Source organism: Aphelocoma coerulescens, chromosome 5, assembly GCF_041296385.1.
Source record: "Aphelocoma coerulescens isolate FSJ_1873_10779 chromosome 5, UR_Acoe_1.0, whole genome shotgun sequence".
Classification (NCBI taxonomy): domain Eukaryota; kingdom Metazoa; phylum Chordata; class Aves; order Passeriformes; family Corvidae; genus Aphelocoma; species Aphelocoma coerulescens.
The window spans coordinates 59,149,594-59,265,778 of NC_091019.1; the positions used below are offsets into that span (position 1 = coordinate 59,149,594).

At 44.7% G+C, this 116,185-nt stretch overlaps 2 protein-coding genes and 1 long non-coding RNA gene across 12 annotated transcripts; 2 read left to right on the forward strand and 1 right to left on the reverse strand.

Annotated features, from left to right (window-relative positions):
- Positions 1-25,146: 25,146 nt before the first annotated feature.
- Positions 25,147-32,013, reverse strand: LOC138110880 (uncharacterized). 3 transcript variants are annotated; one of them, XR_011151137.1, is made up of 6 exons: positions 31,873-32,013; positions 30,998-31,310; positions 29,701-29,764; positions 26,541-26,599; positions 26,205-26,315; positions 25,147-25,933 (listed from the first exon to the last, which is right to left on the reverse strand). It is a non-coding gene; the product is annotated as an uncharacterized lncRNA (long non-coding RNA). The 3 variants fall into 3 exon arrangements; XR_011151136.1 differs by having other exon boundaries at positions 29,674-29,764; XR_011151138.1 differs by lacking the exon at positions 31,873-32,013 and adding an exon at positions 31,473-31,596 and having other exon boundaries at positions 29,674-29,764.
- Positions 32,014-48,332: 16,319 nt separating this feature from the next.
- INF2 (inverted formin 2) lies at positions 48,333-90,460 on the forward strand. 8 transcript variants are annotated; one of them, XM_069018417.1, is made up of 25 exons: positions 48,342-48,439; positions 49,450-49,566; positions 50,165-50,314; positions 66,685-67,093; positions 68,427-68,542; positions 69,087-69,246; positions 70,047-70,080; positions 71,107-71,248; positions 71,351-71,492; positions 71,996-72,826; positions 73,979-74,124; positions 74,211-74,272; positions 74,869-74,971; positions 75,055-75,140; positions 75,692-75,792; positions 77,125-77,195; positions 77,309-77,416; positions 78,313-78,383; positions 79,009-79,129; positions 79,675-79,839; positions 80,529-80,631; positions 81,454-81,612; positions 82,617-83,330; positions 84,783-84,842; positions 88,017-90,460. In XM_069018417.1, the coding sequence occupies exons 4-24, from the start codon at positions 66,700-66,702 to the stop codon at positions 84,839-84,841; spliced, it is 3,888 nt and encodes a 1,295-aa protein (XP_068874518.1). In that variant the 5' UTR covers positions 48,342-48,439; positions 49,450-49,566; positions 50,165-50,314; positions 66,685-66,699; the 3' UTR covers position 84,842; positions 88,017-90,460. The 8 variants fall into 8 exon arrangements, with proteins under 8 accessions (XP_068874517.1, XP_068874521.1, XP_068874518.1 ...); XM_069018418.1 differs by having other exon boundaries at positions 50,168-50,314; XM_069018413.1 differs by lacking the exon at positions 50,165-50,314.
- A 4,203-nt stretch (positions 90,461-94,663) lies between these two features.
- LOC138111902 (inverted formin-2-like) lies at positions 94,664-114,587 on the forward strand. The gene is made up of 14 exons (XM_069018421.1): positions 94,664-94,746; positions 96,288-96,349; positions 97,727-98,234; positions 99,605-99,750; positions 100,240-100,301; positions 101,752-101,854; positions 102,524-102,609; positions 103,657-103,757; positions 105,409-105,479; positions 105,582-105,689; positions 106,287-106,357; positions 108,094-108,223; positions 108,813-108,977; positions 113,501-114,587. The coding sequence occupies exons 3-14, from the start codon at positions 97,736-97,738 to the stop codon at positions 113,618-113,620; spliced, it is 1,662 nt and encodes a 553-aa protein (XP_068874522.1). The 5' UTR covers positions 94,664-94,746; positions 96,288-96,349; positions 97,727-97,735; the 3' UTR covers positions 113,621-114,587.
- The last annotated feature ends 1,598 nt before the right edge of the window (positions 114,588-116,185 follow it).

Consider the following 116,185-nt stretch of genomic DNA (forward strand, 5'->3'; position numbering starts at 1 on the left):
TAATTAATCCACGAGCTGTGAAAAAGCATGAGTTACAGTGCAGCACCTCACGCTTTTGTGTTCTTAACTGGGAGCCCAAAGGCCATGTGCCACCAAATGTGGGAAGTATGAATTTACTGGGCTGTAAATGATTCCCTCATGTGTCTTATTGAGAAGATAAACCAGCTCACAAAGCAGAACTCCTCAGGACTAAGGATAAAAACCTGCCCTGATCCCTGGGCTGAACTCTGGAGCACTGCACAAATAGGCAGAATATATTAAAAGGATACTACTGCTTCCCTGCTACCCCAGAAACATTACCACAAGCTCCTGTTTTACACCTTTTTCAGTAGTATACACAAAATACTCTGTGGATGTAAAGTAATGAAGTTTCAATATGATAGATTTTATTTATTGAGCTCTCTGTCTTTCCATCAGAAATCGAGAGTGGCCCTGGCCATCCACTTGGGAGGAATATGGTGAAAATCTTTCCAGCTGTGAAGTTAGACTGATTTTCTAATCATAATCTCACAGACTTGACAGAAGCCAAAGGAAATGTAATTCTAAGGCACATGGACAGTTGAATCCCATTTTAAGCATGATTAAGGTTTAAGTGTCTGAGCCCCCCTGGCCTCAGTGGCTTTTACAGGCAGTTGAGGTTCAGGATCCTGACAGAGTGACCATCACTTTATGAGTTCTCCTTTAACTTATGTAACTAGAGGTGTTTAGCCATATTAATAAAAAGTATACTTTATCCCACTGACTTAGGAGGATGGGTCTCAGTTTGCAAATCAAATCAGTGCTCTGTAATTCAGCTTGATGACTCTGCAAAGGTTAGAAGTAATGCAAATTGACTCTCTGTGTGCTTTCACCCATTTCTCACATGAGATACAATTAGACACTTTATACATCTTTCAGGGGGACCTGTGTTCATATATTTTATTTTAGATTTGTCCTGGTTAAGAGCACTGACATACTCAGGCAGACCCTGGATCCCCATGGTCCCAGCACCATCCTTTCCACCCACAGCCCCTGGGTGTCCAAACCACAGCTTGGAAATGAGGCTAAGCCTCCTGGCTGGGCTACGAAGGAAGTAATTACATAAAATGAAAAATAACTTTAAAAAGGGGATGGAGTGGGGGACCAACACCTCTTAAGTTTTGGCCACTTGTGTAAGTATGAAGCCAAATTTCAGTACTTTGTGATTAACTGCAAATTTTACTGCAAAAGTCAGCAGCAGCATCTGGGAGAAGCATCTCCAGAAGCCACACAGGCAGTGTAGGGATCACCAGGATCCCTCACAGGCAAACAGCCTTGCCCATGTGCAGAGCTGGAAGGATCTTCCTCCCCATCTCTAGGTCATTTCAGCCTTGCCTTGAAAAAAACCAAGAAGAAACCAAGACAAAACCTCCACATTAAACCCAGGTCTTGTCCCTTCCCTGTGTCTCAGCAAGTGGCTGTCAACACTCCTCACCACAGAGCTGTCTTTGTGGCTTTGGGAAACAAACACGTCATTTATGCTCTTATGAAGGATCCCTGTTTAATATATGATGCATTCAGACCAATCAATCTTCTATCTTGGTGGCCTGTTTAGAGACTTAGGGAGCTGGCATTGATTAAATGCCTATAATAGAGAGCATTCATTTACCCGTCAGTGGAAAAATCACCATTGTAAATTGTCCCAGTCGGTTTGTATATCACCAAACCATGTGCAGCATGTTCTGGGGGTGTGTGCTGAACTGCTCCTGCACATAAAGCACATTCAATTAGCAGCACCAGCACTGCTTCAGCAGCACCAGCACTGCTTCAGCCGGCCATAGGCAAAGGTCTGGGTTTGATTCTGCTGCCCTCTTTAGGATTTGTGCCTGGGACTCCACAGTCTAATAACAGATTAAATGCAAGTTCACTCAGTATCTGAAGACCCCTAGGGAGACTAGAGCATCCCATGGGAATGGGAAAAAATCAGTATATTCCCTCCTTTTGCTTAGCACGTTACACTATTTGTAGCAATAAAGGTGAGAAAAATATTCTGTTTGTGGAACTGCTGACGGCTCCTTCATCTGTTGAGTTCATAGTCCCACCTGAAATATCACATCTTATGTCCTTGAAGCACAAGGGAGTAGATCACAGTGCTGTAATAGGAGGCAAGTTTCTCTTGAGCAGTGAAGCAACATTAGATTTGCATTACCCTACTAAAAAAAATTTCAGACTCCAGGTGTAGGTAGCTATCTCAAGAGGAGATATCCAGGAGATCCTTATTGTGGCTGTAGAGGAGGGGATGAGGGTGAGAGAGGAATCAGCTGAGTGAGGAATAACTGGTTTTGGCAGAAGGAAAAGCAAGGAATTGCCCTCTATAGGTGACCCAGGTCACTGAGGATGCTCAGGAGCAGTGTTGGGGGAGAAGTGAGGAGAATGAGTGAACCATGGCAGCAAGGAAGAGTTGATGAGCAAAGGAAAAGCTCCAGTTGCTTAAAACTCTCACCCTGAGCCTCTGTCCAGGAATGTTCATCCCCTCTGTGGCACCCGTGACACTCTCCAGCTGCTGCAGTCTGACTCCCTCCTCACCAGCCACAGCACAGCCACAGCAGCCCCTGGATTGCAAACCTCCATCTCTCTAATCAGTACATATCAAACAAAACAGAGGTCAAATTCATCCTGCCTTTATTTTCCAAACCACCACGGAAGGAAGGGATACTCCTCCTGTAGGCAAAATGTATTGTTCCTGCCTCAGTGTTTCCTTCACAAAGGCAATGCCTTCAGACCCATCACTGCTTCTCTTCCCAGCCTGACAGCACAAATGCTGTTTCCCCAAGCCCACCAGCACTTCCCACCCTCAGGCATGCAGGAGCTGTGAGGGCTCGAGGTTTTGGGATTGCAGAAGTAAAGTTAGTTCATCCACACCTCCCAAGGGCTCCCTTACTAAAACCTCCTGGTGCAGGAGCCAAGATGAGATCTTTCTAACTGTCAGCCCCGCAAAATTAATCAAAGAGATGAAAATCCCCCCTGCCATTCATCACTGCTGATAAAGGTCCTGCCACCAGCACTGAGTTCCCAATCTTGCTGCTGATGCATGAGTGAGGAGGTGACCCAGTTCACTCTCACAGAGCCACGGGGACCCTGTCACACCGTGCCACACAAAGCTTGTGTGCACCAGAGGTTTGCACAGGAAGAGCTTGGAGCCCCATACACCTGGTAGGAATGCCTGGGTTATGCAGAAGGCAGCATCCTTCCATAGATTAAGGTCAAGGTTTTGAAAAACAGTTCATGATTTCAAGTGGGTCTCTTCCTGGGTGACCGGTTGAGCTATTTTTAAAGGCTTGTATTTTCACAAAGAACTGAAGAGGTTTTGGTAGCTTCTGGAAAGCAGATCTTTCCAAGGGCAGAGGAAATCTTTAGGTACAAAGACCATTAAGCTCCACCACTCTGAGCAGGTTGGTGTAAGCCCATCTTGAGGCTTGGAAGCTGCTGCACGTCACTGCTTGCTGGGAAGGAAAGTGGATGGTCCTGCATTTATATGCCTGTAACAGCTTCCAGGCTGGGGCTGCTCTCATCCCACCAGCTCTGATCTCTCAGCTGCCTGGGTCTGGCTGGGGACAAGATGAATATCTGAAGCTCAAGGTGTCCAGTATCCACTCTTGGACTTCCACAAACCCAGCCCAAAACTTGAGCAGCCTCACATAAGCGCCTAGCATCTGCTTCACTCTCCCCTCAGTTCTCATTTAAAGGGTTAATTTTACTTGCAGAGCTCCCTGCTATGCACAAGTAAATCCCAGTGCATTTTTACCAGCACAATTTATAAGCCAGGTTGAGAAAACTCTGGTCTCTGAAGTCTGTTATCAGAGTTAATGGAGCAAGAATATAAACTGCACCATCTTGGGGTTACAGTCACCTCTTAATAGTGACCTCCTGACAGATTCAGACCCAGATTTCTGCTGCTTTTGTCCAGGCTGCAGTCACATCCCCAGGTGTGGTGTGGATTTGCCCTTCCTTAGGGATTTCAGGGCCAAGGTGGGGCAGAGATTTCTTCCTGAACTTTCCATCAAAAGGTTGAATCACTTGCAGCAACCTGAGGTCTGTCTGACTTTCCCCCTTTTGTTTCATCCTGCAGAAATGAAGAAGAGATATTTAGTCTATGAACTGCACATTGCTATCCAAAATGAAGGAACAGAGGTGACTGGCATGGAAAGGGAGGAGGGTGGTGTTTTTCATGGCCATGCCTTGTTTGCACCCATGGAGAGCAGCATGGCTACTGCCAGGCCTCCCACAGCAAGAATCCCACCTAAAAAGACCAAATTCTCTCAGATGAAGGCACTCCTGTTATCTCTGTACTTGAAGGTGGCTTTAAAAACCTCCTAGAAACCCATCTAGACAAGATTGTTTCATCAGCTGAAAAATTTCCTGAGCTACTAAAGGATCTCTTGCCTGCTTGATAAGGGTTCTATAATAAGGAAAAAAGCAAAATGAAAGAAAAGCTCTCTATGTGAAAGAAAAGCAGGGATAAACTGAATATTTTGGATTATCCGCCAACTTTGCTCTCTAGCTCCAAGAAGCACAGACAAGATATAAACAGTAAGGCAAAATGAAACAAGTATCAAAAAGCCACCTGAGTGCCAAGAATGAAAAATATGTGAAAAGCAAAATTCTGGGCAATAATTAAGTAATTGATATGTCATTTTCTGAATTATCCAGAAGGAAAAAGGATGAGAAATGTGCCAATTTGCACATTGTGGTCCATGCTGGGGAGGAGGGGCAGGGTCTCCAGCATTACATGGTAGTGCTCCATGTCAAGATCAAGAAGCTGACCATGTCCCGGGCTTTAAAACCAATTCAGTCCCCAGCCAGCAGCAGTAATAAAATGAGTACATAATGCCACCTCCTGGCTAGAGTCGAGGACACTATAAAAGCACTGGCAGAAAGATAGTGTTGTGTCCCTCCCGCACTCGGGTGGATGATATATATCACTTGCTTGTGGAAGTCAAATTTCTTTTGCTGACTTAATCCCAGAGCCAAAATTAATCAGACATCCCAGCTAACAGGATCAGAGAACGCCATAAATTATGCTGCCTGCAACCTAACAACAGCATTAACAGCATGAAGAAGGTGGAGATTTTTTTTGATTAATCACTGTTTAAGTTGCCTAAAGGACCTATGAAACCTCCTGCTGGCTGACACAATGAGCAACATTTTATATTAACCCATATAAGGAAATGTCTTTAAAAGTGATGGATTATGCAGATGTGAGATGGGGCTGTGTGATGTGGTTACCCAAGAGCTGCAAGGAGCGTGACAGGCGCCTCTGCTGCTCCCAGCCCAGCACAGCCCACCCCACCATCTCCAGCCAGCCCCAGAGAGTCCACTTGTCACCCCAGTAACTGAGCACCCTCAGAAAAAGCCACACAACACAATGGATTGGATGAGTTGGCCCCAAGCATAGCTGGAAACTTTATGCAACCACTGGCAGATTTTGCTGCTTTTTCAATTTTTTTCTACACAAAGCAGCAAGCTCGGTAGCTTGGGGAGGGATAGGAAGTGGACATTTCATCTATGGTTCTTCTGGAACCCTGTTGTGAATGGAGATGTTGAGAAGTCACCACAGCTTCCATCAGCCCCAGTCAGGTGCTGCTGTGCTGGCACACACAGAGTGAACACGAATGGAGCATCACAACAATCCAGCCCCAAGAACACCACCATCCCCTCCTGCAGCCATAAATCCAGCATCCCTCAGCAAACCTGCCCTTTTCTCTATTCTGCAGGGGTGTCTCTACTGGAGAAACCCTGGTTCCTGCTGCTACAAGGGGCTATGTTGATATTTCCATCTTCTTTGGTCAGGATTTTTCAGAACACCAGACACCAACCTCGTCCCACTCCTGTTGAAGTGAGCTGCCTTCCATCCACCATTCCTACTGTTTGCTCTCCTGAGAGATCTCAGCACTTAGAAAATATGCTTTTATTTTCACTCTCTTACTTAAAGAGATCCACTCTTTGAGGTAATGGGTTTTCAGAGCATTCTTCACTGTGCTGATTTCATGTCATCATTTTAAATCTACCTGAAATGGGCAACTAGAGCTTCTCAGGTGGGAAAAGATGCATTTTACACTGGTTTTGCTCTGGGACTATCAAACATAATGTACACAAAATGAAGTCACAGAATCAAGACAAACTGTTATTGTTGCCAAAAGCTCACTGTGAGATGACATCATGGGTGGACAGATCCTTTAGGGATCTGCAAAATTTTAGGTGCACACTGATTGATACTGTCAATCGGTTTCTTCATTCCTCTTTACCAGTGATCATTTCTACACAGGCTGAAATTTCCCTCCAACATGATCTTTTAATGGTAATTTATCCAAAGTGACAGAGTGAGAGTTTCACAAAAGAGGTAGAAATCACCAGTGGACTTGAACTCTGAAAAATGTTTTAAAAGGTTTTCTAGTTAAACTTCATGATCCAGGGATGAAGAAATTATCTTGGTCTCCTTCCTAACCTCCCAGTCTCATCTTCCCTTCCCCACTGGACACAAGACAAGGCTAGCAACTCCTTGCTCTGATTTAATTCTGTTTCCATGTAGGCAGGGTTAATGAAAGACACATTCCCGTATTTGTCACTTTTCCTGTACGATGTCCTGACAATTATTTACACCTCTATGCCAGGCTTGCCACTTGACCCCACTGCTGTGTCTGGGCAGCTCTGTCTGATGGCCAGCCCCTCAAACAGCCCCTGCTTTCCTCCTGGCTCTTCCAGCCATCCTGACTCCTGCACCAAGCTCCCACCTGTCTTGCCATTGGGACCAGCTTCAAATGCCTCTGCTGGTTTCTAGCACACCCCAGGGAGGAGGATATAATTATACATCACTCCCAAGCTATCTGGGAGCTTGCTGAAGGTACAGGCTCAGACATGCCTAAAGCAACCAGACCTCCTTCTTGCCACTTAAGGCAATGGCTCTGGGGGCAGCCAGAAGAATCACAACAGATCCACAGCAAGAATTACTTTAATCCTGTGAAGAAAATGAAGTGGCAAGAAAATGTGTCACTTGGAGCCTGACTGAGAACATCTCCACAGGAACATAACTGGCCTGAAATGATGTGCACCTATTTCAGACCTGACTCATCTTCACTTTGCTGAGCACTGACAAACCCCAGGGGCTGCATCCTCCACAGAGAAGTATCTGCTTCCTTTTAGTTTTGGGTGGAATCATGCACTTTACTCTCAGGAGAGAAGCAAGAACATATTTTATTGATATAAAACAGTGAGTAAAGAAAGGTCAGTGGTAAATGCAACAGGGGTTTAACAAAATTTCATGGCAAGGTATAGGTGAGCATTTACTGCATAGAGAATAGGGTCAGACAAAACTCATCTACTCCCATCACATCATGAGGCTCAGGAAGGGCCCCCTTATGTTACAAACAGCTTCTCAAAGGAGAGTTTGATCCATACTCCATACAAAGGAGAGGCTGGATCCATACTTTGTCAACAGTTTATGTCTAAAGGATTACATGAGCACAATCTATCCTTTGTATCAGTTAAGATTTCAAAATTCCAGTGCACATATTCCCAATTCACTTACTGAGTATCTGATGTGATAAGGAATCCCTCAGCCTCAGGAAGGCACTTTGAAAGAAGTCTCTACTCAAGGGGAAATCCTGGAACACACTTTGCTCCCATGCAGAGGAGCTCAACAGGCCCTGGGCTGTCCACTATTTGTGGAGTAAGATAATGGATTCATAGTCATATTTCCATACATACTATAGATGTTAGTTTCTTCCAAGCTTGGGTTGAGTTGGACCTAGACCAGCACTGTTAGGTGGATGCATTGCTCAAAATAGTCCTTGGCTATTGTGTTCTTATCTGGCTCCCCCAAATCCACTTGGAGCCAGATGCAGCCATCATGACCAGACACACCCTTTAGGACCACAACTGGTGGTTAGCACTTGAACAGGCTGGGAAATAAAGGTCAGGTTGAGAGGTAGGGGGAAGTATATCATTATTGGAGGCTTGGAATACCCCAAGTCTGTCAAAAGGCAAAGAAAATAAATAAATCAGTGATACAACAACCTACACTTGAATTAACATTGCCAGGGAAAGGGAAATTCCTTTTGTTTAAAAGACTGACCCCTCCCTTCTGGAGCCCTGGTTTCTAAATCCCATATTTCACTCTGTGCATATTCACAGCTTCAGGTGAGCCTTTCCAGAGCTCAAGGCCAAGGCCTGCATGGACCTCACCTGCTCCCAGCACAGGATGCTGCTCAGTGCAGTAAGGCAGCAGTGGGAAGGCAGAGGCTGTGCTGCAGCTCCCCTCCTGGGACTTCAAGGTCATTTGGGTTTGCCCTGTCCCCAGAGAGGCTGAGGGTGCCCATGTCAGATGCCCTCCTCCCCGGCTCTGCCAATTAAACTAGACAGCCCAATGCCATTGTCTTTACTAATTGATGCAGCAAGCACATAATTAAAGGACTCCCCATCGCTCCACAATCTTTTCTGGCTATTTGTCCAGGTGGAGCCCGGCCACGTGCCTGCCTCTCACCAGCTACCTGCCTTTCCAGCTGCCATTCCTGAACGTCACCCCTCTGCCAGGCTGGGGAATGATGAACGCTCTCCCCACTGCTCTGCATATCAACACGCAGGAGGTCAGATCCCCTCCCCACCTCCCCACTCGCCTGATCCGGCAGATGGATCCCTCGGTGTCTTTGTCTGCCCTGACCTACTTCTCCCTTTCATGTCTGCCGGCTGAATCTCGGGGGTGTCTGACTCACCAGAGATGTGGGGATGCTGTGCCTGCCCGCACACATCTCCTCTCTCCTGGAGGTAAATTAACCCTTCATTTGAGGTATGGGGGTGGCCTGCAGCAATTTCCCCTGCCAAGCTGTGATCTCTCCCTCACTGAAGCCAACAAATACCTAAAACAACTGCCCTCAGACCACCTACAGCATGCTGGTAATGGCTCTCCCATGTGTCTCTACAGGATGATAGTCTCAGGACAAACAGGATCCATTGTCTGGGAAGACTGCTGGCTGAGGAATCCCAGTGTTCTGTCATGGATATCCATCCTTCCACTGTCTGATTTACAGGAGGGATGAATTTGGATGGAAGCATCTCTCACTCCCTGCAAGACAATTTGGTATCCGTGAGGGTGACAACGAGGTGCAGGGGACACTGAAGACAGCTGTGATATCAGATGCAGGCTGGTCCAAGAGACTCCAAGACTCCCAGGCAGTGCAGAGCAGAGACTCCCAGGGTAAGCCTGGGGCACTGCAGAGGGGCTAAAGCTGGGCTGGCACCACCACAAGGAGCCTGGGCCAAGCCACCAGCCCAGGCTATGGCTGTGGAAGACTGAGACACATGGCTGAGGGTTTTCTGAGGCTATCAGGAAGGTCACCCATTATCCATCCTGTTGTGGCACCTGCAGGAGCCCACTCATCCCCTACAGCCAGCAGACAGAGGAGCAGGAAGCAAACAGGAGCCATCAATCTCTTTACGCAGCTTGACTGGGAATCAAAAGTATGCACGGAACTCACCAACTGCATTTAAACTGCCCTTAGATGGCAGGGGGAAGTGCTGGAGGAAGGAAGTAATTCTTACTGCTTTACTGGCTGTCTTTGATTCATACCACACAGTGGTTTTGGGGAACTGTGGACCTGAGATGCTGTGCAGGCAGCTGCTGCTCTGTCTCCACTGTGGCAAATGCACACCCTGTGCCCCACACGACTGCACTTTGTCTAGACATGGCTTTAGAGGACTCTCTGCTGTGTGGCCTCTGTGCTGCGTGTGTTGCAGGAAGCAGAATCCATGGAAATCTTATTTTTCCTTGCAGACTCCACAGTACCAGGGGCTATTCCCAGAAGAAGATTTGGATTGTCTGCAAAGAGAGGTGGGAGGGCAGGGGGGAAGGGAGGCAAGGACGAGATCTCTCTTCAAGACATTCATATTAAACGGTGAGAGATGGCTTTGAAATGCTGGGTGGTGATATATCCTAATACAGAGAGAATCCATAAAGATGGTTTTACCAGGAGTCTCTGAGTGTTTGCACCAGTACCATTAAGGGCTGGACACTGACACATAAGCTGAGCTGCAGGCACTGAGCCAAGCCTCTGAAGGATTCATCCAAGTTGGGCTTAATTTCTTCTTGCTGAGAAGTGCTCGTGTTGAGCCTCAGCACAGACACATTTAACAGGAGAGCAACCAGGCACTCCAAGGCTTAATGCAAGAGCACATGCACAGGGAAAGCAAGCGAGAAGAATTTTGATTAATTGCTGCGTATTAATTTGCTTCTGCAGTGGATAGAATATTTGCTTCGAGCTTTTCCAAGAGAGACAACATGGAAATGTTTTACACAGCTCACTGGCCTCACAGTCAAGCCCATTTGCTGTTGGTTAACTTTCAGCCCCACATTACCGAATAAGCAGGACAAGTAAAAACGTCTTTTCACCTCCTAAGGCAGCAAAGCTCAATGGTCTGGCATAAAAAGAAGTGAACTGTAACATTAGCTAGTTTAGATAGACTCATAGAATGTACATTTACCCTTTAAAAGCTTGTCTATTGCACAAATTCTCCTTTTGTGCCTTTTTTTTTCCCCCAAGAACATTTTAGAATATATACCCAAACTACCTAATCAGAGATGGTGTCAGGTCTCAATAAGGAAATGCAGGAACCAGAACTGAGCACAGACAGGTATGTTGGAAGCAAACACTTTCATCTTGTCAGGAGTGGTTTGTTTGTGTCTCATACAGAACTGCGAGGAACCATAACCACAAATACTTCACATGGTACTTTGAATTTAATAGCTCACACAGGCTACTATCTGAATTACTGCCTTTTATTTTATGGCTAAATTAATATTATATACACAGGAGCACATTTAAAATACCCAACAGGGTGAAAGAAATGATTGCTGTGTTGAAAAATATAAATTTTTATGCACAGAAGTTATTAGTAAAGCCACATTCCCCAGTCCATTAATGTGCACACATTTAAATTTTCCTTTTTTTTTTTCCTTTTGACCTTTCTTTTCAGATACTACAGCATGTTATCTTAAAGCTTTAACAAAACAGTAATTCACTCATGCTTTTTATGGCCTACTAATTTGTCTGTTGTGCCATATATTTGGTTTCATAACTTTTATATGCAAATCAATAAAAACTCCTTTGATATTTCATTTAAATCATTGAATAATTAATACATCCCAGCCCCCAAGTTAGCTATACTGTGAAACAGAGAACTAGCACTCGCAAAACTTCAAGTAAAATGGAGCAAAACTGAAGACATGGATGAATCCATCTTGTTTTAAAAATCATTGGAGAAACTGTACTTATAAAAAGCAAAAAAAAGGAGAGAAAAATCTCATGCCTGGGAAAAAATAGTCCTGAATATGTATCATAATTGTAGATAGGAAGAAAAGGAAATGGAAGCAGACAAAAATATTGGTATGAACATCATTGAATATATTATCTGAGTTCTAAGAAATGGAAAATGGAGTACAGTGCTCATGGTTTGGGATTTTCCAGCCCCATCCCTCACACCAGAGCTGTGTCTGGGCTTTGCAAGGGGCTTTTCAGCGCAGCCCCAGCTTACGGCACGGCACACATATCCAGGCTCCAGGAATGTGGCTCTTTCCAGATTTTAACACTCTTCCACACATCAGAAAAACTGTGGGACTCTTCTTGACTCCTCTAGGCATCACTGTGCTCCTGACTTCCTTTTCAGCCTGGTTTCTCACAGAAACAGGGCATCTGCAATCCTACCACTGCATATAGGTCTTCTCATGGCAGCCTCTAAATGCAGGAGCCTGCGTAGAACTGTAGGATCTCAAAAAAAAAATGCAAATTCCTGAAACTGTAATGGAAAATACAAGGACAAGCAGAGGAAAGAGGGGTGATGTGTCCCAAATGCAAAGGCTGAGCCCATGGAGAAGCCACATAACCCATGTGAGAGAGGGACATTGGTTCAGGCATGACTGGATGCTGGGTTCATGTCAATCAACTTTCAGCCTTGTTCCACAGATCTATAATAAACCCCCCATCTCCTGGCTAGTGACATCCCACTCATTCTGAAGATAACTCTGGGAACGTGAAGCCTGTGTAAAAGAGTCCTTGAGGCATGCCAGAGTTTGCAGACAGCCTGAATCCCAGATGTCAGGAGCTGACTCTTGGGTATGGTCCGTGCTCAGATGTTGTGCTGCCTGCACCGCTACACAGCAAAACGCCAGCTCAGCAGCTGTGGGACAGGATCTAGGTGAATGTGGGTATTTTATTAAAGAGAGACAAGGTCTGATGGATGTAAAGCCTCAGCCGCTTGGGGATCTCCATCTGAGTGAGGGACAAAACCTCTTTTGCACTGATCAAAGCAGCTAAAAGTTCCCATCCTGTGCTCCCTGGACAGCCTGTGTCAGCCAGAGCCAACTGCTCCTCGTGCATGCAGGAAAGGAGAGAGCAGAAGCTGGCAGTGCTGTGGCCCAATGCTCTGAGCCTTGTTGGGAACCCCACAGTAAAGAGAGAACCTTAATCTCACTGCCTGAAGGATGGAGGGCTTGGTCTGTGAGCACCTGCTCCCAGCTGGACTGGCTGCACAAGCATCAGCTTGGCCGTAAGTGCCTCATTGCACCAGGGCACCTTCACTCATTGTCTGTTCAAAGGTCCTTGTTGGGCTGTGCCAGCCCAAAACTGCCTGGGGAGTCCCAAATCCAACACAAGATCACTGCATAGTCATTAAAATGCTAAAATATTTTTAATTTTTCACACCAGCATTAGTATTGTCTCCTGACTTTTATGTGCAGTAACTGTAGAAAGAGGAGTCAACTGAGAAGAAATTAAGGACATTTTGTCTTGCTTAAATAATGAATATTTGTTTAATGAACATCTGCAACATCCCATTAAAAGGGGAGCACCATACTGAAATAAACATTTGATCAATGAAGGATGCATGGCAACACCACAACATCTTGTATTTGTTGATGTCAACAACTGACAGAGAAATCCATTTTCCAAAGGAGCAATGGCTTACTCGGGGGATGTTATTTAATTCTCTGTCCATCAGGAATTTTACCCATGGTATCAGGAGGAGCAGAGATAGAGCAAGCCCCATGTTTGCCTGTCATTTCATCACCTAATAGTGAGGTCAAGGACAAGACAAAAAAAACATGATCTAAACAGGCTGGTCCATGCATTAGTGAATGCTTACATTGCCTGTAGAGAGCTGGGACACGAGGCTAAGCAGTTAAGCAGATGTATTCAAGGCTGAGGGTGCACTGTAAAAGCTGCCTGATTTTTACATGTGCATTAGAAGAGTGCTTGACTACTTTCCTTGCTATCTTGGAATAATTTTATGTTAATTCTTTAAATGTCAATTATTCAGATGTTTCTTTGCTGCACTTCTAGCTCCCACGTAATTTCTTTTAAATTGTTGCATACACCATTTAACAGCTTCTGTGATAAAGGTCCCGTTTTGTTTAATATTGATTTTCTTTTATATCTTTGTAGTACAGAATTAGCCAGGGCTTCAGCTCGGACTCCTATCACTGGTTTGTCTTTATTAATTCTGGTACATTTTCAGGGTTTTACATTTAAATTTGCACACTTTCTTTTATTGTGCTTGCAACCAGATTAATTTATTTCCTGCCTCTGTATCTTCCTTCTACTTAAATTGGACATGCTCAATGGCCATCCACTATTATTGAACCAAAGAGCACACAGGTTCCAGGAGAGTTCATTGGGGAGGTACTTGGGGCTATTGCATAGAACCTTGAGTCATGTACTTGTCTTTTCAGACCTTAGAGATTACTAATTTCAGAAAGTTGGGTGAAACCTGGCTGGGTTTATTCAACTCATGTCTTTGTATGCTCCATCAATCTCAAAGTGGGTAAGAAAATTGCTTAATAAATTCTTTAACCAGCAGTGTCCCTGTAATTAAATGAGGGCAAATTAAAAAGCACTGCAATAAATGTTTTATCTGCTCTTCATCCTTATTAAAGCCCTGAGCCTTCAAAAGCTTTCCCAGGTGTGTCCTAGGGAGCACTGGGTCTCACCTCTTTGACTTCTAAGACCTTACCTACAATAGACCATGGGCCTGGGGAATCACAGTGGGATAGGACTGGGAGGCAGACCCTGACTCCCCACCAGGATGAAATGGACTGATGTACTTTACTCAGGGTTTGTCTCACCAGCTTAAGTGCATAATAACTGACTTGAAAGAAGAAAGCTGCAAAGCACAAATCCACACCCAAATCCACAGGGCAACAGCACCTCCCTGACTCTCCCAGAGCAGGGATACACCACAGGTACTACCACCAGCTCTTTGCATGAGGTTACACAGAATTCCAGCATTCCCTTTATGGCTGGAATTTTTTTTTTCTCTTTAAAAATTCATAGATACCTATAAACCACATTTTACCCATAGGTGCGTTCAGTTCTCAGTGCATCTTAGGACGATTTACCCCTCAGATGTTTGCAGTGCCACGTGGCAATTTCATCTCATGCTGCACCACCCGAGCTCAAGTGCTGCTGAAGCCCCAGCTCAGCAAAGCCATCCCTTTCCCAGCTGTACCACCAGCCTGTGTTTAGTCACAGGTCTCTGGCAGTCAGAGCTGCTTCACCTGCTTCCCTCTCCTGAGCCCAAGGGAGTCACCACTCAGGGACCCCAAATCATGGCAAGGCACCAACAGGAGCCACTTGGGAACCAGGAAGGTCGCAGCCAGCCTGGATCATAGGGGACAGTGTCTGGTTTAACCAGGGCATTGAGAAACTCACAAGCTCCCCAGAGCAGCAGGACAACACAGAACCAGAACCAGAGCAACCAGTGAAGCAGTGTGAGACACCACAGGGAAGACTCAGATCTGAGCCACGGCATTGCCAGGACTCACCAGATTTCCAACCTCCCTGTTTTTTGCAGAAGAGGAAAGCTCATCCCTGAAAACCTCCTTCCCAGGTGGGTTTAGCAATGTGCATCAAAAAGTGATACACAGGGATGTTAATGCAAAATTACTCATGGTAACCTGCAAAACAAGCAACTGCAGGGGAGCCTTTGGGCTGCCAAGAGCCACATAAATGGAGAAGTGCCACCACAGGCCAGATCAGCTGCTCTAAATGGGGACAGCTACTGCAGGCTGATGGCTGAGAAGCCATCCTCCTCCTCCTCCTCCTCCTCCTCCTCTTTGTATTGGAAATCTGTCAAATATGTAGCAGGGATGCACAACTGGGAGTACAGCAATGCCCCTGTTTTGCTGAGGGCACTTTTTAAATTTGTTATAATCTCCTCATGGATTGGAAAAAAAATAATTAATTCATCCTCTCTTTGAGCAATTGCAATCAAAGCAAAAAGCATGATTAATCCAGGATGTCCCCGGCTCTAAAATTGTATTCTTGTCACTGCTTGACCAAAGTCCCAAACAAACCTAATTGTCCAAGCAAATAATGATGGCTTTAATACATACATTTAGCAAATACAGGGAGTTTGCTTTGCCATTAAATTTTAATTAGTAATTAATATTTATGCAGCCATTGGCTGGAATTCTGCAAGTTACATAAATAAATATTAACTTGTGGATGATTTAAAAAAAAATCCTTGCATCTGTAATTTATTTGTGTGACTCTCTATTACTTATTCATTAATTCATGCACAATTCCAACTCCTCTTCATTCCAGATGGAGTGGGAGGGACGAGGGAAACTCCCTCGGGACTGATGTGCATGGTTTTAATTCTCAATTTAGTCTCCATCACTACAAATTAAACGTTTAAAAATCCTAAACACAGTGTTTAGCAATGCTGGCATGTTCAAATCCATCGGTCTGCAAGAACTGGCATTTCTTTAGGTATGCAATTGTACAAGTTGAGAGCAGTATGAAGCACCTGAGCAGAAAGACCACCTTTTATATCCTTCTTTTGGCCTGTGAAGGAATCGCTGCATCCACACTCTCACCAAGGTCACTGGGTGCTTCACTTGCTCCAATGTAGGGGTTAGAGGAAAATTCAAAGACTGAGGCCACAGCAAGCTTCTGAATATCAAGCAATAAAAATATCAAAGGAGTACCTTCACAGGGGTTAATTTGCTATTAATTTCTGGCAGGCCATCAAAAATTCAAGGCCTTCTCATCCCAGAAATACCTGACTGGGAAATTCAGGCCGTTGAGAGCAGCCCCTCATCCCAGTGCCCCACATGTGCTTGCAGCCCAGCCTCAGCCACATTGCTGCTGGTTGTGGGGACCTGATTGTCACCTCTCTACCATCCTACTGTCTCTGGCTGGACATGTTTTGGCAAACAACTCTTGCTGTGCTTTGCCTGGCAGCCTGCAACTGTGACAGCTGAGGGGAGGTGCATGCACAGGTCCCAACATCACTGGAGAGAGGGAGAGGAGCACCAGATAAAAAGCACAATCCTAGACCAGCTCCAGTCTCTCTCTCTCAGTATTTAAAAGCAGGGGCTTGGGGCTGGTTTATTGCTCTGCTTGCCTGGGCCATTACCAAAGCCCACACGTGATTCCTCTCCCCAGGGTCCCCATAATACTCTGACGTGTGACAGCTCTCAGGAGCCCCTGACTCCTACAGGATAAATATCAACTGAAAGAGAACAACAAATGGTATATGGTTCATTACTGAAGGGACTAATTAAACAGTTAGAGAACAATCCTTGGGAACAAATAATGATGCAAAGGATGTACAAGTGCCCCAGTGACACTGTTGACCTCATCTCACAGCTCCAGGATCATGTGAGGCACAGAGGAGAGGAACAGCACTACAGCATGTACATCTGGACAGCAGGGATGTTTGCTTAACAGCAGTGCAGCACAAAAAGACTTGGACAAGAGGTTTGGAGACAATATCTGAGAGACCATTTTTGCACATGCGTGGACATTGCCTTGCTCCTTGCTGGATTAAGGATTGAAGGACTGCTGCAGCCTGGCTCTATGGGGCTGGGATACCAGGAAATCTTAGGGTCAAAGATGAACCAATGTCAGGCAAGAAGGAAAAACCCTTAGGTACTGAAAACCAGCAGATTTGGCTTCCCTTAGCATGGATATCTGGCCATGGGCATGACCATGTTTAGAGCCAGACCATGTTTAGAGCCAGACAAGTGGAGTGAACCCAACTCAGCCCTCAAAAGATCAGAGGAAGCAAAGAGGCTACATACATCTTAAGTTTTTCCAGCTGTCCTGCTTCAAGGATTGGCTCCTTTAAGTACCTCTCTGCTGTTCTTTCTGAGCTAAATTTCGGAGCTAAATGCAGTAAGTTCCAAGTATTCACCTCCTCCTCTCCAAAGAGCTACCTTATGCACACAGGCTTGCGTTACCTTAAGACCCCAATAATTGGGGGCTATAAATTGCTAAGAAACTGAGGTTTTTCCAGTTTAACCTACACTGTATAAGCTGCCTAATAATCACACAGCACCATGGGGTAGAACATTAGACAGGAGAGATGGGCACATTAAGAGATTATATTGGCGAGCCTTTAGGGTGGATTTCGCACATCCAGATCAAGATCCCAGCAGCTACAATGATGTATCTCTGCTCCTAGAGGGACTGAAATAAATTGAGGTGCTGGCTTATACCCACAGCAGTCCCCAAGGCACTGACAGCTCTCCCTTCATTCTTAACCTAGAAGGAGAGGAGTTCCTAAAAATATCAGCAAACTATGCACATTTCCTTGCAATCACTTGCCGTTTGTCTCGGCAGTTGAAGAGGATTTATGTCTCCTGGCTTGGGAGATTCACCGAGGTAGGGTTGGGGTTGCAGCATACGAGGAACACAGAACTGTTTATTTTAATCACAAGGCTGCTGCCAGGCACAGCCAGCTCCTTTCTCTGTGCTGCTGCATTCAGGAGCTGTGCGGATCCAGACACATTTCTATTTCCTGATTTTTCCATCCCACTTCATCATGGCACTGATGGCTGGAAACACTTGTTAGTGGCACAATTTCAGCCCCACACTACCTGAATTCTGCTGATAAGATTAAGCTATAGTCCAAAACCTTATTGGTTTATATTTCACAGCTACCAGGCATCTCCTAGAAAGCAGCATCAATGCTATATGGATTCCATCTATTGCAACTGGGTTGCCAATAAAAATGCAAAGGTACCTTAAAACAATGCAATTTGAGGAAATGTCAAAGAAATTCCATCTAGATCCATAAAAGAGTTTATATATTATGGTGTAGGAGATAGCAAAGCTGTAGTGTTATTGAGCCATTTAAAGTAATATCCCCATTACTGCAGAGAGTCCACATTCATCCGGGATTTGATGTGAGCCGGCAATGGTTCCAAATTCATCTCCCACCAGCAGCATGTTCCAAGGGCAAGGGGTACCCCAGCCTGCAGCAGCATGCACCTGCTGGCTGGAATTTTGGAGTGGCTGCAGAACTCTTCCAAGGGGACAGGGGAGTAGGCAGAAAGCACCAAGGCACGTCGTTCCTGCTTGAGTCCAAAGCCAGCCCTACAAGGCTGTGCTTTTTCAGTTGTGCTGTGGTCTGTAACCAGCAGCGACTGGCTTCTTCCTACTGTTTTTCTCTCTATATTTCTTTCCTTTTGGTTTTGTTTTTTTTTTTTTAATCTCTCTCTCTCAGGGGAATGCTGCCTCCTGGAAACAGCACGCTTGGAAATCTCCTCTACCTCAGAATTTGCCTCCCGCTGAGATGGGAATTTCAAAACTGTGCATAACATTGTTAACATTGTGTTTCCCTACCCGGTAAAAGTTCCACGTACATGATGCTTGGCACTAGAGACAAAGGCAGTTCATGCCTGAAAAATTAGGTACATCTTCATACTTCATGCTGCTGATGGTTTGCGGTTTAGGAGCGAGCGGAGGGGCGGGAGGAGCGCAGGGAGCGGAGCCCCCAGCCCGTGGCCAGGCTTCTGTCTCCCTCTGCTGCCAGGAGCCGGCTACTGCTGCCAGGAGCCGGGGACAGGGAGCGCCGGGGACAGGGAGCGCCGGGGACAGGGACCGCCGGGACACTCGTGACAGACGGGCCCGGGAGAGCCGCATTCCCGCCGGAAAGCGCCTTCCAAGGGCTGGAAACCGAGGGGAATAAAAATCTCCGTATCTCAACTCATTTCCCAGAAATTTCTCGGGAGGATGAGGAGAAGAAAAACAGGGTCATTGTCTGATCCAGCGCACGGAGCTGCGATGTCCCAGTGGGCGGCTGCAGGACCCACTCCACCTGCCCACAGTGTTGGGACAGCACGGTCTCAGCCTGGAGAAGCAGAGCTCATCCACAAGGGCATGTTCACAGCCCAGTCCCACCCCCACAGCCAGCTCTCCCCATCCCTGACTCCCACAAGGCTGGACTTCGCTGCCCTGACACAGAGGACGCTGGCTTGTAACATGTTTCCTTTCTGAGAAGCAGCAGCTCCCAGTTCCTGCAGAGGTGGGACAGCCCAGGCACTCCTCTGAGAGCATCTCTCCCCTCTCTTTGCTGCGGCATTGAAAGCAGACCCACTCACTCACCAATTAAAAAGCAAATACAGCTCCTTTCCATTTATTCTACAAACTGCAAACAAAAGTGGAATGGAAACTGATCAGCTTAATACCTTCACCTTAGAAAAGGACATCCTCACTGGAAAGAATAGTACAGACAAAAATCTGCTGCATACACTCAATTTGCAGGGACTTTACTTCAGAGCTGCAGCTCTGGGCAAGGTCATTTGGTGAAATGTGGATGAAACTTCTCATATCACTTAGAAAGCACAGGGATGTCTCTCAAGAACCACTTCACAAAGTGTTTCCCTGCAGGGTGTGCAGCTCCTCTGGAATGACGTAGGAGACACTTGTGGGGCAAAGCCTGCAGAGCTGTACAACTTATGGTAGTAATTACAGAGACTTTGGAAATGGGATCAAATCTAAAAAAAAAAAAAACCTACTTAAGATGTTTTTTGATCCATTGAGTCTGAGAGTGCCCTTCTACTTTCACTGTGTCTAGGCCCTCAGCATTCCTGGAGGCAAAGGAAGCACTGTTATCTCTTTGTGCACCACAGAGAACTGGGAGACAGAGGATGTAAGACCAGGCTTTTCAGAAGTGACTGGCAATTTAGAGTCCTGTACTTAGGATATACTATTTTAGAGACCTCTACTTGCAGAGTTGAGGTTAGCAGCTTTGGCTTGAATCCAGTTGAGTTGCCCAAAGCCAAACAATAAAACATGAAGGTGCTTTAAAAAATAATTTAAAAGTCACCAGACACTGTTTAAATGTTGACCCAAATTACTTGCCCCAGGTTATACAGGGGAGATTGGGATTGAGGCCAAGTAGGCTGAACTGCCTCCTGAATTGCTGAGTAGCATCCCAAAAGCCCAAGTTCCATGCTTTGAGACATGCCCCAGGATGTATGTCTGTGGCACCCAGAGGTCAGCTCTCGAGTCCTGCATGGCTTCCTCACAAAGCACATAATGTGAAGGGTACAGGGCTTCAGCACCAGGGTGGCAAGAGGCCAAATTCCATATTAAAAACAGGGCTCCTCTGAGAGCAGAGGGAGATATCATGAACTCCAAAGCTCCCATCTTCCTCCTTCTCTTCGTACTTCCTGAACAAAGGTTTGCACTCAGGCTCCAGCAACATGCTGCCCACCACTGACTGACACTTACCTGTTATTATGATGTCTTTGCCATGTCATCCAGAGCTGACCTTGGGAAAGAGATCTTATATATATTCATAACTCCATTTAATTTCATCATTAGTTCTTCTGTGTACCTAATTTATCGCCATAACTATGTCAGAGAGGGAGGCCTGCAATTTCCTTGCCAATATAATGTTGGTGTAGTAAGAAGACATCACCGGAGCAGTTACTAATCTGCTGTTCTGCCTTCCTGACTCCCCACCTGGGGACAGCTCCAGGGTTTTCTTTCTCAGCCATGCTGGTCTGTTAAACTGTTAAATTGAATGAAGTTGTTGCTTCACCAATTACTCTGTTTATATGTTAAATACATGAATAATGCTGGGCTTGAAGTGGAATACTTCAGTAAAGTATCTTTATTAAAAAATTAGAAAGGTGTTGAGAGAGCATTAGAATCATAAATCACAATTTGGATGTGACAGCATGTCAGCAAGGAACTGATGTATAAACTCACAGTCAATTCCAAGAGCATCTGGATCAGTGATTAGCTTAGGGTTAGCCCTGCTGAAGGAAATGTTGATGAAAGAATAACACTTTTGTACAGCTGCCAATCTGCCACTCTTAAAACATACCACAAAAAAGCCACAAAATCCCCATCTAATGGGCAGACACATTTCAGTCTGGGGAGCACAGTGACAAGACTAAGGGCACTCAGCAAGGTTGTGGGAGAGCTGAGCCCGAGCCCCATCACACTGTTCTGCACACTCCATAACACAGCCTCCCATCACCTGCAAGAGTGACCGGTGGCTTTCAGGTCCTGCTCACTTATAGCTCTGACTGTACATCTCAGGAGCTCTGCAACCACCATCGTGTTCACAGTCACTTTCCAGCACTGCAACCCTGCTCCCAACAGCATCCTGGTGCTCTGGAGAGCTCCGTGCCCCTCCCCAGCCATCCCTGCTCTCTCCTGGGGCCAGTGCCCAAAGCTGCTGCTTGGAGTCACGTCGAGGAGGAGGGGCAGCAGCTGCCAGCTGTGTGTGCCTACGTGCAGAGGGACACTCTGCAGCTCCTCTGCTGCACACACACAACCAGCACCCCCACGGGAGCACCATGAAAATGTGCTCCTGGGACCTCCTGGGTAAGGCACGGGCACAACCACAGCCAGGACAAATACAGTCACTGGCTTCAGAGAGTCCCTTGTTTAAGGATCTGTGGGCTCACAGCAGAGGGGAAGGAGCCTGTACTTAACAGGCAGCAGAGACAATACCAAGATGCCAGGGCAGTGTCCAGAAATGCTCAAAGGAGCTCCATTTTGCCACACAAGAGCTGGAAATGTGCACAGATATAATTAAGAAGACCCTCTTCAAAGTCAGCCTGCATGAAACAGACACAGAGCTGGCTGGCTAAAAAGGCCTGTCAAAGCCCAGAAACACATGGAAAAACAGCACCAGAAGTTATTTACAAGGAAATGCAGAGGAGGACAAAGCACAAAGCAGAGGAGGAAAATCTGGTACAAAAAAATGCATTGCAAATGCTTTATTTCTGAATGGTGAAGGGCAGGGTTTACCAGCAAATGGCACACAAATCAACAGTAAGTACTGCAAGAGAAATCATTATGTCAAAGCTTCAAGAAAGAGGGGGAAGAAGGTACTACTGATTTGAAGTGATATGAAGTCAGAAGAAAGCAGAAGGCAAACAGGCACAGGGACTTATGGTAAGCAGGGTGAGTTCCCAGGCATTTCACAGCATCACACAGAAAACAAACCAAACCTGCAGTTAAGCAAAGAAAAATTAAAGCTTGGCAGGATCCAAATACCCCTGAGGAGATTCTAAATTACACACAAGATGTTCAGGTCTTCTAAAAGTACCTTCCTTGGCAGCATGTGACACAACTGGTTATGTCCCCATGGGTGAGAGGGGCCTGGAGAGGTGTCACGACGCTGCAGAGCTGCCCGAGAGACAGCTGCCACAAGTGGACTCTGCACAGTTGAGTCCCAGATCTGGGACATGATAATCCTGAGACAGGAAGAAGAAGCAATAGGGCTGCCATCGGTATTGGATGCAGCAGCTTCAGTAAGATTGTGTAACTTTGCAATCCAAGTGAGACCAGACCTCGGATGAAATATTCATATGATGAAAATATGAGCAGAATAAAAGCATGCAGCCAAAGCAGACTACATCCCCAATCTCCTCACATCCAAGCTGGTAAAAGACTACAGTTTTCAAGCACGTGAGCAGTCAGCAGGCACCTCCTTGAGTGTGCAGCATGTTAGGAGAAAATATAATAAAAGCAGCACAACAAATGCCAAAGGCAGTTCAAGGCAGCCATTGCACAGTTATCAGGGCAGCAGACAAGCTGCACTTGAACAGATCCAAGCAAGCTAAATAGTGCACTGAACACACCTCCATCCAAGTGTCTACCACCAAAGAAACTTTACCTGACTTGGCAAAAGGGAAAAAAGGATATCCCCAGTGTTGGATGGCAACGCTGGAGATTGGCATAAGCTCCTAGGCAAGGAAAGTGGACTCCTTGCCTTGCTAGGAGTACCAGGATCCAAGTACAGATGGCTGAGACTGTCACTCGGGATCAAAAGTAGAGATGCTGCCAGCAAGACACACTAACAAGACTCTCAGGGATCCATGTCACTGCTGATGACATTTAGGGGTAGAGATGAACAGACAGCTTGCTGGAAGCTGTGACAGTGGCAGGCTACAACTGGCTTTGTCAGCCACAATAATAGGAAAGCAATTGGACCCATTTGACAATACCAAGATGAAACTGTGTGCTGCTGCACTGCTCACTTAGTGATCTTCCAAAGGCAGCCTGGGAGAAGTTCAAACCAGGGCAAAATCATTCAAGATGAAACCAGTTGCTAACCATTGCTGGATGTGCCAAAACACCCTCAGCACTTGCCACTCAAGGGGTCACATAGAGCAGCAACTTATTTGGATCAGTCTTGTGAGTTATCCCTGCCGAAGCCAAGCCTGACTGAACCCACAACAAGTGTGCCTTTGCCACACTTCCCAGGAACATTGCATCAGACACGACTTTTGGCAGTACTCAGCCCTCTCCCCAGCTGGCAGCCCTGGCCCAGGCAGTGTGGTTTCATCACCAGCGTTACCTGCTGCACCATGGACTGCCTGGCCACCAGCAGCTGGCCCCTGAGGAAAGGGTTTACCCCACACTCAGCTGATGCTCTGCCAGAGCCGTCAATGTTCAGGACCTTACCAGCACCCTAGTGAGTGTTAATCAGGGGAGAGACAGCCCTGGCAGCACAGTACTAGAGATTTCTGTGTGCCACATGAGCAGTGGGGCACCACCTCTTAAAGGATGGGCCAGCCACCTGGAAGAAGTATTTTTGGCAGCAGCGGCAAAGCAGCTGAACATTAACTCCTGCTCAGGGCTAGTCCCCTGGAAGCACAGGGAATTTTTCCACAGACATCCCCTGTGGGCAGAAACACACCTTTGAAAATAGAAAGCAAAGTCCTCCACGGGGCTTTGCTGGTCCTGTGTCCAATACCCTCCCAAAGTACCTGCTGTTGTTTTTCAAGCCTGTAAGTGGAAAAAAAAGTCAAGTGGCAGGAGTCACAGCACAGCTCAGGGGAGATTGCCAAAGCAGCCTGTGGAAGGGGGGAGCTCCAAGCCCCACACCACAAAAGGGACAAGGGGAGACCTGGGGGTAGGAGGAGTCGGCAAAGCTCCCTCAGCATCCCAGAAGAAGGCACTGAGTGCCAGTGAGTGGAGAAACCTGTCTGCTTCCCCTCCTTCCCCACAGCGTGGAGCTGCACTGCCTGTTTTTAGACAGCTTTGCAGCTCTGGATGTAGCTCCCCAGGGCAGTACCCCAGCTCTCAGCAGCGTGAATGGGATCTGCAGCACCCAGAGGCAACTGATTTCTCCACCTGCCCATAAAGCACAGGTCAGACTCCGGGCTGGTTGTTTTTCCAGCTCAGGGAAGGCAGGTGACAGCCAATGTGCCACTGCTACACGAGCAGTGCCTTCAGTGCACACTTGGACAAGCAGAGGGAGTTTATGCAGCAACATTAGCACTTTGGGCCATAGGATTTGGTACTTTTGTTCTGGGAACCCTAAAGCTGGATCTACTGTGTCATCAAATCACAGTACACAAGAGGTCTGAAGAACTGGGAAGTTCCCATGTCCCTGCTGGGAAGGCAGGTATGTTTTCAACCCAGTGAACAAATTACAGCCAAACCCCTGCTAAAGCAGAGATTCTCCTGAACTGTATTTGCATTTCAAAATTGCAGGAAATTGCACCTTGGCGATGCTTTCCCATTAAAACTCTTTATTTAAAGCACTGATTGCATCATCCTAAAATAAATCTCAGAGTTTGGGGCTGTTTAATGTCAGGGGTTGGATTCAGATCCAAGCCGTGCACGTGTAACTGCACCAGCCTCACCAGAGCTGCTTCTGCTCCTCACCCACGTAATGGAGACCGTGACTTGCATCCCCCACTGCAGCTGCCATGTGCACTCTGTGCTGGTGACTCTGACACCACTGGATACCCAGACAAGTCTGCTTTCTATGCTGCAGCTCAGCTGAAATCACAGTGGCCACAGCAATGCAACTTCTGAGATCACACTCTAATATTTTTAGCTGAGCTGGTACGGCAGAGCAAACACAGGGACACCTGGATCACCTCTGAACACTGTGAGGGGTGGTGGAGCTCAGTGACATGGGACCTCCCGGAATGGCATCACTGCCAGCCAGCTCCCACCAGGGTGGCTCTTCCTGGAAGGGGCTTTGAACAGGGACACTGATGTGACCACTGAAAATAGAGATACAGATTGTGACAGACAGGTGAAATGCAGCGATTGATCTGCCTGACTCAGTGCTCTAGTTGAATACAGATATAATTTCTTTTTATTCTGGAAAAATAAGCTTTTGTGGAGCTAAAAAAAAAAAAAAAGGAAAACTAAGGGCAGCACTTCAATGAAGCCCCACAGACACATTTCATCAACCAAAAAAACCAAAATGGAATCTTCTTTTCTGAAACCAGACATTCAAAAGACACCTATTTTGCAGAAAACACAATTCGTCTTCGCAAAATCAAAAATGCTTGCTGGAGCCCCAGCATGTTGTCCATGGAAGCAGCAAACACCAGACACGCAGGAAACTCTTGCTTTATTTAACTAATTGCATTTCTTTCCTTTTCCTTCTTTATTCTCCAAGGGAGAATGTGCATGTGACAGGCTGCAAAAGCCACAGGCATGCCCTATCTGTGAAACTGAAGTCTCCAGGCTTCCTGCTTGGCAGTGCTGTCTCTCTGCACTGTGGGGTCTTCTGTACAACTCAAGTCTCTTGATCTCATATGGAATGGGAACTGCTGCCTCTGCTCTTGCTAATGCAGCCCACCATGGTCTGGTAGCCTCCTCTCCATCCTTCTCCCCAGAGATATTCCTCTTGTGGGACGACAGGACTAGGAAAAAAATATTTCCTTTCAGTAAGTGCCCATATTCTTCTGAGGGCAGGCAGACCAAGACACAGACTGGCAAAGAAAATCTTTTCGATACCTTGGCATCTACTGGTGAGCACCAGCCCTTGCCTAGAACAGTGGAGAAGGAGTTTCTGCCTAATTTCTCTGCCTGCCCACAGGACATAGCATTAAAAACTTACCAACAGCAGGCCCTGGCCTGAAGCAGTTAGCCCATACACATCACTGACAGATGGATACTTGTTTGGGTACTCACTGAGAGTCAGAATGAGCCCACGTTGTCCTCTTTCAGCATCTTGCTTGCAATAGCCAGTCTGTTGAACTGGTGTTCTGGCAGCTCTGAGCATCAATAATTCAGATAGCTACCCTGGGAGTGTTGAAAAACATACCAGAAGTCAGTCCTGTATTTTTTGGTTTGCCTATCTGCATTTACATGCCATCAGCCAGGTCTGCTGCACCCTCCAAGATCCCATAGGTTTCAGGGGCTCCACCACCCAGCCACGCTCATTTGGCTATTTGATAATTTTCTTCAGCTGTAAAAATGTTCTTTCCTTGTCTCAGATACACACTGTACAGCATTTGGAATAAATACCTGCAGCTGCCTTTTTGATTTTTTCCCTCGTCTCCTTTTCTCGGTAACATTATGTTCTCCTAGGGAGGAAAAATATTAGCTTGGTGCTTGGGATGATTCAATTACTCAGCAGTAGGTCAGAGAAAAAACAAACATTGGATGCTGCTTCTTGCATCCTCTAAGCAAAAGCCTTGCTGGAGTACATGTGAACTGGAATTTCACACAGCATCTTAGGACCAGTAGTCCAAAACTACCAAAATAATTTGTAACCTTCTTTAAAATGCTTTTTCAAAAAAAAAACAACAACAACAACAAAAAAAATTTATCTACAACCAGTGGCTATACGTTTATCTTTTTTAAAATCATCTGGATTCATTATTTATTATCAGGCCTAAATATTTTTCCTCACTACTTCGAAAGAGTTGTGAAATTCAGATAACACATACAAATCCAGAGTTTTATTAATAATGATGTCTGCTTTTGGAGAGTCCCATTCTCCTAGCAGATGTTCAGATAAACTAGAGCTAGATATAGACATCTCCCACCATCTTCTTCATGATTTTGTTCAAATGAAGACTGTGTGGCAGCATTTGCTACCCCAGCTCTACACTTTCCGTGGATGTTGGCACACATGAAGTGTTGCAAAAGCTGGTGAGAATTTATATTCACAGAAATATTCACACTGAAAGAATTCATGCTGTCATCACACTAGAATAGGAGAGGACAAAGTGGGAGGTCCCAAACAAGGAGCAAAATAATGCCCAGGCAATCAGTCAGATAAATAATGAAGACAAAATGCACTTCTAAGTGTGAAAACACCAATGTGAAGCAAGGGCAGGGAGCTGCACTGTGACCAAGAATGAGGAATTGATGCAACAAAGAATTTAAGCCAACTCTTTGTGCAAAGGCAAGGACACAGCTCAAAAAAGCCTTCTTTTAGCTTTTACATGACCACAGAAACACCCAGACTTTCCTCTTTGCACTTCAAGGCACCAGCCTCAGTGCCTGGGACTGCCAGGATTGAACCCAGCACCTCCCTCAGCTCTGCCAGATCGGGCTCAGCTGCAGAGCCCTGGGCTTGTGTGCCCAGCCAGGCAGAGCACCTGCCTTCCTAAGCTGTGGGCACAGCTGCCTGAGCTGCCAAAGAGGAATTTGGGTATTTACAGCAGCCCAGCACTCACAGCGTGCAGCCAAGGGGAAAAGGGAACCCCTTCTCCTCACATCTCTGTGCCAGCACAACCCACTAATTGTGCTGGTCCACTCCAGCTCCCTGCCCTGAAGTATTTTTCTGCTGCAGAAGCCAGGAGGGTGTCCCACTCATCAGGGGACAGCTGGTGGAGACACAAAAGCAGGGCACTGCTCTGCTGCTTCTTGCAGGGCATCCCCCTGCCATGTTCCTCTGACAGTTTCTGTCACCCTTGGATGAGGGTGGGATGGGGGATCCTGAAGGCTGACACAGCCAGGCCAGGGTCTTGGCTGAGGCATGAGCAGGTCACAGGGCAGGATGTGGTCAGCAAAAAGCCCTTTTGCTCAGGTGTGCCTCCAAAATGCACTTTGGGAATAGTCTGAGCAAAATCACTCCTGCCTGAAGTTCCTCCAAGAAGATGACTTAGTTACTCTTATAAACTCCTGGGCAGTTACAGGAAACATAACCCTGAAATATCTGTCACTGCTGTTTGAGCTGTAGAAATGCTCTCTTCCTGGTTGTGTTTGTAAGGTGTACAGTCAACATGGCTGTGTTGGTTTAATTCCAGGGCAGGAGCAGTAAACTGGCTTGCATATGTACTTTTGTGATAAACCCAATCTGAGTTATCTGGGAGCTCCCAGATGGCACACACTTCCCAGTTTGCTATCAGAGCTGGATGTGGGCATGTGCCAGCCCTTCCCTCCCTCTGCCAACACACTCTGCTTCCACAAAAAAGTATGCCAACGTGTATGACAAAATCTGCAAGAGAGAACAAGTGTGGACAAGTGGCACAAGACCCTGGAGCAATGAAACAGAGTATGTGCACACTCAGACACCTCTCAGAGGGTGGGACACACAAAATACTGTGGGTATATACTGACTCTTGGACCATTTTTCTTGATTTTCTGTGTGGGGCCTGGATCAAATATCCCTCAAGAGGAACATAAATATTTTTGGAGATTTCAGTGTGAGGCTGAGTCAAATTCAAAAACCTTTGTCAACAATAGAAATATGGAGATTATCAGAGAGATGATGTATTTTATGGAGATCCTAATTTCTACTTCCTTAGTTTTTTGAGGAGGTGCTGTCTCAGGAACATGCACATCTTTTCATGTCTCCTCTACTCAGGAATCACAGCAGAGTAATAATACACTGAATTTCACAACTCTGGTGGCTTATTTTCCTGTTGTCATGTCTTAAATCAAAAGGGATAAGAACACAAAGAACAAGATTGCCTGAGAGCTGAGATAAACCTCCTCCTCTGGTTCACTGTGTGCTTAGCAGGATTTGCAGATATAGACTATCTAATCACATAAATGGAGCACTGGCTACCCACAGGAACACCAGAGAGAACAGCAGGCAACATTTTGCCAAGGCCTGGTCGGTTTGGTAGGACTGGTTTGAAAAAGGTTTGGTTTACCTTGGTTTTCTACCCTATGTCTTTTCAAATATCTTTTGTTTTGGCTGAAGTTTTATCCACTGTGTACACATTTTAGGCTGAATACCTGGGAAGTTGGTCTGGATTTCAGAAACCTGTCAGAAATTCATCTCTTTCCAACAACAGGGCTAAGGGGGAGGACACCTTGTTTTGCTCACACAAAACCCAAATTTTCCTTTCTTGTGTCATTGAGGGACAAGACATGGAACTAAGCAGTGAAGTAAATTCTGGGTCATGCATATGGGTTTTCCCAGGCCCATGAAAACCTGTCCAGAGCAGTCAGTTCACAAGTTACCTCCTGACTTTGCTGCTGCTTGAAGAGGGGCATAGAGACTGCAGGGGAAGAGGGAATTTCAGCCTAAATTAAGGTCTCAGATTCACAAGCTGACCATGGAGTGCCCTGGGTTATTAAGAGAAAATCAGCAAGAATAGGGTCCCTGGGCTGATGTTGTAGGGTGATGCCTGTGAGGTCTTATCCTGTCTCTCAGTGGGTTTCTCCCTTCCCTGGGGAAAACCTCAAGGTCACTGACCTTTTTCCAGCACTGCTTTTTTCTTACCCTTAGAGCTTCCTAAACCCTAATTGAAGCTGCAGACACTGCTGGGTGGATAAAATTGAAGTTCCTGGAAAGCAAAAAAAAAAGGAGATTAAAGACCTGAAACTTCTGTGATATCAATACAGTTAGGAGCTATTTCTGTTCAAAGGTGAGACATGGCAGAGAGATGGGGAAATGTTATTACTGTGAGCAGAGAGGAGAATCTGAATGAATTGCTCAGGCACTAATGGTGAGCTGCCACCCTCACCAAAAGCAGCTCTGGGAGGTTCAGGGTGCCCAAGAAGCAAAGAGACAGAGAAGTCCATGAAGTGGGGGTCATTATCCAGAACAGAATGACTAGCATTTTTCTTGTCTCCTTTCAGTAAAATGGAGTTTATTTGCCCAAATAACCCACATTTCTGAATAAAAAAGTAGCTCTCCAAGCAACCAAAAGCTTAGTTTTCTCAAGCTGGGCACCCATGCCAATGTTTCATTAGGAATCTAAACTAAAAGCTGAACACATGCCTTGCTGTCAAACAAGCCCTGGTAGAAAGGATAGAAATGTAAAGAGATCCACACATGTAAAATCCTGAAGTACAAATACTTGTTGCACTAAGGGTACAGGCACCTAAATGGGGGAGAGCACTGCATTTGTCTGCCTGACTCACCAGCACCAGTACCCAAGGCAAGCAGCATATGCCAAGGTGCCAGAGGTTTGGAGGATGTGTGTGGGTAACATTGGGAGGTCTGATCCATCTCTAATGGTTTTACTTCCTGAGTTTACAGCAGTGCAGAGTGATCTGATTCTATCCATTTTGAGTCGCTTATCCACTGCCCCCAGTGTTGCCTGCACAGGAACAGCAGGTATCACTTCTCTAAAGTCCTGTGTTTCATAAAAAACCACAGAACTAGATACACTATTCTCAGAAAAACCAAAGGAACAAAACAGAATCAAAACAAATATGAAAAGAATCCTTGAAAATCTCAACCCATGAAACCAGAACTATGCAATATGAAAGTGTCACGTTGTCACCAGGCTGACCAGCAGCAAAGGCTGGTCATTAGACTCACTCACAAAAGTCCCAGAGCAGAACCCAGCACATCTCCTTTTCCTTCACCCATGTCAAGGGCTGTCAATGCCTAATCATGATATAGTCTGAAGCTTGAGCCACAAGAAGGGAGGACTCTTTGGAAAAACCTGTCCGAATATACCCATTTTCATATTCTAGGAGGGAAACATTATTTTCCAAAGGACCATGTATTCAGTGTATATTCATTTAGCATTGCTGGATAAATGTAAAATTTCAAATGCTGTACTCACAGACCCCGCTCTGGTTGTCCACAAAAAAGCCATCCTTTGCATCTGATAAAACTTTCTCATATAGCCTCCCTTGAAAGCCTTGCATGAAGCATCCTCCCCTGAAAGCTTGGTCTTCTGCCAGTGCAAACATTCTTCAGCCTTTTTTGTGTCCCTTCAGGGAACTCGGTCTGGTGAAACCCAGCAACAGGATGAAGTGCAGAAAAGGTAGACACAGATAGCAGTGGCCAAAGTAGTGTGATGGAGCACTGCTCTGGTCATTAGGAGTTGAGAAGGTCTCTCATGGTTGTGGTGAATTCACTGGCAACCAAACTATCTGAGAAGAGACAGAATAAGAGTTTCAAACCTTCCTAAAAGCAATTTTCACTCTCAGTGGGGGATGCAGACCAAGTAAAGGAAAGCAATACAGGCAGGTAAAGCTTGTCCAACACTAATAAATGAGCCCTGCAAGCCAGGCTAGCAATGGTTAGAACCTCACAGCTGCATCTCCTTGAAATTGAAATGAAGCCACACAAAGGTGGCCAGAGCAGGATGATGCAGCTTCCCACAGGGTTGTTCCACAGACAGGGTGATCTGGGACAGAGCTGTGCCCACATAGCTCCACTGCCTCATTTCCCTGTAAAATGCAAGGAGCACATGGCAACTAGGAAATGCAAGCCAATTATAAAGCAGAAAATCAAATAGCAGTGCCATCTGGTGTGATCAGTGTCAATCACTCCCATTTGCAATCCCAGTGCAAAAGATAGCAATGGTAAAGAGCTGTTACAGATAATCCCATTTGGAAACAGTCATGCCCAGATTTTAAAAGGGAAAAAGTCATCCTCACATCGTCTCCAGTGCCCTGGAAAAGGGAAGGGGCTTGGAGATGGGGGACATACTTGGTTCAGCTTTTATCTGAAACAGTTTGAATGCTCAGCCCACTCAAGCTGGGAAACTTTGGGATACTAATACAGTCCCAAAACTAAGCAAGTGCTTGTGGTCTGAAACGACCACTATGCCCACAGTAAGAGCAGCCTGGATAATCATCCAAACCTCCACTCACATCTCTAACAGAACTGTTTTATACGGGGCTGTGCCAATCCTGAGGAACTCCACCCTTCCACCGAGTAAACATGTTACAAGCAGAACCTGAATGAGCCTCTGTCTGTTTGACAGATCAGGCACTTAGTGTTTAATTACACAGATGAGTAACACCAGCGAACGGCTGATTTTTCTTCGGAGTTTGTTACAGGGGAATGGATGCGAATTAGGCTGTAGAACAAAAACAACTGTGGTGTAAATAGTGTAATTGCTGTCTTCTCATCTGTGGCAATCAATGAGGTGTTAAAGACATTTTACATGGCTGCCACGAGCCACTTCACCATCTTGCAGTCTCTGGCAATAAACAACTCCTTTGCAGATGAGAGAGGGAGATGTGTGATCCCCACAGCTGCACTACACCAACAGGGACAAAGGCAGCGAGGAAAATGATGCAGACACCCACTTGTTGACTCCAAGAAGGGATGGGCAAGTTGAGGCACACTTCATTTGGGCATATCCTCATTTGACAGCTTTACCAAGGGAAGTCCCTGGAAGGGACATTTATTGGAGGTCACATAGCAAGTCTGTGTGCTCACATAGCAAGTGGGGGGGATTTAGACAGTGATTTTATGACCTCTCTACTCCAGTGTTCATCCTGAGCACTACTGCAAGGGCCATCCTCCTTTTCTTTGGTGCAGGTAGCTCAGTGGTGAGTGGGGTTGGAGCTCTCTCATCCCTCTGGGTTTTCCCTCATGACTGTGCAGCCACAACATTGCAGGTATTAGGTAAGAAAGTCAAACCAGAGCCCAGCCTGCCCTGCAGAGAGCTTTCCCAGCAGGCCAGAGGCAGAGAAAAAAAAGGGCTTTTTCGGTTGTTGCATCAGGGTCAAGGACCTCACTTGGTCTGTTCTCAGAAAATTGAGAAATTAAATAGGGCTGTGACTGGTTTGTCACGTTTTGCCCCAGGGTGACAGTGATGACTCAGAGCTCAAAACAAGAATGAGGACCCCAAAGGCCCAGGTTTTCTTCTTACCCAGATGAATGTCTGAGCCTCTCCCTCTCCATGAAGATTGAAATTTGAAACTCAAAAATTTGACAATTCTTTTCCTGCTGCTAAGAACAATTTCATAGAATCACAGGTTGGGTTGGAAGGGGCCTTAAAGATGATCTCGTTCCAATGCCCCACCATGGACAGGGACACCTTCCACTAGACCAGGTTGCTCAAAGTCCCATCCTGCCTGGCCTTGAACACTTCCAGGCATGGGGCATTTACAAGTCCTCTGGGAAACTGCTTCACCACTCTCAGAGTCAATAATTTCTTCTTAATATCTAATTTAAATATCTCTTCTTTCAATTTAATGCTATTAAGCCTTGTTCCATCACTATATGCTCTCATAAAAAATCCCTTTAGATAATAGAATCTGCTGTAAGTTCTCCCCAGAACCTTCTCCTCTCCAGGCTGAACACCCCCAACTCTCTCAGCCTGTCTTCTTAGGAGAGGTGCTCCAGCCCTCTGATCATTGTCGTGGATCTCCTCTGTGCTTATGCTACCCCATGCAACATAATTTTGATGAGAAAGCCAGCGCACATTTCTACCCAGGCCACAGTATCACAGGCAGGTGTTCAGCTATTCCCATTCAGGCCCAAGATACCCTGTCCTTTATCCCCATCCTCCAGGAGGAAGAGCTTTCACCCAAAAATGGGAGCCAGGGCTCAAACTCCTTCTCACCAACTGCACAAGCACAGCCTCCTTCTGCAGCTCTGGCTCCAGGTGCCCTTCCTAAACAGCAGCTGGAGCTTGTTAGAGCAGCCATAGCCCCCAGCAAGGTCAGCCTAGCTGAGAAATCAAACCAGAGCTGCAAAAATGGGAAGTAGAAAGAAAGCGCTCAGTCTGTGGTCACTGCAGAGCAGATGGGGATGAGAGTGGGGAATGAGCACCTGCACGTCTCTGCCTGGAGGTTTCTGAACCTGGAACCGGGTACTTTGCATCCCTTGGCAAAGTTACTGTGCTCAACAAGAGCCCTGAGTGTGCCATGCCAGCCTACACAAACAAATGAGGGACCTTCCCTCCAGCTCAGCCCCATTTGGATCCAGCCCCAAAAATGACATATGAATGTACCATGAAAGAACTAAATCAGGGTTTTTATTGTGTTCATTGAGGACAGCTAGAAAGTGGGCTTTTTACCTCTAAAGCAGCATGAATTCAAAAAGGGAGTTCACATCCAGTTACAGGCACAATAACCACACGTGCTTGAGTCTTGGCTAGAGACAATTTCCCACATCTTTCCAACCTCACTTTTCCATTTCTGGCAAGAAATTCCCACCTGGCCTGTGGCAGCATGGCTGGATTTACTGCCACTTTTAGGTTGATCCTCAGAGAGGAATTTAGTGGAATCTCTGCTGATTCCACCAACTCCATATCTGACCTCCACAGAGCAGAGGCTGAAGGCGTTGCTTAAGCTCTCCCTAGCCAGTATTTACTAAATGTGGGCAAACCCAAAAAAAAAATAAATAACTTGTGCAGGCATCCTCTCAGGCCTCCTGATACCACAACTCACAGCTGTTTATTTTGTAACTACCAGCAGCCCTTTTATATCTTCCTTCAAACAACAGTCAGTCATTTTTCCAACCAAAGTTCATCACCCTCTCTGATCTTTACATCAGGGCCTGGTTTGACAGGTATGGATGCCCAGATCCTGCCAGGGCCAGTGCTGGCTGGAGCAGAGTGACCACACAGGCGTGAACAGGCCCCTTGCACATCCCACAGACACACTGGCAAGGATCACAACCCTAAGCTTATCCGCTCAGCTGATCTCAAAGCACTTACCACAGGCATATCGGATGTACCTGTTCAATGGAAGGACATAGGGACAAAGATAAACATTGCCAAAGGCCTTTGCACACTTAATGGGTTCTGAAACCAAAGTCACACCACTGTTCAGAAGTATGGCCAGATGTTGGCCCTCCTGGTTGCCCCCATCATTTCCCCAGTGGCTGCACCACACCAATACCTACTAGAGGAAGGGAGTGTGACAGTGCTTCCTTCATGCAAGGTGAAAACCTTGAAAACCTTCTTAGACTTCTCTGGTTTTGAACCTTCCTTTGCATGAGTCCTTGCTCACAGAGACCCTGTGATTCTCTGTTTTTAATCAGATCCCAAATTTCCTCTGTATATATACTGGTTTGTGATTCTAAAAGTAGCCAAGATTCACAGCTTCCTTTTTGACTTCTCAAGGGTGTAATCTCATCCACAGCAGAGAAATCTGATAACCTTCATTCACCTCAGTGCAATGACACTGCCTTCAGCCAGCTGCAACTCCAAACCACACTGGCCACTCATTTTACACCACATTTCAGACACTTCAGCACTCATCTTTGCTTCTGCTTCCTTTTCTCATTTGACACAAATTACTTCTCCTTTCTACGCCCTGTTCACATAAAACCTGCATTTCAACAAAAAAAAAATTAAAAGGAACTTTTTTTTTGGCCTGAAGAAGGCAAGAAGGATTGAGGTTCTCAATCCCACCTCCAAGCTGAAAATTGGAACACTCTACAGTTCCCTTGTCCCTGACATGGCAGTGAAGCCTCCTACACTCCCTCATGCCCCTCCCAGGCAGTCCCGCAGGATTTATCTGCCCCCTCCCATTCCAAGTGCCTGACTCCTCTGGCATTTCTGCTCACCTCCCACATTACAGGCGACCCAGACCTTTCCATGCTGTCCTCATTTGCTCCCTTCAATCCCGAGGAACTGCAAAAGCCCAACCTGTGGAGCTCCAGGGCACACGTAACACTGCCTGGTTGAAAGTGATGAAGCTGGTGCTGGGCACTCAGAGCACCCAGAGCTCACAGCCCTGCTGAGCATCTCTAATTGAAGAGCATTTGCCTTATCTCCCTTCTCCCTCCTCTGACTATCAGAAGATGAAAAACAAAACCCTCCAAGACCAATCAAGGGTACCTAACTGGAGTTCATCCTTGTAAAACAAGGTGGAAAAACAAGAGGTGGCACACCAATCCAGAGACCTGTGACAGCATCTTCACAACCCTTCAGCGCAGAAGCCAGTGCTGCACTAATGAGCTCTGCATGGGTATGTCCAGCAGAGTCTATCTGGAAAATATCAGCCATTCTCAACCAGAGGGCTGGAAGCAGCTATCACTGTCTTGCTTGTTATCAAGCTCCTTCAGTGCAAAGAGATTGGAGTAGTTGCATGTCACTGAGCACAGTGCAGCAGCAGATTCTACATCTTATGAGTAATGCAAGTTTGAACCTAGTTCTCAAAATACATGTCTCACCAGCTAGGAACTGCTAGACTCTAGTTATTCTTAGCCCCCAAGTCACTGTGGTAAGAAACTAAAGGGAAATGATTCCCAACAAAAAACATACTGAAATGAAAATATTTATCATGCTGCTTCTGGAAATGAGAAAAGGCTCTTGGTTTTCAGGGCAAACAACATGTTGTTTTTGTAAGAAACCACTTCATGGCTGATGTTAACTCATCTGGAGTTTCTGGAGGGAAAATGAGGCCAAGGTGCTTGTAGGGACCCTGCCTCCATCCTCCCATCTGGGATCGCCTCTGCGTGCTTGATGAGGAATTCACAGACCAAGCAAAGCAGCTGCACCAGACACATGGGATCCCAATGCAGAGAAGCTTCCACACTACAACAGTGCCCATGAACACACTGCCTCAACAGGGAGGGAGTGAAAAGGAGAAGTCAAATGAGTAAATCCCATGCCCAGCATGTGAGATGGAACAAATCTGCTGTTCTGACTTGGCATTGTCCTGCACCAACTTAATTACCTCCAGTAAGGTGAGCTCAGTGGAGAAACAGGCCCTTTCCTGGCAGGTATGAGGCGTGAGCTATCCACTCCCCATTCTTTTACAACTTCATTCATGGAGTCAGAAAACAGAGCTCAGCACCCACATGCCTCCCCAGCTTTTATTTTACAAGTTCATCAGATAATGGTAAGCTGAAGCTTTTGTGTTTGTCTTTTAAAAGCTGATGACAGCTTTAAAGACCAGTTTTCCTAAGCCCTGCACAGATTTCTTAATAAATGAAAGGAAACTGAAGTCAGTATAACAAAAGATCTCTCTCCCTGCATGTCTCATATGGATTACATCCTCAGAGCATCACAGCAACAGGCAGTTCTTGGCTACATGAATATTCAAGTATTCTCAACAACTTTCAGCAGCACCTACAGGATCTGGTCTGACTTCCTACAGGATGGCCTTTGGAATTCAGGTCTTTCTCTGCTCTGGAAAAAAGTTACAGGTCTGCAGCCAAGTACAGCCAGCAGTGCTATGCTTTACAGGATATGTGCTGTGCAGCTGGGAGACACGGCATGGACTACTCTTCCTTCAGATGTGGCAGCCTGAAATGAGCCATCTTTACTTGCTTGCTCCAGCCACAAGAAGCCCTGTTAGGGAAAGCAGGCTCCAGTGCTGTGAAGCCACCTGCAATCCCTCAGTGATTCCTCTGAAACCTGTGTGAGACACAAGTGTAGAGAAACCACACTGGAAATGCCCTTGCAGCTTTCGTTCTCAGGCCGGCTCCTGCTGCCCTGCGAGGCAAGGGCCAACCTCTGCAGCCATGCTTCTGCCTCCTGTGTTTGCCAGCTTCAGCTCCCCTCTGGTCTCTCTCTGCCAGACATGCAGGGGACAGGGAGCAATTAAAATTTTTCAAAGAAGAGGTAGAGCGGACCAGACACAGACGAATTTCTCAGGGCACACAAGCACCCATGCTGTTCTGGCTTTGCAGCTGCTGACAAAAGCCCCCTGCAATGACCCATCCTTCACTCTGAGCCTGGCCTTGGGGGAGAGAACAGATTTGTCCAGCCTGAAGCAATTCACTGCACAACAGCAAGGGCAGGAACATGATTTTGACTCTTTATCAAAACAGTCAAGCCAAGGGCAAGGCAATACAGTGCAAATGAAACAAGCGCAAGGCAGCGCAGGCTGGTAATACCAAGGAAACAAGAATTAGACAGTGATTTGAAGGTCTCCATCAAGTAAGGGGTATATCCTGCCCTACCCTAATGTAACCCTCTCAAGTCTTATGACTCAGAGGTTCACTGAGAATCACCACTCCCTTTCTGGTTTCCTCCTGCAACTGAAAGGAGCATTTTCTGCTGGCCCATGGCAATGTTAAATAACAGCCTTTCTCATGCTGGCTCGGCTGCCTTGCCCCAGAGGCACGAGGTGGAGATGTGTCATATTCCCCATGCAGCTCACCTGCTGCAGGAGGGGTCACGTCAGCCCAGGCACATCCAAGAACACAAGCAGGCAGGTCCCTTGAGCAGGCTACAGGACTAAACACACTGCTTCCTGGGGTTAACCTCAACCCCTGGGGCTCAGTGCAGCTCTTGTGTGGCTGGAAGGAGGAAGGGTTTATTATGAAAGCAGAAGCTTCCACCAGTGAAGTGTGGAAAGGTGTCAGTCCTCCTTACCCCATCCTATTGCTAACCCCAGCTCTAAGTCTCTGCCCCAGCTCTACTTCTCAGATATTAATCAAATTCAGCTCAAAATTAGTCTTTTCTTCAAGCAGTTTTCTGATGAGTAACCAAGTTATATCAGTGGCTGAGTCATAGGAAGCAAACTTTTGTGCAGCAAGAGCAAGCTATGCAAACTCTCTGTCACATCAGCTTTGTGACTGCCTTCAGATGTTTCCAAAAAAGCAGCTTCTCTGTACCACAGTTAGCTCAAAACCTGTCAGTGGCAGGGGATAAATGTTTTGAAAATGTTAGCAAATGATTAAATGGTGCCTTAATTGCAAAGAATGGAAGCAGAACTGCACATGGAGAGGCAGGTTGCCTTGTCCCGTGGTACATGATCCCAGGGGAACACAGGAGATTTGAGTGCTCTTGCAGACTCTGTTGCCATCTTCCTCTGTAACCTTGGAAAAGTCAGAGTTTCCAAGTCTAGCACCAATCTGAAGGTCAGTTTTTACAAGAAGTTTGGCACTAAATTTGCTGAGCTCTTTACAGCTCTGGGGGAGAAGGCAAGAACACTTACTGTGGGACCATACATGCCCCATGTCCCAGGTATGGGACCACAGCCTGTCTTTGACAGCAGTGAATACTTGGGCAATTAGGACATGGCATTCAATCCCAAAACTTTTCTAATCCATGTGCATCTTTTGGACTTGCTGATCCACACAAGACTTTTGTGATTAATAGCCTCAATGGACTTTTCTCCCTTGAATTTCTCTAACCACTTTTTGAAGACCTTTCGTCTTGAGCGTCTACAGTGAACTCTGAAGCCTGACTGTGTAAAGAACTGGGGTTTTGTTTAAAAAGTTACTGAAGAAAAAGGAGTTAATTTTAGGACCCCAAGCTCTCATTTGACAAGGGAAAAGGTGGATAATTTTGTTCACTATTGCACCTTCTCTATTGCACTTACGACATTGCATCTTCAACCACAGACCCTTTCAATCACCCCTCTTCCTACTCAGTAAAAAGTCTTCTCATGGGAAGAGGTCCTCTTCCTGTTACCATTCCTGTTGCTTTCTCCACATTTTTTCTACTTTATCTGGGGTATTTTTTCAGCAAGGGAGTTAAGAACCGCTCTGGTTGTGCAGCCTCCTAGCTGGGAGTGCAAAACGTTTTTAGAGTAGCTTGTTATGTCTCTCTTTTTTTGTGCACTTCTCCTGTTTGAACAATACCTAACATCTGGTTTGTCATTCTCTAATTGCTGAGCATCTAACTGACATTTTCATGGGGTTATACATGATGAGTTGAAGTTCTTCTTCCTGAGTGGCAACAGCTAATTTTAGACCTTACCGCTGTGCATGGTTAGGATTGTTTTGTTTTCCTTAAGTACATGAATTGCATCTGCTATTCTCCCATTCATCCAATAACTTTTGTGAGAGCCTTCTGTTAATCTTTACTGTCAGTTTTAATTTTTATTATTCTCAGTCAACTCTGTATCATCCGGAATTGCTGTCACTTCTTTATTCACTCCTCTTGCAGATCACTTATGAATATGCAAGAAAAGCAAGATAAATCACTATAGCAGTCTGCTAAAAACACAGAATATCCTGAGCTGGAAGGGACCCATAAAGATCATCGAGGCCAAGTCCTGACCCCACACAGGACACCCCAAGAATCACACCATAAGCCTGAGAGCATTATCCAAATTCTTCTTGACATCTCCCCTCAGTCTCCTCTTCTCCAGGCTGAACAGCTGTAAGTCCACTCCTCCTCAAATGTGAATTTTTTTTTACTACTTATGCTTTAACCAGTCATCAATCCATGGAAGTGGCTTCATATTTACCCCTTTGACCACTACTTTAATCCTCTGTTTTTCTTTCCTACCAATTTTCCAAGGACAATCTGAAGTTTCCTCATATAGCTTTCCTCCACTTTTCTGATGTTAAAATGTGCAGAAAATCTGCTTTTTCATCACTACATGTCCTACAATATTTGAGGAATGCAAATGATAAATGCTAAAAAAAGAGGTCAATTTATAGGAATGTCACAAATTCTCAGGGTAATTGCTGATGTTAATCAAGTGCTTATGTATTTAGAGGAAATTCCATGTACTGAGTCATACATTTCATCAGCTCTTCTGCTGAAACAAATCTCTGTGTTCTTGGCCTAAATATTAAAACATACGCAAAGACTTTGACGTTATCAGAAAATGTTTGTGTGTTGTTATGCCATGTGATGTTATGCCATAGGAGACCATTCATGACAGCCTCTGACAACTGCTGCTGCAAAAACTTTTGCCTAAGGCTAATGAATGAACTGAATGGGATAAAAATGTCCAGGTAAACATTGTTTCATCCAGTAAAACAACTGACGATTAGGTAAGACTCTCACTCTGGTTGCTTTGTTCTCCAGTTACAGACAATTATATAGACAAGGGCCCAAATGTTTACATTGCAAACACACTGTGTCTCAGGCCAGTTGTTTGCTATGTTTCCAGAGCAACAACCCAAATTTTCCTTGCATTTATAACCACAAAATGTGCTGACCAAATATGTTTCATTCCCACAAAACTTTGTGGATGATTTATAAAAACTATAACTAATCTGCATACTACCACTGCTTTATGTGCTTGAGTAGGAGACATTCTTCTATTGTAGGAGTACCTCAGGCATCCAAGGATAGGCTTTGGAAGTTGTGTCTTCCTCCTTTTTACATACAAGGAACAGAAGCAGAGAGTTAGTCTTTTATTTACCAGAGCATGGGCCTAAAGTTACCTGTAAGACCCAAGTTCTTCTTGGCCTACATGTTTGTTGGCCATTAATTCAGCCAAGAAAAGGTCCTTAAAAAAACCAGAAGCTACAGGGATTAGAGAAAGAAGTGAGTAACCAGTTTGGCACCAATAAAATGGTGGCAAAACCTTTCACGTCTTTGTTACTGGGCTTTAAACTGGGACCCTTTGGCCTTGGTGGCAAGATGGACATCGCTCAGCCAAGAGAAGGCAGAGACACAAAATAAGCATTTCCTAGAAACCAGAATGTAAGAGGAACAGGCTGACTTTATCCTCACAGTGGATCAAACCATGGCCCTATTTATTTACGGCCAGGCATGATGTATGCATGTACAATCAAAGAAAATATCCAAAGCTATTGTTGAGTAGAGATTATGGGGTCAGCCTTTGTTCTGCTGCATGCACCAGCCTTAAAAGAGAGCCTTTGTGAAGGAAAATGGCCTGCTGTTCATATCAGTTTCCCTCCCCAAAACGAATTCTGCATTTCTCCCAAAGACATACACTAGGCCTAAGTCTTGCTCTCACAAAGGAGCTTTGTCTGGGTGCCTTTGCTTAGAACACAGATTTTATTTATCAAAACTGTGCATGAAATTTGGTGCCATGTTGATACTTAACATGCAGAACATGCTGCTTCTCTGCAAGCAAGGGCAGTGAAAATAGTGATCTTAGAGGAGAAGGAACCATGCCTTGTCCTTCCATGGTAATTCCATCCTTCCACCATCTCAGGCTGAGTCACTGCTCGCTTAGCACCAAGCTACCTCTGGAAACAAAACCCCATGCCTCGCTGAAAACCAGAACAAAGACCTTCTGGGGAAGATATGACAGCTTTTTGCAGCTATCATATCTTTTCAATCAGTCTATTTCTAAGTCGCTTAGCTTAGCTAAAACTTTTGCAGGCAATGTTTCAAAGAGTGGGCAGTGAACTGGGCTCTGCGGGTGGTGGAGGGCTACCTCCATCTACGAGGAGCAGGCTGAAAGAAAGCCCAAAATATAAAACAAGCTGTACTAGGCCATGCCAAAGTCTCCATCCAACTGGACCCACATTTATTCTCTGTAAGTGGCCAAACCAGATGCCTTATAGTTGCTAGTCTTGTCTAACTATTAATAATACCAAGAGAATAATAAATAATTATGCTATCATTAATTATAACATATATCCACCCATAACACCTCCTCAGTCTCCAACATTTTGCACCTCAGGAACCTCCAGAGACAGAAGTATTATCTCCATGGCCCTCAGTCTATTTTTCTTACATGAACTGGTCTCCACTGATTTTTACTGTCCATAACATCCTGCAGCAGGGAGTTTCACAACTTATGTCACCTAGTGTGAGGAATCATCTATTGCTATTTGCCTTGAACTTGTCTTCTGCTAGTTGGTTGGGGTTTTGTTCTGAGGTTCTCAGTCTTTACTGGAGAAGACATTAAAGAGCTGGATTCTGTTTTGCTGGATCAAATCACAGGGCCTGAGTGTTTGTAAAAATCCTTTCCCAGAAATGTAACATTATTTTTGCCATATCTGCACATCCAATATTCTGAGAAGGGCAATGAGGTAGGAGTTGTGCCATTAATGAAGTAGTTTTGCTGTAACCTGTAACACGCATCTTAACCTGGTTGGTCCTTCTTTCTGTGGCTGTGGATTGGTCATCCAAAAGCTGATGGAGGGAGTTTCCATTACAAGAGACAGGCAACCCTGCAGGTAAACTCCTGCCTCAAAGTGTATAAAACACTCCAGGCATTCAGGATGCAAAAGGAGAAAGGAAGACAGCAGTGAACCACAACCAAGACAGGAGATGTAGGCTGTGCCTGATGTATTTGAGGAACAAGGAGGGAGCCAAAGGAGGGGGTACCTATCCAAAAGCACCCCCATGTTGTGAGAGCAGCTGTGCGTGATAACTACCCAAAATGGGAGGGCAAACTGTGTGTCACAGCCTTTCTTCATTCCTTCAAGCTATACACAGATGTTTAAGTATAAGGAAACAAGAATTTAGGATCAAACAGGGTTTTGTGGTCACTGCAATTGGCATCTGCTAGTGCAGACAAACCCCTCTTCAATCACTTTTCATAAAGCAATGAAGCTCCCTTTTAACTCAGCCTAGAATTTTGGCCTTTCATCTCCTGACAGAGATAACACCTTTCTGACCATTAAAACCCTTTTTCTCTTCCCCAGTGTAAATGGGTTTATTTCTCATTAATACCCATTTGTTCTTGTGCCAGTACAGTTCACATACTTGAATAGCCAGGGGGTGTTTTGCTCCTGCGTGGCACTGAAACCTTTCCTAATATATTCAAAGATGATCACATCCCCTCTCAACCCTCCTTTTGTTATGCTTTATCAGACAAAACTCTTTTAATCTCATGCTGTAAAACGCCATTAGCATCCCTCTTCTCAGCATCTGTCCCACTTTAGATTCACCATTCTGGGAATTATCAAGAATTACACACAGGATTTCAAAGGATGCTCGTAGGTGAGTTATTAACAATGGGAACCTGAACTCCAGCAACTTAGGCATAAAAGCAGAAGGCTTTCCTGACAGAATTGGAAACATTTCCAAGCTCTGGAAGACTTAGAAATCTTTACATCACCTGGATAAGAGATAGGAGCAGGGAACCACACATCTCCTCTCTGCCCAGTCTGGCTGATAGATGTGTATTCCACCAGTGAATGGGATACCTGGATAAACATTGTCTCCTGAGTTTGTAACCAATTCCCTTATCCACAGCAAGTGACAGCAAGTGTGGCTTTGCTGCATATCTGGAAGAAAACCAGCAAGACCAAGGAGTAAGAGATTAATAAGAAAACCAGAGCACTGAATCAGTACAAAATTACGTCCCATTAGTCTGTGCTTTGAGTGTGCCTGATAATCAGTGCCAGAACCGCAGTGCTTTAAAAATCCATTACACGGGAAACACAGCCATTAATCCTAAATTGCAATGAAGGGAAGAAGACTTCAGTCTGCTGTGGACACTCGTTCTGAAAGCCCTTGATCTCTATGAAGTCATGTTTGAGATGCAGTCGCTGTTGCTGGGGAAATAAACATAATGGCACACGAAGGAAAAAGCACTGTCAAGTGGGGAGGAGGCAAGAGAAGCAGATGAGCCCTGATGAAACAAAGGACTCTTGCTCTCCAAGTGTAGCCTCCAACAAAACAAAACATGAGGCAGAGTGACTGAAAACATCTCAGAAAAACTGACTCTGCTTAGCTGTGTTATATAGTAGAACATCAGTGGGTCTTTATCTAAATTACACAATCTGAGGCATTTCACCCATTCAGTGTCTCTAGGCTTCTTAAATGGGAGGGGGTGGGGTTTATCTTCCTCCCATTACAACTGCAAATGTGTGTCTAAACCCTCGTGTATGTATGCACCATTATTGCCTTACAAACACCACATTGCTTCCCAGTGTTCTTACTCAATCTCCTGCGGTTCAGGGAACGCTAAAACACGAAAATTATTTTGCGCTTGGTATTATAGATAATATCTTTTTCTTTAAGGTTCTCAACTCTCTTGGGGCCTTTCCCTCAGGAAAATTCAACTCTTTGACAACTGCTTTGCGACTCAAAACCAAAAAGCACTTTTCTTCTGTGCTCTGACCTTTGCTGTAAGCATTGCAAAGGGCTTAAGTGAAGAAACAAAAGATCAGGAATCCTTCTGTGCAGTACATGCTCTTAACCTTCACCACTGCTGGAAATGAGTCCTGCTTTAATCTGAACAGGGACAAACACAAAACCAACTCTCGTCATCAGACCTTGGGACAACAATTCCTGCAGCTGTGCAGTAATGACATTCTCAGCATGGCAGATCTCTGTCTAAAACTCTGCTGCTTAGTAGGAAAAGGAATGTCTGCACAAACACTCACGTCTCTGCATTCCTGAGCTCTACTGCAGCCCTTCTTTCATGTCAAAAGCTCCAAATAAGTGTTTCAGCCCTCCTGAAGGGCAGGGCACAACTGCAGGTAAAATATCAGGAACCTGACATAGGTCTGTGGACAGGAAGAAAAAAAAAGAGTAGAAAAAAAACTTTGATTCATATTTTTGGCATTTAAGACTAGATGGTCACTGTAGGTCCCTTCCAACTGAAATTATTCTATTCTATTCTATTCTATTCTATTCTATTCTATTCTATTCTAATGTATATTAGTGTAGGTATAAAAAACAAAGAGCAATACAAAATAAGAATAATTTGGAAGAAGCTTGCTCCACTGAAAAAGTTGCTTTTTAGGACCTCAACCCAGCCAGGGCAGCAATTCCCCTGAGCTTCAAAGCCCCATCTTCCAGCTGCTGTGGTGTTTCTTTACAGCCCTTTCACTGTAGGACAGAGCAGCCAAGCACAGGGATGCTGTTGAACAAAAATGAATTTGCTGTCAACTCTTTTGCCTAAAGCAAAGAAAAAAAATTGGCCACCTGACCAAAGAAGAATTTGGTCCATGTGGTGGAGTTCTATTTACACATTTCTGACATAATTGGCAGTGATAGCACCAAACAGAAATGGCAATTCAGACACCCAACAGCAACTTCAGTGATCACACCCCCTCCTGGCAGGCAGATGGAGAGCCCGGGGAGAGTTCAGCCTGATTTTTGTGGGTGCAAGGTTTCAAAGTGCAAACCACACTGCAGATACAAGTCTGGGGGAAGGAAACCAGCTACTGCACCCCCTCAGCCACACCATGTGTGCATCCAGCTCTGGACATGCATGCACAGCATGGCTTTATCCCAACAAAGGAGCACTTGTGTGTTCACTGTTCACCCCCGCAGTCATATCTGCTTCGGTCAAAAGGGATTTTGGTGAAAATGGGGCATTTACACAGCGTTTCATTTTTTCTCCTTGCCTTGTCCTTTCTGAGCTTTGCCCCTCACTCCTACATGATGGTGAGAGCCCTTATGGCCCAGCAGTTATAATTTGTCTTCCATAAGCAATTTTTAGAGCCATGTGTACTGTCCTTCTATGTCCAGGTCAATAAGCAGGATTGACAAGTATTGAGCATTAGTGTAAGAATGAATAAAGCAGGGAAACACAGAGGAAGAGCAGCTCCCTTGTTGTCTCTCATCTGCCCTGAGTCCAAGGTCACTGTGAGCTGCAGGTCTGCTGTGTGTAACCCAGCTCCCACATGGTCACACTCCCTGCAACCCCATGCTCCTATGGACATAGCTGATAAGTGGATTAGGGATCTACTGCCCACCTGCCCCAGCTCACACAGGCACCATGTGGGACAGAAGCCACAAATCTGATGCTGAAAATGCCTGAAATGAGCGTATGAATGAGGCAGCATGAGGGGAAGCCCCATGGGCCACATCAAGGTGCCCTACCTGTCTGACTTCCATATGGCCAACCCTTGGCAGGGCTGCTCCAGAATGCACAGGCAGCAGACAAAGGCAAAGAAGAAGAAAAATGCTCTCAAACAGGAAAGATTTAGGTTGCCTGTTCTTCATACACCAAAGCAGCAAAAACTTGCAGAGAATAGAAAAAAAGACTAAAGCAAGAACAGCAGCAGCAGCCAAAGACAATTAGTATTTCCTAAACAACAAATAGCTCTTTCAAAAACAGGTTTATACCCTTCAGAGAAAGACTGCAGAGGACACATCCATTTTTCCCACTGTGTAGATTTGTAAAGCTAAGTATGTGCCACCTGAGTATTGCATAAGATACCAATTAGAAACATTTATTTTGGGCAAAAGAAACAATGAGCCACTCTGGTTAACTGCCATCTCCGAGAGAGGCAGTCTTTTTCCATTTGTCTTCTCTTCCACTAAAAACAGAGGAGTGTTTTACGAGCAAACAGTGAAAGCTCAGGTCTCATTTTCCAATTGGAAGTCTCAGAAGCACTCAGCCCTGTGTTCTTACCCTGTAACTATCCTCCAGTTGCCTGTAATCACACTCAGTAGTCTCAGCTCGGCTCTCACTGGCTTGCAGCAGCCCTTTGCAAAACACATTACCAGTTATCTCCCCCCTCCATGATTTTCCCTGCCAGGTTTTCTCTGGATGGCAAAGCTGAGTGGCTCTGCCTGAAATCAGAACCGACTCATGCTCCTAATGCCTATAGGAGACAGCACTTCTGACCCACGAAGGGAAACAAACTTTTCCACCAAATTCTCTCCACGTGGCTGTTAATATTTAGCTTAACTCCACTGTTTCGTTGCTCATCTCTAGAGCTGACATGTTTTACCAACAGAAAATGCATCCTTCCTCTCTGCTGGGTTGGGTGGCCCTCTGTGCCCACTGACTTGAAGTACCATGAGATATTACACTTGTACTGACTTCAGTTTTAGGCTGTATCTGACTAGATGTTTACATGGTGATATACTCAAAATCGGTGAAAAATACTCAAATATTAGCTTTACTAACCCGGTGCAAAGTACAAGATTGAAGCATTGGAACGGCTACCCTGGGAAGCGATTGAGTCACCATCCCTGGAGGTATTTAAAAGACATGTCGATGTGGCACCCGGGGATGTGGTTTAGCGGTGCTCTTGGCAATGATGGGTTAACGCTCGGACGCGATGATCTTAAAGGTATTTTCCAACCTAATCGATGCCATGATCCTATGTTGAAAGAGAAGTGCTTAAATTGCAGAGACCAGGGTGCCGGGTCCCTAGAGGAGGGCGCACGATCCCTTGGGTCTCTGACCGCCTCGGCAGCCTGTCCCCAGCTTCCGTGATTCCCCCCTCAACTCCCAGCCCCGGGCCGCGGATCCAAACCCCAGGGCTGGACTGAGAGGGTCCCCGAGCCGGGCACGGGCTGCACCCGCTCATACCGGGGCAGCTCGGGCTGTCAGACGGCTCCGGCCGGGGCGGGGGCAGCGCTCGCCGCCGGGATGCCCGCGGGACACAGGAGGAAGGGGCACATTGGGAACCCCTCCGTGCTGGGCAGGACCCCTCTGCGGCGAGGGGGACGCAGCACTGGCTCCGCGGAGAGCTCTTCCCCGGGGATCATCTGCCAGGGCGAGACCGGGACACGGGAGCGGGGCTGCCACGGGCAGACGCCCGGCAGGACACGGCACTGGGGCGGCGCGGCAGAACCCCGGTTCGGGCGGGGACAAACTTCCCCAGCGGGGCCGGTCCGGACCCCCCGCTCCGCCTGCGCCCCGCCCCGGAACCGGGCGCGGCTCCCGCGGGCGGGCAGAGCCCGGCGGCTGCGGGCGCTGGCGGAGGGTCGCTGGCGGGGAGGGGTGCTGGCAGTGAGGGTCGCTGCCGTCCCCGCCGCAGGAAAGCCGCCGCGGTAAGGCCGAACTCCGCCGGGGGCGATCGCGGGAACGGGGTCCTCTCGGTCGGGAGAAGTTGGGCTAAACCCCCCCCCCGGGTCTGCAGCCCGGCTGGGCATCCCCGCGCCCGGCTGTGCCCCGGTCCGGTGAGACGGGGCGGGTGAACGCGGAGGAAGGAGCTCTCCGGGCCGTAGCTCGGCGGCGGGCGGCTCGAAGCTGCAGGGAGGGATGGCTGAGCGCAGGGGGGATGGAGGCGCGACAGCAGCAGGGAGGTGTAGGTGGGACCCGGTTTGGGCTGCAGGTGTGGAGGGAGCATCGCTGGGACGGCGCTCCTGCTGCCGCTCTGATGGTTCACAGGGGAGGTGGGAGCCGGTCCGGGTTGCAGATGCAACAGCGCGGTGTATAGGTGGGATGAAGTCTGGATTGCAGGTGCGACGGTGGAGCACACAGGTGGGAGCTGGTCCGGACTGCAGCCGCAAACGCACCGTGTAAGGGCTGCGTGTGGTTCGGGTGGCGGGTGCTGGATGTAGTTTGGATCGCAGGTGCAGGCACAGCGTGTGTAAGTGTGACGTGGTCCAGATTGCACGTGTGGGTGCAACGTGGTGCAGGCTGCAGGTGTGATGTGCAGGCGGGATGTGGTCCTGCTGTGCCTGGGGCTGGCAGAGCATCTCCCAGCATGGAGTAGTGGATGGCCGGTGTGCCTGCGTCTGGGCTGGGCCACTTTGAAGCTTTTATTTTGAAATACTCTGTTATCCAGTGGTTTTCAGACACGGTCTCCCAAGTCCTGCCCGGTTTTCCCACATAGTTCTCTCCAGCCTCATCCTCCCTTTTGCTCAATAACTCGGCAGTGATTAAATGGCTTCTTGCAACATCAGCATACAGAGCTGAATTCCAGAGCTCGTGGGCGGGGAAGGAGTGCTCAGACACACTGATCTTAGGAGAAATACCCCGAAACAGTGTTCGTGGTCATCCCTCTTGTACCTGATCAACGCTGTGAACTTTCTGTTCTTTTTCATGGATTCTTAAGACTGAAGAATTTCTCTGGATAAACACAGTTTAAAACACTTCGGGCTCCATGGTAGACTGCAAGGAAACTTCTGGCTTAAGTTAGTTGAAGAGAAAAGTTCGAGTCAGCAGAGTTATGGTAAGGTTGCCATCGTCCTATTGAACTTGCTCAGAATTTGGGCTGTCTGGCCTCTAATCTCATTTCTCTTCCATCCACTTAAGCTTATTTTTCCACTAAACAGAGGCTGCCAAAACTAGAGGGCCCGGGGGAGGGGATCGCAGGAATCTGTGAGAATATGAGATTTTTTTTTTCTCCTGTTACTTATAACAGGGTAAGTTAATAACCCCATTCTAGGCTGTCATCCAAAAATACTGCTCAAAAAATGCAAGCAGTGTACAAGACCCATTGTATAAAAGATAATCTAAATGTAGGACAGGAAGAGACCTGGCAGGTCAGCAAATCTAAACACAGAATGATATTATGCCTTATTGCACACGACTGTAATTCATTTGTTGCCAGTCTTCTGGGAATGGGAAATTTCAGACATTTACTGAACTGGTACTACAGTTTTTTCTCCAATATATGGCTTTCTCTTACTTTGTATTTGCACTATGACTTCTTAGTTCTCCCAGTCTGATGCTTTTCTCTCTTATCAGTGTAGAAATAGGAATTGCATGCTTTTCTCTTTACTGTGCAATGCCAAACAAGCTAGAACTTGCTGTCTGCTTTCATGAAGCAGGCTCCAGCTTCTGCTGATCCCTGGCAGTTGTGAGCTGGGCTTCTTAATCTCCGACTTCCCTGTGGATGAGCAGAGCTGCAAGGCTCAGAGGTCTGTCCTGTGCCTCTCATGCTTTGACACCTCACCTAGAAATAAATCCCTCACCAGGTAGGTGCTGCAATTATCATCTTCTTCAGGTTCCTCTTGTCCTGTGATGGGGGTGGGAAGCTGGGATTTTCATCTCCAGGTGTCCATCTGACTTTTGTTTTCTGCTGTCAGCTCTCATCATATTCCAGCCATTTTATTAATCCCATTCCTATTGCACATCCTCGTGTTTTCTGTATGCCCCCAGCTTTCTCCCACTTGCTCTGTCATGAAGGGAGAAGTTAAGTAGAATGGAGTGTGTCTCACTTTCAGTAGTGACCCCTGCCAAACTCAGACTGACCCCTTCCATTTCACTGTCTGTCTCATCCTTCTAGGTCTGTGCCCTCTTTATTTTTACAAATTTTTGTCTTTTGTTTGTAAACTTCACTGAGCTGCACAGCAAGTGGCTTCAGATGTGTTGTAAGCTGAACTTTATCCCTGTCTTGTGTGCCAGGTATGCTGGATAATTTTCCTAGAGCAGCTGAGCAGAAGATTTTTCTTACCAAAACCAACTAAGTTGCGTTTTGTCCTTCTTTCCACCTGATTTACTTCCATGGCATCAATTATTAGATGTGGGGTTTTTCTGCAATGATTATTCTGTTGATGAGGGATGTTTAATCCCACCACTGTACTGTAACCAGCTGTGAGTAGAAGATGGGTGTATTCAGCAGTGGGTGCAACACAATGCTGCAGACTGGGCAGTGAACATCATTCATTGAGCTGAAACAGCTGAAGGAACTTCAGGCAAACTCAGTGCTCATACCTGAGCTCAGGTTAAGCTCGCAGTTGAATATCCTCCTTCTTAATATTTGCAGTAAGGTCTATCAATAATGATTCAGAGAAAATACCACCAAATCAACAAAGCCAGGTCATGGGGTCATACAGTAGCACTGAACAAATCCAGCTCTGCTCAGTCCAAAATACTGCAGTGGGTGCAGATAAACAGGAGTTATCCCTGCTCCATTCATTAACATTGTATGTTGCTTTTTATATAACTAGGTGAAAAATTGCTAAATATTTTGCAGAAACTAGATACAACTCTGCAGTGTGATACCCCTTGTGTTCAGTGCATGACTACCTGCTTCTGACTTAATATATTATAATCCCTTTGGCATTATCCACCAAGCTCAAGTTTATTCCAGTGTTTCTCAGCATTGCTTGTGCAGCAGTTTATCATACCATGCTCGTGAGCTTGATCTTGCAGAAGCTGCCTTCATCTCCCAATGGCCAGAAAAATTACTGAGAGCACCAAATGCTGCAACAGAGCGGGAAAATGATCTGTATTTTAATTTTACACTGATTTTTCCAGTCCTGTGCTGTCGACTGAAATGCTAAGAACGAATTGGGGGATGGAAAAAAGTCACATCAAATTTTGAGCCTTGACTTTCTCCTTCTAACGAAGGGCAGTGTCATGCTCACAGGTCGGGTGTGGGGTTGTCACACCATTCCAGTGGTTCCAGTTCTGCAGGCATGCTTTAGGAACTGGAGTGAAGCACAGATTGAGAATGTTTAAAAAAAAGGCTTCTCTACGTTTGGGCAACTTCTCAGTGCCTCTCAGGTTCCTTGTCAAGGGTGAATATTCTCTGGCTCCTTTTTCCTAGGAAAAGAATAACTAATGAGCAACAGCCAAGCTTTATGATTGCTACCAGATAATGTCAATGGCAGATGAGCTGATTTTATGAAACTGAACATGGAAGAAAATAGAGGTGTGGGGTTCAAGCATGAACCCCTGAGTCATAGCCTGGCATCTACAGGAGTGCCCGAAATTAAAAGTGGTTGTGTGATGTGGCAGATGAACATTTGTTGCTGCTTTGTCAGCCAGCCTTTCACATCTGCAGAAAGCATCAGGAGAGCTTCTAACAGCATGGTGGGGTTTGTGTTTGATGTAATGAACACGTACTGTTCACGGATTCAGCTGTTTCTACTATTTTGATACCTGAGCTGACATTTCAAAGTGCTGCAAATGCTGAAGCCACAGATCAGTGAGAATCTTAAGCAAGCAATAGTGTTTGCAAAAAGCTCTGTAGCATTTGATGGTGTATTTCAAGGTCTCTGAAAAACCAGCTGAGCTGATAAAGGACACCAGACAAAGCCAGAAAAGGAGGACTGAGAGACAGTGAATGAAATTCTCATTCCAGCATTGGAGTCACCCAGCTGATTCCCAAATGGTTAATGACCCTAAAAGAGAGAGCTCACTTCAGAAGGGACATTGCTCCAGCACTATGTCCAGTAACACAAGTACAGGCAAAGGAGGAGCTGCCAAATGCTGTAGTTGGTAAGGCCCGATGTCCAGCTTGGCACAGGTATAGTAATTATCACCAGGTGGTGCTACTTGGCATTGACTTCCCGCTTGTTATTCTTGCCACGACCATTATTCAGCTGAGGTGTGAACAGTATTCATTTTGTGGAATGTTTGAGGGCAGATGAGGGATTTGGTCTTTGCATTGCTGCTCCATTAGGGTCTGTGAGCAGGTGTCCCCAGTCACTCCTTGGTGCTGAGAGGACTTCCCCACAAGGGACACCAGGGAAATTTCAGCTGATGGTTTGCATTGCTGCTCACAGAGTGCACACAGGCTCTGTAACACTGATTTCGCCCCAAATCCAACTTGCAAAGCCTTCTGTTGCTTCTGCTGCTCCCAAGCTGATGGCTAATGCTACCATAGGACATCACTAGTGGCAGCTGGCCACCTTGGAACTGTGTGGGTCTCCACTTTTCCAGATGGGAGAGCTGAGTCACATTTTAACAAGCAAGGACATCAGAGGAATTTGGAGATCACTCCAGGAAACTGTGGGAAAGGAGGCATCCTGCAACCATAAAACCTCTATATTTAGTTGTACTTTAAAGTGGAAAATGTTGGTGATTTTGCCATTTCAGAGGTCAAATGAGCTCCTCTCCTGTCTGCTCTGCACAGAGCCTCGGCACAGGGAGGCATGGCCACCTGTCCCACCCCTTCCTTGTGTTCCCCAGAGGGAGGGAGGGATATGCCAGCCCCACTCATGTCCCAGGGACTGCAAGGCGAGCCCTTTCCTTGCTGGAGGCACAGCCTCTTCCCAGCATTCCCTGACCGGCAGAGGGGATGAAGGGAGGGAAGCAGCAGTAGCTCCCAGGGCAGCAGCAGAGCCCCTTTCCTCTCTCCAGATCAATAAATAAAGTTGGCATCATCCTTATGTATTTATTTATTTATTTATTTAAATTTTATTTATAACTTTGGTGAGCAGCTCTGCTTTTGTCAGTGCAGCTAGGGCATAACTGTGTTATCCTCTGCTCCGTGGGTTAAATTGTATTATTTTTAATGAGGCAGCTATCTCCACACTGCTTCTGTCCTGCTGGTTTCCCCTTTCTGGGAACTGTCTGCTCCTTGCCCGTCCTGCTTTTCTGTTAAGTCATTGCTGAGCATTGGCTGGAAGCAGTGAGCTAAGCATTAGCTTTATTTTCTGACAGAGGCCCCAGTTGGAAACAGAAGTTCCCATAGTACAAGGCAGCAGCTTTTTGTGAGCAATGCTGTTCTTCCCACAGCCTGCCGAGAAGTCAAACTGTGGCAAATCAACTCATTCCGCCGCCTGGCCCAGATCAAGGTTCTTCACCTAAATAAAAGGATGGCCCCTGCTGCCAAAGGATTTACTCCCAGGAGTGGGTGCAGCCCAGGGGGCTGCAGGAGGAGAGGCAAAGCCACACAGCCCTCCCTGGACCCTTCCTTATGCACTGGCTCATCTCTTCCATCTGCACTGCAGTGCTGAGCCCATTCCCTCTGTCCCAGCGGGTCCCTTGGGGGCACAGGATGGCACTGGGGGTTCTGGGGTGTGGCTCTGGGGTTTTGCCCCCCTTGCAGCCCACAGTTGTGCACCCTGGGCGGCTGCCTCCGCTGCATCAGCTGTGTGAGTAAGCCTCCCTCCTGCCCCAGAAACAGCCACAATCTCCTCTGTGTGTTTCTAGCTCAGAAAAGGCTGATTCATTCTCTGAAGCAGATTAATTACTTCTGCTATTTAGAAAAGAAAAAAAAAAAAAAGAAAAATCCTTTAGGATTGGTCGGCTTAACTTTCAACTGTGTGCACAATGCAGTAAAGCAAATCTGCTCTGAGCCAGAGCAAAAAAGTTCACAGAATAAGAAACTGGGGGTTACAGTATTTACCTGGCATGTCAGCAGTGGGCTCTGCAACTTAGGAAGTATTTGTGTCTTCTTCTTGACTTATATGACAAATGGTGCAAATTTGAGCCTGCCATGAAGGCGAACTGGGGAACAAATGTTTTTATTCCCTGATACATTTTATAACTTGTTCCCTTTCTGGTTTGTGTCATGCTGATGTGGCAGCCGGTTCCCTGAGTAGCTCTCATCTGAAACCTGGCTGAGCTGCTCCATTTCTCCTGTGGAAGGCTGCTTTCCAGCCTGCCTGCCTGTGCTCACTTGTTTATGCACTGATGGGCTGTAGTTCCCCATTTCAGAACAAGCAGTCCAATATTCATGAGTTATTTTATATTTACCCAGTCCTGAGGCTTCTTTCATAAGCCTGGGGATAAATCCTGGGTTTTGTTGTTTCCATTACTGGAAATGGACTGAACCTCCACAAACATTACCAAGCCTTAAATAAGGCCTCTATTTATCTAGAAAGGAAGGGAAAGGACTTAACACAAAGCAAATTGATTTACAAGCCTATAACTCCCAAACCCCTGTTCTAATAACACTTGTAAGCAAGTGTTGAAGCAAGCCATATGTGTAGAGATGAATCACGTATAAAATTATGTCCTAATATTCGTTGTGTATTAACTTATCAGACAAATATAGTGATTTTCCTCTTGAAGATTAATGACAGCCACATGTTCAGCTGGCATAAAGAACTGCAACTCTTTGGACTATGCAAACCTGAGGATATGATTGAACAACTGATTTCTTTGCAAAGAACAAAACAGTATCACTTGTTTCTAAAGTGATAAGAAAAAACCGAAAAAACTGCAGGTATAGTAAGGTCATTTTATCCCAGCATGAGACTTTCCCATGATTCCCAGTTGGTTGGGGCCATACTAAAATCTCTTCACATTAATACCAAGACTAAGTTAGAACTGGAAAGATAATATCTAGGAAGACAATTTTAGGTCCTCTCAAAACAGCTGGAACGAGTACTGTAGCAAAATGAAAGGTTAAGCCCGTTAATATTTTAGGATTACTGCGTTATAAAATAGGCTCTTCAGACTTTTCTTACCCAGCAATAGAGAAAACAGTCTGAAGGCATCTTTGGAGTGGACTAATGTTGAAATCATGCTAATCCAGCCTTCTTCAAGCATTTATTTTAAACGGCTCAAATGCTTAACTTCTTGAATTAGCAGCTGAGCAGGTTCTCTGGTTACTCTTAGTAACGTTCATATTCACACAAGTGCCCTGGAAAGTACCTGGCAGTATCTGGGGCTGTTCTCCTTAATGTGTGCAGTACGTGCTTCGCCCATGCCATTAGGAATCCTGGCTATGGTCAGCTTATCTGAACAAAAACACTCAGGATGTTTGTGTTTGGGCTGTTCACCAGATGAGATACCAGCTGCTGTGATTCATCAGCAGCTGAATGGAAAAGCTGATCTCGATAGAAGGGAATCGCATTTGCAATTTGTTTGGAGAACAGCTGGAAAAACGCCTCCCCCTTCTGTACTATTCTGGTGTCTTGGTAGCTTTGTTCAGAGGGGGTGTCTGTAAATACAGATCTGGGTAGCTCTTTGGCTTAGTGGTGCCTTTGGCCCTTTCCCTGTGGACCTCCAGCACCAAACTGGTTTCTAGGGACGAACTGAAGATCTTCATCCTTGTGCAGGTGAGGAGGGTTTGTGCTTGTGCTGGAAGGATACAGCCAAACCCTGGACAGGACCTGCCTGCCTCTCTCTCTCCAGGGCAGGGCTCAGAAGGTCTTCTTTCTGTAATTACATCTTCTTGCTGCTGCAGCACCAGCGTGTGTACCAGGGAGCAGAGTTCAGCCACCATGGCACCCTTAATCCTGGCAGTGCCTAAGCAGTTTCCCTGCAGCCTTAGCACAGGTGCAATGTATGTATGCTGGATAAATAAACAAATATCAGGCTTCTTACCCAGCCTATGCTTAGGAGCACATACAGCCTTTAGAAACCTGTACCTGGGTCTATGCTCTGGGCAGAACCACTGTTTGGGGTTTTGGCAGAGATTTTTGTCAACACCTTTCCAAATTAAGCTCCAAGTTCCTCACAGTTAATGGTTTAATCTCCTCAAATGGAAGCACCCTCCCCTAAACCGGATGTTTCTTTCTTGTAGAAGCTTCCTACCAAGACAACTGCAGAGCAAATGTTACGGATGTTTTAAGCAGATCAACTCCATTAGGTACAAAGTTCCCGGAAACATGCCACCGGCAGTAGCAGAGTCCTTTATTTTTTTATCTGAAGTATTCATCAGATAAAGACTACTTCAGAAGGGGTTTTTTTCTCCTTTTAGCATCCCCTAAAGTGAATGCATTCAGCTGAAAAGCAATCGGAGAGCTGGTCTGTGACAAGAGAGCTGGAGGGATGTCAGTCTTCAAGGAGAGTAGAGAAATTCAGTAAGAGCCAGCAGCAGTCAGATTTGCAGTTCCTGTCTTGCTCCTGTGATTTCCTGAGGATGCTCAGATGTCTCTGCTCCCCAAGGAGGGAGCAGACTGGCTGCTGTCACTGTGCTCTCCCAATACCTGGGAAGGTCATCGTTAGTTCACTCCATTTGCATTCCAGTAGCTCTTCTGGCATCTCCTGCTGTCCGCATGGCACAAGGTTGTGTTGCAAAAGCCAGAAGCCTTGTGGGCAGTTGGAGGATTTGGCTCTCCCCCTAAATGTTATTTTGCTGTCCCCCTAAATTGGTATGTCTTCACCTGGCTTCAGTGCCCTTTCAGAACTTTGTTTGACACTGGTCCTTCTGGTTGCTTAACTCAGAGTTCAGTTCTCAGATGAACAGAGAAATTGCATTATCCAAATTTATTTCCCTAATTTTTCCATTGTAAACAGGTGGTTGTTTTCACTGGCCCCATAGGTGCCAGAGTACCCAACAAAACCCATCATGGGGATGCAGAGGTGAATATTGCCCCTCTGATTCTTGAATACTGTCTGTGCTGCTGGTCAGTGATTTAGAATGGAGTGATATGAGGCATTTTAGGCAGGATCACCTAAAAAGAGCCATTGCAGCAGACCTCTGGCTGGCACAGTCTCCCTGCCAGCCCGAAATGAGCTGGGTGTCCCCTTTCCAAAACCCTTGACATGACTTCCTTGAAAAGCCACTGGCATGGGAATAAATTTGTCACAGAAACGTAGGGCAGCGAGAAGACACTGATTGCTGTAATTAGGAATAATCTAATTCCTAAAGGCTGTGGGCTGTATTTATGTCTGTTTAATTGGATTCCTGAATTTTGTGGACTGGCCATGTGGGCAGTGAAGCCATTGTGGTGTGATCCAGAGGCAGCAGAGTGATACACAGAAAGTAGAGGGTCTCAGCTCTACTTTACCTTATATGGAACTAAACTCTTAGTTCTTGATGTAATCTGTTTAATTTTGGTGTAGTTACAACTCGGAGGACCACCAAATCAACTGCTAGAAAATTGGGGTAAAATTGGGTTGATTTGCTGGGGGAAAACCATTTACCCTCTCTCTGAGCAACTTGAAAGTTCATGTCCGTGCAGCCTGCAGAGGAACAGAGCACCCTGAGAGCTAGTTTTCCTGCTTTTCAGCCAGATTTCTCTGCTTCTGCTTTTTTGCTTTTGGTTTTTTGGGGGTTTTTTGAGGGGGGTTTTTTTCATGTCAGAAATGATGGAACCTTTCTAGGAGGAAAAACATTTCTGGAATTTCTCAGATCCAGGCTTCAGATGAAACCTGATGGGATCTGACTGATAACCTTTTAGATTGCTTCCATGGTTTTCAAGGACAGGAGTTTGCACCATCACAATCCTTTCTTTGCAGGATTTTTTTTTTCCCTTGAATTTTATTTTCTTTCCCTAAAACCTGCTGTGAGCCTGGTCCTGTTCCCAAGAACCAGATTATCGACTAATCTTTTGAGGACTTGGGGATTACACTTCAGGAGTGCATGCAATGTAAAGAGACATTCATTTACTGTTGTAAAACCTATCCTGAATTAACATTAGTCTTGGATTGCATGGACACACCCCCAGAGTGTTTCCTATGGCAGGATGGGGAATTATGCAGAGTCATTTCCCTGGACATTACATTGTTATGGTGTTTTAATTAGAAAGCACGTGAGCAAGTTGATCTCTTAAAGGCCAGCTGAATTTGGGCCAAAGGGCAGACAGATCAGTGTATTTCTAATACTGGTGGGGCTGTGCTTGTGTACACAAGGGTTGAGTTTCCCACCTAAGGCAGGAAGACTCTTGATGTGGGTTCCAACATTTGATCTGGGAGGTTCAGTTGAAGGTAGAACCTCACAGAGTAAGAAAGAACATTTGAAGCCTGGCTTCTACCCTGGGACAGGCAGGAGGCCTATGCTGAAATGGGCCATGTTGAAATATTCACAATTTAATAATGACTGTGTTTCAGTTAACACCTCCTGAGAGGCTGAGTGGATGCGTTTTGCAGCTGTGGCTCACAAACTAGTTTTCACATGAAATGTCAACCAGAAAGGCACAGAGATGTTTTCTGTTAAAAAGAGCTTTTAATGTCTTCAGAGCCTGCTCAGCCCATAAAAGCTGAAGCTCAGCAGGACCTTAGTGGTGCCCAGTGAGAGCAGAATTCTTGTCATCAAGCCCCTGCCCAGAGGACACTGCCTGAGCTCCCAGCCTTTGCTATGTGGCTCCTCTCGCAGGGTGGGCAGCCTTGGGTTAGACATCCTCAGTATTTTAAGCTGTCCTGGTTCTTTCAGCATTGCAAAGACCCCTGAGATCTTGCACTGTTTAAAGTTCTGGTGCCACAAAGCTGGAAAACCCAGCGCAGCTTATGCAAGATGCAAGGGGCTGTCCCCACCCACACCCATGCTCTCCATCCCACCACCCTGGCCACCCTGCATCCTCTTTTATCCTTCTGATTGTTTTTCCTTTCCTTTGCCCGATCATTACCCTGCTTTGGTCATTTCCCTGCTTTGAGTCACCCCGTGCCAGGAGTGCTTTTTCATACTGGCAGACAGACATGAAGTGGGGGCAAGGCTCCCACCTTCCCAGCCCAGGGGGAAGCGACACCCTCCCAGTGACTAGCACAGGGTGAATGAGAAGTATGACAAATGACATGCAAATGCCTTCCCTGGAGGCTGTAGAAAAGTCAGTTCCTTGCACCTCTCTAAAGAGTGGTATTTGCATACTATACACTGACATCCGGTTGAACTTCCTCAGAGCATGCGATTTGTAGAGACACTTTTTTGGGGATTTACACTGTGTTGACTGAAGGTTGTTTGGCAGAGAAGGAGAAAAGGAGCTGGCTGGGGAAGGGGGGGCTCACACAACTGGTCGAGAAGTATCCTTCCATGTAGGAGAGACAAGGGAATAATTTGGCTTCAGCTCTGCGGTGGGAGTTTTTCCCTCTGACAGTTTTCTATGTTCTCTTGGCATCCTGTGGAGGTTTTTAAAAACATCAACAAAAAGAAAAAAAAAGGCAATAAAAGGGTTTCGATTCTCATATCAGCTTTTGTGACAGCTTCCCACAGAGCAGAAGCCAGGAGTCTTAGAAAGTTATCACTGCACTGTCCATGTTGCTGGGTAACAGTTTCTGCTCCTCACATGACCCCAAATGATAATTATAAATTGCATCTCAAAATGCTGAATGGTGCTGGAATTGCTGGCAGATGGAGGTGCTGCCTCTCTGCCTGAGCGTGTGGGCACTGGAGCAGACCAGTCTTACTCCCAATCAGAGTTTTCATGGGATCTGGACCTGAGTCCCATTCCTTTCTGGCTGGAGGCAGGATGCCCCTCTGGCCCCTGTGGGTCTGCTTACAACAGCACTAGGGAAGGACCAGGGTGAAGCATTGGTGGCCCCTTTGGTGCAGCACAGCTGGGGGCTGGCACCCTCTGCATGGGGCCAGTGCTGCCCACCACCTCACATCCCTCCAGCGTGAAATCCTCTGTGCCTGCCAAGGCCTGTGGTAGCGTGTGAGGGTGCCCAGGGCTCATACCCACCGTGGAAAGCTCCTGATACTGGTTTGTCTGACTTAGCACTCACACAGATAGGCCTGTTGCCCTCCCAGTGGCACTGGCCATTGCAGAAACAAAATCTGACAGCTGCACCAGTCTGGTTTAAACCTAGCTCACCACGTTAAGGGGAGTGGTTATTGGGTGTCTTCACAGTTATAGTAACAAAGAGTGGTTTCAAGGCCATTTGAAGCTAAGCTCGTGCAACCTCTCGTATAAGTAAGGGTTTAGAGGCCACTGAAGGTCCTGACATAAACATCCTTGAGCATCTCACTTGAGCTTGATTTGTTTGTTGTCCTGTAGCAGGCCAATGAAATATTTATTTATTTATTTACTGTGAGGAAGAAGGCACCAGCAATTATTTTTTTTTTTAGTGGTGGGGTTAAACCTGGTGTAACCCCACTGCTACCATATGGGACACATTTACCAATTTTGTGAGACATCACACAATACTGCAGCTTGTATTTGCCCAGGAGAGAAAAGCTGTGTTGGCACACAGAATCCTGATAGTGGTGGATGGGACTGTATCAGGACAACATTTTTTTCCTTTATTTGTGAAAGAATAAGCTATACTGGAAAAACAGATACAAATTTATGCCAATATGGCCACTCTTTGTCTATGCACTGAAGCCCTTCTCTGGAAATTTGCTGCCAGCAGAAGCCATTGCCAGCCCAGTGCCAGGCCCTGTCAGAGTGTGGATGGCACAGCTCCTGCCCACCAGCTGTAGCAGGGTGTGTGTCCGTGCTCCCTTATTTCCTAAAGACAAAATATTCCCCATAATGGTGCAGCGCTGCTGAGGTCACAGCCGACCTGGGCTGTGTTGTGAGAGCTCCTGTAAGCTGTGCCAAAGCAAAGCACAGTGTGCCAGAAACCTCATGAACTTCTTCAGTATTGAAGAGCAAGAGTGGGCACTCATTCCAAAACCTTTTCATTTTTTTAAGCATAAATCACACATTCTGGCCTCTGATACAGGGGAAGATCAAAAATATGTAGATTCAAAGGCTGCTGAGTCTACTGGCCATGGCAGCAGAAAGATGGAGCAGCACTTGGTTTGCATGCTGAGGCAAGGTCTGTTGTGCAAACCATGCCTTTGGTTTGCTCACCTGAATTTCCCACTGTGCCTTTACCCTCAGCTGCCCTGGGAGACTGAGAATGCTGCTGGTTCCTAGAGACACTAAGGGGCCCACACCAAGGGGTCAGGATGGTGTCTAAAATAGAGATTTGTGGTTCCCCTGCACTCATCTTGGTGCGTGGGAGGGTGGTTTGTTAGCCTGGATGTAGGTGAGCTCTCCGACACTACATGGGAAAACAGCAGTACAAATGAAAGCAAAAGGAGAGGTGAAGGAAACACATCACGCTTCCAGAAGTGATTTTGGAAAGCACAAAGCCAGGATGTTGTTTCATTTTTAGGGACTGAGTAGTCTGACACATTGCAAAATACAAAGGCTTGGCGTATTCCCAGCAGCAGAGTGAAAACTGGAACTACCCAGAAGCAGAACCTGTCATTAGCAGTCAGCCAGGCAGAACGGGCTCCTGAGTGCCAGGAACAGGCATGGAAGAGAGGGGGACTGAGCAGCATAAAGGAGCTTTTCTCACCCCAGCAGCATTGTGGAGGGAAACAGAGGGCTGTGAGGCAGCATGTGGGATTGGGATGCTCCCAGAATTCTTCAAAGGGCAGCTGCTGTTCCCCCTCACACGCCAGCCCCCATGCCCTGTTCTTCTGCATAGGCAGTGGGTCTGCTCCCCAAAAAATCAGAATACTTTTGACCTGCAGTTTTTCTCCCTTTTGTTTTCACTCAATTATACTTAGCTGGCCTGAGAAATCTCTTTTTACATGTCCTCCCCAGTCCTTGCTGTGATCCATGTCGTCCTGGAGGCATGTAATAATTTAGACTGAAAGCTGGGCTGTGCAGCTCTGTTCTCCACAGTTTCACGGGATGGAAGAAGTATTGATGTGCCCTGATTTATCTCCCACAGATGTCATCTCCGTAGGAGTGGACTTGAAGGACAGAGAGGCACAGAAAACTGAATCTGGGAAGCACCTGATTCAGAAAGAAATGAGGAGGAAATTTTATGGACCAGGTTGGATGGATGCAGGGAACATTCATTACAGCTTTGCAAACCCAGTGGTCCAAGGAGTTCACACCATGAATCGTGGTGTTGCTGTTGCCAGGTGCAAGAGCACAAGCCCTCAGGATGGCTTTATGTTTCCCAAAGGAATCTCCTAAAATTAAGAGGAGCATTGATGCTGCTTTAGACCTTATAGCAACCTTCCAGTATCTGAAGGGGGCCCACAGGGAAGCCAGAGGTAGACTCTCCATCAGGAACTGTAGTGATAGGACAAGGAGTAATGGGTACAGATTAAAAAAGGGGAACATTTTTTACTGTGGGGTGGTTAGACACTGTAACAGGTTGCCCAGGGAGGTTGTGGATGCCCCAACCCTGGCATCCAGGCCAGGCTGGATGGGGCTTTGAGCAACCTGGTCTGGTGGGAGATGTCTCTGCCCATGGTGGGGGGGATGGGACTAGATGATCTTTAGGGTCCATTCTAACCCCTTAACATTCTGTGATTCCCCATCAGGGCTACCCAGCCTGTGAGGGTGAGAAGATGAAGAGAGGATTGCGTTTAAGACACTTAGATGTGGCACTTGGCAACATGGTTTAGTGGTGGGCTTGGCAGTGCTGGGTTAATGGTTGGACTCAATGAACTTAAGGGTCTTTAGTCTAACCTAAACGATTCTATTATTCTTTGTGGTGGCTGTGGATGTCCCTGACACACTGTCAGGATGTGCCCAAGGGAGCAGCACCCAGCCCCAGTGCTGAGCAGGCAGCTGGGGAGGCAGAGCATGGGTGCTGCAGGCATGGTCAGACACAGGGTCTGGGGACATTGCTTCCACCATCACAGCCCCCCCTGTGGCCTGGGAAACAAAAAGCAAAGCACCCCATGCCCTTCTGCTGGCAAGAGGTGAGATGTATTCAGCTGTCCTGTCTGGTTTTGTCAGGGCACTTTCCTTCCCTCAGCCAATGTAGTTTAAATAGCCTCTGTGAGCCAGCCAGATAGATGTGTTCCATTTCAGTCCTTATCTGTCTCACTCTGCTGAGATCATTTACCTGCTAACAAGCTCCTGTGGTCAGAGATAAAAGGCAAAACCAGCAGCCCTTTAAGGATGTAGCTGAACATCTTTGCAACACTTCGCTGCATGGAAAATATGGAAAGATGTTGTATTCACAATATGTCACTCATATCTGTGTTTGTAAACAGATTTATGACACCATCTGCAGTCATACTGCCATCTCCTCCATATTCATTTCCTTTCCATTTATATAGCACAGCTCCTATTTGTTTTATTCCCTTTTTACAAGTATACATTAGCTACCTTTTTCCTTTCCTACAAAAAGAGTGCACTCTCTGTGGGGAAGAATATTTAATCAATCCAATTTGTTCAGTTTAGTGCATAAAAACACAGGCCAGAACTGTTTTGAGAGGTACCTGCCTGGTTCTGTTTCTCATCTCCTCACATCTGTGTGGAGCAGGTGGGAGGGAAGGATAATTCAGAACAAATCTGCTGGTAAACAGGATGCTCTCTCGGTATTTCCTGTCTCCTGTTGCACTGGTGGAGCTTAATTTTCAGGAATCAGCTAAGCCTGAGGTCAATATTGTTATTGTAATTTCTCTGACTTGCTGTAGCTGATACAATATAATACAAATACAATATAATGAGGCATTTATACATCTGGGAGCAAAAATCCAGCCTGCTTTGTTATCTGTCTGGATAAGCAGTGTTTAGTCATGTTCAAATTAAAAAAGTGATTTGCTGTGTATAAAAAGAAGTCCCACAAGAGAAAGAGAGCTTGCAGTTGGCAGCCACTTCTGCAGCCCCTCAGGGTGACCAACACACAGGTCAGATGGTCCTCAGCACTGCCCCACACTGAAAGTCCAGCTTGACCCCAGCACTGGAAAGGGATGGCTGGGTTCCATGCACAGCATGGAGGAGAATTTGACTGCAGGTGCACCTCTCCAGCCCCAGGACTGTAGATTTGCAGTCACCATGACTGGTGAGACGTGTCGGTCGCTGCCCCATCCCCAGGGCTGTGAACCTGGGGCAGGACACTTTTGCTTCTCTCCTTCCAGTGAGGGAGGATTTCTGTTCTCCTTTGCATCAAGCCTAACCCAAATTCCTGGGCTTGAATACAGGGGAGGGACTGGGGTTGACTAATCCCAACAAGAATTTTACCAAGAGTGAGTAAGGGCTCTGGGCTGCAGGGAGTGATGACAAATCTTGGAAACTCAAGCCTGTGCTTTGGCAGGGAGGTTTGTTTGGGGATTGGTTGCGTTGGTTTTTTTATGGTCCTTTTTATCACTTTTCAGCTGTACAGTGTGTTCTCAGATGGTATATTCACCACTTCGTGGTTTTGGATTGTGACCATCATTTTTTCAGCTAACAGAACAGGGAGCAACTGGGTGCTTGGCCAGCTTCTTTCCCAGTGAAGCAAAAGAAAAGTCTGCAGAGCTCTCTAAATGGATTTTCTGTCACCATATCCTGCTAATTCCTTCACCCCTGTGACCTCTCAATGCAGACTTTGGTGCTGTGAGCTGCCAGAGTCCTGCCATCACATTTTCTCAGGGAAATTGTTCGAGTTTCCAATCCCATCACACTTTGCATCTTTCCAAGAGGCATATTTAGGCCTATAATATCATGCCTATCATTAATCAGTGAGCAAAGCTTTTGGCCGTTTATTTGCCAAGGGGAGATTGCCAAAATGAGTCGCTGGGTAAAACAGAAGCTGTGTGGCTCTGCTGCAGGGAAGGAGCCAGGACCTTTCTCAACAACGCAGTCCCCAGGAAAAATCACAAAGCAGGCTTTAAAATGAGATTTTTTGCAACCAGTGTAAATGGTCCATCCTTTATCTTGGCTTTCTGGAAAAAAAAAACCTTCAAGAGATTACTTAGTTTAGATTTTTCAAGCCTTTTCTCTAGTTGCTGCTGGGCTAGAAAGCCTTCTGTGGAGCTGGGAAGGGAAAATGAGACTCTCCCATAATCCCTTCCATCCCTGAAGTGCTGAGTTTTGGGGCCAACTGTCCCCAGGTTATTTTGAGTCCTGTGCAGGCTCAGCAGCCCAGGGGAACAGAAGTCCTGGTGGTGTGGCAGGAAGAGGAGGTGGTATCAATGGCTGGATCTGGGTCCAGCAGGTTTATCCTCTTTTTGTAGGGCAAACTGTCATCTCTGGGAGAAATTCAGCTTTAAAACAGAATCACAGATTCATAGAATATACTGAGTTGGAAGGGACCCACAAGGATCATCAAGTCCAGCTCTTAAGTGAATGGCCCATATGGGGATCAGATCCACAGCCTTGGCATTATTAACACCATGCTCTGACCAACTGAGCTAATCTCGGTGGCCAAAACGATTGCATGCAGCTTTGAAAAGGACCTGCATCATATAACTTGATCCCTGTGAGTCTGAAAAATAATAATCCTGCCTAAAACCATAAAATCTGGCCCCAAGAGTTACACTTGGCTTTGCAGTTTCTCTGTTCTAAGTCAGTTCCTGGCCTTCCTTGCTGCTGATGGCCTGGCTGGACACGCCATGTACTCCAGGGAGATGGGCCATTGCTCCCCATCTCCAAAAAGGTGCTCTGCTGTTGTCATAGCCAGCCTCCTGCTGCTGTCCCTGCACTCACAGCCTGTCAGGCTCTCACGTTATCAGGCATAAAAACCATGTGTACAAACATATTTGCTATTACAGCAGACAAGAAGGGATTAAGTGAGTGCTATAAAATTAACCTCAACATCAGTCAAAAGAAACAAAAGCGAAAAAGGAACAGGGCAATCAGATGCTCTTATGAGCAGGATATGCTCAAAATTATTCCTCCATCTCATTACAAATGCTTAGAAACTGCACAGCCTCTCCAGCACAGTGAGATTTTGAAGTGGTTTAATGGGCATTAGGTGTTCAGAGCTAATAATGCCACTTCCAACCTTATCCTTTCACTGCATGAAAATAGGTAGTGACAATTGACTAGTGTAAATTGGCTACTTCTAAAGCTGTATTTGCTGGCCTGGATGTGCTAAAAGTCTCTCCACAGAGTCTTCAGAGCCTGAATGTAATGTGTGTGGTTAAGGTGGGGATATATTGAGTTTCTTCAACAGAGGACTGGTTCCACTGTGTGCCCTGCATGCTGGAGATCTGGGACCTGCTGTAGTTGGGCTTTACATCCTGATTACTGGAGAAAAAACAGGGCTACTCCAGGAATAGCTTTTGGTCAGTCCAGACAAACTTCTCACTTTGTCTTTTCTTTTTCTGCAGAACAAACCATTCACAATGTCAGTCAAAAAGGAAGCTGCCCACAAGAAGTGGGCTGCCCTAAAGGAGAAACTCGGACCCCAGGAAACTGACCAGTCAGAGGCCAACCTGGAAAATGCAGAGCCAGAGCTGTGCATCCGTCTCCTGCAAATGCCCTCAGTGGTGAACTACTCCGGGCTGAAGAAGAGGCTGGAGAACAGCGATGATGCCTGGATGGTCCAGTTCCTGGAGCTGTCTGGGCTGGACCTCCTCCTGGAGGCCCTGGACAGGCTGTCTGGGCGAGGAGTGGCCAGGATTTCTGATGCCTTGCTTCAGCTCACCTGCATTAGCTGTGTGCGAGCGGTCATGAACTCCCACAAAGGCATAGAGTACATTGTGAGCAACGAGGGCTACGTCAGAAAACTCTTCCAAGGTGAGAAGACATCTTCCTGCTTCATCCATCACATGCAGCATTGGGGGGCACTTTCTTGTTCTTTATCCTCCTGCCCTGCACCAGGCCTGTTGGAAATGGTTGGTCGCAACTGATTAATGAGATTGTTTGCTTCTTTAAAATAATACGGCTGTGAAATCACATTGCCTTTGCTGCCCCATGCTATTTCCACACAAATGTTGTCATAGTTTACTGAGGAGCTGGGGATAAACCCAGCCTTATCTGTATACTGGCATTGGAAATCTTTGACCCTTCGGTTGTCAGCAGACATTTGCTGTTCAATCATTGAGAGCCCCAAGGGCAGAGGGAGAGGAACTGAAAGGGCTTGGAGTCTTGTAGCCTGTAAAGAGGAGGGAAAGTGGCATGTTTGGACTCCAGAGAGCCTGCTCTCTGTGCTGCTCACTCTGCTCCTTCTGGAAGGTGGTAGGTAACACCACTTACATTCTCCTGTTAGTCACTTGGCTCGTTGTTAGCTTCACAATTCATCAGGGCATCTCCTAGAACTTATTGTACAGCACTTCATGATGCTGGTGCTGGAAGGATAACTTCTGTGCTGCTCCAGAGATCGCAGCTGTGCCCAGAAACCCTTATTAAGAGCTTTTTAAAATGCATTTAGTCTGAAAGCTGGCTTACTTCCCTCTTCAGTTTTGAAGTCCCCTTCCTTCCTCTTCACCCTGCATTTTCTTAGCCTGTGTGAAATATGGAGCTGGCATTTTTGTACTGTGAAAACGGGGGTATCCTGGACTTTTTAGTGTTGGAGCTTCTTTGTGCTCTAATACAGGAAAAAAATAAGAGAGTCTAATGCACTCCCTCCCAGCTCCCAGGGCTCACAGAGTAGTGCCAAAAGGGAATTCATGGGGACCCGTTGGAACAGTTGGTCTAACTCATATGCATATTGAGCTTTTCTGCACTAAAAGTAAGAATCATTAATCAAAGAAAATGGTTCATCTGCTGTTCTAGAAAATACCCATATGTGAAAATGTGAAATAAATTTTGTGAGTGCTGAAAAAATCTTGGCTGCTGTTGCAGCATGTCACTGGGACATGGAAAAGATTAATAACTACAAGCTGCACCAAAATGCCAGTGGGATACCTGTAGCATTTACTGTTCCCACTAGAAGTTACCATCACATGATGCTATTGGGATGGGATATCTGTACATTAAGATATTTCTCTTCCCATCTTCCATTGTAATGGGTCCCCTCCTTCAGTCTCTTTTCTATCACTGCTCATAATCCATGTAGCAGAAGACACTGAGATTCAGAACATTAATGTCATTATAAATTCTGCTTTGTTTTGTTCTGTTTTTCCTACAGCACTTGACACAACTAATGTCATGGTCAAAAAGCAAATATTTGAGCTCCTGGCTGCACTGTGCATTTACTCATCAGATGGCCACGCTTTGGCTCTGGATGCCTTGGACCATTACAAGGCAAGTGTTGGGCTAGAGCAGGAGGAATGGCTCAGCTTTGATCCATGCAGGCAGATCCATGTACCAGAGAAAAGGGTGGGAATGAAGTTTATTTTGCATCATTTTGTAAGAGAAGCAGGGGTTTATAAGGTGAAAGCTGTAGGAAATTTTTCGTGGTCAGCAGAAGTCTATGGTGCTGTTCTGTGACTTGTGTGGACAGATGACTGCCAACCACAAGGTGCTTTCTGGCAGCAAAACACCACCAGATCAGCAGAATAAACGGTGCCACATCCACAGGTTTCACTGCCCATGAGAGCAGGTACATGCATCAGTTATCAGAAAGCATGAAGGGATCCAAGAGGTGTTTTCAGTGACTTTCTCTGCCAACCAGACCCTGCTCCATAATGGAAAAGTACTGCTTTTACCTGTCTGTTCCTGTCCTGTGCACAGTGGGATAAACTGAGTGCTTCAGATGATAACTCCATCTAAGAGCCTGCACCATGGCCATGAGCATTTATGTCTGTATAGACTATTCTTGCTATAATATCACTTGTGTTACCAACAGAGTGTGAAGAACCAGCAGTATCGATTCAGCATCATAATGAACGAGCTCTCCAACACAGACAACGTGCCATACATGGTGACACTGCTGAGTGCTATCAATGCCATCATCCTGGGGAAAGAAGAGCTAAGAACAAGGACACAAATCAGAAACGAGTTCATAGGTAAGGATGTTCGTTGCACCTTTCCCTGGAGAAAGTCAGTTACCAAACTGGTTATTTTCAGATGTATCCATAGGGTGCCTGAAGAGGCTGGGGAGCAAAACTGCAAATATTAATTCTCATCTTTCTTTTGACCTTTATTCTCAACAGCCTTTCTGTCAACAGATTTTTTTTAACTTTGCTGCTTTCCCATAGTTTTGATCTCTTCTGGAATCCCAGCAGCACCTTATCATTTGAGCTTCTACAGAACATTTCTGTAACCAACCATCTTATGTGGCCACATTTCCATATATTGCTACTACTTGTAAGAATTGATGAAGTTTCTTCACTCTGTGTCTACTCAGTTGAGCCACAGAGGCTGTCCCATGATTCAGAAGTTCTTTCCAATTGCTTAAATCCCAGGGTCTTAGGCACCATTGTTTGGATTCACCTCACATACCGGGTGCATCTGAGTTGGTGAGCCTGGGCTCCATTTCTCTCCATGGAGATCAAGGAACATTTGACTGTATCAGACTGATTTTAGATGTCTAATTTGGACTGAGGTCACTCATGCCCTAAAAGTGCCTGTGTCCCTCAGTAACTCTAGGGGGATTGTGCAGTGGTTCACACAGGTGCTGCAGCTGTGTACTGTGGTGTCTCATCATTACCCACTGACTCTACCTACTTTGATAGATCCATCTGAAGATATTTTCACTTTTTCTCTCTGCAGAAAGTGTTTATAAGCATAACATTATATAAAGATCATAACAAATCAGTACCAAGTGGGTCATAATGTAACTATATCTATTTTTTTTACCTGCCAGGGCTTCAGCTGTTGGATGTTTTAGACAAGCTAAGGTAAGGATCTCTACTTACATTTTTTTTAAAATGTGATTCACAGTGAAGTAGCTGTGGAAACTCAATACTTATCCAGCCCCTGTTGTGTGAAGTGCAGTGTGCCTGGGTGGAGTGGACCACGCTTGTGTGCACCCATTCCATGGGAACTGGAGGCATTTGGCCAGTGTTAAGATGCTCTTGCCAACCACAGTGTCACAGGGACAGCTGTTGGCACAGATGGCATGCACAGAGGCTCTGGGCACAGATGGAGTAGCAGTGTCCTCATTGAGGCTGTTTCAGACTGAATTCTGAAGCAATGCTGTGGGCTCACTGAGCAGCTCACTGTGTTCAAAACCATTGCTGCTGTTGGTCCCAGAAGCATCCAGCTAAAACAATTTACTAATGCATATCTGAATGTAATTTTAAAATTGTGTTCTATCAGAAACATCTGTGATAAGTTCTAGAATGCAGTTTATGTGAGTTGCAGTTACCCATGTAACTGGAATTGCTCCATCCAACACCATAAAAATTAGGGAAGAGAAGATCTTTCAATAGAGCACCAAGGGTAAAATTCTAACTGAGTGCTCTTGAGAGTGCTGAAAAAGTCACCTTTAGAGTGTCAGTGGTTTTTTTAATCCAGTTTTGAGTAACAGAGAAGGAAGCTTTTCAGACAGAAACATCACCGAAATATTTTCAGTTAGTCTTGACTTTAAAAAAATAAAGGTGGTGGCCTGATTTCAAAAAGGTCAGAATGCCACTTTGTTGTTACAGCTCCAAGGAGAATTCCATAGCAAGCCTATACTGGGCCAGGTTATGCCATGAGAAGTCCCATTCATTTGTATGTGGTGACTGTAGGAAGAGGTATGTTCAGTTCAAGAAAGGATGCACTGATGGCATCTCATCCTTTATAAATAAGGCAGAGTTGGGTGCTTTCAACACCAACTGGCTGAGTCTGAGAGGCAAAGAGATAAATGCCATTTAACAAAAACAATCATCTGAAAATTAGTGAAGGGCTCTCCAATGAAAATGAATGCTGTAATATTGCAGAGACATCGAGGAGGAGGATCTGCTTATCCAGTGTGACACATTTGAGGAGTTCAAAATAGAGGATGATGAGGAATTATTAAGGATATGTGATGGGATAAACATGAATGATCATCATGAGGTCTTTTCATCTCTCTTCAATAAAGTAAGTAGCCCCTCACATGGGGTGCAAGATCACACAATGGCAAAGTTAACCCACTTTGCTTGGAACCAGCCTTCCCGTGACAGAAGCTGCTCTGTCTTCCAGGTGAGCCGCTCTCCAGTCTCTGTCCAGCTGCTGTCCATCCTTCAGAGCCTGCTGCACTTGGAGCCATCTCATCACTCCAGCCTCCTGCTGTGGGAGTCTTTGGATGCTGTAGTGAACAGAGCCCTTTTGCTCGCCAATGACAGTAAGAATGACATATCCAGCCTTGCACACTCCTCTTGTTTCCCCTTGTCCCATAAAAGTCTTTCCCCAATGTGCAGGAAATAGTCTGTGGGACTTGGTAAGAGCTGAACAGAAGCTGGGACAAAGCTACACCTGCATAAGGTCAAGTCTTGATGTGAAGCTTCATCCATGTGGGTGGCCACGTTTAGCAGTGGGTTTGGGATTCAGAGTCTTGTTTGAATGGTTAATCCCTGAGCTTTGGGTCATGGGAGTCAGAGGGAATCTGTCCTTGCTGGCATCCTGCTGCTGGTGCTGGCCTGTCTTGCTGGCAGGCGTGCTCAAAACAGTGTTTGTAGGCTGGGCACATGGGAAGGAAATTGCCTGGAAGCCAAAAGTGTAGCTGTGTAAAGTGACACCAGGAAATGGGCTCTCCATGGCTCCAGATCTGCTGCTTGGTAAGGGTTGAATAGAATGAACCATGCTGTGGGCCCCATTCCCTTCCCTGACCCTGACTTGTTTCTCTAGTCCAAGGGAACACAGTTGAAGAAGTCATCGAGAGGCTGCTGTCTATCAAAAAACATCCAAACAAGCAGAAGCGAGCTGAAAGCCGCCTGTCCGGAGGCGTCCAGGGTGAACGAGAGCCATGTGCACATGCAGCTCGGTGTCCAGTGGGGTCATCAAACCCCACCAAGGCACCAGCAACACCCTCAGGACCACTGGCCAGTGAAAAGATCTCATCCTGCCAGTTCACAGCCTGCTGTGCTCTGCCAGAGAAATCTAACCCTCCATCCAACACTGCTCCCAACCCGGCACCTCCAGCCCCACCACCTCTGCCCTCTGGCACAGCAGCCTTGAACCCCACATCCCCCATGACAAATACACCTCCAGCCCCTCCACTCCCTGGCATCCCTCCACCCCCACCCCCATTGCCTGGCATGGGGGGTGTTCCCCCTCCTCCTCCACCATTGCCTGGCATGGGGGGCATCCCTCCCCCTCCACCCCCCCTGCCTGGCATGGTGAGTGTTCCTCCCCCTCCACCTCCATTGCCTGGCATGGGTGGTATCCCTCCTCCTCCGCCCCCACTGCCTGGCATGGTTGGTATCCCACCCCCTCCACCTCCGTTGCCTGGCATGGGTGGCATTCCTCCCCCTCCACCCCCATTGCCTGGCATGGGTGGCATCCCTCCCCCTCCACCCTTCCTTCCTGGCATGACAGGAGATCATATAGAAGCCGTGGTGGCCTCCCAGTACAGCTGCCCCCTTGGCTTGGGCAGGCCTCCCCCCAAGACAGTGAAGACACCAACGCTGAGAATGAAGAAGCTGAACTGGCAGAAGCTGCCCTCCAATGTGGTGAGAGGTGGGTGCTTCTGGCATAAAGTCACTGCTGCTTTAGGGGTGACCCAGGGAAAGAAATACTACCTTAAAATTTGTCAGATGTGGTTGACTCTGTTTAGATACAGAACTTCCTTGATTTCCTTTACTTTTGACCTACAGACCTGAAATAAATAAAAGTAACATGAAACTACTAATGGAATAGTAACTATTCCAACTGAATTAGTACTTTGGAATAGCTTTTTTATAAATAAAATACTTGGAAATTAAAAGAAGAGAAAGGGACGGGAATATTTTCCCAATTCACTATGACATGCCTTAGATCAGACTCTGATCTGGGTTCCCCAAACTTTTATTACCCAGCTCATCTATGCTTGTATCTGGGTATATTAAGGTCATGAGTAAGAGTGCATGTGAGGATCACATCACATGTCTCTTGATTTTTGGGTTACATTTCCTTCTACTAGTGGATTCAAAGTGGAGCATGAAATGTGAGAAGAGGCCAGGACAAGCAGTGTCAGCTTTGTCCTAGACAAGCAAGGCATCCACTGCATGGAAGTAGGCAAAGGTAAAATCTAAATAAGGCATGTCTTCAATCACAAGAGCAGTAAAATGTTGGGATTATTTCAGTAGAGACTTCTACAGGCATCTTAGGGTAATTATTTTTTAAAAAAATACATTTTTAAGAAATGGAGTAGAAATTAATTCAAGCAGTCCTCTAGCCAGCATTATACAAGGAGGCTTGAGTATAAAATGAAAAATGGAGAAGGACACAGTCAGAAAATGTGCCCAGTCCAAGTTGTGCCCAGTCCCTCTGTTAGGATGCAAGGAAGCAAAAATAATATCAACCAAGGGACTAGAAATGAAATGTCTGAGGTCGTTGTCATGCTGAGCCAGTTTGCCCACGATGGAAGAAAATGCAGTTTTACAGGGAGGGATGGGGCTGTGTGCCCACTGGTGCCTCCCCTTACTGAGTTTAATTGCCCTTCAGGCCCTTTGGATCCCACCTGTGGGACTTGCCCCTCCTCAGTAATGCCCATTTATCTAGGACTAGTATGTCTCTCCTCATTTCATTCATCTTCTGAAGAGTGTCCCTGCTAGCAGCTCACCTTGCCCCAGGAGCCAGGAGCTTTCAGCTCTCCCTGCAGCCAGTCTGAACACTTTGTCTTTCTTTCAGAGAGCCACTCCATGTGGGCTTCTGTGAGCAGCAGCAGCGAGGAAACGATCGAGCCCAACTACAGCAGCATCGAGCAGCTGTTCTGCTTCCCACAGCCAACCCCCAAGGAGAAGACAGCAGCACCAGTGAAGGCAGAGCCGAAGGAGGTGAGGAGGCCCCCCTCGTTCTTTCGAGTAAAGATCCCTGCAGACAGCTCATCTAATATGAGATATCTTTTTTTTCTTTAATGAAGATCACATTTTTGGACTCCAAGAAAAGTCTCAATTTGAACATATTTTTGAAGCAATTTAAATGGTAAGATATGGCCAGTTTTTGTGACAAAACTTTGAGCAGGTTTTGCAGTATCTGGAAGGTCCTCACGAAATCTGTTCTAGCCAATGTGCTTTGGTGGTCCATGCTACTAAGTCATTTGAACATTCCTTATTTTGTCCTACACTGTCTTTAAAATATTCAGTTTAGAGATTTAATTATGTTTTTACATACAGCTTCCCCATATATTGTCAAAGGTCTTACATCTCCATGTTATGGATAAAGTTGTGGCATAGACTCTTAGGGTGACTTAGGCAGTGAGACACTCCTGGAGGTCAAATCCCTCCTCAAAACAGGGCCAATGAACAAATAAAGAGTTCAGGTTTCTTTTAAGATAAAAAAATGCTCAGAGACAGGATCTCAGTTGCAGGATTCATCTCTGTCCTTGAGATGACCAGGTCATAGCAGGGGTCCAGGTCCTGAGTCTAAGTTAATTGTGGGGAGATATCTTTCATTCTGGATTGTTGTGACTCTTTACTAGAGAAAGCACAAAGTGCTTGCACAGATAAATGTCTTGGTAGTGTGTGATAGTTGAAAAGTGGTCTTTGGTTGATGGCTGGCTCTGCTCCTCCTCCCTACAGCTCCAATGAAGAGGTGACTGCCATGATCCAGAATGGGGACCGGACCAAGTTTGATGTTGAGGTTCTGAAGCAGTTGCTGAAGCTGCTGCCTGAAAAGCATGAGGTCAGGAGGAAAACAGTACCCTTGGTTCACAGAGCTGAACACATAGAGCAGTCCTGCAGTCTTGATTCTTTATTTCTCATTAGATAGAAAACCTGAAGACCTTCAAAGAAGAAAAATCAAAGCTGGCAAATGCAGATCAGTTTTATCTTCTCCTCCTTCAGATTCCCAGGTAAGGTTGTTGGTCATGAACTTCAGCCCAATCTGTTCCTTGATTTACCTCTGGGAAGTTTTAAGTTTCTGTATAGGAGCCTCACAGACCAACACTGATGGATATAACTGGTGGATTCCCCTTCCACCTTGGAGCTATCCCTTTCCCTGTTATCCTTAGATGGAGAGCTCTTCTTGATCCAGCACCTTCTCTCCCTCTGAACCAGCAGAAGCTGACCCAGACACAGGGTCAGATCCTGACACAGACACAGATCCACCCAAGGAGGCTCCATAACTTAGTGAAATGCAGTGCCAGATGTGGTGCCAGGAAGGGGAAACTCTTCTCTTTGCTGATCACAGTGCATCAGCAGAATCAGCAGAATCTACATCCCTGCTGGTCCTCAGGGCAAGCAGCAAGCACCTCCCTCCACAAGCCACAGCAGTGGTTTGGTGTGGATGTGTTTGACAGCAGTGTTGTGGGGTGGCATGTACTTGCTGGTGGTGTGGGAAGAAGAATGCTGTGCTGGCCAAAATCCCAGTGCCTTTATGCTGTGAATCCATCTCCACCCTTAGCTACCAGCTGCGCATTGAGTGTATGCTCATCTGTGAGGAGACCACCGTCGTGCTGGACATGATTCAGCCCAAAGCTGAAGCCATCCAGAGAGCCTGCGAAGGTATAGATGACCTGAGCTTATTTCTGGATCTGATTTAAGACAGGAAGCTTTTAACCCCACAAAACTCCCCTGGAGGTCTGCAGTGTTACATCCAAAACTCCCTTGGAGCTCTGCAGTATTACTACCCAACCCCCAGAGAACTCCCCTGTGCTTCATTCATTGGTTTGCTGCAGCTTTAGGTATCTCCACTGATCGTCAAAGCCCTTAACAGGACCAAAGATCATTTTTTGTCACCTTCATCCCTCTTTTTCTGTAGCAGATGTATTCCTCTGAAACACTTTGAATGGTGAAGTGCTGGAAGCTCATCAGTCCTTTCAAAGGAGCTGAATTTAGACAGCAGAGCTGGCCCCGCTGCAGCTTTCATCCATCCAGCATTATTTGCCACATTAAGAACTTTATACAGCAATTATCTCTGCTGCCAGAAAAGCCTATCCCAAACTTTCCCCGAAAGTAGCAGTGCTTTAATATTTCCCTGCCTAGAAATGGAACCAGAAGAAAAAGGTTGTTATTTTGGGTTATAAATTGCTGATGCTCCATTTTGGTGAGTACACAGAAAGTTTATGCAATAGATTTTGGCTTCCTGTGGCAGAAACCTCTGGTCCCACTCCTCTGAGAGCAGTATGCTCTTCTTGGCACTGTCAGGTGTCACCTGTCCTACAGAGCCAGTTCCCCCAACTCCTGCTGGGGGTTTCACCAGCTGGCATTACAGCTGTCTGCTGGGATAAATTGAAGCTTCCCCCAAAGTGACTTCCCAGCAGCCCAGTTGTTCTTTTGGAGCTGTTCCTGCCTCAAGGCTGAGTGCTTCAGGAAGCACAGCACTGCAGCACCCTGTCATAAGAGCAAGGACAGGGACTGTACTCTTCATGCTGGGTCAATAATCACCTCTGCCATGCGAGACCAGGAATAGGGTGTGCGTGTCTGGTTTTAGCAGCTGGCAGGTGATCATAGGGCAGTCAGAACTGGCTTCACTGCATAGCTAAATGGAGTTGGCAAGATGAAATTTGCAGCCCAGTTACCCTTGCCCACACCAGGGCACTTCCAAGGAAGGCAGCGCCTTGATTGCTGTTAGTGAGGAGGGTCTAACTACAGGTTATTTGCCATTAGGAAATGAGAGACCAGATGTAAAGAAAGAAACATAAGTCAACAAAAACTTTTACAACCTGTGGAACTGAATCTATATGGAATCAGTTTCTCTGCAGGTTGGGCATTGGGCTGCAAAGCCAAAATACCAAAATGTGATTTAGTGGAATTCAGAATCCCAATTGCAATGCAGTTTAGGAAATGTTCGGATGTAACAGAGGCTTTTGCATAAAAGTCCCTTATGTTTTTCAGACCTTCTGACCAGTCATCGCCTGCCAGTCTTTTGTCAACTGATTCTCAAAGTTGGAAACTTCCTGAACTACGTAAGGACTTTTTTTGTCTTCTCCTCCCCCCATTACAGTCTGTGAATGATCTCCTTTTGGGTTGTAATTTGGATGGACACAGGAGTTATATCTGCTTTCTTTCTCTCTTGTAGGGAAGTCACACAGGCGATGCCGATGGGTTTAAAATCAGCACTCTACTTAAACTAACAGAAACCAAAGCAAACCAAACCCGCATTACACTGCTCCACCATATTCTAGAGGTACCACTGCCAAGTCCTACAGTAGGGAAGAGGGAGGGTTTTATCACAGATGAAACATTTCTCCTGCTCCACTGCTGGTTAATGCCACATGCCCATACTCATATCCTCCCTGGCAAGCCCCAGAGTGTCACAAGTCAGGAGCATTTGAATCACTTTGGTGACTGGTGGAGGCTGCTTGTGGGCACTACTCCTTATTTTAAAACTTGCTCTGCTTCCCTCCAGCATCTTTTCCCACAATGTCTCCAACTTCCTTTCATATTTGTGCAATCTGCACATCAGCAGCTGCAAACCACAGAGCACAAAGCTGTCCTGGCTCATCTGTACCCATTCAGGCTTTCTGCTTTTCCATGGACTCTCCCTTTTCCTCCAGACTATGCTCAGGCTTTTCATGCTTCTCTCCAAGCCCCTATGGCTTTCCTATTCCCTGCAATGCTGTTTTTATCTTTTTTCTCCATACTCAGCTCTGCCACCTTCATTTATCAATGTCCCTCAGTTTCAGTTATGCATGTTCAAGCCCCGCTTTAGCTGACAGTACCTTCAGCAAGTACAGCTGTGAAAGTAAAGAATGCAAATAAGATTCAAGGCTTTTTTACCCTTCTGGGACTGTAGGAAGTGTCAGATTGCATCAAACCACAGTCCTGCCTCCCTGCATGCTCAAGAAGAGCTCAGCTTCGCTTTGAACTATGATTGTTTCTCAGAGTTCAGCACTCTTCTGTGTTTTTATAGCCAGGGGAAACGCCTTTCCTCTCTGAATGTGCAAACTACAGACAGGGGGGCAGTAGCGGAACACAGCACAGTCATCCTTCCTGGATGCTTCTGTCCATATGTCTTTCCCCCAACTTCCCCTTAGCTCCTGCCACACACCAAATAATACTTCTTTCTCTCTTCCTCTTCAGGAAGTAGAAAACAGCCACAAGGACCTACTGGAACTGCCAAAGGATCTTGAATACGTTTCAAAAGCAGCAGGGTAAAATCATGTGTCACCTCCTTTAAATTAAAAACAAAAATAAATGCCATGCACATCAACAATGTACCAGAAATTAGGACACACACAGCTGGGATAGCAGATTAAGAAGATGGCATCTTACATAGTTTTAACGGAAAGATTTGGTTGATGAATGTTGAAAGTGCTTTAATATATAATAATTCTACTACAGCTGGCAACACTTAGGGCTGAAATTTGCAGAGCAGTCAGTTAAAATTGCCTCCCAGACCCTTCTGAAATCTTCACTGCCTTTGTGGTGGCAGGAGCTGGTGAAGGCCAGCTACCCAGAAGCATTTCTGAAGTACCTCCATGCAGGGAAAGTGAGCTAATGCTGAGCACAGTGGGTGGAGAACAGCCTTTTGTTTTGGCATTCATTTACCCAATACACAAAGCTGTAAGTAGGCCTGGCAGCCTTTCCATAAGTACTGTGGAGGGAAGCTGTTTTCCATGAGCTTGGACTGTGTAGAGAGTTCAGAGCACAGGGTTCAGTTCAGTGAAGTGGTGGGAAGCAGAGGGATGACCGAACCACCAGCTCAGACTTGTCCACTCCTTGGTCAGTTCAAGATGCTGGAGTGTCAGCTAATGTCAGGGTTCTGTGTGATTTCAGAATTAATCTTGATATTATACGCACGGAGTCTGGTACCAATTTAAAGAAGTTGCTGGAGCTTCAGCGGAAAGTCTTATCATCAAATGAGGATGTGAAGCAACAGTATGAGAAACCCATCCAGGTCAGTAATGAAGGTGCCTTATATGTCCCCCATTACACACAGAGAGGTGGTGCATGGTACATCTGCAGCTGAGGAGCCTCATTAGAGGGGAGAAAATATTGCCACAAGACATGCTCTCAGATTTGGAAATAGGCTGCAATGCCACACAACCTAAATGTGCATTTGCCAGCTGCACCCCAAACCTAGATACCTTTGGTGAGGCCATTTCTTAGGTTTTGTGCCCCAACTTCTCTGTCCATGCTTTTGTGTGACTCCTCACTTTAAGTGAAGATGTTCACCTTCTGTGTGGATCACCAGAGGAAGCCCTTTGCTTGGGATTAAGCTTTGCATGGAGCTTTCCATGTGTTGCTCAAGCCACCCCTGTGCCAAGAGTAAAGATCATCTGCAAATCTTCATTTCTTCCCACCTGCTTCCCAAAAGCTCTGTTGCAGTTAAAAGCCGGGAGCCAGTGTCCTGCGCCCAGCTCTTACATCCTTTCTCTGTGAGCACACTTCACTCGTTGTCCTCTGGATGGTGTTTTACTGTGTGCATTTAATGCGTTTCAGGACAGCATCGATGCCTCCAGAAAGCTGGAAGAAGAATTTGACACCATTGAAAAGAAGAGAGAAGAACTTGCCAATTACCTCTGTGAAGACCCAAGCAAGTTGTCCTTAGAGGACATATTTAGCATCATGAAGACCTTCAGAGATCTCTTCATCCGAGCCCTGAAGGTTGGCATCTGCGCACAGGATGCTGAGCATCCCTAGTGCTGGTACCTGCCTTCACTCCGATGGACGGGGTGGGATGGGCACCCTGATCCAGGGGGGGAACCTGGTTACAGCCTCCTCCTTTTGGCACTTGGCGTGAGGTCGCCAGTGAAGCGTTGTCTGATCCCTCCTCCACTGCATCCTCATGCAGTTCTGGTGCTGCTGGGCCTGGCCCAGTCACTGGTGATTTGTGATTTTGGTGCAACTTTAGCTGCAGAGTTACAAAGGCGCTTTTGAGCCAAGTGTGCAAGTTTTAGCAGAAGGGGCTTACAAAACGCTTTGCTCCAACCTGAGCAAACAGACTCAGAAAGGGGATATGTAGTAAAAAAGCCACCTGTTTGGAGAAAACTGTGGCTTCAGTATCTCCCACTTTCACCTCAGCTAGAGGTCAGGCTGGTGAGCACACTGCAGGTAGCTGTATGAGGCATATCACCACTGCCACCTCCAAATGGAATGTGGCAAAGCCCTGGCCAAGTCAGTGGTCCCCTCTCACCATCTTGGTAAGACAGCTCTTCTTCCCAAAGCCCATTTTATTTATTGCACAGGATGAGGCCAGAATTTCTCCTCCTTCCTCTATAGATCTCCTTTCTCTTCATCAGCTTGTGTAGCAGACATTTACTCAACCTTCTCATGCCCCTGTTACCTCACTGCAGGAAAACAAGGACAGAAAGGAACAAGCAGCCAAAGCAGAGAAGAGGAAAAAACAGCTAGAAGAGGAAGAGGGGAAGAGACAGAAGGGAGAAAATGGAAAAGTCAGTGAGTATCTGAAATGGCTTCAAAAAATAGAGATGGAGCCATAGGAGCTCTTTGCTGGTCCTACTTTAATGGACCAGTAATGGTAATTTATTTTGTAGGTTTCCGAGTGCTGGCTGACTAAAGGCTTTTAGGTGTCTTACAGCCATAGCTAAGAATTGACTTTCCACAGTTGCAGCTGGGCAGAGAAGTTAATTTTAGGTTTGCTGACTGAACAGCAAAGAAGAAAAAAAAACCCACCACAAATTAAATATTTCTGTTAACTTTTTCAGTTTCTAAACATAACTTTTGAATCCCAAATCTAAAAACAAAAATTTGACTTATCCCACATCCAAGGTCCCTATATACATGTGAATAGTTTCTCTTTACCAGAGTTGTCCCAAAAATTTTGCATATTACTTAAATGTGCCTTTTTCTGGATGAAAATGAAACACTGACAAATATAATTGGAAGAAGCTGAGAGGAAACAAAAATCAAAATTGTTTTCCCTCAAAAAAAGAAAAGGTTCCCACCAACATTGATAGCAAAGAGGGAGTGTTCCAAGGTCATGGTACAACCAGGGACATGTCCAGGCAGAGCTGGTGCCACTGGTGCCAGGCTGTAGCACCAAGACTTGGGAGCAGATCCCTTGTCTTCAGCCAGGATACACTGCTGTGGGATGATGGAGTACGGGCTGCTCCCAGGCCTGGTGTAGGTGCCTTACTCTTGCCCAGTGGTTGCTTGTACTGGGACAGCAGTAGCCACCTGCAGCAGTGGTGTCACTGCAGTCTCCTCCTGCCCCATCTCATGGGCAGATTTAACACCCATCTCTCTCTCCCCCTCCAGTCAAGAAGGGGTTGATGAAGCAGGAGGAGGTGTGTGTCATCGATGCCCTGCTCGCCGACATAAGGAAAGGGTTCACGCTGAGAAAGACAAAGAACAGACACGAATCAGATGCAGGTGCTAAAACCTTGTCTGCAGAGAGCCCGGAGGAGAGCCAGTGTGGTAAGGACACAGACCTGACTGTACCTGCAGCTATTCATTCCCATCTGCCTCTGAGCCTGAGCCAAGCACGCACCAGCAAGAAGCCTTCATGTTTGCATTTGGGGCATTTCATTTTAGAAGGCTTTGCAGCCAGTGCCAAGAAGAGGAGCAGAGAGCCTTGAGCTGTTGCTAGCCAAGTCTGTCACAAAATTAGCAGAAATCTGGAGCAGCATGGCCTTGCATCTGTGCTCATAAACCCTCTGAGGTGCTTAATCCACATGTCAGCCATGGCACCATGCTGATAGGGCACTGCTGTCATCCCCACACAAGTCCCCTCCATGCTCCCAAGTCTCAGTAGCACAGCATGTTTCTGCCTTGGAGACTGCTGCATCCCATCTTAGTCTGTACTTGGGAGTCTGAAGAAACCCTTTAAAAAATACAAGAAACCCCGTGTGCAGAAGTACCCAAGTTCTTTAAGTGCTTGTGAGGAGAGAGCCCATGGGTTTAGCTCTTCTTTGGTCTCTTGACCTCAGCGTCAGTGAATGTTAGGTAAGTCCAAGGACACTGGTCTATCCATGGCTCTCCTGTACCTGCCCTGCAAGGGCGGGTTAAGGCTGGCTAATGGGCATCCTTGAAATCCTCACACAGCCAAGCCAGCAGTCCAGCCTGGTCCAGGACCTCGCAGGCAGGTTCTCTCTTCCTGACATAGACTTTCAGGCTTCCTTGGAAGTCCAGGAGCTTCCATGGAAATCAGCCAGTTTGCAGGAAAGACACATTAACACCTGCTGAAAACAAAGCAGGGGCTTTGCTGAGCTGGAGCCCAGGAGTCTGGCTGGGGTGACTACATGGGTATAAGGAGGGGAGGTACAGGGAGGATAAACTGGTGCTGCCTCTGTATAGCTGTTTTAGGGTCAGTGCTCCCTCCACACGCAGCTGCTAATCTATAACCTTTGCAGGGCAGGTGCATCTTGGTTGATCCCTGGTGAAACTGCAGCCGTGACTGATGGTGTGTTTTCTGTTTAAAGGAAAGAGCGTTAAGGATCCACAAGCAGCAGGGAAGCAGATCGATGACAAGACCAAGCAAAACAAGGATATTCATCCCTCAGAAAGCACTCCTCCCTCAACCACTGCCCCGATGGAGACAGGTGGAGGTGTTACAAATGCTCCAGCTTCAGGCCAGGTGTTACCCAAAAACAATGCTGGAGGAAGTTTGCCACTGGAGTCCCAGACCAAAAGCCCCTCAGTGAGCCTGGTGGAAGCTGATGGAGCTAGTCAGAGCATGCTGGGCCCCGGGATGGAACAGGCAAACAACATGGAAAGCCTCCAGCCCAGCACAAAGAGTGGCTCCATTGCCTTCTCTGTGGCTGACATAGGCACAAGGATAAGCTTTGTGAGCAGCAGTTCACCCTCTGCTCTGAGAGACCAACTCAGCTGGACTAATGGGTCCATGTCAGGAGGCCAGGACAAGGAATGCCCAACTGATGGCTCAGAGAATGCTCAGTCTGCTCCCTGCAATGAGGCTCAGCAGGCAGAGTCAAAAGAGGTGACAAAGGAAAATGAAGACCCTGGTACAGACTCGCTGCTGGACACCTCTCAAGACAAGTCCTTCTCAGAGGAGCCAGCCACTGACTCCTCTTGTTCAGCAACACTTCCTCCAGATCAAACTCACACCGACAGGGAAAAGCAGAGGCTGTCAGGGAAACGGAAGAAGAAGAAGAGGCACAGCAAAAGCTACTCAGGTAGCCTATGTTATAAACAGCCCTTGGGGACTGACTTAAATGTGGGAGGTTCCTGATATATTTGTATACACCTGTTCCTTTCCACTTCAAGGCCCAATGCCTCCTGCCCCTAGAGTCACTCTGTTTCATGGAGCTATTATATTTTTTAAACCTGAAAGAGCTTTAAAAAGAAAAACACAAGCATAGCTCGTTCTGGTGACATGTATAAGTAGTTTATAGAAGAGTAATGATGAATCAATAATTAAAAAGCCCATTACACATATGCAGTAAAGATGGCAGTAAGCACATCTGTCAAGTATGCTAAAGACAGCTACAAGGCACGGTTATGTGCAAACAAGAGCTCCATTAGGCTCCAGAGCAGTGATTAAGAGCAGTTAATACTGGGTACTTAATCAGCGATCACCCCCTCTGAACTACTTATAAACACATAAAAGCAGCAACATCAATGCTGCCTTGGGATTGTATGGTTTTTCCCCTCATTGCAACAGCACTTTGCCTGACAACCTGCCCCAAGGGTACCTTAGGTGGCTTTTAAACATCTGAATCTCCAACCATCGCTGCAGAGGGAGGGGGGAAAGGTCAGTCATTAAAAAACAACATCTTGCTAGCTCTCCTGGGGATGGGAGGGAGCTCAGCTGCTGGAGCCACCCAGGCCCCTCTTCCACAGCCCCCTCAGCCAGTCCCAAACCTGGGAAAAGTGTCCAAGTCCTTTAGATCCTACCACCCTTGGGTGGGTACCTTAATCCCAAGCTGGAGATGCCTTGTAGGGAAGACAGATTGTTCTGTCAACCTTTAGAACAATACAATATACTTTGCAAAGCCTGTTTCCTGCAAGATCCTGGGGTTAAACAAATGGGCAGGAAAAAGGAAAAGTCTCTTTTTATCAATAGTTAATGTTTTTTCCTTTCAAGGAAGGTGGAGGAGAAAGGAAAGGAGGGTTTGAATACCCATTGCTGAGAAAGACAGCATAGGTTGAGCAGATGCCACAGAGGGACTTATCCTTTTAATGCAGCATGCCCCAGGGTTGTAGTTATTTAAATTTCTAAACATGCCACTTTCCCCTAGTTAAAAACAAGCCACAAACCAGAAGTGATTTCCTAGAACAGTGGTTCCCAAACTTGCTTCTCAGGAGGAACAGAAGCTGGAGCCATGGGAGCATCCAATTCTCTCAGCCCTGGAAATGCTTTCCTGAGACCTGAAATTAGTACTTCTGGCTTAAGAACTGACCCCACCATGCAAAACCCACAAGGTTCCCTGGGAATCCAGGGATGGCATCGAGGGCGTTGAAAGTGGATGATCTTTAAGGTCCCTTCCAACCCAAACCATTCAATGATTTTATGTTCTTAGGAACCTCTCTGCTGCTAGACAGTATTTTCATCATAAAAAGTTCCCTCTTGTTACCTTTGCCTTGCCATGATCAGATATATTTAGTGTCTCTCTTTTGTTCAAAAGCAGAGGTTGAGACTGATACTGGAGATAATAAAACAAAAAAAGATTGTGTGGCACAATGAGGTATGTAAACTCACAAAGGTATTATTTTGTGAACTAACCTCAGCATTGGGACTTCACAGACCTAATCAGTATTCACCATATCACCTAAGCTTTTTGTCTTTGTGTCTAATCACAAACACATGTGAAATAAATTTATTACTCTGATTTTTACTCTCCAGGGTGTTGATCTTGCGTTGAGTGGAGTCAGTGCTGATCTCCATTCAACTCAGGGTCACAACCCACATGTTTGTCCTCTCTGTCAGCAGCAGTCAAACTGCTTTTCCCTGCAGATAATTAAAAGTCATTATTCTAACCAAACAATCAAACTTCATGTGATGAACAAAGCCCTTACTTTGATCACATTATTTTCTCAAAAACTGTAAAAATGCAATTTCAGTACCTACCTCCAGCAAAGAACATTTGGTTTGCTTGTGGGTAACCCTTTCTATAGCACCATTTAGATATGGATATCTGGAAAAGGGAATAAAACACTGGACCCAGGGACAAGTATTAGTTGGGGCAAGATGCCAGCTCCCACTCAAAGCTAAATTCAACTCTAGAATTGCACACAAGTTCCCTGCATCCTTCATTGATGCTGGCAGCATACAGTTGTCCCTCAAAAGGAGTCCCAGGATGAGACTTTCATTTGCAAAATTTAGCCTGTTTTTACAGCAAGTGGAAAGAAAAGCCAGAAAAATAAACAACTGAAACACCCACTGTACTGAAATTGCATAGTTACACATTGTCCTTTCCATGCTGATGAGCATTTCTTATGAACTAAATCAATATTATCAAATCGCTCTTTGTCTCGTTTCTTGAAAGGAATGTATTTATCCTCCAGCATCCCCAGTTCCCTGGGGCTGGGAGCCCAGCTGGGAGCCCTGCTCCTGCACAGAGACAGGAGGAATCTGTGCAGGATTTCCCCACAGGACTGCTTTTGTTCCTGCACCTGGAGCATCATTGCTAGCAAGAGAAAATGGGATATACATTGGGTAGTTACTCCTGCCCTCCTCTTGGCCCTTTCCTTGCAGTACCACAGGATTACATCAAGTGGAAGTAGCTCTGTTGGTTTAAAAATCCTAAGGAAGATTTCCTGCAGGAACAGAAAACAGTAGCAATGAAGCATAGGTGAGAAGTGTGCCAGGACCAGTGGACGTGCTGCAGTGAGAGGGCAGCTGGAACCATGACTTAAGCTTAACTCAATTTTTTTTTTTTTTAAGCATACAGGCTTAAGTAAAGTCATATTTGAAAAAAAAAAATGAAACACAGACAGTTTTGCTTTATCCTAGGAAGACATAGGGATGCAACACACAGGAATGCATGGGCATACAGTACCTTTATGAAGTGACCAAGTCAGGCAGGAGTTTCAGTGCATCCTTGGAATGCAGTGCCTGGCATTGCACCAGCAGAACCTACCTGGGCTTTGATGCCAGGAGGGCAGAGATGAGCTGCACCTTGAAACCTGCACTTCTCTTTTTCCTCTTCTTTTGTCTTTATGTCACACGGCAAGGGCAGCAGAAACAAAAACCCATTTGCTTGTCTTAATCTCCTGCCTCAGAGCTTTCTCTCCCAAATGCAGCTCCTGTCTGTCCCTCTTGATATGACAGACTCAGCAAGCCTAGAGTGCTCCCAATCAATATTTTTTCCTAGGATGTTCCACCTGATTATTTTATTTTATTTTATTTTATTTTATTTTATTTTATTTTATTTTATTTTATTTTATTTTATTTTATTTTATTTTATTTTATTTTATTGTTTTGCCCCAAGCACACATGGTCTGTTCAGGTGCCCTGTATCTTTTTTTGATACAGGACATTTCTCTCTCTGGTGGGTTTGCTGGATGTGGAAGTCAATGGGTCTCAGTGAAGCCACAGGAATATTCTTCCTTCTTGTGCAGATCCAGGTGCAGGAATCGACTCAAACCCCTTACGAGTTTTTAGAGCTTCCCTAACAGCAGCAGAGGGCAGGAACAGCCCAGCTTGTGACTCTGGGATAGTATTTCAGAGCAGTAAAAGCCTATAATCAGCTACTGAGTTCTTGCCTCATCTTGACCATATCTTGTTATGCAGCAATTTCTGTGATAATGCTAATGTCTTTAAATGTCAGCTTTTACACCTAAAGAGTGGTTATCTTCATGTTCTTAAATGGTTTAGCTGTTTTTCCTCTGGATTCAAGGCACTGGTGGTCATACTGTCTGTGTGCACCCTGGTAACATCTCAACTCATTTCCATCCAAGTCCAGAAAAAGCTTGAAGAACCATTTGATAAAGGTGACATTAAAACAGAGGAGAGAGTGTACAAACACCTAAACTCAGAAGAGCTGCTGTTTGAGTTTGCCTGGCTTAGGCCCTAGAGAATTCCTACAGACAAATGTTCATGTCTGCTTGTGCAGCACCCTTTTTCCTCTCCTCGCATCTGCATGTCACTTGGAATGGTTAGGGGAAAGAAAAGCCTTGAAAGCACAAGTCCATAAGCAACTGGGCTTTAGCAATTTCCCTTCTCACAAATCTACTTGATTTATTCCCTAGAAAATAAAAGAAAAACCAAACCAGGATCACAGACCAGGTCAGAGACCACAGCCTGGTGAGGAGGCAGAGAAGGGGCAGAAGGGCAGGTATGACATGCACATGGCACAGTGGCACATCAACCTTCCCCTGCAAAGACACAGAAGGGTTTGAGAGTCCAGGTTTTCCATTAATTCTTGTGGGACAGATGCTTCACCTCCCCTTCTGCAGACCCAGTATTGTCAGGGTTTTTAAATGGACTATGAGAATGTCGTCAATTTAATGCTCATCTTCCTGCTAGGCCTTTGCCTTCATGTCTGCCTTTAGAAACGGTATTTGATTCAGTTATGGAGTGAGACAGGCTCTTAAAAGTGACAGTGTGCTGCCCCATCCTTCTGACAGTCCTTTTAAATGCTCTAGATTTAGTAAGTTGGGCAATTTAATGTGTAGAAGGATATATGTTACTGGACTAAACTTAAAAGTGAAGTTGCCCAAACTCTTGAACATCAGGATTGGTTCTGGAAACATGAGGTTTTTATTAAGTACATCAGACTACCTGTTTTTAGGTTATCTGAGAAACAAATTAAACTGATTTCCTAGTAGCACCTCAACCATTAGATACACATGCATGCAAAAACACACCACTTTTGTTCATAGTTGCCAATAATTTGCATTTCCCCCTCTTCCTGCAGGTGTCACAGCAAGGCAGAAGGTATGAGAGAACCTCTCGTGTTGCTGGAGTGCTGCCAGCTTCTGAGACTCCAGGTTCTGCATCAATGAAATGCCATCATGGACAACTTCTGCCCCACCAAGACCTACTTCTTCTCCTGATGCAAGCCATTCATCCCCCTCCCCAGGACCTAAAGAGCCTCCCCAGAGACTTTGGACCCCTCAGCCTGTGCCTTGCACTGGGCACCAGTGGGGACAGGGGATGGTTCTGTGTACAGTGACAGTGAAACGGTCAGACCTGTCGTCCTCTGTCCTGGAAGCCAAGTCTTTCAGCCTGCTCTTAGGCCAAACTCCTCTTGAAATGACAGCTGAGTGTGGCCCAAGAACAGACTGCAATGTTTAGCCCTCGGAGAAGTGTTAAAAACAGCAGTGCCTCAACTAAATCAAGGGTATAAATTAAGCAGTGGTTGTACCATCACGGGTGGAGGTGTGTTAACTCCCTCTTCTCATCGCCCACTGATGATTTATATTGGACCAGGTCCAAGACCCAGATTAGACAAATGTATTTTTACTCTCAATCACTTAAAGCAAGGGAAATCGATTACAGGGAAAAGAAGTAAAAGAAAAAGGATGTATTTTAGTAGCATATGGCCATATTAACAGTGTCTGGTTCCTACACGATGCTTATGTGCAAGTAAGTTGAAGTGCATCAGTAGTCTTGTCACACACACTGATGCATCCATCAACTTTTGGAGAACCAGGGCCCTGGTTTCTCTTACTAAGCAAAAGGAAGAGGTTTTCCAGAGTGCTCTATTGGACACATTCTCAGCTTATCCTTTATTAAATCTCAGAGTTTGACTTCCATTGTGAGCTGCTTGTATTCGAAAGTGTATGTCCAAGCTGCAGAATGTGTTGAATCATGTTACTTTGGCTTTAAAACTGGGACTGTGCAGTATTGTGTTTTCAAAATTCAGAGCTTTATTTCTCAAGTTTTGTAATAACACTGTATAATAATTTTGTACATAGCTGTCCATTTAAAATGATCTATGTTTGTTGAATCTACGGTGTGATAGGTGCTGAAACATAAATCCAGTGGAAGAGCTGGGTACATTTTAGCGCTCTTCTCTTATATGGTAACTCACTGTGGCTAAACTAATGTGCAGGCTAAAGCTTATTTTGCTTTGCTTAGTAGGACTTGTAATGTCCTTGTAATACTGAAAACTTAGAAGTGAAACCAAGAATTAAATCACTGGTTTGCTTTAACCAAGGCATTACTATGAGCATACTGAGAATTGGTCAACAGAAGCAGAGATGAGTTGAGAACAGACACATGGGCAGGTTCAGTGTAGGAGACCCTGCAGAGTAGCACATCCCCATTGCAGCAGAAAACCCATTCCTGCTGGCAGAAGCAGGCAGACCCCCAGCATTCCCTGTAGAACCATGTCACCAACCCAGGTTTGATTTGCAGGACTGTCTCTATCACATCTACAGGCTTCCCCTTTTTTCCCCTCTTTTCCAGTCTCGAGCACATCACCCAAGCCCCATCCTTTTGCTATTTGATCTAGCTCTGCTGCTCTCAGATTAGACTCCAAGCTGCAAAAACCTGAGCATGAAACACTTTCTCCCAGCAGTTTTGCAACTTCCGTGTTTCCAGCAAGAGCCTGCAGTCCAGGCTAGCAGTGCACATCCAGCCTCCTCCTCACCACCTCACTATTTTATCAACAGGAACAACATCATTTGGAGATGCAGGACTGGGGAACAAACCAGGTTTTCTGTGTGTTACCTAGGGAACCTTGCCTGCTGATGTGCCACAGGCTGCTCACTTGAGATGCTACAGCATGTGTCCATTTCTCCATCTGGGTATTTCAGCTTCCCTCATTTGCACCCAGAGAGAGCAGCTCATTTCCACAGCCAGAACTTTTATTACTCTGTGTGCTTACCTTGGCCTTGAAAGAGAGGGTGTTTGACATTATCTTTCCACTGCTTTCAAGAGTTTATAAAGAAGTGGGTTATTTTGAGCTACTGGAGGCTCTTTGTTCAATAGTCATCTGTAAATTATCTATTCAATCACATCCCAATCAGCAGACTCAAGCACAACATTTATAATTTATTGCTCCAGAGTAGCTCCGCTTCCATTACAGTGATTATTTAAGAACAGAAGAAAAGAATCAGAGCAGGTCAAAGACTGATATTTAACTGGGATGTCCAGTTTTGCTCCATTTATGAGCTTGAAATAAAGCTCATGATCCTAAGGATTTTTCAGTGGTTGCAAGACCAAATTAATTGTTGGTAAAAAGAATATCATGGCAAATTCAACAGCGCTGTGGTCATTTAAGCCAACGAGTTTAGACCTCAAAATAGAATTCTTGTGGTGTATTACAGCAATGGCACGTGGAGTCTGGTATGTAAACCAGGCTGTGACCACCACAAGCTTCTTGCTGCCAAATAAATGCATATTCTGTAACAGGGCATTGGCTGTATGATAAAATGAAAGTATGGGAGAAATCAGCAGAATTCTTTTCCAAATATTTCATAGCAAAAATCAGTTATGTTTAATGAGATGGATTTTCAGGGTTAGTTTTTGGGGAGTTTTGGTTGGGGTTTTTTTTTTATTTCAATACTGAAAATATTTCAAAGTTTAGAATAAAATAAGTATTTGGTGAGTTTCCTTTCTCTGGTGGGGATGGGGAAGACCCATGATTCATGAGAATTCATCCAGAAAAGTCTTATAGTTTCCACACAGGATATAAAGCACCTAAGCATGTAATTGTCATATATGCTTAGTAATAATTACCAATAGTTTGGTCTTCTGCCAGCTCCCTCAGTACCCTTGGGTGGACCCCATCCAACCCCATGGATTTGTGAGTGTTTAAGTGGCACAGCAGGTCATTGACCATTTGCTACTGGATTTTGGGGGGCCTATTCTTCTTTCTTTCCCTGTCTGCCAGCTCAGGGGGTTGGTTGCCCTGAGGATAACCAGTCTTAATGTTAAAGACTGAGGCAAAAAAGGCAGTCTTTTCCTCATCTGTGATGACAGTGTTCCCCTCCACATCCCATAAACGATGGAGATCTTCCCTGTCCCGCTTTTGTTGATGGTATATTTATAAAAACACTTTTTATCATCTTTCAGAGCAGTGGCCAGATTGAGTTCTAGCTGAACTTTTGCCTTCCTAACTTTCTCTCTACATGACATCTCACCATCCATATAAGTGTTCAAGAAATGACTTGATGTGACACTTAGTGCTGTGGTTTAGTTGGCACAGCAGTGTTTGGTCAAAGGTTGGACCTGATGATCTTGGAGTTCCTTCTCCAACATTAATGATTCTATGATAAAACCAGAGATATATAAATGGAGCTACATCTAGTTAAGAGCACCACCACAGCATTGCACTGTACTTGGAATATGGCTGAAATCTCAAAGCTTTGCCAGTATCTTTTGGGCTGAGTGTGCCATTTGGTCTTCTCCTACATTCCATACAGCCAAGGGGGCTGAGAAATACGTTCTGTTCCACTTAGAAAGAGGCAGGATAAATTGAAATAAAAATGCATAAGCCTGTTTCAGCAAAGTTAATCGGTTTCTATTCTAATGTAAATGTCTAAATGTAAAGCCTGGATCTATGGCTTCTTATTTCTGATACACAGTGATCAACCAAGTACAACATACAAGCTTGCCAATGCTAGACATCAGCACTGTAGGAGCCCAGGCTCGTTCTGTCTGTGTGGTAATAGTCATGGCCATGAAATATAGGTGAACATGTTAGTCGTGGTTATGTCCACGTAATGTGTCTGAAAGCAAATACAGTCATGAACTAATTCCATCAGGAACCATGGTTTGTTTGGTCACCTCACAATCAAAACTGTGGGCCGGATATGATAAACAGCTTTCCCATGTCTAGAAGTGTGACTACAGAGGGTTAAAAATGGGGCAGTGATAGTGACAGGACCTCTCTAGGTGTTTGGAATTACTGCATGGTGTCAGTCTTGAAAAATAACCACATGATTTGCAGGATTTGCAATGGAAATTAGGTCCACAGTAAAGAAAAATGTTTCCAATTTCTTCGTTCAGAGCAGGTACCAGACCTTAAATACCAGGGGAGAATTTGATCACTGCAAGTTAATCAACATATTCAGTCAGCTCTGTAAGTAACTCACCCCTTCATCCGTGCTGTGCTAGCACTTAATTCACATTAGGAACTCTCTAATGTTCTCTTTGCTGCAGCATAAACAACTCCTGCAAGAGCTGTGTGTGACAATTCACGCAGAGCCAGGTGTCAGTAGGAATTAGCAGGAGCCCTGTGCTTCCCTAATGGAGACTTTAAGCAAGCTCAGTTTGCATTACTCAAAGTCAGAAGACAAGAATCACTCTGTGGCAGTCAGCTCCTATCAAGTCAGTTTAGATACACTCCCAGCCTGTCAAAATAGGTTTTTTCTAAGATCAGCAGTCTTTGCTGATGACACCTACATTATTACAGTTATGGTTGGTTTGCCCTGCTCAGGGCATGCAGAACCTGATGTGTTTGTCTGGTACTTATGTGGCTTCATACAGCATAATCTGCTATAAGTTTAGTCATGAGTTTGTGAAAATTAATGACCAAATCCATCAGTCAGAATATGTGAAGAAAGTCAAAGGAGAAGCAGAGACAGCACATGCAAAAAGGGTAACAGGTCTAAGGAATCTGGTCCTTGTGATCCTTTGAAACCCACAACTTGATTTTGTAATCTAAATGAAACCCTCAGTAGCACACAATTTCCAGGACTCATCCTTTGAGACCAACAGGCTTTTCTATACACTTTGCCATGTTTGGTACCTCCATTTGTTCAGGTTTTCACAGCTCAGTTAGGCAAAACCAGAGCAGTGATGATGGTCCTCTGAAAAGGAGCTTGGACAAAACCATTTCCAGGGTCCCTTCCAACCAATGTTTTCATGATTCTCTATTCAGCAAGAGGCAGATACAAGTAGAGAAGACAGGAGTAATAAGAGTCCAGAAAGCTTTTCAGGTCTGTATGTTAATCCTCTTTGGTGAACCAGTGTCATACACAGAAGAATATGCCCCAGGAGTAGTGACTGCATCCACCATACCAGCAGTCTACAAACCCATCCTGAATCACAGACAAATGGTTTGTTTTTCTAAAATACCTCCTTATCTGGACAGACCCCAGGGAGAACAGCACAAGAAGGGGGTTTTCTCCCTCCAAGTATTTTCAACTGCTCTACCTGGATTTTAGGGGTCTAGAGGACAGAGAAAGGACCCTGAAGTACACAAGGCATGTTCTGGGATGCACACAGCTGTCTGCAGAGGTTTGGGTGCAAACCACAGCACAACTGCACGTAGATCAAATGAGAGCCAACGCAGCAATCTCTTCAAACCATGACCTATCTCAAGCCTAGCAAACATCCAAAGATTAAAGCTATTATGTCCTGTCTTTAATCCCTTCAGCTATACAAGGCCCAGTTGAAGTAACTGTTGAAATTTCTTTCAATTTTTAAAGAGTTCATCCCTATTCTCTACAAATTCCTCTGTTGCTCCTACAACACACCTTCTCCCAGCCTCCTACTTTTAACAGTCCATCCCCAAACTCTACATACACCTTCTCATTCTTGAACTGCCTCATCACTCTGCTGCAGGGCCCAGAGACCAGCAGAGGGGTGTTACCTGCAGTGCCTCCCAACATCTGGCACCCACAGCTGCTGCTGCTGGCCCAGGCTCCTTCTGCAGCAGATCCCAAGGTTCTTGCCTTACCACCAGCTGCCAAAAAGTGGAGCCAGTTCCCTTAGAGGACTTTTTCATAAACTCCATCCCTAGGACAGAGTCCACAGGCATTAAGCACACACACTTCACAGCCACATTCCTGCCAGCAGCAGGGGCAGTTACAGATTGAAAAGTGAGTGCTTTCACTTTGTTTCCAAATTTTTCCAACTGCTTCCGGTTTCCAACAGCTTCCAGCTTTTTGATACGAGGAAATCTTGGAGGCACAGCAGTAGTTGGATCTTAATGAGAGGTGGACTGCAAAGACTAAAGAGGGTTTTGACAGCCAGAGCACTGAAATGAAATGCCAGCAACTTGGGCTACTGGGATTACTCATTTTCAGCCACTGGCTTCCTCAGAGGCTGTGGGCAAGCACAGAACCTGTGCCTCAGTTTCCACAGCTCTAAAATGGGGGTGATGGCTTCCTCTGAAACACTTTGACATTGCTTAAAAATACCACAACAGAAATATTGTTAGCAATAAGAAAAAAAATTCTCTTTTTCTCTTTACTGTTTGCAGTCATACTAGAGTCAAAACAAAAGGAAGAGGGGAACTTGCAAGGAATTACTGTTCCCCTAAGGCCCCTTTGAACCCAAGTTGCAGAAAAATCTTGAAAACCTCTAGGAATATATGTGAAAGGAAAAGAGCAAACCTTATAGTGAGAAGATTGCTTGGGCAAGAAAGGATTAAGGTCCCTATTTTCTCCTACTCCTTATTTTTATCCTTGTAAGAATCATAATCATCAACAATAAATTACACCCGTTGCAAAGCCAGCAGTGAGGAATATTATACCGGGAGCATCTTAATGCAAGTCACTCCCTGAATCCAAAGCAAAGCAAGTGGAGCCCATTGGGAGCTGATGAACAACAGGTTTGCTCTCGTTAGGGAGCAGCTGTCTGCATAAACAAGTGACTAACCCTCTCCCCAGTTGTCCATCCTGCTGCTCAGCTCCAGCCATTTGGTAAGAAGTACATCTTCATATCTTCAACACTATCTTACACTGCAGGTATTGACTCTGTGCTTACACTTCTGGTGGTTACCTTGCATGTGTGTGGGGCACAGTTTTTGAGTAACTTCCCCCTCAAAGAGAAGCCTCTTAAGTATTTATAGCACACAAGGGGAAATATCAGGTCTTCTGAAACATTCATTGAAATCCTTGTTTCCAGTATAATAACGACCAATAAATGAAATTCCTATTTTACAAAACAACATATCCCCATATTAGTCCATTAGCAACACAATCAATGAAAAACTGGGAGTATTTACATGATCCAAATCACAGAGGTAAGGCATTTTTTTTAATCTGACTTAAAATTCTAAACCCTATCCCATCAAAATACAGCTTCTCTTTCAAGGCTAAGGAGAAGTGTGCCTATTTTTAGCATGTCAGTAATCAGATGGAAACGTGGAAAGCCTGTATTGTGGTCCTCAAGCATCGTTAGCTTTCCCAATAAAACAAAAGGTGGAGTAGTAGAGCACTGGAAACAGCTTCACAGTTAATTGCAAGTTAACGGATTCAACTGGCTCATCAGAATTGGGCTGATGTATTGAGTCAATCTCTGTTCCCTGCCCTGCCTAAGTGGTGCCAGTGCTTGTCTGGCTGCACTGAGATGTGTGTATGTTTATGTATGTATTCACCGGGGAGGGGAGGCTGCACGTTATAAGGAGAAATTTCACACAGAGATTTCTTTTTAAAATATACCCACGAGCTCATTTGAACATTATCAGCAATGTAAGTTGCAGCTGCCTTGAAGTTATACCAAAGCTTTAATCTTTTTAAGAGCATGGATTTCTCCACACAGTCTCTAAAGTATGATCTTTGGAGATACATTATTATAAGCCTATTTATCATTCAAAGCACATTAGCTGTTTCTTGCATAGTAGTACTTCTTAGTGGGATTTTTAAAAATAAGACTTTCCTTTACACAAACCCTGTAGCAATTTAGATGAGCACTCCGATTTAAAAAAAAAAAAAAGAGCTTCCTAATTAATAGTCTTACTGATTCTCCCTATAGCTTAATTAAAATAAACAAGCAGCAGAATTTTAACATGAGCATTTCTAATAAGATTTTTTTTCATCAGCTCATTTTACTCCTAATATTTCTAGCAGAAAGTGGCTTATTTCTCATTAGGCTTTCTCATTTCTCATTAGGCTTTTCCATAGGGCTGAATCCCTCACTTGTCCTGTTAGGGTAATTACAGACATATGTACAAGTTTACCACAAAGATTGTGAAGTCCTAAAGGGGATACATTAAGTTTTTTCCATAAATTAAATGTGAGCCTGCTTTACCTTTGGGGAAGCTGCTTATTTGTGGGGGAAAAAAAAAAAGGAAACCAACAAAAAATTAATTTAAGTAAACTGCAAATGTGGTTAATATTAATTTTTTATTATAGGCCTTTGGCTTATTTAACTGGCACCATTTAGTATGTAAATCAAATGTTATTTACTGGTTGATTTAACATTTAATGTTTTTAATATAAACCATTCTTACTAAATTTAAATTGAAAACAAAAATCAAATTTTTGTTACTTTTTTTTCCCCTTAGATGCATTGGTTCACAAATTTAGTGGGGCTGTAAGAGCTGGAGACGATCATCACTATGAACTGGTAGGTTTCAAAGACAAACTGCTCCAAATTATAGGAGATGCTTTACAGGTATGCTATGGACTAGATGCATCAATTGCAGGTTTTAATGCAGCTCCCTTAATGAGATTTTTCTGTGTTAGTGACTGCCCAAAATTGCTGTGTCAGGAGGAAAATGTTCATTCATAAGTATTAATCTAGCCCTTTGAGAACATAAACATGGTGTATGTACCAAAAAACTCTCATCCTGCACTGCAAACACAAGTCCCCAAATAGTTAACTGTATTCAAACTGCTGATGCTATTATTGTGTGTTTTATTAAAGGCTGGAAGGGCAGGGGGCTTTGTTTCTGCCTACATATAGTGCCTAAAAATGCTGCACCTACTATGTCATTTCTGGAGCATTGATAGTTTGCTCACTGCTCCCCTTTTAGCACATGCTGTTCCTGCCATTTTTGATGGCCATTGCTGGAGAGATTGTAAAGAGAGAAATCACACAACAGCTCCAGCTACTGAGATGAGCAGTGTCCCACGACACTGCTCATCCACAAGAAATGCAACTGTTTGCAAAAGAAAGGTCTCCTCAGTCAAGAAAACAAAGCCAAGCCCTGAGCCAGCAAATGGTCTACTAACTTTGGCAGGACTGTCTCCATGTTTAAAACTGGGCATAAATGGAAGAAGGGACTTGTGCACAGCCTTTTGCAAGAGGATCTGGGAGAAACTGTATAGTCTCAAGACAAAATAAAGATTTTCCCTAGATTAAAATTTGTTTTAAGGGCAAAATAAGAAAGACCGTCTTACTCATTTAAATGCTTACTAGTCATTTCCATGTGTAGTTACAAATACCTAAGCAGCTCACCCTGAATCCTCCTCCTCAGCTGGAGCTTGTTTACTTTATTAGGTTATTTTGAGAGTTTCTCTTTAAATCCCCCACACCCTTCTGCACTCAAGGTAAGTTGGTGCAACATGGTCTTCCAGGATTAAGTGACTGTGTCCCTGCTGTTTGAGATGCCCCATCTATAGAGCAACTGCAGCAACTTCTGTAGGAGGCATCCCTTTACCCCTTCATTCCCAGCACAAAATGGCTGATCAACAAGGGGGGAAAAACAACCAGGTAGGGATTTACTATGCTGATAGCATTTGCTTTCTTTTTTCGTATATTGCAACAAGAATGTAGAAGGATCAAGAGAAGTCAAAAAGGAGCCTTATGGCCAGCAGGACTTCCTTCTCCTGACTTTCACAGCTGAAACCACCACAAACTGTCGCTTGTAAAGCAGTTAGAAATATTTCTGTTGCTTACCTTAAGAGGAAGGTCACTGTTATTTCTGTCTCTGTAGAGTTACCAGTAGAGAGCAGTTGTGAGGAGCTTTGCTAATCCATGTACCTCCTTGTTGTCTTGTAGAGCAGGAAAATGGGACTGGGGCAAGCCATGGAGAGTCTGCTATCAAGCATGCACTGCTCAAATCATCACAAAGCAGTGTCTAGAAGATTTGTTCCAAAGGTGAACAAATGCATCCAAGTTAACATGGACTGGGAAGAGGAGAACCCCAGTGCAGACCTGAGCCTTTCTCCAACAACTGGCCTTTCTGGGAAGTCAGAGCCATGTCCAGGGAACACATCACCTTCCCAGAAAGATGTTTTCTCTTCCTCCCAAGGACAGTCTGTCATGCCAGCTCTGCTGCCACAGCTGCCAGCCCCTCCACCCCTACCTCCTGGGTGTAAGGTGCCTCTTCCCCCTGTTTCTGTGCCTGGCATAAATGCCCCATCGCTCCCATCTCCCCAGCCATGCAGCCATCCTAGGTGCAGTCATCTTACCTGTGGATGTGGGGAGCAGCCCCGCGCTAAGAAGACACCAACTCTGAGGATGAAGCTGTTTCACTGGCAGAAGCTCCCCTCTGACGTGGTGAGACGTACGTGCTTGTTTGTAACGCTGGGCAGATGGGTTCATGCACTTTGCAGCCAGAGGAAAGCACTGATGTTGGGGGACTAAGCCTTCACTCCTAAGTCACATCACACAGGTGGTCCCATTGCTTGCTCTCAGTCATCATCACAAATAAATATGGAAAGCCTGTCCTTTTCCAATTAGTGGAGGAAATAGTAGTTTGGGAGAAGCTCTGAACTGAGGCTCTGTGGCTGCTAAAGTTACCTTCTCTTAGCCTGTCAATCTCTATTTGTTACTTGTTAAAGGGGTGTTTTAAGTCTGAACTGATTAAGGTTTGCAAAGCACTCTTGAGTGTGTTGAGTGGAAAGATCCTTTGAATGGTCATGTTCTGTGGTTCTTCTTAATGAACTCCTGGCACACCACCAGTGAGTGAAGCCTCAGCTGAAGCTTTTTCTTTGCTTTTTATTTTCTCACACAGGCAGAAGATGCATCAGCCAAGATCTGAGGCTGAAAACTCTTGTCAGTAGGGCTGGGGAACATGTACCCTCAGGGCAGCCCCCAACTTCATTTCATACTGACCACAGCCACATGATTTGTGTGGTGCTTCACACACACAAAAAACCCGCTAAGAGTCTGTGGTTACCATGTGCCAAAGGGGCTTGCCAGTCCTGTTTAACTTCCAGTAGAAAGGCTGGGAACGCATTTCCATTTTTGCTGCAGTTCTTAATATTCAGTTCACACAACATAGATCTCAGTTGTTCTTCCTTGCTTATCTCCAAGACAAGGAGACATAGGGGGCAAGAACTTGCTGCTATGATAAAATATATAAACACAGATATAAAAAACCTGAGCCATGGACTGCTTTCTTGTGCAGAGATACAAGATCCATCCCCAATGCATTGTGTCACTGTTGCAATCTCTCCTAAAGTAAAAGGAGGTGAGATCCTGTGCTGTACAAGTTCATGTTTTGAAGTTCTATTTGTTATTTGGATGGCTCATGGTGATTCTGGTGACAATGCTAGGCTTGGGAGGCCTTAACTCTTGCAAAAAGAGATGTTTACCTAATTGGATGCAGCATCCCCAGTGTGGGTACCACAATTCTCCAATGTGTAGCTGGTCAGCAATAGCAAAAACAATTTGGAGCAGCCCATTAAGTTCATCTGCTGCCTTCAGCTCAGTGAACTGAATGTGGCAGTAGTCTTCCAGGTTTAATTAGGCTTCAAACCTTTGGGATGCTCTCTGTGGGAGCTGTCACTCTTAAATAATTCACGTTTGTCCAGGGCTAATGAGCATCATATTTCATTCATCCTCAAAAGTGTTTTCCCTTTCACAAATCACACTGCCCTGAAAGTGCTCCTCAACCTCTGTGGTCCACCTTGTGCTGTTATTCTCTTCCAGAAAGCCGCTCCATATGGGCTGTGATGCCAAGCAGCAGCAAGGAGCTTGTAGAACCTGATTATGCAAGCTTGGAGCTTCTTTTCTCTGTCCCACCACCACCACCACCTAAGGAGAAAACAGGGCCAAAAATTAAGAAAACAAAAGAGGTACTTGGACTGCTCACTTTTTGTAAAGAATGGCAAAATTCTTGGGAGTGAAAATCCTATTCATTCTTTATTGTTGTCAATTATTTATAAGAAGAAAGTTTGAAATACTTTGATATCCACCGCTTGAGGGTGCCTTTTAAAAAAAACACAGGAGAGGTTTAGAATGAAACAAGTTGAAGTAACTCTGCTGAGGGACAGGTCTTCATCTGAGACAGGGGGGACAAGGGAATTTCAATATTAATTCTTATAAATTGTTATAAACAAATCAATTTCCTTCTCTATGCCTTTGCCTCTTTCTCAAACAGATCTAATACCCTGTATTGTTGTCAGTTTCTTGGGGTTTGATCAATGAAGGTTATTGATAATGTTATTACCAAAAAATCCCCATGACTCTCACCCAATAAACAAACAAAAGCTCTAGAAAATCTGTTGAAACCAAGGTAAATGTATTTCTAGCTGACTGATTTTTTTTTTTTTCCCTTTTAACAGATCACATTCATAGGCCCAAAGAAAAGTCTCCTTCTGAGTATATTTCTGAAGCAATTCAAGTGGTAAGATTTGGAGAGTAACATCTAAATTACTGATTTGATGTGTCTATGTGTTTATTCAGATATAAAATGAAATTAATTTAGCAGAAATATTTTGCAAGTACTATCTTTCTTTATCAACTTTTTTTGTCTTTTTTTTTTTTAATACTGAGATGTGACTGTCTTTTTCCAGACAATCAATATCATTTTTTAAACTGGTATTAAATCTAGAATGGACTACAAATTCCTAAACAAACAGTATTCATCAATAACAGTAAAATTATGTGGAAACGTCTTCTTTTTTTTTTTATAATATTGACATAAATATCAAGTTCTGACTGGAACCATTAGTGAAGACTGTTGGAGTTTCAAATCACTTCATTGTTTTTAAAGAGGCATCTCCAGGGGTTCAGATCCAAAGTCATATATAGTTATTTGCAGTTTTTCTATAAATAGGAAACAGTTTGAATAATTAAACAAATGGAAATTTACCACGTCACAGCCCTCATGGAGGGGTGGGGAAGGAAAAGGAATTTTTACTAGTTTTTGGGAAAATATCTTTACTCTTAGATTCCCTGCAACTATGGCAGGATGATGATGAATGTTCTGCTCTCTCTCTGCCCTTTGTGTCATGGCCCATATTAAAAGGGTTTCAAGCAGAAACTCAGCCAAGAAGTCCCTTTTCATTAAGAATAAATCAGAATCAGTCAGGGGGATGTTTTTAATTATTATTATTCTTTTTCCATGACAAACTGCTTCTCAGCGGGGGAGAGTGCTATTTCCACTCCCTGCATGATTCCCTGGGCAGTGGTTGAGCTCTTCTGAGGGCAGCTGGTGAACATGGGATCAAAGAGCTGAGCCCCACTGCACTCGTGAGGGATGAGGCTGCTCTGGAGCCGGGTGCTGCCTCTGTCAGCACTGGTGTCCAACAGAGCCCAGCTCTCCAGAGCCCAAATCACAGCAAGCTGGAATAATTTCAAACACATGTTGCCTGCCAGCATTTCAGACAAGGATTTTTGTTAAAACCTTCTGGGAGCTGCGCCGGTTTGGGCAAATTTGGAAATATATCCTCTGAGAGAAGGCAGGCAACGATATGGGATACATCATCATAAAGTCACTCCAAGACAGAGCCATTGGTTTTATCCTTGTCTTTTCTGCAAATGGTGGAGGAATTCAAATGTAAACATCTTCTCAGTGACACTGGACAGAGCTTTGGGGTTTCTTGTGTAAATATGAACAAGGGCCAGAAAGCCCACCTAAATTATAAGGAATATTGGTTTAGGCTTAAAAGACAAACCTTTGCATTTTCATATCTCCACTGTACTTCTGAGGACTAAGATCCAAAATGTAATGGGAGGCAAGTGTACTATGAATTACTTCAGTTGCTCCTGCAGTGCCAGCAGAGAGCCTGGGGTCTTTTCCATTTGCCATGTTACTCCCTCAGTGCTCCACGGCATTTCTCTCCTTCCTGCAGCTCCAATGAAGACATTGCAGCCATGATTCAGAAAGGGGACAGATCAAAGCTGGATGCTGAGATGCTGAAACAGCTACTTAAACTGCTGCCTGAAGACCAGGAGGTATCTATTAATGTGTCATTCTGGTGGAGTTCAAAGTATTGTGTGTTCAGGTTTAAAAATTTGCACTGCCAAAGCAAGCAGCTATGACTGGATCCACATCCTTCTGCTGCATCTAGGTCAATGACATTCCAAGGCAGAGTGGTGGGAAGTCCACTCCAACAACAGTCTGGGCTCTTCACACAGGGGTTGAGCCAAGAGCATGTTGGGAGTCTCGACACAGGTGTAGACAAGTGCTGCTCTCTATCCTGTTCTTTTAATTAGGTGGATGAGGCATGTTAGGATTTGTGTACTTAGGTGAATAGAGAGCCTTTCAGAGCAGGTTTCAAAGAGGAGGAGGAGAAAGGACCCATCTTTTAAAGGGGTTTTTGGGTGTCTGTGCATTATAGCTTGCTGAATCCCTGCCTACAGATCAGGAATTCATCCTAGGAGATGCTGTACAAAGGCAAAAGACCTTCCAGTCAAAACAAAACCTACATGTTTGCCCTTGCAAACCAGTTCATATGCAGAATTTATTGTTCATATGCTTCACTCCCATTGCCTGTGTGCACAGCAAGTTCAGAAAAGTTTCGTGCCTGTAAGAAGCAACTGGCAGCGGAAATTTTTGTGCGGTTATTTTCCCTGTTAAATAAAATATTTGTGTGGTTATTTTGCTCTTTTATTCCCTGTTAGGTAAAAAGCCTCAAATCTTGCAAAGAAGAAAAATCACAGCTGGCAAATGCAGATCAGTTTTATCTCCATCTTTTGGAAGTTCCCAGGTAAGCAAAATTTTCCTTGTCTCTTTCCGTGAGTGTGGTTCTTACAAGATTTGTCCATAAAAATTAAGGCCTCTGCTTCTTGTGCTAGAGGGGATGTTCTTGACATTCAGTCTTCAGGGTAAATCATCTGACTGCTATTTGTAGAGCTTGTTTGAGATTTTTTTTTCCTTCCCAAAGGCCAAAGAGACTTTCAGACACCTTTGGCAAACTACAGTTAAAATAATCTTGGTATGAAAAAACCGTTGCCTGCTGAACAGCTATTCCTGTATGGCGTGAAGCTGCAGACTGAATCCTGTCACCAGGCTGCTCATTCACGCCCCCCCCGGGCTTACAGATTCCAGTTCACCCACTGGAGAGCCCACAAATCCATGAGTGAATCACAGCAGTGCCTGTGCTTTCACCACCTCCCCAGTTTTTACCAAGTCAAATGAGGTGCACACAGAGAAATCTTTCTGCTGTTCACAAAAACATGGTGATACGTTATAATTAATAGCAATAGCCCTCCATAAATCTGATCAGTTGCCATGCCACAACCAGACACACTTTTTTGAAAATGTGGTGGTGAAAATATGGCTTTTCATTTTCTCAAACTTCTAGCTAGATTTAAAAGTACTTTAGAAAATGTTTTCCTTCCACAACATTAATCCATGATGAGGCATAAATGTCATTAAAAGACATCACTGCCAAAATATTTCAAATTTCTGTTTGTGAAGTTAAAAAGAAGAACTAAAATCCTGGCTAGTGTTGCCCAGGAACTGTAAAAAATTATGGCCTCATTATGCAAGGTAGTCACTGCCAGATGTCAGTCCAGCATTGCTTTCTGAAAGAGGAGATAATTGTGTCTAGGACATCTTTGGAAATATCTGTGTTTGATTTATTTATAATCCAGTTCTCATGTCAGAGTATTAAAGAGAACATAAGAATGTTGGTACTGCGCTTTGCCTAAAATGGATGATGCTCTTGCTGAACACAACTCAATTAATCAGGCCTGTGGGGTTTGTTTTTTGTGGTGTTTGCTGTGGTTTTTTTCCACTGGTCTCTTTTTAGCTACCAGTTGCGGATTGAATGCATGCTGATTTGTGAGGAAACAAAAATTCTGCTGGAGTGTCTGTGGCCAAAAGCACAAGCCATAAGGACAGCCTGTGAAAGTAAGTACATTGGGGCTGCACCAATGCCCAGGCTTGGCCACTTTCTTCTACTTGATTAGCATCAGTGGTAGCCTATGCTATAATCTAATCAAAATTAACCTTGTAATTGCTGAATGTGTAGCAAACATCAAAATGATTCTGCAAATTCCTGCTCCTAGGATACATTCTGAAGAATTGCAGTTCGTGCTGTTCTGCTCTGAAGTAGCAGTTCTGCAGAGAAAGAAGGAAATTTCCTTTATCATAGAATGGTTTGGGTTGGGAAAGGATCATCCAGTTCCAACCTCCCTGCCATGGGCAGGAACACCTTTCACAAGGCCAGGTTGATCAGGCCCTACACAACCTGCCCTTGAACACTTCCAGGGTTCACAGAATTATTTAGGTTGGCAAAGATCTCTAAGATCACTGGGTCCAACCTTTGACCCACCAACACCTTTTCAACTAGACCTTAGCACTAAGTGCCAAGTTGTATCTCGAGCACCTCCAGGAATGGTGATTCCGCCTCCCTGGGCAGTTCATTCCAATGCTCAACAACTCTTTCTGTGAAGAAATTCCTCCTGGTGTCCAACCTGAACCTACCTGCTGCAGCTTGAGGCTGTGTCCTCTCATCCTGTCACTGGGAGAAGAGGCCGAACTCCTCCTGGCTCCAGCCCTTCAGGGAGTTGTAGGGAGTGGTAAAGTCTCTCCTGAGGCAGAGATGTCAGTGCCAGATCCTGTATGAATATAGGCTACATTTTTGTGTACAGTGGAGATTTTTGTCCATAACAATGAATCAGTTCCAGTTTTTCCTGTAGTGTGCACTGATGCAGCCCAGCTTACTTCTGTGATGGAGCAGGACTCTGTGACATACCAGAATCTGATTTGGCTGCCAGAAAAGGGCATCCCAGATGATGTTCACCAATATTTCAGGAGACCCCTCCACACAAAATTAGCCCTGGTTTTAATTTTAAGTTGGCTCTTTCTTGAAGGTGCTCTTGCATTCCAGCTTCAATTCAATGGTTTTAGAGAGCCATTGATCTCCTGTTAAACACACTTAAACTGCAGACTTTGATGTTTGCACATAAAACAGCTATACTTGGATGTCTGATGTCAGTGCTATGGTCACTTTTTACTGCAGTGTAATCAACAGCTCTCTACAGTCCCACCCTGACATCCCTGTTACCCTATTGCTAGGGTCAGTGTTTCTGTCCTAGTTCTGCCAAAAACTTCTTACCCCAGATTCCCCTGGTAAAATGTGTATCTTTTGATTATTGTTCTCATTAACAATGATAATGAGGCACAAAGTCCTTTGCTTTTCTTAACTAGAATAATATATGCTGGGAATGAGGGCTATGGATTTCCACAAGTTTGTATGCTTTCTTGTATGTGGTTCTCCCTCGTAAGGCAGCTGCAGGGTTGACACATCTATATTCCAAACTTAATGGAAAAACTAGTTTTCCATCTACTTATAAAGAAGAGATCATAATAGAAACTTACTCATTCCACTTCTGTTCAGCTGATTTATTTCTTTACTGGTATTTTTCCAAATCCATAACAATGGCTTGACATAATATTGGATGAAAATTTTGTTACCATCACTGTCAAACCTAAGGAAAATCCTATTTCAGATAATTTAATTTAATTTATTGAAAATGTCTGTCTTCTTATTCTTTAGCAATTCTTACCAGTCACCGACTGCCAGTTTTCTGCCAATTGATTCTTAAAGTTGGAAACTTTCTGAACTATGTAAGTAAAATTATTTCTTTACTTGTTGTATTCTAAAGATAACAGAAAATACAAAGCAAGACTTGAAAACTGATGGAAGGAACTTTCTTCTGTATCTTCTAGGGGCATCACACTGGAGATGCTGGAGGTTTTAAAATTAGTGCCTTGCTTAAACTAACAGAAACAAAAGCAAACCAAAGTGACATTACTCTGCTTCACCATATTTTGGAGGTACAACAAAACTGAGAAATTAGTCCTGTGTGCATTTTTCTCAAATGTTAATTCCCCAGAAGCTAAGGGGCTTTTACCTCAGTAATACCCCACTATAGGTACCTGGAGGGAGAGCCTCTGTGCCAGAAATACCATGAAAACTTTTCCACAGCTCTCTGTGCAGATAGAATCACATCCATATACAGTAATATTTAGAGAGGTAACACTAGGTTTCCTTCCTCAAATTCACTTGACAAGTCTGCTTGCTGTTTTCTTTCTCTTCTTCTCCAACTGCTCTCTTCTGTTGACACATATCCCAAATGCATCTGTCAAATGAAATTTATTTTTGGGGTATGAAGACAAAATCTCAGGTCAGCCTGCGCACTGTGGCAGCCCATGGGATGTCAGCCTGAGCACTTAAAATGAGTCTTTTCCTTTCATTTTAACTCCCTGTGGATGCCAACATGAGAAAAAGAATGAACGAGACTAAATTTATCCCTATGCTTGTAAGAACGAAACGGAAGTGTTAATTTTTCAGTCCTGATGTTGTCCAGCTGAGAAACTTTCATACTCCTTGACTGCCTGTGTAAGAGAACCATTTTTTCCCTTCAATTTTAGGAGGTTGAAAAAACCCACACAGATCTGCTGCAGCTTCCCAGAGATCTTGACTTTGTTTCCAAGGCAGCAGGGTAGGACATTATTGTTTTGTTTTGTCATGTATGAATTGCAAACCTCTTTAAAGCCAACAAAGAGCTGAATCATTTTATGGTGGTGTTGTAAGGTCACAAGATTTCTCTGCTGTGGGAGAGAGGCTCCCTTCAACACGAAACAGTGTTGAGATTTATAATTCAACCTGGTTAAGACTTTTGGGTGGGGGTCAGTGTGATTTTTCTTTCTGTGGATCCAGTACTACCTTAGAATAAAATTGTGTAGATAGTGAATTTCCCTTATTTTCAAGGACCAGATTCCTTGCCCCCACATTGTAATAGAAACATATCTTCCCTGAAGTTTCTCAGTCCAAGAAGTGTTTGGACAATATTTTTGGGGCACACAGTGTGAATCTTGGGGATGGTCCTGTGCAGGGCCCAGAGTTGGACTCAATGACCCCTGTGGGTCCCTTCCAATTCAGCATATTCTGTGATTTTTAGGTGAAAGTCCATCAGGAGGTACAGAGCTCATGTAAGGAGGGAATGAGTGGGGCGATTTACTGACAATTGGGGGACCTCAGGACTCCCTGAGTTGAGTATCAGCACATTTCTAATGTATGTGTGTAGAAAGAAAAAACCTGTTTCTGGACACTTTAGACTTTCTCCCATGGGCCTGAAAGCCTCATGAGTCTATCGCCAGTTCTTTCTGTTTAGCTCAAAGGAATCACATGGAGATATGTTCAATTAAATTAATCAGAACCCACATTTGTAGCACCAGGATTAACATTTTTAATCCTGTTAGAAATTCAGAGGACTCACAGGAACCTTGTAGTGACTTAGATTTCCTTGTAACTCAAAGGAGTAACTTTTAAATCTGTAGATGTAGCCATTTATTATGTAGCTGCTAAATAATTTTTTTTTAAGTGTTTTAATTCTGTAATTAAACAGAAAAATGCATGGCTTTTGTGAATTATCTTTGCAGAAGCTAAATTGAATGTTGTTTTGAACCATGAATTTCCTTTTGGATTGTGTCATATTAGAAATACCTTTTTTAACAGAAACTAGATCTTGCTGGCCAATGATATAAATGCACACTTATAAAGTAAGTGCCCTCTAGTTTAGTCAAACTATCAAACTTACAAAATTGATTTACCAATCAACCTGTGGAGAACTGCACACAGTGCAAATCCTACAAGGGACTCTCCTAATGCTGCTCACATCTGGATGCACTGTGAAATGCCAAGCCAGGTTTTGCTGATTCAGTAAATTTTGTCTGGCCAAGAGAGTAGCTCAGAACTACAGAAGATGTTGGTTTGGCATGGTTGTATTTGGATCTCCACACAAGCTAAACTAACTCAGAGAGGAGATACAATTTTGGACTATAAATAGATCAGGGAGAAGAGGCAAGGAGGGAAAAGAACCAGCTAAATAAGGACAGTATTGGCACAGGGGAGATGAGCTTGTGGTTGCCTAGGAATAAAAATAGGCTGGAAATTTTTTGGAGTTTTTTGAATACTAGGACAGTGAGGTTCCTCCACAGTCTATCCAGGGAGGTAGTGAGAGCAAAAGAACAGAGCCTTTACCCTTTCTTAGATGAAGGTTTGAGCACATGAAAAAGAATTTATATACAAGAGAACTACCTGCAAGAGCAGGGTCTGGGCTGGATGATTAATTCCATGCTCATTTGCAGAGATGGTAATGTTTATAATAATCTTTTAAGTTAATGAAAACAAAAGACTTACCCCTTCAATGTACTGTCCCTTTTGTGGACCTTTCAGAATCCACATTGACGTCATGCGGGCTGAGGCAGATGCCAATTTGAAGAAACTGTTGGAAATAGAGAAACGTTTATTTTTGTCAACAGATGATTCAAAAATACAGCATGGAAAATCTGTACAAGTAGGTAATGTGAGTGTGACATGTTTCCCATCTTTCTTCCTAAACACTCTCTTTAAAGGCCCTGTGATTGAGGTTGCAGCTGGACATAAAGCCCTATGGAAAAGGGATCATTACTACACTCCCACTGATGGAAGGAGTATCCCAGATTTTCCTCCATTTCTCTAATGTGAAGGAAGGCCCTAAAAATGAAATGTAGGTTGCAATTATAAATGCGTACAGTGCAGTACAGAAACATGTTGTGTCTCACTGTGCTTTGTGGGGAAAAAAGTGAGTAGATATGCAATACGCTCTTCTCCCCCCACACATATTTCCTAACATCCTAGCTTTTCATATTCTCAAAATAGGTCACTTAACTAAAGCTGTAAGGTTGAAATCCTGGTGCTGCATCTCCCTTGATCAGTCATCCAGGTTGTGCCACATTTCCATGTGATTGTATGATGAAATGAGGAAAAATGCAGATGATTCACGTTGTGAACCAATCTTAGTTGTCAGTTTTTTAAAAACTGACTCTTCTCTGCTAACTGGATCAAGTCTTCTGGGCAGCTCAGAATATGCTACTTTTTAATATGCATAAATTGTGTCACAAAATATGTTTTAGGGCAGCCTCAATGCTTCAAAGGACTTGCAGAAGGAATTTGCCACCATTGAAAAGAAGAAGGAAGAACTTGCTGATTATCTTTGTGAGGACCGAAAAAAATTGTCTTTGGAAGATGTATTCAGCACAATGAAAACCTTCAGAGAGATCTTCCTCAAGGCCTTACAGGTTGTTTGCATTTGTGACTGTTTAGAAATAGGTTGAGAACTTTTTTTTTTAATCAAGCAATAATTTCTATTTTCTTTTACTCTAAGCTGGGCTACCTAATCCTGGCTGCAGAAGAAAATGAAAGTAAATTTATGTGCTTGCAAACTGCAGCATAAAATGAGCATGTGTGCAAATATAAAATGTGGGGCTTTTTTGTTTGTTTGTGGGTTTTGGTTTGGTTGGTTGGGTTTTTTGTGGGGTGGGGGGAGGTTGGAGTTTTTTTGCTGTGAAGAACCGTTCAAGTCATTTTCCCACTGAAAATTATTAACCAGGCCTCAGTGCAATAGGAGCTTTGTGGCTTGTGAAAGAATAAGCAACCTGACATGCTTTTTAGACTTTGCTGATGGACAAAAGGTAAATTTTCCAATAGGCAAAGCCTAATTGGAAGATGTGTTTATGGGTCAGTATTTCATTGTACTAGTTAGTTCTAAACAGTGTGCTTCATATTCCAAAAAATTCCTCTGAATCTCACAAGGGATTATATTTACTTATAGGACTCTGCTCCTTGCAATAAGGAGTAAGAGAACAGCAACTTCACCATTTAAGTCGTGTAGAGCACCTTCCAAGTAGTAAACCTCTAGTAAACCTCCATTTCACATCCCTTACCACACACTTCACACCTGGACTAATGTACTTCCTTTAGGGTTTCCTTAATGCCAGGTGATAGTGGCTTCACATTCATACATATTTTAACAGCAAAGAATCACCCGTTCCTGTGCTGACTTCAGGAGAGCCCTAGCCTGAATAAACCTTCTCTAGAGAGAACCATCTGCATTACAAGAAGAACTGCAAGAATACAGACAGCTCAGCTGCCAAGAGAGACTGGAGGAGTGCTTTAGGGCATATCGTAGATTCATACGAAGTTTATGAGGAAGTGATGGGAAAAGAAAGATGAAAAATATATCCTCTACTGTTCCCACTACCTGCTTCTCCAGTGAGGCACTGGGCTGAAATTTTCCAAGCAGCGCAGCTACCCAGGCTCTGAAATTATGTGATACTGCCACAGTCAGTCTGGAAAATGAATCCTATAAACCACAGATGTTTTGGCAATATGCTTGATCCTTAAAGTTCCTAAAGTTCTAGGCACAAAGGAAAGAATTAGGAGAGTCAAGAACATAATGGCTCACCATCTGTGGAGAGCTATACTGGAAATTTACTGTAAAGGGTAATTCCAGCAACTGTAGTTCTTTCAAGAAACAGTCCTAATAAAGGTTATGTAGTGCCCTAGTATAGCTGCAGGAGATTCACTCTACATTTGTGGGTGCTTCTTGCTCACAACCAGGTCAGGGCAACTAGAAGGAAGCTTCTTCTTACATCCTGAAATGTAAACTCCCTTTCATCTCATTTTCAGTTTCATTTCTCAGCAGCACCTCACCTCAAAGGTACCACAGCTATTAGCCACACTGTCTGCACCTCTCTCCTTCACTGCAGACCTAGAATTAATCGCTTCTTCCTCTTGCCTTGCTTTCTCCCTATCACTGCAGTAAACATACTATCTGTGCTTGAAACAGCAGCATGCTGGAAAGTTGAAGGTTTTAATTTTTAAAGCATCTTTTTGTTCTGTGATTTTGATTTTTACACTAGAATCAGCCACAGGCATCATCTCTTCCCAGTGCCATTTATTTTAAGCTTTAATGCTAAGGTGTAACTTTTATTTTGAGATGAGTCTTCTGTGTAAAGCAGGTCTCTCCACACTGTCAAAATCATTAGTGCTATCTTTTCATTCCCACATCAAATAAGAAGGGAAGTAGTTTCAATAAATAGTGATCCTTTTTGTCTCCTAAGTTTATCTACAGAGATTTGAGGTTTGTTACTTTGTTTAAACAAAATCTTTCTGCTTTCCCTGAGGGTTCTTTTTGATCTCCTATCCTTCAGGTAACAAAAACTGAGTTACACAAATGGAATTACTTTAATAAGGCTCTGCCATCTTTCTCTCCATCTACCTGGAGGAAAAAAAAACAAACCAACAAGGCCTTTCCAAACACCCAAATGATCTCCAAAACTGACACAGTGAAAGGAAGCAAGGAAGCTGGTTTGTCACCCAGGGCTGATGACTGTTTTACCAGTTCTCAAAAAATAAAAGAAGCAGATGGCAGGAGGAAAGAGACAGGGGGAAAATAGTTTCTCAGCTCAAAGACAAAAAATCGGAATTGGAGTTTTGCTGAGAACTGAGTGGTAAAATTGTGGGGGAAAGAATCACTGTGTGATTATAGGGGATTGTGGGAAGCATTTGATTTCCCTTAGCATTTGCAGCTGTTCAGAGAAGGGAGCTCCCAGCAAAGAGATGGTCTAATCTCAGGAAAAAGAGAAAAAAATGTTCAACAAAATCTGCTCTAGGAAGTATTCAGTTGATGACAGAGGTTATACAGACAGCTCTGCACAGGGATAGTTCCTCTGTGTACTCCCCTAGGACAACCAAGCTGGAGCAGCTGCTCCTCAGTAGGGTGCATATGGTGTTGGAACAGGATGTGCTTCAGATAGCATGGGGATAAACAGTTGTCCTGGAGCATCTTTTAATTCAAAATGCAAGCAAGTATCTAACATCCCACAAAGTGCAAATCTAAAGTGGCACTGTCTTTCACTGAATCTCCTCCCTGTACCTGCCTTCAGTAATCCAGGAAGGTGGAGAAGGAATTGTGAGTATTCATTCCTCTGCCCTACTACAACTGTATGTTTTTGGGCTTTCCTGTGTCGAAGAAACTTTGTTAAGTGTGTTTACATTGAATTGTTATGTTGTTTGGTTTTTTTTTTATATAATTTTTCTGAAGAAAAATTTAGTTCAGGCTTGCTTAATTGATAAATGTATTCCTGTCTTGGGGTGACCTTATGATGTGTATCCCATATCGCTGCCTATGCCTAATGTGTTTTAGCTTGTTCTCACTACTGTGTGTGCTGTTCAACTAGCAGAACAACACATCCCTGAATTCACCTCCTTTATTTCTTATGGCCTATTATGTAGAGACATTATTCCAGGGCCCACAGATCTGCAAGTCTCTTAACAGCTGTAATATCTCAAAGATGTTATGCTAAGACACAGCAGGAATTTATCAGGCAAACATAGAGGAGGCATATACTGATGGAAGGCTTCCAGCCCCTCCATAAGACTTCAGCACCTGTACCCCATTCTTTCAGAAGCACCCTCTATTCAGGACAAATAGATTCTTTTCTTTCTCTGTCAAGAATACACTGAATTTTTTTTCCTTTTCAAGGCCTCCAGTGGAAGTTCCCATAACCTTGAGCCTCTAATGCTCCCAGATTTCAAACAGACTAACTCTGTTAATGTTCACAAGTTTTCTTTATTTGTTTGAAAATTCTTTGAATCAAAAGATCCTAGACTCTTACTTTCTATAAAGGCTGGTTCTATAAACTTGTGCACGTTTCCTGGGACTTCTTCAGCTCGTCTTATGGAAATAGTCACAGATGATCCATAGCAATCAAACAGATTTATCACTATACTGGGAAATTGTATTTTCTGCTTCAAACTCTTTGCAAAGGAAACCACACATGTCTCATCAAGAGTCCTATCTTCACCGAAGCATCAACGCCTTCCTGGATGTTATTAGGTTTTGTCATATGACACAGCAGCGTATTAAGTACTGATCTACCTGCAACTTGTATATTAGCTATTCACTGGTTGCAATCAGAAGCTTCCAGGTTGGATGGCAATGTTCTGGTGATGAATGCAGCTCTGGAACAAGAACTGCATGAGCATTTAAGAAAATGGCTTTTATCATCTTGATGTTCCACTACAGTTATCTCAGTTGTTCAGAACTACCTTCTCCCACCGTTGTGCTACTTATCAAAAGCCAGAAATACTCTTCCACTGGGTAATGGTCTTCTTTTGCTAGCAGTAATCGTTCCATTCCTTTTTCTTCCTCCATTAATCATATTATTCTGGTACCAGCAGCTCTGTGGAAACCAGAATCCTGCCTATCTGCATAAATCCCAACAGGATTTATGCCATTCTGGCAGTTGTGTGAGTGGTACCAACAAACATCCAGCCTGGATTCTGGCCCTGAACAGTAGTGCAGAAATACTACTGGCAAATTTAATGAGAGCCTGAAGAGAAACTGAATTGCTGTTTAACACAGCTGAACAGTTCCTGAAAATTCTGGTAGAAATCCCTGAATACAAACAAGGTTGCTATGGGATAAATCTCTAGAATGCTAATTAAGTTAAACTAATGTTCTGTTTTGTGGACAAAGGGACTAATTAAGAAGAATGCATTTCAGTCCATAGTTGAAAGTTGCAGTTAAAGCTGATGAAATAGTTTGCTGGTAACATCATCACATGGAGAAGGCCAAAGGGATTGACCAGGAAGCTCTGTTCTGCTATTTACCCTCAAACCCCAGCAGCTGAGAGTTTTAAGTGTGCATAGGGCATGTCCAGAATACCTATTCATTGCAAACTGAGAGTTTCCTAACAAGTTTTTCCTTCAGTAACTCTTATTTGCTTTTTTTATTTGTCATTCTGTCTGAATGCAGGAAAACCAAGAAAGGAAGGAGCAAGCTGCAAAATCTGAGAAAAGGAAGAAACAGTTTAAAGGCGAAGATGCAAAGAGGCTAAAGGGAGAGTATGGAGAGTGTAGTACATTTAACAATTAATTCTGGGTTTTTAGCCAATATTTTGTTAATTAGAAGGAATTTATCTGTTAATTCTGCCTGATCTGATATAAAGAGTGTGACTTAGCCATGCATCATGTAGTAAGACACCAATTACCAATTTTCAAGTGCAAGTGAATGCTTGGAAGAAATCCTGATAGCGATGTTAGAAAAAAATACCACTCCCTATGAGCAAGTTTCTCCCACTTTGCTCAGAGGTGGAGGATATCCTGCTATTATTCTGAGTAGTTGTTGGGAGACTTTTAGGGTTATGGAAAGCTGTACACACTTGAACTTCATGAAGCATAGTAGGCAAGTTGTGTCCGGTGTTATTGTTACCACAACATTTGCTTTTTCCTGATCAGAGATCTGATTCCTTAAAGCAGTTTTGTCTATGCTTAAAGAAGTGTCTGTGCTGTGCTGAAGCACAGCTGATTGATGCAGAAAAGCACTTGCTGTGCTGGGCCTCCCTGGGTGTGAAGCATGTCTAGTGCTAATATTGGCAAGTGTATATTTTAATTTTTTATTTTGGCAAATACTTGGCATCCACTTTTATTGAAGATTTCTGCCAATAACATTTGGTTACAATTCTTGGTTCTTCAGAGAACCATTGCAAAGAAGCCATTAGTAAACCTGAGTAGAGATCATGTAAATTTTATACTAGACGCTCAACCCTTGGAAGACTCTGCTTTTTCCTGTATCTGGTGTCTAACTAGATGACCTCTTTTTATCTCCTCTTTCACAGTTACCTTTAGAAACACATTTTTAAAATACATAAGATCCATTGAAAACTGACCAAAACAAAGTTTTCAATATTGTCTTGTCAAATTCTTCCACAAATATCTTTCACATACTTTGCAGTCGTAACTCGCTTAATGTAAAGCTGCAGATTAAAACAAAAAAACTCTTTGCTATAAATACAAAAAAGTAACCTAGTATATGGTAAAATAAAATTAGGTAGCAACATTTATCAGCTGTGAGAATTAAAGGTGTGCTTCAATCCTGTAAAGAAAAGGAGCACCAAACCAGAAGAACCTTCTGTATTTCCAAGAGACAATTTAGGTGGAATTGTCATTATTTTGATTCCTTTGTGAGAAGGTGGATTTAGTTCTTGGGGAGTATAGACTTGAACATGAAAAGAGCATTTAGGTTCTGAATTATTTTTCAGTACTGATTTTAGAGAACTGTGCATAGCAGTGGTGACAATCAGGAACTTTTAAAATCTATTTTAATCTTGATCAGGATATGGTGACAAAATAACAGAGGGTATCAGATCTGGCATGACAGGATGTTGAAGCTCATCTCAACATTCTTCATTCTATGTAAAATGGTTTTTGGGGGATTTTCTAATCATATAATCAGCAAGTTAAGTAATTATTTTCTGAAGAAGGGAGTGAAAAGACAGTAAATCTGATGAACCCTGATCAGCCTGTGCTTACAGGACTGTCAAGGCCTGGCTCCACAAAGAATGAAGTGAACCTTTAGCTTTGCAGGTGTCTCCCTTGATGCCAGTGATACACAGCACACAGGGAAATCCTGAGCAGGGATCTTTAAAAGTCCCAATCCTGCAGTGTGAATCTCTGACCTTAAATCCAGTCACATGCTCTGTCAGTGTGAATATCTGATTTGTCCAGTTGTCTGAGGATCATTTCTCTGCTGCTGACAGATCTGCCAGGGACAGACACAGCAGCAATGTCTCTTAGGGCTGGCAAATAATCTCACTCTCTGGAATTCACATAGGAGAGGTGAAGTCAGAAGCACCCATTGCTGATGTATTAACAGATTACAAGGGAGGTTTTGAGTTGCTAGGAACCAGGCTGAATCAAAAGCTCTTACCAAAATTCAAATGGAGGGTATTATTTAGACAACTGAGCAATATCTTACTTGATTCCATATATTAAAAACAGCTTTTCTGTGAATAAGATTTAAGATAAGATTTCCAAAATAATTTGGTGACAGGCTCATGCTGATTCTAGGGACTCAGACATTCTAGGGTTGGGGGTTTTTTTAACTCCTCTGGACATGTTTATATATGTAGGTACATTAGGATGTTTTTTCCTCCAAGCTTGATAGTAGATTAAGCAACTCGCTTGCTTTATTTTCTTCAGCCTGTGTTGCAGCAACTTCCACTACTGGGCATTTAAATTCTTCTGGAGAATTCTATCAGATAATTGCAAGGACTATATTTTATATGTTACTTCAAGAAAAATAACATATATTGTATATATGTTATTACAAGAGAAATAACATCTAGAAGTCTCTTTAGCTAACCAAATGGAAAAATCAGCAGCTTCTAATGGAAATTTGGGGACATAGCTAATGATCAGAGTAAGCAACAGAACAAGAACACTTTAAAACAAAGTATGGAAACACGAATTTTAATATCTGGTGAGAATTTAGGTATGTCACTACAATACTGTAACGGCAGCAGAAAATTAAATGCTTTTAAAAGATAAAGAGCAGGTAAGTTTTGATGAACAATACAGAAGTTCCAGAGCATAACTACTATCATTACACAGAGAAAGCAACTGCAAAAGCAGACTCCTATCCAGTTCCATATATTGATAT

Bases quoted from the DNA above. Each gene is read 5' to 3' on its own strand.
- INF2 (XM_069018413.1), top strand. The intron at 77,417-78,312 runs GTACCACTGCCA...CTTCCTCTTCAG, and splicing joins TGCTCCACCATATTCTAGAG to GAAGTAGAAAACAGCCACAA. The intron at 80,632-81,453 runs GTGAGTATCTGA...CTCCCCCTCCAG, and splicing joins GGGAGAAAATGGAAAAGTCA to TCAAGAAGGGGTTGATGAAG.
- LOC138111902 (XM_069018421.1), top strand. From the start codon at position 97,736: ATGGGACTGGGGCAAGCCATGGAGAGTCTGCTATCAAGCATGCACTGC. The intron at 103,758-105,408 runs GTAAGTACATTG...CTTATTCTTTAG, and splicing joins CATAAGGACAGCCTGTGAAA to CAATTCTTACCAGTCACCGA. The intron at 106,358-108,093 runs GTAGGACATTAT...TGGACCTTTCAG, and splicing joins TTTGTTTCCAAGGCAGCAGG to AATCCACATTGACGTCATGC.